This window comes from Castor canadensis, chromosome 4 (assembly GCF_047511655.1).
Source record: "Castor canadensis chromosome 4, mCasCan1.hap1v2, whole genome shotgun sequence".
Lineage (NCBI taxonomy): Eukaryota > Metazoa > Chordata > Mammalia > Rodentia > Castoridae > Castor > Castor canadensis.
This window is the reverse complement of record NC_133389.1, coordinates 163,174,835-163,319,013: the sequence shown is the minus strand read 5'-3', so window position 1 is coordinate 163,319,013 and position 144,179 is coordinate 163,174,835. Positions and strand designations below refer to the sequence as shown.

At 37.1% G+C, this 144,179-nt stretch overlaps 1 protein-coding gene across 3 annotated transcripts; it reads left to right on the top strand.

Moving 5' to 3' along the window:
- Positions 1-44,847: 44,847 nt before the first annotated feature.
- Bard1 (BRCA1 associated RING domain 1) lies at positions 44,848-133,381 on the top strand. Of its 3 annotated transcripts, none has more exons than XM_020151780.2 (11): positions 44,848-45,118; positions 56,483-56,539; positions 66,281-66,429; positions 75,496-76,454; positions 93,427-93,507; positions 95,915-96,087; positions 108,780-108,888; positions 113,505-113,637; positions 114,178-114,270; positions 127,039-127,136; positions 128,186-133,381. In XM_020151780.2, exons 1-11 carry the CDS (start codon positions 44,976-44,978, stop codon positions 128,516-128,518), a joined length of 2,328 nt encoding a protein of 775 aa, XP_020007369.1. In that variant the 5' UTR covers positions 44,848-44,975; the 3' UTR covers positions 128,519-133,381. The 3 variants fall into 3 exon arrangements, with proteins under 3 accessions (XP_020007369.1, XP_020007370.1, XP_073927760.1); XM_074071659.1 differs by lacking the exon at positions 44,848-45,118 and adding an exon at positions 45,127-45,612; XM_020151781.2 differs by lacking the exon at positions 56,483-56,539.
- The last annotated feature ends 10,798 nt before the right edge of the window (positions 133,382-144,179 follow it).

The following is a 144,179-nucleotide window of genomic DNA, read 5'->3' as shown; positions in this document are numbered from 1 at the left end:
AAAAAGTACATACATAAAAAGCAACTGACTTCCAAAAAATAGCAAAACAAGTCCTTGTAATCATTTCATCCATTCTCTATCTTATACAAAGTTGTGCTGGGTCTAGTTTTAACTTTGGCATAAATAATAGCTTTTTTTTCCTCTCCTATCAAATTGATTTGAGTCTAGGAATTATCTTTAGCTTCATTACTATTCAATGTCTTTTTCTCTCATGATGGAAAATGTTGCCTACTTGGCATTTGTATGTCTTCATCCACCATCCTTCTCTTAATAGTCCTACTAGACATAAAAATCCCATTAAATAATGGATTGTTAGGAAGATCATGTGACTTAATCTAACCAAATCTCTCAAGAAATTACTTGGAAAAGAGCTTGTAATGTGTGTTCTGGAGGTTTGTAGGGCTAGAGAGATTTCTTTTCCTCACTTATTTCTAGGCTTATAAGTGAGGCATCTATAACACAAGACAGATTAATACGAGTGAAACACACAAATGTATTTAATATAAGTTTTAGGTGACACAGGAAGCTTCATAAGGAATTAGAGATATAGGTAAACTTGTATATTGCTCCTGCTTAGGCTTAGTGGAGAGTATATAGTGAGCAAATATGATTGTGTGGCCTAACGGGGATAAATTGGAAGTAATTTTGCAAGAGTTGCTAGTTCAGGTTCTTCTCTCTGTGTCTGTGTCTTCAGAGATAATAGTTTTTTAAAAGTCTGAGATATTGGGAGGATACCTCTGGAATGAGGATCTTATGACTTGCATCAGTGAGGAAGGTGAGAGTGACCTTTGTTAAAAATGAAAGTTCTCATTGAAGACACCATAACAATGAATTGTCTCAGCAACGCAAAACTTTACCTCTGATCAGAAGGGTGGGAGTATGTACGCAGGCTGGGCAAACAAAAGGAACAAGCGGTCTGTCCCTCCTTACATCCCTGACATGACTGACCCTGCTTCTTAACCTGGGTTGGTCTAGAACAAGAGTTCACAAACTTCTCAGTTGACTGAAATTCTATACTAACTCGGGCAAGGGGTGAAGATACACATCGTTTTGGGCAGTTTTCACTGGCAAAGGTGTTTAGCAAGAATCTGGAAGAAGAGGCCAGAACTACAGACAATGCAGGTAATTAAAATGGCGATACACACTTTGATCGAAAAGACTGCTTCTCACATCTGCTGGATTCTTAAATACCAAGATGCCATATTTTAGCATAGCATATCCTGACCCCATAAGGTTCTACTTCTATATGGTCTACCTTTACATGGGTCTCTTGTTACTTATGACCATGGCAATTATAAAATATAGAACTTATCAAAACATTATGATGAGTATTTCTAATTCTAAATGTATGAATGTGCAGGAAGTGATGATTCTGAAGCCTTTAGAAATCTCACAAATTCTGGAGATAAGATTAAACATGAGTCTGTCACTTGAAAGGCCTGGATCAGACCTCAGAGTCTTAAAATCTCAGCTTCTAAGGTAAGCAATTGATATCCTCTTGAGTATTCACAGCAATTGCACACTTTTAAAGAAGCCAAGACTCATGTCTCATGCCAACCCCATTCCATCTTTCTCAGATTCATCATTTCTTGTTTTTGGCTCACACATGTTGCAAATTATAATTTAAACAAATTTTTCTTTGGAAGAAGGCTTTGCTGGTAAAGGAAACCAGAATAAATCATCCCAAATTTTTCTTTCACATTGAAATTATTTTGAGCTCAAGTCAATTAAGAAACAGAAAATGCAGGAAAAGCTCTCCTTTTTCCTGCCTAAAGGCAGGATATAAATTCTCCTTAACTGGAGGCAACTCTAGATCCTTTTCAGCCCAGAAATGGCTTCAGAGAAATCTGCAAGCAATCCTGACTCCATTCATTTCTTCCCTCCTACAATTTGCCACCCTTGGCAGCCTGAAATCATTTTCCTTTGCCCTGTGTTTATTTGTAAATGTGTTGCTCTTTGCTAAAAATACTCTATAAATGGGAGTTCTAAACCATACGATTAATTACTCTTCAAGGTTTCTTCCATGAGATATGTATTGCATGCATTAATAAACTGGGTTTTTTGTTGTTGTTGTCGTTAATCTTTTTTGTTAAAGTATGTCAAAATACAAAATTACAACATTTTACTTTAAACATCTTAATTGATTTTATTTGTGATTCTAGAATCAGGTACTCTCCATTCTATAAAATAGAATAAAATGTTGTGATAAGCAAGCAGAGCAGGTTGGTTTTATAATCAGATGAAGTCTGAAGGAAGCAGAAACAACAGAAAACAGATAGTCATTTCAAGCTGGATGTGATAGCACGCTCCTCATATCCCGCCATTCAAAAGGCTGAGATAGGAGGATTGCAAGTTTGAGGTAAACCGGGGCTGTGTAGCAAGACCCTGTCTCAAAAAACAAAACCAAACCAAACAAAAATAGAATAGAAAAATTTCTGATGGTTGATAGCAGGTTACTTCAGATTACTTTTTTTTTTTCCTGCAAGAGAGGACTTTATTATCATACTACCTGAAACTGCTTCTCCTGATTTCTCAGAAGGTCAGGTAACCATTTGATGTTGGTTTTGTGATATGGAACTTAAGCACTTTGATTTCAGTCTGATCCTTTGGGATCTACTACAGGAGCATAGCCTAGAACTATGACCTCTTATTTTTATTTAACAAGAGTCTCAACTGCCTGAGCGTGATAATATGATACACGGATGACACGTGCAGGAATTTCAGATGCTCAGGGTTCTTGAGCCTGCTCTGAGAATGAAAGCACAGGCAGACTCCAACAGCAGAGGTCAGAAAAATTTTATTTGTAGGGAATTTAGTTGGAGAAAAGAGAAGAGAAAGACTGCAAATTGGAGAATGCAGGGGGACCCGGAAACCAGTGATCCTGTGGGCCAGGGTGGGGAGTGGGGTTTTATAGCCTATTTGCATTGCCTGAGGGTGGAGATGCCTTTCAGATGCAAACAGGCATTTCTTAGGGAGGAGAAGTGTCTCCTTGACCACTTATCACCCTTTTGGGACTTCCCGCAGTCTGTCCTTCAGTCCTTCAGGTTCATGCCTGAAATCCCAGCACTTGGGAGGCTGAAGCTGGAAAATCATTAGTTTTAGACCAGTTTGCCTAGTGGTGAGTTCAAGGCCAGTGTGGGCTGCGTAACAAAGACCCTGTCTCAAAACAAAAAGCAAAACAAAAGACTCTCATCTGAAAATCTATGATAAGTAGAGGAAAAACATTCTGGGGTTTGAACTCACATTCACTAGGCAGGTGCTCTACCACTTCAGTCATGCCTCTAGCCCTTTTCTGCTTTATTACTTTTCAGATCAGGTCTCCTATTTTTGTCAGGGGCTGGACTCAAACCCAGATCTCTCTATCAGGAAGACAAGTGTCTGCCACCACCCCCAGCATTTTTCTTGAAGTGGGATCTCACTAACTCCCCGCTTCTGCCCTCCCCCGGCCCCCGCCCCCGCAAGCTGGAGTAGAGGTAGAGCTCAGCTTCCTCTGTTCTGGTAACACTCCTGGTGGAGGCTGGGAGCTTTGCTGATTGGGTCCAGTGTTTCTTAGAGCTTCTGACATCTTGCTGGATGCTATGAGGTTATGGAGTGCAGGTCTGCTTCTTCCAGAATTTCTAGTCTCCAAATCTTCCAGGTTTGGGAGTGAAGCCTGCTTCAGCTTCGGCCACATCCAACTCCTGGATGTAGAGTCTCAGAATCCATCTCCTTTCTTAGTCTACCTTCTTTTACAAAACAAAAATTTCTTAACTCTACATGACAAACCCCAGGACTCCATTATTCCTCAAAGTTGAATAGAAACAAAGAGAGGTATGAAGGAGGAAAAAAATAGCTCTGTATTTCTGATCCATTTATTATTGTGCAAACAAAACACAATTTAGCAATTCAGTGGATTATCTAGCATATATGAAATCGGCAATACCATCTCTTGCCTCTGACCTTCACATGTGCTGCTTCTTCCATTCCAGGAATGTGTAGCTTCCTCTTCTCCCTCTTCACATCTTAAACATCATTAGCAAATCTAAGGTAGAGCCTAGTACATTATTTCAAAGTATCAATACAGATCACAAATTTCAAGAACATAAATATACTTCCTCATACATGATTTTCACTGGCTCGGTGAGGCCAGGCTGGCCTCCTGAGACCAATGAATAAGATTAAGCTTCTCTTCCAGGGCTCCAGCTTCCTTCCAAGGACCTCCTCCTGTAAAGGGCATCAACCTGCTCCACGCTGTAGGCTTTCAATCCTTTCCAAAGTCTTCCCCCAGGAAAGGGTCTCTAATCTGTCATTTGCATCTTCATGGGAATGTAAATTGATGTGTTAAATCTCCCAGGGCATTTGAAGACTAAACCAGGTAACTGGTGGAATGAGAGACTTTGTTCCCAAATAAAGTAGCATTAAAACTGTGGGATGAAGGATTTTGCTTATTTCAGCTCTATACTAAGTGACTTTGAGCCTCCCTAACTTCTCTCTATCAGTAAAATAATGCTGAATGTATTCTGATTTTCCCAAGGGTTATTTTGAAAACCAAATGAGATAATGCATTTGAAAGTGTCCATAAGTATAAAGTATTATACAAATGCTAGTGCTATTATTAGTAAGTTTTATGAATTTACATTCATTGGCATTCAAGACAAATCTGGATATTTCTTATTCATAACTCCCAAATCTCTCAAAGTTGCTTTATTCTGTTCTGCATTCAGAAGAAGTTGTAATTCCATGCAGATTTAGGACAAGTTCTGACTAGTTTCATAAAGCAAGGAAGCATTTGTCTTCAAAAATAAAATAATACATGTGTCCTGAAATGATTGTTTTTGTAATCTCTTTGAATTTTCTTTTTTGTCTCAGTAGGAATCTTCTGAGCCTTCCTTACTTTTGCACCAGAAAACATTTTATTTTCCTATATGACTGGAAATATTTTTTTCTGTCAGACTCATGAACCAAACTTTGATATTTATTAAAATAAGTCATTTTTTCATTTTCAATAAAAATTGATTAGCTTTGTTGGGGTCTGAGGTTGACCACCCCTCAGAGGAACAAAAAGACACTCACGATAATGTAAGCCACAAAGCAAGGTTTATTTCCAGCCAGCTGGGGTCTGGGTATCCGCCCGACGCAGTGGGTTTCAACATGGACCCTGAATACAAAATTCAGGCTGCTTTTACATTTTTTTAGACATTAGTCACGGTCACGCAGCAATTTTTATGGTTCCTGGGGTCACATATTTCTGATATCATCCACATCTTGGTGGTGGGGCAAGATTACTTGAAGATTTTTTATCAGGAATTTGGTAAACACCAGGTAACTGTTTGTATTGCTGCCTCAGGACCATTAGTTGGACTGTACTAATTTGATCTTTTATGAAAGTCACTAGCTTATTCAGAATACAAGGACCAAAGGTTAAGATAAGCGGTAGTATGACCAGAGGGCCCACCAGGGTAGAGACCAAGGTAGTGAACCAGGGGGACCTATTGAACCAAGCTTCGAAGCAATTTTCTTGGGCTTCCCTTTCCCGTTTCCTTTTTGCCATTCCTTCCCTCACTTTAGACATAGACTCCCTAACTACCCCTGAATGGTCAGCATAAAAACAACATTCCTCCCCTAAGGTGGCACATATTCCCCCCTGCTGAAGGAACAATAAGTCTAGGCCCCATCGGTTCTGAAGCACTACCTCAGATAGAGAGGTAAGGGATTTTTCTAGGTGACTAATGGAGGCTTCTATCCTCTCTATATCCTCGTCTATGGCTGCACGCAGCGAGGACATCCCTTTATGTTGAGTAGCCAGAGAGGCTATGCCAGTTCCTGCACCAGCCACCCCTAGGCTAAGTAGGGTAGCAATGGTTAATGCAGAAATAGGCTCTCTCTTCTTTTTCTAACCTGTTCCTGTATTCCAGTATGAATATAGGCTCTCCTCAGAATGATAGATGATGCAGGGCAGCACAGCCACTATGACACAGAATTCTTTAGAGCCGTTAAACACATTAGTTGATAGGCAAGGGGTGAGCCCGGACTGTGAGCATATCCACCATCCATTGCCTTTTGGAATTACCCACTTAATACCATCGCCCCAGGTGGGGTTGTTTTCTACAACAGCACATAGGTCCTGTTTTCCCACCGGCACCTTCCCTAAGCAGGTTTCTTGGCTGCTCACTTGTTGTATGGTCAGACCTCTCTTACGATCTCCCCAGGAACATTGGGTGGGGTTTTCACTAGTCGAGATATCATAGGTGACATTTAGCCCTATTGCCTCATAGAATGGGGGCCTCACATCATAGCACAGCCAGCAGGAGGTAGTCATATTAGGGTTGGTGTGGTTCAATGTTAGGAATGCAGCATTTACCAGATTCCGGAGGGGGTCTGTGGACCCGGTCATGAGACTGGGCTTCACCAAGGGAGGGCCGGTGCCTAATGATCCTGGAGTTTTAATACTAGTCTTTGTGTGAGGCTGGGTAGGGACTGGGGTTGTGCGAGGTCGTAGAGGTGGCTCTACATAGGGTAGCTTAAGTACTTTGTTGGGGCCTACCATTTTGGACGGTGGCCCCATGGGCTCAACTTTTAATCTGATTACTATGGTCGAACCAGAATGTCCACCATATTTATAAAACACAAGTCCCCACATCTTACCTTGTATCCACCCGGGGGTGTCCTCTTTGCCACTGTCAGCGAAGGTGACCTTGATTCTATCTGTATCTGTGGGCTGGCATTCATGGGTGGGTGATGGAATTCTGCGCCCGCAGGGTACCCCATTTACAAAGGCAAATTTGACTAGGTCCGGTTTTGATATCCCCCACTTCCATTCACCATTGTTGGATGTGACACATGCCCATGACTTACACAAGGAGTATTGTAACCCCCACAGTCCTTGTTCTTTTTGTGGCCGGGGCAAGCACAAAAACCATAACGTTGGGCTGACTCTAGGGCAGTAGACTTGTAGGCAGGATTGATGTCTCTGAAGCAGAATTGAAGCTCTGGCCACCAAGTTCCTATGGGGGCAGTGCGAGTAGTCTTGTTAAGGGTGGTATGAATCTCCCCATCGGTGGGTATCCAGGTTTGCTTATAAGGCTGGTGAGGGTTGGTTTCTGCGAGGCTCCTGCTCTGGGCATTGAGCAAGATCAGAGCGACCAGACAACCCATCCGTGGCTGCTCCTGAAGACTCTGCATGTTCCCAGGGTCGCAAAAGCTTCAGCTTCAATGGGTTATCTGGGTGCCACCGTGCAGTCCACTCTCTAGCCTCTTTCTGTTCCTGATGATTGGCTTGACGCACATGGGAGTGATGGACCCAAGGTCCGATGCAGTCAACCTTAAGAGCAGTGGGGGTAACCAGAATGACCAGGTAAGGGCCTTTCCATCTTTTTTCCAGAGTGCGGGCTCTGTGCCTCTTTACCCATACCCAATCCCCTGGGACGATGCCATGTTCTGGGTTCAATGTGTCCTTTGTCTCATACAAGGCGTGCACTATGGGCTAGATTTCACGTTGGACCTCCTGTAGGAGGGCAACCCAGTCTCCGCCTACACATTAGTCTCAATGGCTAATTTAGATAAGGTCTCCTTCAGGGTCCGATTCATTCTTTCTACCTGCCCTGAGCTCTGGGGGTTATATTCACAATGCAGTTTCCAATTAGTCCCCACTGCCCCGGCCAGCCCTTGTAGGATGTTACTGATGAAAGCCAGACCGTTATCAGAGCCTAGAGTTTTGGGGATGCCATATCTGGGTATGATTTCCTCCAGCAAAAACTTAGGTACAACCTGAGCAGTCTCTCGTTTTGTAGGAAAAGCCTCCACCCAGCCTGAGAAGGTGTCTATCAGAACCAACAAATACCTATATCCATACCTTCCCGGCTTCACCTCAGTGAAATCCACTTCCCAGCTCCGTCCTGGCACCCTCCCCCATACCCATGTACCTGTATGTAGGAGTCCCCTTTTGCTGGGTTTCATAGCCTGGCACCCAACACATTGGTCCACAATCTTTTGAATCTGGGCTTTTTGATGTGGGAACCGGAGGCGGGCTGACTCGAGGAGGGCAAGCAGTTTCTTCTTGCCTAAATGGTTGGCTCAATGTAAATTGGAGAGGAGAAACAGTCCTAACTTTTCAGGAAGGATCAGCCGCCCTTCGATATCATGATACCAGCCTTGCTGATTGGGCTCTGGGCATCGGTGATCTTGGATCCACTGTTTGTCTTCCAGGGTGTACTCGGGTCATGGTGGCAAGCGTGGAAGCTCGGGCATGGGTAAGGTCAGAGCTAGGGTCGTGGAGGCCAAAGCAGCATTTCCTGCCACTATGTCTGCACGCCGGTTCCCCATAGCTTCCGGAGTCTGGGCAGATTGGTGAACATGTACTACCACCACAGCTTGGGGCTTCTGCACCGCCGTCAGTAGTCTCTGGATCTCCGGGAGGTTACGTAGCTCCTTTCCTTCTGCTGTAATGAAATCCCTTTCCTGGTAGATGCCTCCATGTACATGGACGGTGCCAAAAGCATAACAGCTGTTGGTATAAACAGTCACTCATTTTCCCTCAGCCCACTCGAGTGCCTCTGCCAGCACGATCAGTTCGGCCTTCTGGGCTGAGGTCCCTGGGGGCAGTGGGGCACTCCAAATTATGTTCCCACCTTGGTCCACCACTGCTGCGCCCACCTTACGCACCCCATCCAAGATGAAACTACTCCCATCTGTATACCATACCAGCTCACTGTTGGGTAGGGTTGAGTCCTGGAGATCGGGGCGCACTTGGGTGATTTCAGCTATAATCTCCTGACAGTCATGTAGAGGGGCTTCCAGGTCCGGATTTGGCAGCAAGGTGGCCGGATTTAGAGAAACCGGGTCGGAGAAGAGGATTCGGGGAGCATCCAGCAAGAGCCCTTGGTAATGAGTCAGTCAGATGTTGGTCATCCATCTACCTGGAGGGTGCTTTAGGACTCCCTCTACTGCATGGGGGGTTACCACCTTCAGATGTTGCCCAAAAGTGAGCTTATCTGCATCCTTTACCATTAGGGCAACTGCCGCTATGATCCACAGGCATGGGGGCCAGCCCGCTGCAACTGGGTCTAACCTTTTGGATAGATAAGCAACTGGCCACTTCCAGGGCCCTAGGTGCTGCATTAGTACCCCTTTCGCTATCCCCCTTCTTTCATCTACAAAGAGGGTGAAGGGCTTTAGAGGGTCTGGCAGCACCAGGGCCGGGGCTCTCAGGAGGGCGGTCTTGAGCTCCTCAAAGGACTTCTGGCCCCCAGGCCCAAGGGACCTTGTCCTTAGTTGCCTCGTATAAGGATTTTGCCAGTTCAGCCTACCCCAACATCCACAGCCGGCAGTAGCCCGCTGTCCCCAGGAACTCGCGGACTTCTTGAGCTGAGGTGGGGACGGGGAGTCTGAGAATAGTTTCTTTCATAGCATTTGTTAACCATCTGGTTCCCTCTTTTAGTTCATACCCCAGGCAGGTGACTGTTTGTCTACAAATTTGAGCCTTCTTTGCACTGGCCCGATAGCCCAACTTCCCCAGCTCCTGGAGGAGGTCTCCAGTGGCTTGCCAGCACTCAGCTTCAGATGCAGCTGCCAGAAGCAAGTCATCTACATACTACAAAAGTGTGATGGAACTGTGGCTCTGGCAATATGAGTCCAGATCCTAATTAAGAGCCTCATGAACAGAGTAGGGGAGTTTTTGAAACCTTGTGGAAGTCTAGTCCATGTTAACTGTCCAGGGGTTCCTGTATTTTCATCATGCCATTCGAAGGCAAAAATGTGTTGACTATTGGGTGCCAGGGCTATGCTAAAAAAAGCATCTTTCAAGTCCAAAGTGGTATACCAAACATAGGAGGGGGGCAAATGGTTCAGCAAGGTATAGGGGTTGGGGACTGTAGGGTGGATGTCCTCAACCCTCTTGTTTACTTCCCTTAAATCTTGGACTGGCCTATAGTCTTTTCCCCCGGATTTCTTAACAGGGAGAAGTGGAGTGTTCCAAGCAGAACAGCAGGGCCGTAATATTCTGGCCTCCAGGAGACGGTTTATGTGAGGGGCAATCTCCCTCCATGCCTCGGAAGACATGGGATACTGACGGACTCGGATAGGCTGAGCTGAAGCCTTGATCTCTACTATTACTGGGGCTCGATGTTCTGCCAGCCCCACACCTGCTATTTCTGCCCAAGCCTGGGGGTAGGTTTGAATCCAATAAGCCATTTCAGGGGACCACTCAATAGGTTTCGGGGGAGGGTCCCGCAAGAAGAACAAGCGATGTTCATCCTCGAGAGACATGGTCAAGACTTGGAGGGGCTGTCCTTGTCCATCTGTCACTTTGATACCGTCCAGCTCAAAGTGAATGTGAGCCCTCACCTTAGTTAGCAGATTGCATCCTGGAAGGGGGACAGGGCACTCAGGAATGACCAGAAAGGAATGGGTCACCTGATGTCGGCCCAAATCCACCTGACGTTTGCTAGTCCATTGATATGCCTTGGATCCAGTGGCTCCCTGCACAAGGCTAATTCTCTGGGACAGTGGCTCAATAGGTTTATTAAGGAATGAATATTGGGCCCCTGTGTCCACCATGCATCTCACGGGCTTCCCCTCCACATATATGGTTACCCAAGACTCGGAGAGGGGGTCCAAGTCCTGTGCCCTCTAGTCACTGTCCATTACAGCTAACAGGACTCGGGCGTCATTATTGGGCTTGCTATTTGGTCCCGGGCGACCCTGGAGTTTGGGACATTCCTTCTTCCAGTGTCCATATTCTTTACAATAAGCACATTGTCCCTGGTCTAGCCTGGGTCGATCTCTTCGGGGACATGTGGGGCCAGTCCGTCCAGAACTCGGTCCAGCCAGACCCTGGACTCCTGCTAGCAATATCTTAGCCATCTCTTTTTGCTGTTTCTTGTTTTCCTTACTCTGGTGTTCCCTGTCCTCCTTCCGAATCCTTTCTTGTAGTTCCTGATTCTCCTTCCTGATTCTATCCTCTCGTTCTTCTGGGGTTTCTCAGGTGTTAAAAACCCTTTCAGCTACTTTCATCAGATCCCGGGTAGTCATCTCCCCAAGCCCTTCCTGCTTATATAGTTTCTTCCTAATATCAGGGGCAGCCTGATTTATGAAGGACATTATCACAGCTGACTGATTCACCTCTGCTAGTGGGTCTAGGGGGATATACTGTCTGTATGCATCATAAAGATGCTCAAGGAACGTGGCCAGGCTTTCATTTTCCCCCTGCATTATTGCCTTTACCTTAGCCAAATTGGTAGGGTGGCGGGCTGCCACCCGGAGGCCTGCCATAAGAGTCTGGCGGTAGACCCGGAGACGCTCCCTAACTTCTGTGGTCCCATAGTCCCGGTCGGGTCTGTTTAAATGAAAACAATCATCAATCAGGTTTGGCAGGGTGGTCGGTCGCCCATTGTTGCTGGGGACATTCTTTCTGGCTTCAGTGAGAATCCACTCCAGTTCCTCGGTGGTGAATAGGGTCTTAAGGAGCTGCTGGCAGTCATCCCATGTGGGACTGTGAGTATGCAAAATGGACTCGAACAGATCAGTCAGGCCTCTAGGGTCCTCAGGAAAAGGAGGATTCTGGGCTTTCCAGTTGTACAGGTCACTACTTGAAAAAGGCCAATACTGATAGGTGCATCCCGCATTGGGACCAGCACCACCCAGGGCCCGCACCGGGAGGATGGGGGGGCCCGGTGGAAGTGGAGGAGGGCTCCTCCTCTGGGGTTTCTTCTCGCTGCCTATGGAGCCTGAGTCCCCTCACCAGTCCAGAGACCGGGGCAGGGGGTGCAGATGGGGAGGCTGATGAGTGGGGAGACTCAGAGGAGCCATCTGCCTCTGGCTGGAGTGGCACAGCAGTGGCATATGGTGGGGGTTTTACTTCACAATCTAAGTCTATCAAGGATGGATGGAGAGTTGGGTCTTCCTGCAGAATAGGCTTCTTAGGGGAATTAACGGGAGTGGGGGTGTTCCCCAACATGGCCAGTATTGCGGGCTGGTCTGTAGGTGCTCCATGGATAAATGGCCGCAGCCAGGAAGGGGGGTCTTCTACTAAAGTCTGCCACATAAGGACGTAAGGATATTGATCAGGGTGGCCATGAAGACCGGGTCTATTAATGACATCTCGGACCTTCTTAATCGTGTCCAAGGAGAAGGTACCTTGAGGAGGCCAGCCTACATTAAAGGTTGGCCATTCCACTGAGCAAAGGGTGTCAAACTTACCTTTCTTAATTTTCACGCCATAATTGTGTCCCTTAGCGCGGATTTCTGAAAAATGACTCAGAAGAAGGATCTTAGGAGTTACCTGAGCCTGTCCCATGATGATCAGGAGAGAGGGACAGAGGAGACAACAAAGAACAAAAGAGACAATTCCAGCAGACAAACAAATTCGCACAGGACTCTTTAACATACACAAGTACCGGCCGGTCAACCAGACTACTCTCACAGGCGTAATTCCATTCACACCAGATTTAGGATCCTTACCCAAAGACTGCCCAAACGGTGTCCACTGAGGATGTTGGCATGGCTCCTGACTGTTGGGGATGTCTCCCACGACTTCCAATAGTGGAGCCTCCAGGGCTATAACCCCTTCCTTCCACTTAACGAGAATTCTCAACAAAATTCAGACAGGGACTCTAAGTCCCTCCAAATGGAGGTGGCCAATCCTCCTTCCGCGGTCTTTCCCAATTAAACCTCGGTATTGGAGGCCATTTGTTCCTCTCAGGGAGGGGCTGAGATCTCGGTGGAACCTCCAGATGTTGGGATCCGAGGTTGACCACCCCTCAGAGGAACAAAAAGACACTCACGATAATGTAAACCACAAAGCAAGGTTTATTTCCAGCCTGCTGGGGTCTGGGTATCCACCCGACACAGTGGGTTTCAACATGGACTCCGAATACAAAATTCAGGCTGCTTTTATATTTTTTTAGACATTGGTCACAGTCACACAGCAATTTTTATGGTCCCTGGGGTCACATATTTCTGATATCATCCACATCTTGGTGGTGGGGCAAGATTACTTGAAGATTATTTATCAGGAATTTGGTAAACACCAGGTGTCTCAATTCATTGACTCACATACTGTTTTAGCAAGATTAACCAGAAACAGTCCCTGTTCCCAGAAACCGTCCCACCTCCCTTAGTTCCAGTAAGTGGTGGCTTGGCTCATGTTAGCCATGACGGGTTTCAGGCTGAGTGGGCTGCAAACCTCAAAGGTACCCTAACATTTGTACCCTAGCAGCTTCTCCAGAGAAATAGATTTCATGTATTATTTCTTATAGTTAAATTACATAGATCCCTAGAGTGTTATCTTTATAAAATACATTTTTCTGCCATATCAAACATATGCAGTTCAAACATTAGCATGCATTTCATATTTCCTGCATGTCACTAAGGCACTTCATTTTTCCTTTGATCAAATATTATGAATGTGCATGATTAAAAATAATCATTGCCTACCAATATTGAAAGTTTAAAGATTTCCAAGCAGTTTAAGTCTTCCTATAGTGGTCCTTGTGAATCTGTTTTTCCCTGGAGCCAGAAAAAAATTGTTTGTTTGTTTATTTTTTTAATTAGGCAATGACTTATACCAACCAGGAAGAAAGAATAAAAGAATATTTTATTAATTTAATTTTTTTTGTCATAGTGGGAAGTCAAACCCATGTCTTCATACATACTAGGCAAGCACTCTATCACCAAACTATATCCACAGCCTTTATTTTCTATTATAATGACATATGCTAGGTAAGAATTTGACTGCTCATGTGGGTAGGTCATAGACAAAACTCTGTGAACCAAAATCAAATGAGCAACTGGGTTTTCCTCACAACGATGCACTTAAGAAAAATCATCCAGTCAACCTACTGAGGCAGGCTAGACTTCGAAAAAGTTTGGGGTCTCTTAAAATACATATGATGTAACATTGTATTTCAGTTTAAAATACATTCTTCTCTTTTCTCTGAGCCTTTTTTTCAATTGCAAATGTGTAGGGACTCAAACCACTCCCGCCTCAACCTGGGGACCACCCATACCCCTCCCTACTCATTGATTATTGCTGGTTAGGAATCACCAGGTTCTTCCCTTCCCATAGGTTAGCTTATGTTTTTAAAAATATCTGGAAAAAGAAAGACTCTCTGCTTTCAGCTACCACCTGGCCCACCATGACCTTTCATTAATCTTTAATAAACTCCATCACCTCCCTTACCACACCCATGCGTCCTGCCTGGGTGCTTCTATGTGGTACACAAAGATTTTGGAAACCTTCTGATCAGAAACTGCTTTATGGTGTAAGAGATGCTTAAACCCCTTTGCTAAAAAGTACTGACTCTTGGGCCTAAGAATTAACTAAAAATAGAAGAAAAACTTGTCATCTCTATGTCCATTTTGTACCTGTTGTCCTTTGTTTCGACCATTCTCTCCTGTAGCCACCTTGGAGTCAAGTAAGGGCAAGAATGATAGATAACATCTTTATGACAAAGGACTGAAGCTACCTTTAAGGAACAGCAAAGCCTTGTAGGACAGACCACCCTTGCAACTGCGGATAATTACCTATAGTGATGAGGCTGTACCCTGGAGAAGGCTAATCAGCTCTTGAGAACCAGATTGCTCCCCTCAAGTGATGACAGCAATAACAACCTCTCCTGAACTCTCAGAGAAAAAGAACTGTGATAATGGTCAACCAAGTCCCACTCCACCACCAGAACACCCCTGTGATTGGGACTATTTAACAATGCATACGTTTTGTCCCCTCTCCTAATTCTTTGTCTATTTAAAGCTAAAGCTCATGTCTGTAACCTCAAAGATGGCTGAAAATGTGCTGAATGCTCACTTTGCCTTTCCCAGGCCATGTAATAAATCTCCTTTCTCTGCCCTTCATCATGTCTCCTTATCTGGCATATAAGGGCAAGTGGCCAGACTACACATGTAGAAGCCCAGGACTTCGGGCTGAGGTCCAAAACTCTGGTTTCAATGGGACCATTTATTAACTCCATACTTGTAAGTGTCAAGAAACCAAACTGCCTGTCATGAATCAACATATTAAGATTTCGAGAGTGGTAAGCATCATTTTCATTCACTTATTCATTCAAAAAGTATTTTTGGCTATGTACCCGGTACCCATTTAGGTGAGCAAACTGTCTAAGCTCCCTACCTTCATGGAGAATATGAAGAAGCAAGGTAATGAGGGAGACCAATTGTGAAAGGAAGGGAGGGCAATTGATATAGGTTACATGGCCAGGATGATTCTCTGAGGGCATGAAATTTGTTTTGAGAACCTAACAATAGGAAGGAGCTGGCCAAACAAAGAACTAGAGAAGAATGTTGCTGGCTTAGGGAGCTGATGTGCAGAGGCCCTACAGTAGTAACAGAGTTGGCTTTCTTTGTTCTTCTGCAAGAAGCCAGGGTAGCTGCCATTGAGTGAGGGGAGAGGAGAGTGGGGAGCATGAAATTAGAGGCAGAAGTAGGGCTATTTCATGAAACTCATGAAAACCAAATAAAGCCTTGGGTTTTACTTCAAGTGAGAGAAGTAGCCATGGGAAGGTTTTAAGCAGTGGATGACAGGGTCTGTTTAAACTTACAAGATCTCTCTGGCTACTCTGTAGAGAATGAATTGCAAAATTGCAAGACTAGAGCTTGGGAAATTTATAGTTAAGTTATTGTATTGGTCTAGGAGAGAGAAGGTCAAAACTTGGATCTGGGTAAGAGGAGATGGAAACAAGTTAAGAGACTTCTGACAATTTGAAGATAAACCCAACATTTATCAAAATATTAGATACTGAGGTAGGGATGAGGGGAAGAGAGAAATCCGATTTTGCTTAAATTTTTCAGTTAAGACACTGTGCTAATGTTGTGCCATTTACTGGACTAAGGTTTTAATGGAAAAATCAAGAGTTCCATGAGGAAGAGTATGAACCCCAGGTAGGAAAAAGTAACATACAGCTATCTGATTAGATAATGAAGTTTATCAGCCAGTTTTTCAGAATTGCAATTAAGCAGGAAAGAAGCATAATTCTTCCAAATGTTGCTTTAGAAGACTAAAATAGGCACAAGTAATTTAGTGGGCTGCAGCTTGGGGACTTCAGTGATTGTGTTTAGGTGGGAAAGCACAATGGACTCAACACTCTTTTACAGAATGTTTTAAAATTATTGGTACATTTGATTTCATCATATAAATCTGAACACATTTCACTAGCAGAAATACATACATATAATACATACACATATATATGTAGATATATGTAACTGGAAAAGTACCTTGCACACACTATATCCTGAAGAAATATTTGGTGAATGAATGCAAATATGCATAAAATAGAAAATAATTATGAGGACTTGCATTCATGAGAGGCAACTATATTATTATGTGTCTACTCTAACTTGATCGTTAGATAAATGGAAGCAAAAAGCAAATGCAAACACATAACAACAGCAGGCATATAATTTAAAACCACTGGGATAAGTAGAATATGTTCTGAATTGGAGCAAAACCTAGATCTATGTATCACTTCTGCACAAATTATTCAGTTCGAGACTCTCAGACACAAATGTCTATAGCAGCCAGGCAGAAAATAGGTAAACAAAGGAATTGAAAGTACAGGTTGAGTATCCCTTACCAGAAGTGCTTGGGACCAGAAGTATGTCTCATTATGGATTTTTTCAAATTTTGGAATACTTGCAAATACATAATGAGATATCTAGGGGTTGAGACCCAAGTTGGAAATTTCACTTGTTTCATATACTCCTTATTAAAATTGCCTCTAGACAATTTTATACATTTTAATTGAGCTGCATTTTGACTGTAACTCATCACATGAAGTCAAGTGTGAAATTTTCCACTTGTGTGGTAGGGTTAGTACTCAAAAAGTTTAGGATTTTAGGGCCTTTTGGATTTTGAGGTTATGGATGTCGTTAAGAATGGTGAGCATGAGACAAACCAGAGGTCACTTGCTTGGTTCCAAAGGATAGCTATTTCTCAGCTCTAATGGTTGCTACCATGCTGGATTAAGAGCTCCATATTGATCTTTCTATTTTTGAAGTCTTAAGCAATAAAGAAAGAAATAATAGTAAATTGCAGCACAAGCAGCACTAATTTATCTGCATAATTTTGTGCCACGTTAAAAAAGTTAAGAGCAACTGTGAAGTTTGTCTCAGGTGTCCTGACACCTGTCTAATCTTCTCTAACTTTTTTCTGTGAGGGCATTCCTGTCCCCATCCTCATTTTGTTCTTGTAACTCAGAGTTCTCCACAGCTCTCTCTTACCTTAGTCTGTTGTCTCATGCCAACATTCTAGGTGTTGAAACTGCCTTGGGCTTAGATGTCTGCTGACATCTTTCTCTTTCAGCAAAACTTCAGAAGCACTTACTGACCATATGTCTCATTTCGACACTTCATCACATTCTGCTTTATAACATTATTGAATGTTTCACAACAAGACTGGACTATAGGGCTGCATAAAGTTTGGTGCCTTATTCCTCATTTATAAACTCCACTGCTCTTAGCAAAGTGGTGAGGATGGATAATGGTTTGGTGGACACGGATTAAACTTGATTGAACTGCCTCTGATTCAAAACTTCCTATTTTTCCATTTTTTTCAAATAGGGCAAATCACTCAACGAAAATGTCATTTTTAAAATAAGCTTCCACCTGGTGATGCAATAATGAAAGCTGAATGCACAAGGGAACTGAGGATTTAGGCAGATGAAGAATATTCTTTTCTGGAAGCCATAAGAACTCACACTGTAATGGATTTGACTAGATTCCAGGGATGACGAAGTGAACCCTGATCATTTAGAACAGAAGATTAACTAGAGAATGTGTTCTTTGCTGAAGAGTGCTAAGCTGGGAGCTTATGGTTTCTGATAATTTATCAATCCATTTTACATTTTTATTAAACCTGTGTTATTGGAGTAGAAGTTATTAGGCTTTAGATGTAGCTTGTTATTCATTGCAAAACACAGCCTTCAACTAAATGCTAATATGGCTTCTAAAGGTTAATGTTGCCAGTGTCAGGTTTTTCTAGGCAGCAGTTTAAAAGGCTTGACATTTGCTGAGTAGCCCCTGAGAAAGTGCCTCTCATTAAAAGTGTACCTCCTCTCAGAAAGTAGCACTTCCAGAAGCTAGACTCATTTCAGCAAACATGGACTGCCTACCATCTGCGAGGCATACTAGTAGGAGGAGAAAAAAATTCCTGTCTTTAATGACAAAAGAAACAGGGAGATTGGATTTATGAGAAACAAATCTGTGCCTCTTGCTCTTTTCCCACTGTCTAGTAGGCAAGCAGCACAAGAACAGTAACATGAGAGGATGTAGGAAGAGCGTAGGCTCACTAGAGGACCTTGGGGGCTCAGAAAGTCTTCCTGGAGGAGGTTGTGAAGTAGTAGAGTTTTCCAGGATGAGTTAGACTTGTGATGTTAACAGTGTGTGTGTGTGTGTGTGTGTGTGTGTGTGTGTGTGTGTGGTGCATGACCTTAAGCTTGCTAGGCAAGTGCTCTACCACTGGGGCCATGCCTTCAAACCTGTGATAAGATTTCTTTATACCTAACCTGACATCGCTATTCAAAAATTTGTACTTGTTGGGGAAAATAGTACTAATTATGCTAAAATAAGTTTTATGCTATACATAAAATTGCTCCTAATTACAAAGTGATTGGTTTCTATAGCACTAGCATGTATGATACATAATTTAGAATAAAATCACAAATAGATTACCTAGATGGAACTCAATTTTTCTTAATCAAATTAATCAGATCCATTAAAACCAAGAACCTTGTGTTTGACCTGCCAGTTTCCTATTCCTTTTGTCAACCTAAAAAAGAAACATTACTTGGAAAGTGAGGATTTATTAAGTATATCACAATCTCCCTGTAACATACCTGTGATATTGACTGCTATGGTGAAGGAGTTTTGAGTTCAGCATGTTCTATGATGACTCAATATTTTCAACACTTTTCTCAAGTTCCATTCCTGAGAAACTAGTATTGACAGAATCAGATAAGAATGAAAGAATGATGTAAGAAGTACCAGGTTGCAATTTGTCTGACTTAAGCAAATAAATTAACTTGGAGCAAAGCAGATGAGGAAATGCAATAGAAACTTCAGTTTATGAGTTTTGTGATTCTCTAGTGAGTGGGAGCCCCATTTAGAGTCCCAGCATCAATGCCTTCCATTCAGGATTCTTTCTACCATAATGTAATGTCTGTCATTTATACTGTCATGGATTTCAGATCTTTAGAGGGGTAGAGTAAAATGACAGATGATGTTAGCAGTTTCTAAACAGATTGTTTGGAGGAAAGAAATAGCATTTACCATGGTCTAACATGTTCATAATTTTTTTCCATGCACTTCTCTCATGGGAATATATAATTTTAAAAAACCCTTTGGGAATTTTTTAATCATTTAGTAATTTTTATGTACTGCTAAATTTCTAGGAACTTACTAAATTTTGATATGCATGAACTTAACCTACTGTGTAATTGAGTTTATTGAGGAATTTAATTGAAAGCAAGACTTACAATAATTGAGACACATTTTTATGACATTGCTGTACATATATTACTTCCCTTCACATAACCTTACATAGTGATACTTCCTTGTTGCTCATTAGTTGGAAAGTAGGAGAAACAGTGCAGATAAAACACAGGCGTTTTTGCCTCTCTCATAAGCCAATGTGAGAAAAAAAATCCTTCAGCCACTTTTTTGGCAAATTGGTGGACAACTTCTGATGTTGCTAAAACATGCTTGTGGTAGACAGTAGTGGGAAAGTGGAGTGAACAAAGTCAATTGTCAGAGGTGTTCACCTCCACTCAAAACAAATGAGAAGGTCCTCAGAATTCTAAAGAAATAACAAAAAACTGAGTGTTTCTAAAATAGCATGATATGGGTCAAATATTGGAATACAGAAGCACTAAAGATAGCTTAAAAGAAGTTTATCTGTCTCTTTTCATTTAGTAATTTCCTATTGGCCAACAGCACCATGACTTCTAATTCAATCAATCACAAAGTAGTTTCTTCCAAAAGCAAATCTTTTTAAATAAAAATTATTATAATGACCTTTCATACCTCAATTGCAAATATTACAAACAGAATTTTTCCAGATTGCCCACTCTTTATTATTGGAAAGTGCTGGATACACTTAAATTCTATTTGCATTTTTATCATCTTAATTCATTGTTTTAAGAGAAACTTTAGAAAATGAATCAATACATACCTTTAAAAGGCAATTTCTAGAAATACTAAGTAGAGAAGATAACTTCAAATAATGGTATATCAGAAACTTATTTCCTAGCAGCAATTTTGCTACTAATGTAATATTTTTCTTACTGTAAATATGTACTTTACCACTACATGACAAAGGAAGAAAAAATAATTTTGCCTCTACTATTGTGAGTTCTTAGTTAATATGAACTCCTGCAAGCTAGACGACAGATATCCTGGAAATGAGCAATTCTCTGGGATGACTTTGAATTCAGGCTTATATAAAATATACAACAATGAGAACTTTTAGAGAAGTAGTAAGTCAAAGAACAAGACTTCTGTGCCTCTAGGGATGGCAACTTGTGCAAAGCCAAATGAATGGTACGTAAAAGCTAGTTAATAAAGGATGATGCAGGTTCCTTTGGGCCATTTGATACTGAAAACGATCCAAATTGGCTTTTAGGTCCAGGTGTGGTGGCACATGCCTAGCAGAACTCAGGAGGCTGAGGAGGGAGGATTGTGGGTTTGAGGCCAACATGGGCTACATAGTAAATTAGAGACCTTGTCTCTACATAGGGAGACTTTGTCTCAAACAAACAGATAAAAAATAAATGAAATAAAATTGCCTCTAGTGGTCAACATTTGTACTTTTTTGGTAGCAGGGAGGAGGATACCTTTGTCTTTTTATGAATTCGTATCCTGCTTTTAGGGCAGATAGGGAGGGTAGACAGCTTTTCTCCTCTTACTTGCTCTTCTTGTTGGCCTTCAGTTCAAAATCCTTATACCAAAAGAAGCATGTTGTAGGATAGTATATTCTGACCTCATACAATCAGAAAATTACAACTGCATTAAAAACTTTCCTAATTAGTAATTGTTTTAGCCTACACACACACAACTTATCATTAACTAATTATTTTTATCTATGTAATTGACTGATTTTTGCAGTGCTAGGAATCAAACTTAGGGCCTCCTGCATAGTAGGAAAGTGCTCTTTCACTGAGCCAATTCCTAGGCCCAATTTTTGTCAATTTTCTTGGGAAAAAAAATAGAAAAATGAGAGAATCTTTTATGTGTTGACAAATGACTAGTCATACCTAAACAACAGAGAAACAATCATTTTTCTACTCTACAGTTTTTAGTTAAATTTTGAGATGAGTAATTGTCTTGCTAAAGATGTAGTATATATTCCAAAAGTTTATTATTAGGCCTTAAGAATACATAACAAGATTTCTAAGAGTGGAATAATAACATGCATCTCAGGATTATATTTCCTTCGCATCAAAATCTAGTCATTTACAGGATGTTTGGAAAGCCAGGCCATTCTTGATTACTCTGAGATCAGAGGAGCTTTCTGAGTTTTCATAATCAAATTTCTGGATTTATGTAACATTGTATAGGGAAGTAAAATACAAGTATATACAAATATATAATAAAAAACAGCCACTTACAAAATTAGTCATCAATCAAACAGCACAGATTCCTCTGTGCCAAATACTAGCACTATATTTCCCATAGTTTAAAACATCAGTAACTGGAAAATAGGATAAAAATACAACGCGATCCATTTCAAAGTGTACATACAAATATTGTACAAGATATACTTCCTTGAAGTCACCAAAAATACTAATAGAGGACTGTAAGAATCACTGACAAATTGTTTTCAAAACAAGAAAAGCAAGAAGGGTCACCAGTTAGGAGCTATAAGAGAGAGTGATTTGAAATCAATACTAAGAGAGAACCCGGGGAAAATCTGGATTGAAAATGTTATGTCTTACCATCAAAACCATTTTTTTTTGCCATGGCACACTCCTAAACCAAGGAATTTTTAACTTAGTTTTTGTTTACTCTAAAATTGATTGTTGCATTTTTAACCTAAATGTTATTAAATCTGATCATTTAGTTTCATGATTTTTATCTCCTTTTCAAGCTAAAGGGCCATCAAATATTTTTAATCTTCCCATTCTTCCTTCTCCTTTAGTTTTTTGAAATTTGATTAAGAGGATCCACCTTAAATGAGCTTTTCTCAGTACCAAACAGTGTCAGATCACAGGGCCTCCTGGGAAAAAAAGAGAAACAGGAATAAGCCAGAACCTTCTGAAATTTCAATATTCTGATGAGTGTGGTGGTACAGGTCTGTAATCCTAGCACTTGGTAGGCTAAGGCAGGAGGATATGGAATTTGAGATCAGCTTGGGCTATGTAGTGAGATCCTGTCTGAAAACAAAACACACAAATACACAAATACGCTGAAAAGGATGAATGGGGAGACACCTTTGGGATGATGGTAATAACATTACTCAGGAATGACATCTTGTTTTTATAATAGAATGTCCAAATTATGTGGACTTTTCCCAGGTCTCAATCCCTGACTTTTCTTATGACTGGAGGAGAGTCTCATAAAAAGAATGTGATCAGTAAAATTTTCAGTCCTGTCCTGCTCTTTATGCATCATCTTCTTCACCTAGAATTCCAACCTTTTCCTCAAGGTTTTAATGATTAAATAATGTAGCATCTATGCCTTATCTGTGAGTGAAATTTAATTTTTTTCTCTTACTCTTCTGATCATCTTTCTCTTCCTTCGTCCTAAAAGAGAGTAGGTATTTCCAAAAGTATTTATCTCTCTTTTTTGAGGGACATTCTTTTCTTCAATGTCTTGAAATTCAGGGATAATATTTTGAGCTGCTTTATATGTCAGCTGGTAAAAAGTTACGTGTCAGAAATCTTTCAAAAATACTTTCTGAACAAAATAAACAATTCCTTTTCTACATGAAAATTAAGTTTTAACAAATCAAACAGGTAAAACATGAAAAGACACAGGAGATCCTTATTGTATTACTGTTTTGCTATGTGTAGAAACAAACATCTTTCATTCTGAATTTGAAACTTATTCTCTTCCCTATCCAATATGTCTTCAAAAAATTCCAAGTATCAGAGAATTTCATTGCTTGAATATATTTCCCCTTCTTCCTGGTCTGAGTAATTGAAAAAAGAATTTGACTGAATAACCTTGCTCACTATAACCAAGGACATCTCTGTAAGTGAGGAACAAGCCCTATTGGTACAACCCCTCCCAGTACATTCTAATTATCCATAGGTAATTTTATTCTACCATAACAAAAATAAGAATTGGGCACAAATTTTAGATAGAGTTCCAATCTTAAGGGACTATCTATATTTGCAAATTATATTCTTCAGATACCTAATGATTGATTTCAATAGACTATTTTCAAGAAACTCTGACCAGTAATATAGTTCCAAATACAAAATGTGAACTTACTATTCTCACCAAAAACATGCTTTGTAAATGATTTTAATATATTTCACTAAGTTGTTGGGTAAATTATGGCTCATCATTTGTGATTATAAACAGTTAACAAATGTTTCATGATATTCTTAATTTCACTTAGGCAGAATGTAAGTAATTCATTACAGAAAGTATCAGTTACCTCCTATAAAGTCTTATTACAAATAAATAAAAAGGTTTATTATTTTAAAAAAGAATTAATAATTTTTGTTATTTTTATCTATGAGTTAAAATACTGATTTTTTTACTATATTAAAAAAGTACCAAACTTTGTAAAATAACAAGTAAGGCATTTTTATTCAGAATTTCTTCTAGGCATTTTAATAAATAAATCACGTGTATTAAGTACTTCAGAAAAACAAAATATAGAAGAACAAAATATCATATCCCAAGTACAATTTACTTGGAATTTGATCATAGTTTCCTTCTTTCCGCAAAAGTGTGGTTCCACATCTCATCTTGTTTTTCCTTTAAGAAGAGTATTGCTCAGAATTTATATTGCCCTTTTAGCAAGGTTGGGTTCTTTGTTGCCTTGACAGGATATGGAACTCTTGATTCATGCTTTCATAGAACTAAGCTATCACAGTATATCATATCACTAGTGAAACTATTTTACTGGCTTTCTGTTACATTACAAATTAATCTTAAAATATGTTTGTCTTATAAAGGTAAAGATTGCATTACTTGTGCTTAAACACTGCATAAACCATATTTTATGATTTGTTTTTTCTTCATGCCAAATGGACCACATTGTTTACACTTTGGGATGTCCAACTGTCCACAATAATTTACTAAAGAAAAAAATCTGTATTAATAGAAACTGTAGCTTTTTCACTGTGTGAATTTCAGAATAATGAATCAGTTTAATCTTACATTCTACAATAATACATTTGTATAAATCTTTTTTTTTTTCATATGTGCATACAATGTTTGGGTCATTTCTCCCCACTTCCCCCACCTCCCCCCAACACCCTCACTACCTGGCAGAAACTATTTTGCCCTTATCTCTAATTTTGTTGAAGAGAGAGTATAAGCAATAATAGGAAGGAACAAGGGTTTTTGCTACTTGAAATAAGGATAGCTATACAGGGAGTTGACTCGCATTGATTTCCTATGATTGTGTGTTACCTTCTAGGTTAATTCTTCTTGATTTAACCTTTACTCTAGTCCCTGGTCCCCTTCTCCTATTGGCCTCAGTTGCTTTAAAGTATCTGCTTTAGTTTCTCTGTGTTGAGGGCAACAAATGCTAGCTAGTTTTCTAGGTGTCTTACCTATCCTCATATCTCCCTTGTGTGCTCTCGCTTTTATCATGTGATCAAAGTCCAATCTCCTTGTTGTGTTTGCCCTTGATCTAATGTCCGCATATGACAGAGAACATACGATTTTTGGTCTTTTGGGCCAGGTTAACCTCACTCAGAATGATGTTCTCCAATTCCATCCATTTACCAGCGAATGATAACATTTCATTCTTCTTCATGGCTGAATGAACATTTCATTCTTCACATAAAATTCCACTGTGTATAGATACCACATTTTCTTAATCCATTTGTCAGTAGTAGGGCATTTTGGCTGTTTCCATAACTTGGCTATTGTGAATAGTGCCGCAATAAACATGGGTGTGCAGGTGCCTCTGGAGTAACCTGTGACATAGTCTTTTGGGTATATCCCCAAGAGTGGTATTGCTGGATCATATGGTAAATCAATGTTTAGCTTTTTAAGTAGCCTCCACATTTTTTTCCAGAGTGGTTGTACTAGTTTACATTCCCACCAGCAGTGTAAGAGGGTTCCTTTTTCCCCACATCCTCACCAACACCTGTTGGTAGTGGTGTTGCTAATGATGGCTATTTTAACAGGGGTGTGGTGGAATCTTAGTGTGGGTTTAATTTGCATTTCCTTTATTGCTAGAGATGTGACCAATTTTTCATGTGTTTTTTGGCCATTTGAATTTCTTCTTTTGAGAAGGATCTGTTAGTTTACTTGCCCATTTCTTTATTGGTTCGTTAATTTTGGGAAAATTTAGTTTTTTGAGTTCCCTATACATTCTGGTTATCAGTCCTTTGTCTGATATGTAGCTGGCAAATATTTTCTCCCACTCTGTGGGTGTTCGCTTCAGTTTAGAGAAGATTTCTTTTGTTGAGCAGAAGCTTCTTAGTTTTATGAAGTCCCATTTATCTATGCTATCTCTTAGTTGTGTGCTGCTGGGGTTCCACTGAGAAAGTTCCTACCTATACCTACTAACTCCAGTATTTCCTTCTCTTTCCTGTACCAACTTTAGAGTTTGTGGTCTGATATTAAGATCCTTGATCCATTTTGAGGTAATATTGATAGAGAGTGATATACATGGATCTAGTTTCCATTTTTTGGAGACTGCTAACCAGTTTTCCTAGCAGTTTTTGTTGAAGAGGCTGTCTTTTCTCCATCATATATTTTTAGCACCTTTGTCAAAGACAAGTTGATTATAGTTGTGTGGCTTCATATCTGGGTCCTCTATTCTGTTCCACAGGTCTTCATGTCTGTTTTTGTGCCAGTACCATGCTGTTTTCATTGTTATTGCTTTGTAATATAGTTTGAAGTTGGGTATCGTGATACCTCCAGCATTGTTCTTTTGACTGAGTATTGCCTTGGCTATTCATGGCCTCTTGTGTTTCCATATAAATTTTACGGTAGATTTTTCAATCTCTTTAATGAATGTCATTGGAATTTTGTTGGGAATTGCATTAAACATGTAGATTACTTTGGGGAGTATCGACATTTTTACTATGTTGATTCTACCAATCCATGAGCATGGGAGATCTCTCCACTTTCTATAGTCTTCCTCAATCTCTTTCTTCAGAAGTTTATAGTTTTCCTTGTAGATGTCGTTCACATCCTCTGTTAGGTTTACACTTAGGTATTTGATTTTTTTTTTTGAGGCTATTGTGAATGGAATTGTTTTCACATATTCTTTCTTAGTTTGTTCATTATTAGTGTATAGAAATGCTAATGATTTTTCTATGTTGATTTTATATCCTGCTACCTTGCTATAGCTATTGATGGTGTCTAGGAGCTTTTGAGTAGAGTTTTTTGGGTCTTTAAGTTATAGGATCATGTCATCTGCAAATAGGGATATTTTGACAGTTTCTTTACCTATTTGTATTCCTTTTATTCCTTCTTCTTGCCTAATTGCTCTGGCTAGGAATTCCAGTACTATGTTGAATAGGAATGGAGATAGTGGGCATCCATGTCTCATTCCTGATTTTAGAGGGAACGGTTTCTGTTTTTCTCTGTTAAGTGTAATGCTGGCTGTAGGTTTGTCATATAGATAGCTTTTATAATGTTGAGGTACTTTCCTTCTATTCCTAGTTTTCTTAGAGCTTTTATCATGTAATGGTGTTGGATCTTATCAAAGGCTTTTTCTGCATCTATTGAGATGATTGAGTGGTTTTTGTCTTTGCTTTTGTTAATGTGGGTTATTACGTTTATTGATTATCGTATGTTGAACCACCCCTGCATTCCTGGAATGAAGCCTACTTGGTCGTGGTGAATGATCTTTTTGATGTGTTGTTGAATTCCTTTTGATATTATTTTATTGAGGGTTTTGCATCAATGTTCATTAAGGAGATTGGTCTATAGTTCTCCTTTTTGGAGGTATCTTTGCCTGGTTTTGGGGTAAGTATAATACTTGCTTCATAAAATGTGTTAGGCAGTTTTCCTTTCCTTTCTAGTTTGTGAAACAGTTTAGGGAGGGTTGGTATCAGTTCTTTAAAGGTCTGATAGAATTCAGGAGAGAATCCATCAGGTCCTAGACTTTTCTTTTTGGGGAGACTCTTGATTGCCACTTCAATTTCATTTTGTGTTATAGATCTATTCAGGTGATTAATATCCTCTTGGTTCAGTTTTGGATGATCATATGTGTCTAGAAATCTGTCTGTTTCTTTAAGATTTTCGAATATATTTGAATATAGGTTCTCAAAGTAGTCTCTGACGATTTCCTGGACTTCCATGGTGTTTGTTGTTATCTCCCCCTTTGCATTCTTGATTCTACTAATTTTGGTTTTTTCTCTCCTCATTTTAGTCAGGTTTACCAGGGGTCTGTCGATATTGTTTATTTTTTCAAAGAACCAACATTTTGTTTCATTATTTCTTTGTATGGTTTTTTTGGTTTCTATTTCATTAATTTCAGCTCTTATTTTTATTATTTCTCTCCTTCATTTCCTCTTTTATTTCATCAATGACCCATTGCTCATCAAGTAATGAGTTATTCAGTTTCTGGCTGTTTGCATGTTTTTCGTCTTTACTTTTATTGTTGAGTTCTAGTTTTATTGCATTATGATCAGATAGAATGCATGGTATAATTTCTATTTTCTTATATTTGCTGAGGCTTGCTTTGTGCCCTATGATATGATCTATTTTGGAGAAGGTTCCATGGGCTGCTAAGAAAAATGTATATTGTGTAGAAGTTGGATGAAATGTTCTGTAGACATCAACTAGGACCATTTGATCTATTGTATATTTTAGATCTAGGATTTCGTCATTGATTTTTTGTTGGGATGACCACTCTATTGATGATAATGGGGGGTTAAATTCTCCCACAACTACTGTGTTGGAGTTAATATATGCTTTTAGGTCCTTCAGGGTATGTTTGATGAAATTGGGTGTATTGACATTGGGTGCATATTGTTGATAATTGTTATTTCCATTTGGTCTTTTTCCCCTTTTATTAGTATGGAATGTCCTTCTTTATCTCATTTGATCAATGTAGGTTTGAAGTCTACTTTGTCAGAGATAAGTATTGCTACTCCTGCCTGTTTTCAGGGGCCATTGGCTTGATAAATCTTCTTCCAGCCTTTCATCCTAAGCCTATGCTTATTTCTATCAATGAGATGACTCTCTTGTAAGCAACAAATTGTTGGATATTCTTTTTTAATCCATTTTGTCAAATGGTGCCTTTTGTTGGGGGGATTAAGTCCATTAACATTAAGTGCTAATACTGACAGGTATGTGGTGATTCCTGTCATTTAGTTGTCTTTGTTGTTTGAAGGTTTGATTGTGTGTACCTAAGTTGAGGTTACTCTCTACTTTCTTGCTTTTTGTTTTCCTGTACTTTGGTGCTGCCTGCCCTTTCATAGTTATGTTGGGTTTCACTTTCTGTGTGCAGAATCCCTTGAAGAATCTTTTGTAGTGGTGGCTTTGTGGTCTCATATTGTTTTAGTTTCTGCTTATCATGGAGGACTTTTATTGCTTCATCTATTTTGAATGATAGTTTTGCTGGGTAGAGTATGCTCAGGTTGAAGTTATTTTCATTCAGTGCCCAGAAGATCTCACCCTGAGCTCTTCTTGCTTTTAATGTTTCTGTTGAGAAGTCTGCTGTGATTTTGATGGGTTTACCTTTGTATGTTATTTGTTTTTTCTCTCTTACAAACTTCAATATTCTTTCCCTAGTTTCTGTACTTGTTGTTTTAATGATGATATGCCATGGAGTGGTTCTATTTTGACTGGTCTCTTTGGTGTTCTGGACGCCTCTTGCATCTGTATGGGAATAGATTTCTCTAGATTTGGGAAATTTTCTGTTATTTTTTGTTGTATATATTGTGCATTCCCTCTGCTTGCACCTCTTCTCCTTCTTCAATACCCAAGATTCTCAGGTTTTGTCTTTTGATGGAGTCAGTGAGTTCTTGCATTTTCTTTTCACAGGTCTTGAGTTGTTTAACTAATATTTCTTTAGTTTTTCCTTTAATTACCATTTCATCCTTGAGTTCTGAGATTCTGTCTTTTGTTTGTTCTATTCTGTTGGATTGGCCTTCTGTCTTGTTTTGCAATTCTGTTTTGTTCTTTTTTCTGAGGTTTTTCCATATCCTGAGTCACTTCCTTTTTAATGTTGTCTCTTTTTGTCCTGAGTTCATTTGTCTCTTTATTAATTGTGTTCTTTGTTTCACTTTGGTGTTTATACAGTGCTTCTGTGGTTTTTCAAATTCTCTATTTTTGTTGTCTTGGAATTTCTTGAGTGTCTCTTGTACATTTTGGTTGACCATATCCAGTATCATCTCTATAAAATTCTCATTGAGTACCTGTAGTATGTCTTCTTTTAAATTATTCTTGTGGGCTTCATTGGGTTCTTTGGCATAGTTTATCTTCATTTTGTTGGAGTCTGGATCTGAGTTTCTGTTCTCTTCATTCCCCTCTGGTTCCTGTACTAATGTTTTGCTGTGGGGAAACTGTTTTTTCTGTCTTCCCGTCATTGCCCTTGGTTTTGTTATTGTCCCTGTACTGTGTGCAATTAAGTATTTTCTAGCTTGTAATAATAACAATGGTGATATTTAGAATGGAAGAGTGTGAGATGGAAAACAAAGGAGTTAAACAAAAAGGGAAAAACAAATAAACAAACAAATAGAAAAAACAAAACAAACAACAAAGTTTCAAAGATATAAACAGGGAGAGATAGTGTATTAATCAACAGAAAGCTGAACAGGCATTAGAGAGATAGAAGATTGAAATAAAAAATAAAAAATAAATAAATGAAAAAAATAATAAAATAAAAATCTCCAACTTCAAATGCAATAAAGTTTCAGTCTTAATAATTTTAGTGTTCATCCCTCAGCCTCCAATCCTGTAGATGGTGTCTCAAAAGTGGTTCTGTTGTTGTCTCATTAAAGGGGAAAAAACAAAACAAAACAAAAAATGCCACAAAGTATCCCAAGTTCAAATGCAATACAGTTTCAGTAAGTTTTTCAGCATGCTTGTGTAGTTAGGTTGTTGTCTCATGAAAGGTAGGGGGAAAAAAAAGAGTCTGGAGACAGTTCTGAGAATGGTATCTGCGGCTGTGGCTCATCTGCCGGCTGCTGTCAACCTGCTGTTGCTGGAGGCGTTATTTATGCAGATCTCAGGGGTGAGCTTAGCACTCACCTGGTTCCTCAGGCTTTGTTTACTCAGAGTTCTCCTGTGCGGGAGCCACTGCTACAAGCTTTCCCCTTTCCAAGCACAGTGGGGGAGGTGACCCTGCACCAGCTTTCTCAGGCCGGCGTGTTTATTTACAGTTCATGTGCGAAGTGGGCCTTCCCCCCTCTTCTGTAGAGTTTTCCTCCCACTGCCACTTTTACAAGGTTTCCCGCTCCTGGTGCTGGGTGTGTGCTGCTGCTCCTGCCTTCTCTAGCCGGCTTGTGAGGGATTTCCCCTCCCTACCTCTTCAGTCCTCAGGGCACCCCTCCTTCTTTGCTATGTGTCTTTTTTGTTGTTATTGCTTATTATTCAGTTTTTTTTTCCTTTTTTCCCTGGATGGGGGTTGATCTGTCCAGGGGGCTATGCTGATTTCGCCCAGGGTTGTCTGTGGGAGTACTGAGTGCTGCTTAGCTCACCTTGTGGTCCATGTCTTCCCAAGCCGTCTTGATGCTGGCATCTGGTGGCAGCATGGGAGCCCTCCTGGTTTCTCCATTTAACGTGGAGTGGAGATGCTATGCACAGGCTCGAGGTGTGGAGGAGTCAAAGTTTTGCCTCTTCTCAGTGGTTTTTCCTGCAAGGTGTATCTCCAGCCTCTCTCTAAGATTTTACTTTAAGAGGCATGCTTTCTGCTTCCTCCCTCTAGCTGCCAGCTTGGAAACTTCTAAATCTTATCTTAATTGTGATATATGGTGCTCTGTGCTTTCTTAATTGTAAATTTAAATAAAGCACAAAAGAAATTCATATTGATACTGATTTATCAACAAAATTGAGAACATATTTCTGCTTGAAGAAAAGCAGATGATATATTTATCTGCTTTATTATCCTATAAGGTCTACATTGGTACCTTTTATTTTCAAAAGTTAATGGCAACTTTATTTAAAAGATCAATCGGACAAATACCCTCTAAAACTGGCATTACACTTCTGAAATAAAGCAATAAAAAGCAAAGGGTTTTTCTATTGTCTCTGGTTACCAAGAAATGTGTAGGAATTTCTCCCTACCAGGAACCCAAGCAATCAATTCTTCATTGAACCCCATCCAGTGTTCTGTAATTCAATTTAATTTGGACACTATCTACCTGGAGGTAGCATTAGCTCCCATAAGTTGAGGACTTGGACCCACAAGACTACTGCCACTTCAGATGCCACTGCAAACTCCTCTCTTTGGGTCTGATTAATTTGCTAGAGTGAGTCACAGAAATCAGAGAACTATTTGCTCACATTTACCAATTTATTATAATGTATATTAGAAAGAATGTGACTAAGGGATGTATTGGGAGTACTATGGGAGGTGGGTGCAGGTCTGCCCTCTCTAGGCTCCCTACCCTCCAGGATCCTCCACAGAGTCCATGATCTAGAAGCTCTCAGAAGTGGAAGCCTGTCACTTTGGGTTCTTATGGAAGCTTCATTATATAAGTATGATTGATTGACTAAACCATCATCTCCTTAGTGAGCATCTGAACCATCAGCCTCCCTCTCCTTTCCCAGAATTTGCAGGGAGCATTTTGAATTCTAATTTTAACCCTCTGCATGGTAGGTTGGTTTCCCTGGCACTTGCCTCTTATTCTGTAGGTACCTAGGAACTTTCAAAAATCACCTTACTAACTCAGGTTGGGTAATACAAGGCTGTTTTTCATCTTTGGAGCTATTCAGGAGCTGTTTCATGAACAAAGGTCAAAAGATATATCAACATACACATATATACTGGGTTTTGAACTCAAGGCTTTATGCTTGCTAGGCAAATGTTCTATTACCTAAGTTGCATCTCCAGCTCTTTTTGCTCTAGTTATTTTGGAGATGGGGTCATTTTTTTGCCCAGCCTGGACCACTATCCTCCTGTTTTATGCTTTCTGCCATAGCTGGGGTTACAGGTATGAACTACCACACCCAGATTTTTCTGTTGAGATGAAGTCTCATGAATGTTTTTGCCAGGGCTGTTCTCAAACGACTGTCCTTCTGATCTCATCCTCTCAAGTAGCTAGGATTATAGGCTTGAGACACTGCACCCAGCTAAAAGACTGATATTTTAACAAAAGATATGCATTGATCCAATCATTTAGAAAATGACAAAGGTTAAAAGGAGATGTGAGCCAAGAATTGGTGCATAAGCCAAAAAATATGTATCAGAATGTCACACCAATATTTCAAAATTGGTATGTTTGTCAACAAGCAATACATGAAATTTAATACTGAATAAGGCTTAACAATTCTTGAATAATTTTAAAACATTTAGCAGAACTGAGTTTATTAAGATTGCTTGATCAGTGAGCATGCTGGTGTTGTAATTTTATTTTAAAAGAAATAGTATATAAGTAAGACTAGAGAAGGACATAGGGCTATGGTTCCATTTGATTCAAAATTAAATTCTTGTAGTGAGCAGACAAAATGATTATTTTAATTCAATATTTTAAAAAATATTTTAGGTATGGATTTTTCACTCTCTTGTACTGATGTTGTGTAATAAAAATTATGTAACATCTGAGGATATTTCTATTTAAATTACAGGGTTTTTTCCTCTTTTTTTGCAGTTCACCTACTGAGACAGAAATAGTTAGTGATTCTTGTTCAATGCTTCAACTGTTTATTCTGGCACCCTATAATTCAAGAAAGGAAATTTAATTCCTACTTGGAAATGAAATATAGAAGAAAAATTTCAAAGCCATATTATCTATTGATCATAATGGGAGTTTTACAAAAACCTTTGTAGGTTTTTAAAAGATGGTATTTTTTTCTAAAGGCAATTGTGCACTGACAATTGAAGCTAATAATTTTGTTTTAACTTTAACAAATGCGGGGTTGGCTGAGTACTTCTTATTTCGAGTTTGAACAAAGGAAAATATAATAATAATCCCTCACAAGGATGGTTTACAAACTGCTTTCACTTAAGGTATTCTCATTTGATCTTCATAGCAACACTATGAGGAGGCAATTATTATTTTCCTTCTTTCAGAGTTAATAACAGGGAAGCACAGTTGTGAACTCTGTGAGGACAGGGGTGGGTTACTCATTTTCCCCTGTATATCTGTGACCTAACATAGTGACTGGAATATGATAAACTCTCCAAAACCCTTTGATGCACGAGATTCATTGGAAAGATTAAGCATTAAATGGTTTAACAGGCTCAAAAAACAAATGGGAAATCCAGGAGATGAATATACATTTTACCGCTTCAAAAACACTGCCCTATATTTTCTTTTTCCAGTTCATTGGTAGTTATCCCTGTCCTGCTCTTTTCTCTTTCCTCCACATCCCCCACTGGCCCTGATGAATTCTTTTATTTTACATTTTAAAATGCATTTTTCTTTTTTGTTTTAAATACTGTTTACCATCAAAAATAGCTGAAATACAAAGGGTATTTTTCCTTTTTTATGGTCTTTCTTGGACTTGATCATTATTGCTATCACAACATCCACATTCACCTAAAGCAATAAACTAGGAAGATGTGAAAATCTTTGACATGAAGTCACTGAGTGTGAAAATAGAACTCTATTGAGAAGATAACACGATCAGAAAAAACTCAGTTAATGTGCTTCAGCCACAAGGACTGTCGCTTCTTGCCTCTGGCAGGATGAGCCTGCATTTTAAGGGCTGGGGGAGATTTTTGAAAATGAGACAATAAAAACCTGAAACAGCCTTCACCCATCTTGTTCTGCAAGAAGGAGCCTGTTGAAGGCAGAAAGTATTGTTTTTTTTTATATTAAAAACAAAACAAAACTGAGATAAAAGATTGAATTTCAGACCAAGTTCTCCTCCCTTCCTTTTTCTTCCTGTCTCTTCCTTCCTTCCATCCCTCTCTTTTTCCCTCCCTATGTCTTTTGATCACAATTAATAATTTATAAACAGTCTGTGCAGCTACTTTTGCTTGCATAAAAGGGACCTGTTGGGACATGAAATTTCTTCCTTCTTGTGTCATTACATAGCTTATGTGGCATATTCCAGGGAGCCAGGTCCCATAAATTCATAGATTTGGAAGTTTTTCCATAGCAGTCTTACATTATGCTAAAAAGATTACATAATTAAGGACTTTAGTTTTTGAAGTTCTCAGTCATGCAAATCCTGGGACTTTCACTGGATCCTTTTTCTTATTGCAGGTCCACTCTTATGACATCTTGACTCCTTTTTTCTGCCCCTTCTCCCCTCTTCTTTTGTCTCAGGTCCTAAACCTAATTTCTTTTTCCTCGCCGCATGGAATGTGGACATTGCCTTTTTCTGCTGTGGATTTTGCTAATACTTATCCTCTGGAACAAGGGTCTTGTCAGGAGTTTTCGCAGACCATCCCACAAAAAGAAATTTGGTCTAAAATGTTAAGAATATATATTTTTTTGAGACAGAGACTCACTATGTAGCCCAGTCTGGCCTCTAACTCATGATCATCTTGCCTCAACCTCCCAAGTTGTAGGATTATAGGCAAGTGCCACCACACCATCTAGGAAAACACATTTGTGTTTATTTTTTATTTGTTTGGCAGTGAGGATTTTGAATGTGAGCCTCATGTTTGGTAGGCAGCATTGTACCCCTTGAGCCTGACTGTGATCCTCCTATTTATGCTCTTCTCATAGTTGGGATGACAGGTGCATGCCACCACACCCAGCTTTTTACTGAGATGAAGTCTTGTTAACTGTTTGCCCTGACTGGCCTCAAAGGGCAATCCTCCAGATCTCCTTCTCCATCTCCACCTCCTCTATAGCTGGAATTTACAGGTGTGAGCCAATATGCCCAGTGAAAATGCTTTTTTTTTTTCCAGCAAAAATGTACTGGGATTTGAACTCAGGGCTTTGTGCTTGCTAGGCAGGTACTCTACAGCTGAGCCCCACCACTAGCTAAAATGCATTTTTATTTATTTTATTTATTTATTTTTTATTGTTTTATTATTCATATGTGCATACAATGCTTGGGTCATTTCTTCCCCCTGCCCCCACTCCCTCCCTTACCACCCACTCCACCCCCTCCCTCTCCCCCCCACCCCCTCAATACCTGGCAGAAACTATTTTGCCCTTATCTCTAATTTTGTTGAAGAGAGAGTATAAGCCATAATAAGAAGGAACAAGTGTTTTGCTGGTTGAGATAAGGATAGCTATGCAGGGAGTTGACTCACATTAATTTTCTGTGCATGTGTGTTACCTTCTAGGTTAATTCTTTTTGAACTAACATTTTCTGTTGTTCCTGGTCCCCTTCTCCTATTGGCCTAAGTTGCTTTTAAGGTATCTGCTTTAGTTTCTCTGCATTGAGGGCAACAAATGCTAGCTAGTTTTTTAGGTGTCTTACCTATCCTCACACCTCCCTTGTGTGCTCTTGCTTTTATCCTGTGCTCAAAGTCCAATCCCCTTGTTGTGTTTGCCCTTGATCTAATGTCCACATAGGGAGAACGTATGATTTTTGGTCTTTTGGGCCAAAAGACCTCACTCAGAATGATGTTCTCCAATTTCATCCATTGAAAATGCATTTTTAAAAGAAAGTTTTGGGGCTGAGGTATAGCTCAGTGGTAGAGCATGGGCTTAGCATGCTTGAGGCCCTGGATAGTCTGTGGCATCATACACTCAGGAATTCAATTTGCATAGTCCTAGGTTTTATTTTCCTTCAGACATTTGGGTTCTGTTATAATTGTTCAAATTGCAACTTTATGTATGGACAGGGGAGGGTGTGAGGAAAGGAAACAGACTGAAGCTAATCCATACCTACTAAGAAGCCAGAATAAATGAGTCAATTTAGAGAACTTATAGGGCACAAGTGATCTAGGAATCTCTAGGGAGAATAGACTTATCTTAAGTTAAAAAAAAAAAAAGAGAGAGAGAGAGAGAGAACAAATATGCTAAATTAATGAGTAAGACTGCTAAAACTTGTCCGTGATGTTAGTGATTTTTTTGCTGAGTCAGTTTGAATATTGGAAGAATATCTTGTTGATTTTTTGGGCTTTCTCTCAGTACAATAGAAAGGTCACAACATACTTTTCTCAGTGGTGGGGATCGCACTCAAGGGCTTGCACATGTTTTGCAAGCACTCTATTGAGCTACATTCCCACCTGTAATCATACATCAAGTCTTAATTCTTAGCATTGGCCTATATCCCTGGTGTAAATGCTCTCAAGCTGATTTCAATGTCATTCAACAAATGGTTGGCAAGAGATGGGTGAGTGTCCCCTTAAATGCTACAGCTTCTGTCATAAAGATAAAAAATGTAAATAACATCAGGAGTACAAATAGTAGAAAATGTAGTAAAGTGATGCGTTTTGAATATTTATTACCTTTGCTTTAAGAATAGTTTATTTAATTCTGTGTTCACATGTGATTTTAAATTATGGCTATTTTTAACAAACATCTGGTGAAATTCCTGAGGATTTAATAAATTGCTCTTGTGCGTGCATATATGCCAGCCATACATATACTGGTGGATGCAAAGTCGTATAAATGTAGATTGCTATTAACAATAGGGCAATGTTTATTCCCTAGCTCAAGTTGCCCTGAAAAGTCAAGTATTTAAAAAATTTCAGTTCTTTATTTACTTTGATTGGACTAGTGATTTTCTTTGAATGCTTAAGCACATTTCCAAATCTCTCAGGGTGACATAAGTAAGCTAATAATAATCTCAGCCATTATTTGTTCATTCCTGCTAGTTTCTCTTCCTGAAGTTGACTTTTCACTGACTTGTCTCTCCCCAAATTCTAGCAGTTTCTTACTGTACTCACATATGCACTAACTATAATCAGTAATGTCTAATATGTATTAGATTGAGCCAAATGAAATTGCAAAGCCTGGCCCTTTTTATCTACAAAAAGAGCAATTTCATACCCTTGTCTAATATCCTTGCTCTCTAGTTAAACTGGTGCCACTGTTTCCTTTTCGTTTGTGTGTGTGTGTGTGTTCATATGATTTTGTCTCTCTGACATAGTCTTTATCCTCGCTGGTACTACTTCAAACCTCTCTATTTCTAGGATCAATTTCTGCTTTCACCTCTCCCACAAAGCTATCTAGGATCACTCCAATCTTCATTAAGCAATTTTAAGCATTTTTTCCTTTGACCATTTGTAATACTTGTATATACCACATACAATTGAACACTTAATTATAGTATGTCTCATATTACTTGTATTGTGTCTGGTTTTAGTCTTGTCAGTAACTAGGCTGCAAATTCTCTGAGAACAGAGACTAACTTAAAAGTTCTGTAATTTACAATACATAATTATGTTGAAAAATTAGCATGCACTCTGGCATTTCAATCAATTTGGTCTTAAACAATGTCTTTTGAAGTTGAACTTAATTAAAACTAGGTTATGTAGGTACTCAAAGCTTGGGCTTTGAAGTCAGACAGACCTGCATCTATTTCCTTATTCTGCTACTTATAAGCTGTATGTCCTTGGGAAAATCACTTAACAACCTGGAGACCCCTTTCTTCTGTCAAGAGTAATGGTAAGTGTGTCTATACCATTGGGTGTTTGTTAGGATTAAAAAATGCATCTGGATTATGTGTACTCTTTACTAGAAATTAAAACCAATGTTTTATATATATGTTATATATACAATGTTTTATATATAGCATAGTTACACATAGTATTGTAGTGTTATATTGCGTATATAATATATATTACATATATTTTATATATATATATATATATATATATATATATATATATATATATATATATATATATAAAACATATATAGTGTTTTTTGAGATAGGTTCTCTCTATGTAGACAAGCAAGGCTGGCTTCAAAATCTCAATTCTCCTGCCTCAGCTTCCTGTGTACTGGAATTAAAAGCATGAACCACCATTCCTTGCTCAATGGAATATATTTTTCTCTATGTTTTGAGTATTCAGGAAAAGGAAAGATTATCATGTGCATGTATGGCTTAAGAATGAATAAAATGTGTGATTACACTTGTCTTTAAGATTTTTTGACTCTACTTCCCAATCTCCCAAATTAATACCTAAAATGTCATGTAGATATGGGCTGTAGATGTACACACACATAGATGTTGAAGGGCACAGATGGTGCATGCATGTAATCCCAACCCTCAGGACACAGAGACAGGAGGATTGTGAGTTGGAGCTCAGACTGGGCTACATAATGAGATCCTGTCTCAACCCTCTTCCACCAAAAAAGGAGCATATTATATATTGTAGTTCTTATTTCCAAAGAAAAAATTATCAGTTTATTTTATGTTTGTGTTTTATTGTTGCTTTTGAGAAGGGGTCTTGTTATAATGACCAGACTAATCTATAACCTGTGGATTCAGGTGATCCTCCTACCTTCACCTCCAGAGTAGCTGGGAATATACATATGTGCCACCACACCCAGCTTCATTTTATTATTGTTGAGCCTAGAATTTTTTGTGCAGTTGTAAGTGAATGCATGTAGTGAGAATTTTCTATTTTGCAAGCATTTTGCTAAATGCATCAGTTTATTTTATCTACACAGTAGCAATGACTTATTTGCTATTATCCTTCACTGATGAAAAAAATGTATCTTTTAAGATAGTGAAAAAAGTAAATTAATATGGTTTATTAATATACCATAATATTGAGGAGAAATTTAATAAACTATCTCTCACAGAGAGTGACTTAATAATAGTAACTACACTTTAATTCAGCATTCTAATCACTAAGATATATTGTTGAAAACTTATTACAGGTTACTAATAAATTCTAACAAAATGAGTCGATTGCAAACTAGGCATAATTTACAAAAACCTATAGATGGATGGAAAGAAATAAAGCTGAACTGTCATTTGGAACTGATCACAACTTTTCTGGATAATGGTAAGCAATCATTCATTTCATTTTTTCACATATTCATTGAACACATTAATATACCATATACTTAAAATGTGTTGGTTACTTCTTACTTGTCTCTTGAAAGGAATTGAAATTATTGCATGATTTTTGATTAAACTGATTACAAAATTTTGAAACACAATGGAACCCAAACTAGGGCCAGCGTTCATTTCCTAAATGAACATTTTATGTGCAAACAAACAGCTGCTGGAATCCAACAGAATTTAAAACAAGCTGTTTATAAATTTCACTGACAGCTGTTTTTGGTGATTTTTTTTTTGTCAACAAAATTTTCCTGCTTTGCATCATAGCACTCTTTTATTATAGTGTCCCCTCAAAGAATAACTTGCTTGTTTTAATCACGTTTACAAAGATTTATGACTTGATGCTTATTCAGTGGTAGAGCTTCTCAACACAAAATGTCAGTGAGCCTGTTATAAATTGCTTCTGGCATTCCTACTGTATCTTTTATTTGGTGGGGAGTATTTCCACCTGAAAGTGATAAATTCCTGCTATAACTGCTTTATGTGCTTCAGTAATTACACTGTACTGAAAAAGGGGGTATCTACTGAGGTGTCTCCTTAAAAATAGCAAGCAATAAAAGGCAGTGGAATGGGCTGAACACCGAAGTCTTTTGAACAAAGAACAGTGACCAGTGAAATATCTGTGTCAGTCTGAATTTGATAAATGATCAGGAAGTACAGATGATACCAAAACCCTCCAAAACAACTGTTAGAGGGACATATTAATGTAATTTTATGTTCTTAGACTAGTTGTTTTTGATTCTATGACATCCTTTCCCAAACAATCTCAAAACATCTAGTAGATGCTTCTAGAGACTTGAGTGATTTTTCACTGAATGCCAAGGTCTATGTGACATCGAAATTGAATCTATACCTGCAAGACAAAGACATTCTGGCATGTCAAGACAGTTCAGTTCAGTCTATCGCAGCTGATAGCTTGAGCAATACATATAGGTACTGAACCAATCATGATAAGATCCACATTAATCATTATGATACCCGTGGGTGGTGGATATTGATTTATTTTGGTACTACTGGTATGTATGTTTTGTAAAATCTGTTGACAGCATATAGGATGAGTTTACTTTTTAATTACTGATGCTTTTTTTTTCTTTGCTCTTAAACAGACAATGAAATGACGTAAATAAAAGATCTTCAAGTTAATTAAACAAAAATTATAAAGGTTTTCATTGTCAGGTCCTAATGTCATACTAAGCATAGTGTTAGGAATCCAATAGATGCTTTATTTAATATGATACTAAAAGAAATTTTGATTATTAGATGAGATTTATGCTTCCTTTCAGGATTATTGCATCATTTTGCAAAGGAATTGCTACAGGAAACATCTCTGTCCTCATAACGACAGAGTGAGCATTTTAGAACTCATATAACTGACTTAGCTAAAGTCAATAATGATAAAAACTAGTCCTGAAAGTGGGAAAAATATATTGAGTGCTTATTGTGAGTTAAGCTTTAATTTATGTGTTAAAGTACAGTGTAGTCTATTGTGAAGGGATTCTCATTGGTTGTGCTGTACTGCTAGTTTAGCACAGTTTCATAATCCCACAACAGCCCTATGAGTATGAGATTCATACACTTTTCTTTTGTCACTTTCTTCCTTTTGGGCTGGGTATTGAACCCAACCAGGGCCTTGCGTTTGCAAAGTGTGCACTCAACCATTGAGGTGCCTCCCAAGCCCTAATCCTAAATTTACAAATGATGAAACCAAGTCCTAAAATAGGTTAAACAATGGGGCTCAGGAACATAATCCTAAAAACTAGCAGTACTTGGCTTATAACCCAATTTTGAGGAAATTCTCAGTTTACTTTAAGCTCTGTACACTTAATCATATGCCACATGGGATTCCTGAAAAAAAAAAAAAGGACAAAACATATCACTTTAACTTAGGTTAGTAGCATTTTCACATACTAAGCATAGCTCTGAAGCACAGAGAGGACATCACAGTCCTAGATTCTATGGTGGTTTGCTCCATTTCATTAATTAACATATTTGGTTCCTTTTATCAATTGCTTTTGAACTGCAATTTTTTGAATTCTAGATTCCATAAAAGTCCCCCCCTTTTTTTTTTTAACAAATGTATTTGTATCTGAAAAAGAGAATGTACATGAAATGTACTACGACCTGACTGCATAATGAGAAATCAGAGAATATCATCATATCCCTGGGAGGAGAGGAGAACCTGGGTATTGTGTATGGACATACCATTTTTCTTGTTATATATGTCTATCACAATGACTATGAGAAAGATTTGCTACTTGTAAACCCTTTCACAACACAACAGAAGAAAAAAAACCAGTTATGTTGAGAAAGTTTTCAGAAACCTGTTATATTGAACCTGAAGATTAAGAAAGAGATCCAGGCTGAGATATCTTCGTGCAAAAGGAACACAACAGAGGGTAACTGAAGCACTGGAAGGAGGGGCGGGGAGAGCATGGAAAGAGAAGGGTGGGTACATAGGCTAATGCAAGCTAATTGGTATGCCTCAGAATCTTCCCAGGACCAGAGTGTTACTCTGGGGAAGAATGAATAATTCTGAAGGTATAGGGGCTCAGGAATACTGCTTCGTTGGAGAATAGATGAGAAAGAAAAAGAAGAACTAGACTGAACTTTTACGTATGTAGGCGGTCCTATAAGAAGAGGATGTTCTTAATGCTGTAAAGGCTTTACTACGACCTTATTGATGGACTGGATTTCTGTGTAGAACTTTTTTCTCTGGAAGATGAATTCCAAGATTTAAAAAAAAATAATACTGGGATTGAAATGAGGGCCCTGTGCATGTATTCCACCACTGAGCCACCTCCCCAGTCCAAGAATTCCAGGACTCTTCATATTGTTGGCGTACTTCATCCTAGAAGGGCTGCCTATCTTTTACACACACATATATAGACATGGGAGAAAGAATTGGCTCTTGGAATTCAGGATCCAGGGCCAAGGGGAGAAGTGTGTTCAAAAACATACAACCCATTTCCACTAAAAGCAAAGTACTAGCAACTTGTGAACAGCAAAGCAAGGCTGCAAGGGAGGAAATGAAATGGGAAGTTGCAGATGGCGGGGTTGGGGGTGGTGGTGTGTGAATAACCTTGCTTATCTCTTTATGAGTTAACTGCTACCATCAGTAAATAGCTGCCAAAGAATGTCATGAGCCTGGGGGAGATGGGCAATGGCAAGGGGAAGGAAAACAGGAAGCTAACAGAAGAGAGAACTCATTGCACCTGCATCATAATTGATTATCTAGTATTGTACAAATAGGCCAATTACAATTGTCTGGTCCCCAAAGCATTTTACAAATGGGGAAATTTTCATCTATTCTGATCATAGTTGAATTGTTTCCTAATTAAAAAAGCACCTAATAAAAAATGTTCCATGTTATTCTTTGGTAAGTAAAACCTTAACAATACTGATTATATATACACATATATACAAATACATACATATATATATATATATATATATGTACATATACATAGTCATCCTCATATTAGCTACCAATTGTGGAGTACTTATGATGTAGGTGATTCATATTTAATCTCATTTGATAACTTCAGAAATCTACATGATTTATTGTCCCCATTTTGCAGATAAAGAAACTAATGCTCAGAGAGCATAAGAGTTGACTTTAACTCACACATTTGTATGAGATTAGAAGTAGGACCATCTGAATCCTGAAGTTCTCAGTTTACTCCATTAACACTGTCATGGCTAAGTTTTAACATTATAAGTTTTTCTAGAGCTTGATTGTCTTGAGACTCGGCAAAGAGTAAGCAATGACTTAACTAGGTTAATAATCAAGAACTGACTTCTGGGTTCCTCTGAGTTTTCACAAGTATTTTATATGTGATCATAGGTCTAGGGAAAACATCACATATGACCTAATTCAGGGTCTGGGGATTGCTTAGTGGTAAAATCCTTGCCTAGCATGCACAAGGCCTTGGGTTTGACCTCCAGCCCTGAAAACAAACAACCTAATTCTGTTTTGCTCATTCTACTTTTACTGGCCCGTATTCACGTTTAGTTAGGTCACTTAAACTTTTGAGCCTTCATAATGTAGTGAAGCCATTGAAAACCCAAAAGATCTGGGTTAAAATTCCACCTCTGTCATTACCTGCGGCTGTACCCTGGGCAAATAGATTAAGATATCTGAGCTACACCTCTGGTAAAGGACACTGTCTTAGTTAGGGCTGCTATAACAAAACCCATAGTTTTGGTGGCTAACTCAACAGAAATTTATTTCTTATTATTCTGGAGGCTGGATGTCTGAGATTGGGGTGTTACCATGGCTAGGTTCTGGTGAGAGTCCTCTTTTCTCCTACCTTCTGTGTCCTCACATGGTGGAAAGTGAGCAAATTCTTCCTCTACTAAAAACATTAACTCCATTATAGTGGCTCTACCCTCCATAATCTCATCTAAACCTAATTACCTCCCAAAGGCACTGCCTCAAAACACTATCAGGTTGGCAGTTAGGACTTCAACACATGAATATTCAGTCCTGTTTCAGTGTTCCTATGAGGCTTCAAATAAATGACACAGGGTAGTACTTACAACAAGACCTGGCTTATATGTAGTCTGGTGACCCACAAACTGCATGTGTCACATGCTGGCCTTACATTGGGGAACAGGCCAGACACAGTCTAACTCTGGCCTTTTGGAGGTTTTGGAATAGAGGGGAAACACACATGTTCATATGTAAGTTGTGATATGAAGCATCTGAGATGGTGGATGAGGAAAATCTTCGAAGGACTGATGTAGATGCAGTCAGTCAATATGGAAAACAGGACAATTCCAGGTTCCAAAGTTAATCTTCGTGTAAAATCCCTGAGGCAGCAAGGTGTAGGGACTTTCCATGACCTGAAGGAAAGCCTTGTCCGGTGGAACAAAGTTGGCTAGGGCATGTTTTGACAGGGTTTGGTATAGCTCACATTAATAAGAGCAGCAAAATAATTAATTAAGGTGGTGCCCAGATGAGCTGCGTTTGGAAGTGTTTTAGATGCTGCAGTGCAGCCTAAGGATTGCAGGGGACCTGGGTGAACACGTGGACACCAGCTAGAAGGCTATAGCAACAACCCAGGTGAGGATGAGGACGTCGGGCTGCTAAGTGGAGACCCAGACGTGGGCAGATGAAAGAGAAAGCAGGGGCTTGGCGGTGGGGGATGGATGGTGAGGCGTTCCGTAGGTGTTTCCTATAAAACGTTAAAAACCTTATGAAGAATGACGACATACTCTATAACAAACAAAAACGTTTTCTGACATTTATTCGTCATATTTTAAATGTAAACAAGAACTTTTAAAACATGCGTGTCAGCAGATATTTGCAAGTAGTTAAAATTAGATAGAAAACGTCCTCATTTTTCCTGGGCTCTCATATCCCACAGCTGGGGGAAGGAGGAAGAAAAAAGTTACTTTCAAAGAAAAAAAAAAAGACACCCGGCTTCTCCAAGTTCAATAGTAGTGAAAACGGCACTTTTCATAGATAATCCTCAACTAAAGTCTCTTTGTGAGTTTCCACGACTTGTGGGCCCCAAGAATCCCAGCCCTGGGTCACCAGGGGCTCCTTGGCGGGATCCTTTGGAGAGACCCCGCCCAATTCCAGACGCTCCCGTTCTACCAATTGCAGACGGGTACCGCAGCCGCGCCCCGCCCACAGGGCCGCGGCCCCGCCCCTTGGCCCAGCAGAAGGGGACTTTTAGCGCGTTTCGGCCGCCCCGCCGGCCCAGACGCGGGAACCGCTCGGCTGGAGTCGGGTGCCTGGCCCTGCAGGCTGTCCGACGGTGCCCGAGTCCTTCCGGCCTCTCGAAAGCGAGGCAATGCCGGGGAGCCGGCGTCCGAGGGTCCGTTCCGGGAACGAGCCTCGTCCCGCGCCCGCCATGGAGTCGGCGGGTGGCGGGGCCTGGGCCCACTGCCGCGCCGCGCTCGCCCGTCTGGAGAAACTGCTGCGCTGCTCGCGTTGGTAAGGACCGCGCCCCGCCCGCGAGGTCTCGGGGAGCAGCCCTGGGGCAGGGGGCGCCTCGGTCACGGGAGGGTCTTTTCAAACTCGCCGCTTCCTCCTCGCTTCCCGCCCCGGGCCTGCCCACGATCTGCTGTTAGCTTCCCCTCCCTGGCTCCCATTCCCATCCCGGCTGTGCGACGTCCCAGCCCTGCTGCAAACTGAACCTAAATGGCAGTTGTTGAACTTGGCGCGCTGGAGGCGGGGCTGAGAGTGCGCCGCGCTAGCTCCGCCTCCCGAGTTTGAAACTCTGGGACTGGGGAGGACTGAGGCTTCCGCACCGTGTAGGGCCGGGATCACTGTGATGAAGGTGACTCCGAATGCCAGGCCCTGGGTCGCAGGAACGCACCAGAAGCTCCCTTAAGTTTAAAGCGGCCCTCATTCTTTCCTGAACTGGCCTTTTGGGGTGGAGTGGAGTGTTGGGACGCTTGTTGGGATAACTTGAAGATGGCAGTGTGGTGAGCATTGCTATTCTAGTTCTTATTTCCTTGGTTTGGTCAAAAGACTGTGGCTTGGCGTTCCAGCACTTTACCACCGAGCTACACCCCCAGTCTCTGTTGGATTCCATCCCATCCGAAGGTATTCATGGGTGCTGCCTTTCCTGTAGCTCTTTTTAGTACAGAACCGAAGATCTGTAAAACCTAATAAGTGCCCCTCTTATCATTCACTTCTCAAAGCATTTATTGAGCACCTGATGTATGCACAGCTCACAGTTTCTGTAAGATCATTATGGGCTGTCATAACCATATTTCCTTTTTGCACTTTGATTTTTTTTTTTTTCTCTCTGACTTCCAACTTGGAGAACTCAGTACTGCTGTTACTTATACAGTAGCTTTTTATTTAAAAATGAAAAGGACTTAACTGTCACAGTTTTGCACTTACATTTTGTTTTGCAAAAACTTCATATCTGACAAAATTACATTATTACTCTCTAGAGAAGTGGCAGTTGTGCTAGAAGTAAGTACATGAAGGTATTCTGAGTTGTGTGTGTTTTCGTGAAGAATATGGATCATCCGTCTAAGAAATTGAAAACTGGCACTTCTAGTTGCAATAACAGAAGCAGTTATAGTTCACGCTTTAATAGTTCAACAAAAGTAAGATATTCAGAAGGAAGCAGCATATCATTTCACTTAGACTGAAGAGTCAGACTTCAAGAGTTCAAGTTACAGCTTTTGACAGTTGGTTGGGCCAAGTCATTCATCCTCTCTTTGCCTCATTAATGAATAGCTCATTCTCCTGCAAGGATTTATTAATAGTGATAGTAGTAATAATACACTATTGAACATCTATCTATAAAGTGCCTTCCTTAGGGACTCATTAGTGAACAATGCAGATAAAATCCCAGCCCTTACTGACCTGCAGTGCCTTTTTTATTTTTAGTATTGGGATTTGAACTCAGGGCCCTGTTCTGCCACTTGAACCAATTTCATATCACATGGGATTTAATATTAAAGAATGATTTTGCTTTCCTTTTTTTGGTGTCTCTGCAAGTATGGCACCGTCTGCAGTGAGGAAAGCCTGCCCAGTTGCACCTTGTCCTATGGGACCTTATATTCTATAGGAGTGAGGAAACTAAATGAAATTATACCAGTAAACTATGGAGAAAATGATAAGAAAATAATCAGTGTTATAAAATACAAAAAGATGTGATCTCTGTTAGCTGAATGACTTGGAGGTAAGCTGAATGAAGAGTCTATAGATTGTCCTAAAATTTCACAAACCCAGTTTCGTATTTTTAGTACTTTCCACCTTTTTCTGCCTTTTAACTGAAGTGAGCTGGTAAAGCCAAAGTACTGGAGGATGACATCAGTAATGAGGCCCACACTTTTAGTATATTTTATCCAGTGTATTGGATTCCAGTGTTTCTCTTTTTTTAAATTCTTTTAGCTAATACATGAACTCTCATGAAATAAATTTTGAGTATTTCTTAGAATGCATATTTTCACATAGGGCTTTGCAAATTTTTCTATGAAGTGTCAGTAATTTTAGGGTTTCAAGGCCACAAATAATTTCTATTGTTATTTTCTAAATATCTTAAAAATGTCAAAACCATTCTTTGTTCAGGGACTATAAGAAAATAGGCTTCTGGTTTGATTTGGCCCAGAGGCAACAGATTGCCAAACTCAGTTTTAACAGGGAAACGTCTTAACTTAAACATTTTTGATATAAAATCTCATATCAGATGGAATTTTATATTTATAGATGATTTTGCTTTCCTCTCTTAGTGTCTCTGCAAGCATGGCACTGTTTGTAGTGAGTAAAATGGCCAGTTGCACTTCTTGCCCTAGGGGAAGAAGAAATTCCTTCTTTCTTGTGCCTTTGCCCACATAGCTGCCTGACATTATTGCTGGAAAGGAGCAACTTAGGATGGTCTGCTTCTTGCTTTTGCTTCCCGCCATTCAAAGCAGTGTCATATTATTTGAAATTTTGTCAGTGTGTCTTTTACAGAATCTCAAAGTTCTACACAGTGGGCTAGTGATTACCCCGATTACCCTCACATTCAGCTTGCAGCTGTCATCTATCTGGTGTTCCCAGCTGTCACCTGTCTTGTGTAGCACATTGAATCCATTTTGCAGCAAGCATTACTCGTTGGTGAGGGTGGATTGGCTACATTACAGGGCATCCTTTCTTGATCTGTAACATGAGTATGGCTTTAAGGTGAAGCTGGTGAAAGTGTTTGAGAGGCCAGATGTGACATTTGTGTTAGGGCCAAGCGTCACAACCAGACAGAAGCTATTTAAAGATTTGGAAAAATGAGGCAGGAAGACCTGATCATTTGAGAGGCTGGCAGAAGAAAGAGTAATATTGTATTCCTAAAGGAAGCTGGCAATGATAATAGGGACTGCTATGTAAAAAAGCCCCAGGTGTCATGTGATTTTTTTTGTAAATTAAAATAATCAGATATTTCTTGGCATATTTTAGGAATGGGAGCCGGCACCTATGACAATAGTATTTTGGGGTTTTTAGTTCACTTTTAATAAAAAGCAAAAAACTAATTGTAATGGTTAGGATAGGTAATTTTTTTCCCTGAGTTTATCCCTTGTCATTTAAAAGGTAAATCAGAGTTAATTTTATATTCTATCTTGAGGTAGCTTAGTGGTTGAGAGCATGGATTCTGAAATCATACTCTGGCTTCAGATCTTGGCTCAGTGTTTTTGAGGCATGTTATTCAATTGTTGTATGCTTCATTTTCTGTATTTGCAAAATGAGCTGGTAGTAGTTTCTACCTTACCAGGTTATTCTGACCATTAAATTAGTCTACTTTATATTTATAAGATTGTTAGAGCATTGCCTGTTGCGTACTGAGTGCTAAGTGAATGTTTGTAAAATAAAAGCTAAATTTCCTGACCCCCTGCATTCTTACAGGCCAGTGATTCTTAAATGGGACAATTGCTCCCATTGGTTTGCTCTGGCACTGGTTATTCATTAGAGCAAGAAATCACTGAGGAGCTGCTATAGTGGCGATGTGATATTGCATTTTCTACCCTTAAGGAATATGTATTTAATTTTAAGGGGTAAAATGTACACACAATTGGAGATAAATTATGGTTAAAGCCAAGGGTACCTAGAAAAGAGTAGTTGGGTGGGGCCAGTAGAGGAAAGCCTCATGGGCTTTAGAATTAGACATTGAGGCAGAGATGGATTTTTATAAATGATTCCACTGCTAATAATGGGAATTGTTATTATAATTATTTTATTTTAATTTACAAATAAGGGGGGTGATAATTAGCAAAAGACAGTACCCTAAAAAGAACTATAGGCTAGACAGGGAGTAGGTCAGGTGGGCAGGGAGTTAAGACTGATCAGATCTGGAGTGACTAATAGCCCAACAATAAAATATTACTTGGTTCACATATTTAACATCCTTGTAACTTTCCTGGGATTCTGGTGTCCTTATCTATAAAATGAGAAAAGGAACTAGTTGACTTATAAGACTGCCTATAATTTGAACATTTCATAATTACTAATATCCATTGGTTGCAAAATATTGTTTAAAACTTACAAAGTTTTACATGCGTGAGAAAAGGACTCAGATTGTTAGTGTTCAGCTTGCATCGTATTCTCCAAATTAGAATTTATGTATTTGTGGGATATATTTATTTATGTAGTATTTTGGTTATTTGATGTCTGTGTCTTCTTCACGTTTTTTGACCACAGTGCCAGACACCCGCCTTCTTAGTGTTTGCTAAATTAATGTATGAAAAAAATTCTGTCAGGTCACATCACAGTGGCAAAGTGGTAACACCAGAGTGACCCAGTTAATTCACCTGAATCACAAGAATCCTCCATAGGTTTCTGGGGTTAATTACCTATCCTGCACAGTAACTAGAAAATCAAAACACACGCACACAGGTATGCATGTGTGCGCACATATGCGCACAACACAGGGCTTGTGACCAGTTGAGAAACTTACCAGACACGTGGAATACCTCTTATTTTATTAATAAATTAATTTTCAGACATGGTGCTGGGTTTACAGATGCTCACTGCCATGCCCAGCTGCAGCATCTCTTATACTGTCCTCCATATCTTGCAAGTTACTGGTTAAACAAGTCTTGGTGACAAGGGAAGAGAGGAATGCCTAGGTGTGAGCCTTGAAATTCAGCATTTGAATGGCAGGTGGAAAAGGTGCAGCTTAAAAAGGTCAGGAAGGTTAGCAGTTAGATAATTGTTTTACTTTGGTGGAAAGGGAATAGAAGACAAAATAACCAATACTATTGAGTCAGATCTATATGATAATCTCAGGGACCAGTATAGTAGATTCTCTGGTAGTAGTTTTCATTAAAATTAGTTATTAATAGAGTTCTCTTGCCTATTTGACTTTTGGGATATTTGATTCATTGATTCAACATTTACTGATGCTAAACAATTAGACATGAATTTAAATTTTTCCCATGTGACTTACTTGAATCTGGCATACAAAAAACCAAAAACACAGAATAGGATGCTTCCATGGCATTATCCATTTACTTAATAAAGACATCATATATTTATTCTCCTACAGATAAAGATTGCTTAATTGTCTTGGAGAGCTTGTAGAGTTTCATGTTAAACATGTTGATCCCTAACTTAAAAATACCTTGAGAATTTTCTAAAATGTAAGAGCACTTGGCAGCTACACTGCCTTAATATTAAATAGTAGTTGATAGCTCTTGAGAGGTTGAGGGGTTGTGGAGCCATTTGGTTAAGAAAACCTTCTGCTTCAGGATTATAATCTCATGTTTTATTTCCTTTGCAAAGAAAATTTTACATCAGTAGGATTTTTTTTTTTCACTACTCAGTTCTTCCCTAAGTTAAAATCTATGGACTTCACTGATCTTTCCAAATCAACTACATACAAAGTTACAGAATTTGGCTGCAGGTGAGTGGGGAGAAAGCAGTATAGCTGAATGCTGAAAGTGAAACTATAGTTTTGGACCCAAGGCTCAAACTTCTGAGATTCCATATGCCAGGTCCCGCCACCACCCCTAAACTCCAAACAAAGGGGCATGGTGAAGCCAGAGAAAGGAGGTTTATTATGGGGCTGGCTCCGGGCATGCTGAGGGAAGAGGCAGAGTAAACACTCAGCTCATCTACAGCCATTTTAGGTACCGACATGAAGTGTAGGTTTAAACAGACAAAAGAACTGGGGGGCAGGGGACAAAGGTATGCTTAGTTAAATAAGTCCCAGTCATAGGTGTAGTTGTGACTGGTGGAGCAGTCTTGGTTAGGCTTGGTGGTCTTGTCCAGTTTTGGGAGTTTATCACATGGAGGGAGTAATCTGGTTCCTGTTTGTGAGGATTCTTGGGATAATTGCTCTCACTGGGAGAGTGACACCCCCAGGTGGCTTCAGTTCATTGTCATAAGATATTATCAGTTTTGTCCTTTTTGGAATCTAAGGTGATTGTAAAGTGACTGTAAAGAGAATGGCTTAGAGCAAAGACAGATACAAAACGGAGACAGAGATGCCAAACTTTTCCTGTTTTTAGTTAATTTGTGGGCTCAAGTAAGGAGTCAGTGCTTTTCAGCAAAAGCAACTTGAGCACCTCTTACAAAAGTGCAGAAATCCTGTTACCATGCAAATGTCTTATTCATGTGAATTTTTTTCTTTCTAATATATATGTATACCAAGCAGAAAATAGGATCAGGATAAAATGGAATTGTTAATACAAATGCATTTTTGTATGTAGTCTTCCATTTGGTTCATTCACTAAGGATTTATTGAAATCCTGCTGTCATATAGCATTGGGCTAGGCAGGAAATGGATTGGGGAGTTCAGAAAAAAATGAAAGTCAAGATCTATTGTCTGAAAGGCTACAGTCTACTTGGAGACAAGGAAAGTAAGAGAATCAGGTAGTTACAAACTTAAAAAACAACAAAAACAGACTTTAGTTTTCAGCATTGAGTTCTTAAGCCCTACTAGCTGCCGTCTGTCTTTGGAACTTTAGAACATTTTAAATCTCTTTTGAGTCACACATTAATTTGGTTTATATAACCACCCAGCTATATAGCTTGCCACCCTTGAAGGAAAGAGTGGCAGCAGTCAGCTTTGTGTTTCTGGTGTGTGCTGTGGTGTGTTTGCTAAGTGGTGGCATGCTGACTAAAACCCTTATCTGTTTTGTGTTCTTTTTATTACACCGTCCTGTACAGTGCTTGGGTCACGTGTTGGACTTGGATAGCTGCTGGGGAGAAGGAAGTGCATTCCAGGCCTGGACAACAGTGTAGGCAAAGTTGTGGGGTTAGAAATAAACATAGGATATTTGAGCATTGTTATAGGTACTGACCCAGCCAGAATGGACTTTTTGTGGAGGAGAATTGAGAAGGATGGTTGCATGGCTTGGCTGTTAGCAGATTGTGAAGAGCTTCTTAATGTTAAATTTTTTAAAAATGAAAATAGTACGTGAATATGTGAAAGAACTAAAACATTACAGTATATGGTTATTAAATGTTTGTTAAGTGAATGATGTAAGTCTGAATCGTCCTCAGTAATTTACACTCATCAAGTTTGTGTATACCCTTTAAGAGAGTCTGTATAACATCGGTGAGTATGATGTCCTCAGGTAAGAGGATGCTGTATGTCAAGTAGATTTATCATGATCATTTTTAACCACTTCCTTATTGGTAACAATTGAAGTCGTTTCAGTTTTTTTGATGTAGCAAGCAGTGCTGGAGTGAATATTCTTGTTCATTACCCTTACATTTATTTATTTATTTACTTATTTATGCAGTACTGGAGTTTTGAACTCTGGGCCCTGTGCCTGTTAGGCAGGTGCTCTACCACTTGAGCCATATTCCCATCCCTTTTTCTTTTAGGTTTTTTTGAATAGGGTTTCATGTTTATGACCAGAAGAGGGCTTGACTGACATCATCGTGTTTACAGGCATGCACCACCACATCCAGCTTTGATGGTTGAGATGAGGTCTTACTAACTTTTTGACTGGGCTGGCCTGGAGCCCTGATCCCTCTGTATCTCTGCCTCCTGAGTGGCTACTAGGCTTGTAGGTATTCGCCTAATGCATTCGACTACCTTTAAATTTTTTTAAAGTACAAAATTAAAGATTAAAATTATGTGTGCATTATGGTTGACAGAATTCAGGACAAAGATGGTAATTAACACATTCTTTGCCTTATCCCTCATCACCCCTGAGTTACCTCTAGATTTCCAAATAATAATGTTTATATCCCTATTTCTTTCCTTTTTTTCTTTTTCTTTTTGTCTGTGTGGCATTGGGATTTGAATTTAGCCTGGTGGTTACTAGGCTTGTGAAACAGTGCTAACCCTTTTTTCTTTAGTTTATTTTTCAAATAGGGTCTCATGCTTTTCTGGCTTTGGACTGTTACCTTCCTACCTCTACTTCCTGAGTAGGTGGGATTACAGCAGGTGTGCATCATCATGCCTGGTTTGTTTTGGAGAATAGGGTCTCCCTACCTTTGTTCTTTGTTTTTTTGCCTGGGCTGATCTCCAACTGTCCTCCTATTTCTGCTCAAGTACCTGGGATTATAAGTGTGAGGCACCACTGTGGCTATATATCTATTTCTTGAGTGTTTTCCATTTTAGATATTATGTATTTATTTCCTTACTTCCTACTGTCAAAGATGAATTTTCTTCTAAGTTTGTACTATGGAAGATGACTGGATATGGAATGCAAAGCATAAAGCAACTTTCCATTATTATTTTGAAGGCCTCACCGCACTGTTCTGTCTCATCTCTTTCTACCTTTGAGAAATCTTATGCTATTCTGATTTCTTTTTAAACACTATATATGACATTTTAATTGTATTATTTTTTAATCTCTGGAAGCTTTTAGAATTTACCTAGATATCTTTGGTGTTTCATTGGTGCAAGTGTCTATTGTACCTGAAGTATAAATTTCTGGCAAGGGAATAGTGTAGTTAAAGTTGGGTGCATTTAAGATTTTGGTCAGTATCTTCTAGTTGTAAGAAAAATTCTTTTATTCCATGGTATCTCCTAAGCTAAGCTCTAGCCATTTTCTGAAAGTCTGGCTTTGGCATAGGTCGGTACCATTTCTATGCCATGTCTGCTTCAGAGCTCTTCCATTCATTGTCTTTGGGGTTGGTTCTACCCTCTCCCTCCCTGCTCTACCCCCAGCACACAAGCACATGTAGACTTCTCACTTACATTTCCCATGTCTTCCCTCATCTATTAACAACCGCAAAAAATATAGTTCACTAATTAGAGTAATTAGTTCTGATCTATTATTCATAGCTATTAAGTTGCTGCTAATGACACGATAGCATCTTGCTGCTAGGGTGAAGAGTAAGAGTTGTAGACAAAGGATTACAAAGGGTTCAGAGTCATTTTAGGAAGGAAAATCAAAGTTGAGGGACAGAATCAAGGCATTTAGGGAAGTATATTGCCAGAGAAAGCCAGGAGGCTGTGGGGCTGCATCCAGGGGGTCTGCCAACATGCAGGGTAGGAAAAGAAGCAGCTAAGCAAGTACTGAAGTAGGCAGATAAATGAGCGCTAAGAAAATGAAAACCCAGTGGAAGGCAACATTTCAGGGAAGAAGGTGAGATCCTCCTTCTAGCTTCACAAGGAGTAAGGAGGAGGACCAAAGGTGCACTGGAGAGTAGCTCAGGGAGGAGGGTGGGAGTCACAGCTAGGATGATAAAGAGATGTAGTTTGCTTGTCCTGGGCAATTGTTTTAAAATTTTTGTCTGTTGAAGATGAGGAGCTGGGGCAGGAGGTAAAAGGGAAGCAGGATTAAAAGGAAGTGTGGATTTTTTTCTTTCTTTTTTTAGGCTCATGTTTTACCTGTATGTGTATAGATGATACTGGAAGTAAAGGTGACTGATGAGACTCGGGTATTTTAGAAAACTGGGAAGATATATGAGCTATAATCAAGAAAAAAAATGACTGAAGGAGGTCTTTTCCTCGGAGACCTGAGTGGGGCTAAGGTTCCTGGTGTTTGGGTGGTCTCAACTCACTCCATTTAACTTCAGTAAGGCAAAGGAGGTTTAGGAGCAGGGAGATTATTTTGCATAGTCACCTGCTTGTTGCTTTGTTTACTCATGGATCATGTAGTATTTCAGAGGTAAAAAGATGAGGGAGGAAGCTACCAAGTTTTTAGAGATAAATTTATGTATTTTCCTGTATTTTGGTTCTTTGACTTGCTGTGTGACCCAGGCTGGTCTCAAACTCATGGTCCTTCTGTCTAAGCCTTCCAAGTACAGGCTTTACAGGCATGTGCCCCAGGCCTGACTATCTTTCTGTTTTCCTTGTGGTATTTACACCCTAAGCAGAGAAGGAAGAAGTAGACTCTGGGGCCTGTCTGGCATTACAGACTGGCAATTGTGAGTATCTAAAAGATCAGTAGAATTAGGGTAGTGACAAGCATAGCTCCAAGTAGTAAACCTGTGGCCTGGGTTAGATGGAGAAGGAGTTATGAGGTTGAGCAGAGTTCTAAGAGAGAGTAATCAAGTTTGGCCACAATGATGCAACAAAAGATACAGGAAGGATATTGTGATAAAAGGAGGTCAATAACATCACTTTTGAGATGTTATGGGCAGAGCTTGCAATGAAGTACAATTCAGCCCACTCCATTGGGAAAGAGGACAAATGTACAAAAATTAAAGGAGCACATGAACATTGTAAAAGAGACCATTTTAATTGCCAGAAAAGTCAAGATATTGTGAGTTTGTAAAAAGTAGTGGGTTTTATAACATCAGTGAGCACCATTTTCAAACAGTAACTTGAAAATAGCATGGCTGTGTACTCTCAGTGCTTTTTCTGAAAGCTCAATTTCACTTTAATATTCATATCTATTAAAATGTACACTGTGATACTTTTGATCTTTTAAGAAATATAGAGAACGTTTTTATTGATACAAGGTTTGTGTACAGAGGTAATTGGATAATAATGGTGTAAATACGTAAAGGTCTTAGGGTTAGTGTAATAAACCAAGCAAGAAAATGTTCACCCTTTCAAGACTTTACTTTTTTGATGTGCTCTTGCTGTAGTACTCCCACTGAATGTAATGACTTGAAGCCTGTTTATTAATAAGTAGCAGTTCCTTCTTAGGAATCTCAAAGGTAGCAGGTATTTTGATAGACAGCATTGGGAATATTTTGCTTCTTTTCTTTCAATGTGACACAGCTCATTCATTCTGCCTACTGCCAGCCTGATGATTTCTATTTGAAATTGCTTAAAGACAAAACAATAAACTTGTATGTACTGAAAAAATGTTTGCTTTTGTAGTAAGTAAGACAGCTATGAAAAGTAGATGGCTACTTAATAGCAAGAAACACATACTTTCTCATGGGAACCCATGGATTCTTTTGGTCAAGTTGACCAGATGTCCTGTTTTCCTGCAGCAGTCTAGGATTATACCTGTTGTCCCAGCATCCTGTATAGTTATCACCCTCCTCTCCCCGCCTACCCCCTGACTGTCAGAGATGTTCTCATTTGGACAATACATCTTGTGGTCCTTCTAATTGTGGGTCGCATTTTGAGATTTATGGTCTTTTAGTCATTCAGTGAAGATTTATCTTAGCGGTTTAAAGAAACAGCCAGTGGTTGTTTTTTTCATGTAAGAGACTTAAAGATGCTTGAACAAAGTTGTTTCTTTCTCTAATTTTCCAGCACATATAGTATAAATTATACTATAACTTGTGCTGTGTTTGATAGTTGCTGTTGGGATTTAACATGTGTGTTAATGAGCGTATGTAACCCATGAAAGTAACAGCCTTTCAAATGAATTACACCCTTAATATTTTCTGCTTTGAGAAAGAGTGAGATAATGATGGTGTTGAGACTTAGAAATACTGAGTATGAAATGTTTATCTAACAATGTCCTAAGCCTTAACTATTTTCTTTTCCTCCAACAGTAATAATATTCTGAGGGAGCCTGTGTGCTTAGGAGGGTGTGAGCACATCTTTTGTAGGTAAGTAGTTATGGCTTGGTGTATGTAGAGTAACTAGTTTTCTAGTTAGCAATCTGTAATCACAGCGATGACTATATAATCTCATTTTGATCCTTATAACTCTTAATTTACAAGTAAGAAAATAAAGCTTGAAGAGGATAACTTGTCCATAATCCTAAAGCTTAGTAAATAGTTTTGCTAAGTTTAGGGAGAAAATTAATGCATTTTTTATAATTCAAATATGTCTTTTTTTAATCTTCCAGTTTTGATCTACACTTTTTAAATTGTGAAAGTCTACTTCTTATAGTTACTGTATTAGTTTATGAGGGCTGCTGTAACATAGTTCCAAGGACTGAATGGTTTAGAACAACAGAAATTTATTGTCTCATAGTTTTGTAGGCTAGAAATCCAAGATCAAGATGTTGGCAGATTTTCGTTTTGAAGGCTGTGAGGGAGAATCTGTTCATGCCTCTTTACTGCTTCCTTCTGGGTTGTTGGTTGTGTTAGTCAGGTTTTCTGGTGCTGTGACAAAGTACCTACTTTAACAACTTAAGGGAGTATATTAGACTTTGTCATAGTGACACATATCTGACATAAACATCTTAAAGAGGGAAAGATTTATTTTTGCTCATGGTTTCACTCCATAGTCCTTGACTGTTGATTCTGGGCCTGTGCTGAGGCAGAACATCATGGTGATGGGAACATGTGGAGGAAGAGGTTGTTTACCTTATGATGGATAGGAAGCAGAGAGGAGGGAACCAGGGTCCAGGTCTAACCTGCAGAGGCACACCTCCAGCGATTTACTTCCTCCAGCTAGGCCCTGCCTCATAAAATTTGTGCCACCTCCCGTAATAGTGCCACCAGTTAGCAATCAAGGCTTTAGCACTTGAGCCCGTGAGGAACATTTCAGATACAAATCATAATACTGGCAATCTTTGCTGGTTCTTGGCTTGTGGCTGCAATACTTCTGACTTTATCTTTTTGTTCACATGGCATTCTTCCTTAGAATGCCAGTTCTGTTGGATCAGGGGTTACCCTAATGATCTCAACATGACCATTCTACAAAGACTGTCTCCAAATTAAGTCATATTCATAGGTACTAACTAGGGTGTTGATTTCAATTTTTTTTTTTTTTAGGGGGAAATGACACAATGCAACCCACAATAGTTATCATGGAATTATAGCCATGTTATAATGTGAAAGTCTGGTTTACAGGTTAGAAGAATAAATTTTCATCTCATCCTTTTTTTTAGGAGATATCATCTGAGGGACTCAAAATTTTAGTTACATAGTTTAAATGTCCCTGAGACAGGCTTAATATAGCCTCTTTTTAACTATTTCTTTAATTATCTGAAGTTATAAGTATGTGTCTTTCTGATATGAGCAAAGTACATTCTGAAGTTTGAGCATATCTGAAAAGTAGTTTAATGTATGATTTTTTAGGTTAAGGTTGTGTGGGAGACAATATGGTTGGAGTCCCAATTTTGTTTCTAGAAACATGGGTATATATGTGAGGTATGTGCAGTGGAAGGATATAGTAGGAAATGGTACCTATTGTCTCCGTCCCTTCCTCCTTCTTTTCTTCCTTCCTTCTACCTGTAGGGTCACTTGTGATCCTCCTGCCTCAGCATTCTTAGTGCTGAGATTAAAGTAGTATGTTGCCATGCCTGTCTGTGCTTGCTGATTGAAGACAACTTGTCATAGCTGCTTATCTTTTCATTCCATTATGGTGTGTGTTGTTTAAATTAAAGTGTGTGAGAAAAATTTCACCTTATGTATATTTGTAGGGACTATTTTAATAGCATTTTAGGTAATTGTGGATGTTCTTCCTTGATTCTGTACCAAAACTTGGCAAGTACTAGTTTCTTTAGGCTTGTCATAGTGTGGAATGAAGCTATCTTGGTAAGTTTTATTTTATTAAATTTCTTTGATTTATACAGTACTTTGGCTTGATCTTTTAAGCCATATGATTTTATGATACCATGCATTGGTCTTTTGGAAATATTAGCTCACTGAGTTATGTAGATCTGTTCAGAAATGGTACATATTCTGAATTAGTGTTTATATAATAATTCAAGGATAATTATATTAAAAAAACCCCATAGAATACAAGCTGAGCATCCCTAATCAAAAAACCTGAAGTTGAGAATGCTCAAAAAAGTTCAAGTTTTCAAATTAGCTACGCTCATACAAATATTAAAAAAAAAAAGCAAACTTCAAAATCTAAAACATTTCTGGTCCCAGGCATTTTGAATAGGATATACAAATCTATATGTAAAATAGACTGTTCTAAGTAGTAATGTAGTGCTGAATAAGTGACTTCTGGATTCCTCCCTCCCTCTCTCCTTCCCTCCTTCCCTCCCTTCCTTCCTTTCCTTTCTTTCTCTCTCTCTCTTTCTTGTTTTAGCAAAGATTTATTTTAATAGGATAAAGTAGGAAGAAATGGGGGAAGAAAAGAAACAGTTCCTGCTCCACACACAGTTTTGAAATGGGAGTAAAAACTCTAATCTAATTTTCTTAAGCTAAAAATGAAGTGGCCGTTCTTGAGGAATGAATTTCAGATTGTATTTTACTGCTATTCTTCAAATAGTTGTTATGTGAAAATTGAATTAAATTGCCTGAGTAATTAGTACATTTTTTGTTGGGACTCCAAGTTAGAGATTTTGTTTTGTTTTGTTCTAGATGGGGTCTTAGGGTTTTGCTCTGTGGCTGGGATTGATTTTGTATTCCCTCACGTGATCCTCCCATTTTAGCCTCCCAGCTGCAGGTCACCAACATGTCTGACTCAAGTTAAAGTCTTTTTTTTTTTTTCTTTGCTAAAACATTAATCAGCGTTCTCTTTATTATGTGTTAATAAAGAAGGATATTATAAACTTTTTTTTTCATTTTTCTTTTATTATTCATATGTGCATACAAGGATTGGTTCATTTCTCCCCACTGCCCCCACCCCCTCCCTTACCACCCACTCCGCCCCCTCCCTCCCCCCCCCCAATACCCAGCAGAAACTATTTTGCCCTTATTTCTAATTTTGTTGTAGAGAGAGTATAAGCAATAATAGGAAGGAACAAGGGTTTTTGCTGGTTGAGATAAGGATAGCTATACAGGGCATTGACTCACATTGATTTCCTGTGCGTGGGTGTTACCTTCTAGGTTAATTCTTTTTGATCTAACCTTTTCTCTAGTACCTGTTCCCCTTTTCCTGTTGGCCTCAGTTGCTTTAAGGTGTCTGCTTTAGTTTCTCTGCGTTAAGGGCAACAAATGCTAGCTAGTTTTTTAGGTGTCTTACCTAACCTCACCCCTTCCTTGTGTGCTCTCGCTTTTATCATGTGCTCATAGTCCAATCCCCTTGTTGTGTTTGCCCTTGATCTAATGTCCACATATGAGGGAGAACATACGATTTTTGGTTTTTTGAGCCAGGCTAACCTCACTCAGAATGATGTTCTCCAATTCCATCCATTTACCAGCGAATGATAACATTTCGTTCTTCTTCATGGCTGCATAAAATTCCATTGTGTATAGATACCACATTTTCTTAATCCATTCGTCAGTGGTGGGACATCTTGCCTGTTTCCATAACTTGGCTATTGTGAATAGTGCCGCAATAAACATGGATGTGCAGGTGCCTCTGGAGTAACAGTCTTTTGGGTATATCCCCAAGAGTGGTATTGCTGGATCAAATGGTAGCTTGATGTTCAGCTTTTTAAGTAGCCTCCAAATTTTTTTCCAGAGTGGTTGTACTAGTCTACATTCCCACCAACAGTGTAAGAGGGTTCCTTTTTCCCCGCATCCTCGCCAACACCTGTTGTTGGTGGTGTTGCTGATGATGGCTATTCTAACAGGGGTGAGGTGGAATCTTAGCGTGGTTTTAATTTGCATTTCCTTTATTGCTAGAGATGGTGAGCATTTTTTCATGTGTTTTCTGGCCATTTGAATTTCTTCTTTTGAGAAAGTTCTGTTTAGTTCACATGCCCATTTCTTTATTGGTTCATTAGTTTTGGGAGAATTTAGTTTTTTAAGTTCCCTGTATATTCTGGTTATCAGTCCTTTGTCTGATGTATAATTGGCAAATATTTTCTCCCACTCTGTGGGTGTTCTCTTCAGTTTAGAGACCATTTCTTTTGATGAACAGAAGCTTTTTAGTTTTATGAGGTCCCATTTATCTATGCTATCTCTTAGTTGCTGTGCTGCTGGGGTTTCATTGAGAAAGTTCTTACCTATACCTACTAACTCCAGAGTATTTCCTACTCTTTCTTGTAACAACTTAAGAGTTTGTGGTCTGATATTAAGATCCTTGATCCATTTTGAGTTAATCTTGGTATAGGGTGATATACATGGATCTAGTTTCAGTTTTTTGCAGACTGCTAACCAGTTTTCCCAGCAGTTTTTGTTGAAGAGGCTGCTATTTCTCCATTGTATATTTTTAGCTCCTTTGTCAAAGACAAGTTGCTTATAGTTGTGTGGCTTCATATCTGGATCTTCTATTCTGTTCCACTGGTCTTCATGTCTGTTTTTGTGCCAGTACCATGCTGTTTTTATTGTTATTGCTTTGTAATATAGTTTGAAGTCAGGTATTGTGATACCTCCTGCATTGTTGTTTTGACTGAGTATTGCCTTGGCTATTCGTGGCCTCTTGTGTTTGCATATAAATTTAACAGATTTTTCAGTCTCTTTAATGAATGTCATTGGAATTTTGATGGGAATTGCATTAAACATGTAGATTACTTTGGGGAGTATCGACATTTTTACTATGTTGATTCTACCAATCCGTGAGCATGGGAGATCTCTCCACTTTCTATAGTCTTCCTCAATCTCTTTCTTCAGAAGTGTATAGTTTTCCTTGTAGAGGTCTTTCACATCTTTTGTTAGGTTTACACGTAGGTATTTGATTTTTTTTGAGGCTATTGTAAATGGAATTGTTTTCATACATTCTTTTTCCGTTTGTTCATTATTAGTGTATAGAAATGCTAATGATTTTTCTATGTTGATTTTATATCCTGCTACCTTGCTATAGCTATTGGTGATGTCTAGAAGCTTCTGAGTAGAGTTTTTTGGGTCTTTAAGGTATAGGATCATGTCGTCTGCAAATAGGGATATTTTGACAGTTTCTTTACCTATTTGTATTCCTTTTATTCCTTCTTCTTGCCTAATTGCTCTGGCTAGGAATTCCAGTACTATGTTGAATAGGAGTGGAGATAGTGGGCATCCTTGTCTAGTTCCTGATTTTAGAGGGAACGGTTTTAATTTTTCTCCGTTAAGTATAATGCTGGCTGTAGGTTTGTCATATATAGCTTTTATAATGTTGAGGAACTTTCCTTCTATTCCTAGTTTTCTTAGAGCTTTTATCATGAAATGATGTTGGATCTTATCAAAGGCTTTTTCTGCATCTATTGAGATGATCAAGTCGTTTTTGTCTTTGCTTCTGTTAATGTGGTTTATTACGTTTATTGATTTTCGTATGTTGAACCACCCCTGCATTCCTGGGATGAAGCCTACTTGGTCGTGGTGAATAATCTTTTTGATGTGTTGCTGAATTCGGTTTGCCATTATTTTGTTGAGGATTTTTGCATCAATGTTCATTAAGGAGATTGGCCTATAGTTCTCCTTTTTGGAGGTGTCTTTGCCTGGTTTTGGGATAAGTGTAATACTGGCTTCATAAAATGTGTTTGGCAGTTTTCCTTCCCTTTCTATTTCATGGAACAGTTTAAGGAGGGTTGGTATCAGTTCTTCTTTAAAGGTCTGATAGAATTCAGCGGAGAATCCATCAGGTCCTGGACTTTTCTTTTTGGGGAGACTCTTGATTGCTGCTTCAATTTCATTTTGTGTTATAGGTCTATTCAGGTGATTAATTTCCTCTTGGTTCAGTTTTGGATGATCATATGTATCTAGAAATCTGTCCATTTCTTTTAGATTTTCAAATTTATTTGAATAGGTTCTCAAAGTAGTCTCTGATGATTTCCTGGACTTCCATGGTGTTTGTTGTTATCTCCCCTTTTGCATTCCTGATTCTACTAATTTGGGTTTTTTCTCTCCTCATTTTAGTCAGGTTTGCCAGGGGTCTATCGATCTTGTTTATTTTTTCAAAGAACCAACTTTTTGTTTCATTAATTCTTTGTATGGTTTTTTTGGTTTCTATTTCGTTGATTTCAGCTCTTATTTTTATTATTTCTCTCCTTCTATTTGTTTTGGGATTTGCTTATTCTTGTTTTTCTAAGAGTTTGAGATGTATCATTAGGTCATTGATTTGGGATCTTTCAATCTTTTTAATATATGCACTCATGGCTGTAAACTTTCCTCTCAAGACTGCCTTAGCTTTGTCCCATAGGTTCCGGTAGGTTGTGTTTTCATTTTCATTGACTTCCAGGACCTTTTTAATTTCCTCTTTTATTGCATTGATGATCCACTCTTCATTAAGTAATGAGTTATTTAGTTTCTAGCTGTTTGCATGTTTTTTGTCTTTACTTTTGTTGTTGAGTTCTACTTTTACTGCATTGTGGTCAGATAGTATGCATGGTATTATTTCTATTTTCTTATATTTGCTGAGGCTTGCTTGGTCCACTTGATCTATTGCATATTTTAGATCTTGGATTTCTTTATTGAGTTTTTGTTTGGATGACCTATCTATTGATGATAATGGAGTGTTAAAGTCTCCCACAACCACTGTGTTGGCATTTATATATGCTTTTAGGTCTTTCAGGGTATGTTTGATGAAATTGGGTGCGTTGACATTGGGTGCGTACAGATTGATGATTATTATTTCCTTTTGGTCTATTTCCCCTTTTATTAGTATGGAATGTCCTTCTTTATCTCGTTTGATCAATGTAGGTTTGAAGTCTACTTTGTCAGAGATAAGTATTGCTACTCCTGCTTGTTTTCGGGGGCCATTGGCTTGGTAAATCTTCTTCCAGCCTTTCATCCTAAGCATATGCTTATTTCTGTCGGTGAGATGAGTCTCCTGTAAGCAACAAATTGTTGGATCTTCTTTTTTAATCCATTTTGTCAAAAGGTGTCTTTTGATGGGTGAATTAAGTCCATTAACATTAAGTGTTAGTACTGATAGGTATGTGGTGATTCCTGCCATTTAGTTGTCTTAGTTATTTGAAGGTTTGATTGTGTGTACCTAACTTGATGTTACTCTCTACTGTCTTGCTTTTTCTTATCCTTTGGTTTGGTGCTGCCTGCCTTTTCATGGTTAAGTTGGGTGTCACTTTCTGTGTGCAGGATCCCTTGCAGAATCTTTTGTAATGGTGGCTTTGTGGTCACATATTGTTTTAGTTTCTGCTTATCATGGAAGACTTTTATTGCTCCATCTATTTTGAATGATAGCTTTGCTGGGTAGAGTATCCTGGGGTTGAAGTTATTTTCATTCAGTGCCCGGAAGATCTCACCCCATGCTCTTCTTGCTTTTAATGTTTCTGTTGAGAAGTCTGCCGTGATTTTGATGGGTTTACCTTTGTATGTTACTTGTTTTTTTCTCTCTTACAGCCTTCAGTATTCTTTCCTTAGTTTCTGAACTTGTTGTTTTAATGATGATATGTCGTGGAGTAGTTCTATTTTGATCTGGTCTGTTTGGTATCCTGGAGGCCTCTTGCATTTGTATGGGAATATGTTTCTCTATTATTTTGTTGAATATATTACGCATTCCCTTCGCTTGCACCTCTTCTCCTTCTTCGATGCCCATGATTCTCAAGTTTGGTCTTTTGATGGAGTCAGTGAGTTCTTGCATTTTCTTTTCACAGGTCTTGAGTTGTTTAATTAATAGTTCTTCGGTTTTTCCTTTAATTACCATTTCATCTTCAAGTTCTGAGATTCTGTCTTCTGTTTGTTCTATTCTGCTGGATTGGCCTTCCATTTTGTTTTGCAGTTCTGTTTCGTTCTTTTTTCTGAGGTTTTCCATATCCTGGCATTTTTCTTCTTTATTGTTGTCTATTTTTGTCCTGAGTTCATTTATCCATTTATTCATTGTGTTCTCTCTTTCACTTTGGTGTTTATACAGTGATTCTATGGTTTCCTTTATTTCTTCCTTTGCTTTTTCAAATTCTCTATTTTTGTTGTCTTGGAATTTCGTGAGTGTCTCCTGTACATTTTGGTTGACCCTATCCAGTATCATCTCTATAAAATTCTCATTGAGTACTTGTAGTATGTCTTCTTTTAAATTATTCTTGTGGGCTTCATTGGGTCCTTTGGCATAGTTTATCTTCATTTTGTTGGAGTCTGGATCTGAGTTTCTGTTCTCTTCATTCCCCTCTGGGTCCTGTACTAATTTTTTGCTGTGGGGAAACTGGTTTCCCTGTTTTTTCTGTCTTCCCATCATTGTCCTTGGTGTTGTTACTGTCCCAGTACTGTGTGTAATTAAGTATTTTCTAGCTTGTAATAATAACAATGGTAATATTGAGAATGGAAGAGTGAGCTGAGATGGAAAGCAAGAAGTTAAAGAAAAGGGGAAAACAAATATACAGACAAGAGGGAGAAAGCAGAACAAGGTATCAGACAAGAGAGTTTCAAAGGTATAAACAGGGAGTGTTAGTGTACTAATCGACAGTAAGCTGGTCCGCGTCTTCCCACGCCGTATGCGCGCCGGCCACTGGCGGCCCTGGGGGCCCTCCTCGTTTCTCCGTTTAACGTGAAGTGAAGATTCTCTGCACCGGCTGGAGATGTGGAGGGGTCAAAGTTATGCCTTTTCTCAGTGATTATGCCTGAAAAGTGTGTCTCCAGCGTCTCTCCAAGATTTCCCTATAGGAGGGTCGCTTTCTGCCTCTAGCCGCCATCTTGGAATCTCTCATAAACTGTTAATCAAGTTAAAGTCTTGACTGCAAGCACCCAAATTTACAAGTTTCTTTGCTAAAGAGATTGGCATTTATTGAACTGGATGCTCTCCAAGGTCTCTCCTGGCTACACTATGGGTTACAGATTCATCTTCAACTCTTTTTGAGTTAGTTCAGGAGTCATGCTAAGAGCCAAGGATACAAAAATTAGAAATGCCACAGGTTTTGTCAAAATAGTTAATATCCTTTGTACAAATAAATGAGTGGGTCAGTATAGTGCTTGGGGGAGATGTGACTTTTACCGTCTTTATGTTTCCCAATCCTGCTTGAACCGATCTGGTGAGGCTAAGGAAGAGTAGATTTAAAGGTTCATGGGTGGGCTTTAGGGGAATTGTGAACTACTTCACTCCTTTTCATCAAATTTGTGAAGGGTATGTAATTCTAAAATTTAGGAAAACCTTCTGTCTTAACTGACACTATACCACTTAAACAACAGATAACCTGAGGTAACTGAGTCTACAGGCTATAAAGCTATTTGAAAGAGCCAAAAATCTTCTTTCAAATACTACTTTAAAGCCCTTAGACTCAACAAAACAAAAAAATAAATGATGCTTTCTTAGTCTCTTTGCACTAACTTTAGGTATTTCCATGAAGCAGAGCATTAAGATTTAGGATAAGAGAGGTTGAGATGCATGGCCACATTGTATTAGATACTCTTTACATTTCTCTCTGTACCCTCACCCTTTAGAAACTATAGATTTGTCTGCAGGGAAAAAATTATGCAGACTGATGCCAAGCCAAGTAAAGTCTCATCATTTTGCAGCTTTAGATTTTATGTGTGTGTATCATACTCTCTAAAGCATACTTTTTTAACAAGTATTTTACAATTGACCATTACATGTTAGAGACATCTCTGGTTTATTTACTCCTGTTTATACTCTGTTGTTTAATTTTTGGTGTTCAGATTCTGCTGAATGTGTTTTATTTAATTCTTTTTAAGTGATTGTGTAAGCGACTGCATTGGAACAGAGTGTCCAGTATGTTACACCCCAGCCTGGATACTAGATGTTAAGATGAACAGACAATTGGACAGCATGATCCAGCTGTGTAGCAAGCTTCGAAACTTGCTACATGACAATAAGCTTTCAGGTGAGAAATGTCACTGTCTCTTTTAGTTAAATAACTGATGGATTGATATTGATCACATAAAGAACATAGAAGAGCTACCTGGAATTCTGAGTGACGTGTTGAATTTTAAGATATGTAGTGGTTTTTTTTTTTTAATCATTTTTGAGAAATGACAGGAAACAGACGATTAAGTCTAACTCTCTTATCTTATAGATGAGATACCCAGATCCAGAGAGGTCAAGTGGTCTTACCTGCCCTCATGTATATAGTTAGTACTAGAAGCAGGGGAAATGGAGCCTATTTCTGATTGTCAGTCAGAGACTTTTTTACTACTTTACACTGGCTGCCTTTCACACTTGGGATAATTTGTGTAGAATATATATAGGGTAGTGATTTTTTCCATACTAGTGCTTAACTCACTTAAATACATTTTTGCAAGATAAAATAAAAGTCTTCCATGAATCACTTTTCTAGACTGAATTAATTGGATGAGCACATTTTGAAAGGCAAAATTTAATATTCATTTTCTTTATTTAAATGGGGACTAATGTTTTTCAAATTGTTTTTTATACTGTGTATTAACTATATCTCTTCCCATTGTGCTTTCTGCTGAGAACTAATTAGCTGTGAAAAGAAAGTAAAATGTTTAAGTCTTTATAATTGGATATTGGAGTTGTCTTTTTATTGACCAGATCATATCATTTTAGCATGTGCTTATAGGAATATCTTTTCTTGCCTGGCAGGATGCTATGAATGATTAATAGTGCTAATATAAAATTGTTGCATTTCAGTTTTTATATATTGTGTTCTTTGACTTACGACATGATGGTGTTATTGTCAGCTACTAAACATGAAGTAGATTGAACAAAATAAAGAAATAAGACAAATACTTTAAGTCTGTTGACCAGAGGCCATATTTTTTTTTGATTTTTAAAATTTTTTTGTAGAACTGGGGTTTGAACCCAGGGCATTTGCAAAACAGGAGCTCTACTGCTTGAGCTACACATACAGTCTAGCTCTGTATTTTTAAGAAGAATTTAATGTGTAGTCTATCAAAAGTTTCCATTTTATTATCTGGATCATTATATGAGACTCCATTTTTTAATATTAAAATATGCTATAATTGATATGCTTATTTTCAGATGTAATTATACACACAAATATGTGTATATATATATGTACACATATATTTTAAAATCTTACTTTAAAAGAGAATATTGTGGATATAAACCTCTTTTAAAAATAAAATGAAATTTTTTGTCATTAGTTCATCTGAACTCATTTCTTCCTAAAAGGCAATGCTTGATAGTGTTTATTTTCTAGTCGAAAGGATTGCTGTGTGATCTGGCTCCTCCAGCTCCCCATAGATTGAGAACTTTGGATCAATACAGGGATTCCCAATCCAGGGTTTATGCATGTTTGCAGTGTACAGAACTGTGGGTGTGGAAGCCAGTGAGGCCCTTGAGTTAATGGTACAGTGTGAACAGTGTTCATGTCTCTATGAGAGTGGCTTGCATTGTATTCTAAAGGTATGTAATTCATTTGGATTATTGGCCATGAATTGAAATTTGGAGTGTTACTTTGAGACTGTCCTGATATTTTGATTTGTCTTTCCTTAGTTACGGTGTAATAATGTAAATGATTACTAGAGATGCTTTAACAAAATGGAGGGTGGCATAAGTAAGAGAAATATTATTGTGTCACAGTTCTGGAGCTGCAAGTCTGAGATCAAAGTATTTGCAGGGTTGATGCCCTCTGAGGTCTTTGTGGGGGCAACCTTTCCAGGCCTATCTCCTTGGCTTATAAATGGCTATCTTATGTTCACCTCATGTCCTTTTTTTCAAGAGGGCTTGCATCAAATTTCTCTTTTTTGCAAGATCTCCGTCATATTGGATTAATCCTGCGTCCTATTCCAGTATAGCCTCATTTTAACTAATTGAATCTATAGTAAGTAACCCTGTTTCCAGATAAGGTTACATTCTGAGGTACTAGGGGTTAAGGCCTCAACATGGGAGGAAGCAAGAAGGGAAGTATTAGGAAATGAGTGGAAAGACATAATTTAACCTGTAAAAAGTAAATTGACATTTTTAATGGTGATAAAATGGGAGGAAGTCAGGGTAACTTTGTTGGCTGTCTGCCATCAGTTATGGCATGTTGGGTTACCACGTACTTGAAGTACAAAAAGGAATAGGTAGACTCCTAGAAATTTTACTATAGTGAATATTTGAATCATTAGTGTACTTTTCATATTTTATAGACCATGGAATAGGAAATGGTCTATAGGAAAACTGAGTTTCAAACAAGGTTCAAGGTATGATCTGAGACCTTTCAGAATATGATCTTTTTCATATAAGTAGAGGTGATAGTGGAAGAATTATGGTAATTTATTTTCCAAAGGCTATTTTGTGTTTTCATTATTTTAAGAGTAAAATGAGAGCTCTGTGGGTTCTATTCCCAGCACCACAAATAAGGTAAAGTAATATCAATAATCATGTTAGTTCTTACATAGTTAGGATGAATTGGTGTTTAGCTCTTTTAGATAGCACATAATCAGAATTTTGGGGCTACAGGGACTTCTTTAATTCCCTTATTCTGTAGGCGAGAAGATTGAGGACCCAAGTTGTACAGGGCTGTCACTTTGGAAGTTTCTTGTGTATGTTTTTCTGTTTGGAACAGTTTTTTTTAAGAGTAGACGTATTTGTTATGATTGAATTGAGTCGCATAAAAATTGGTAGTGCTATAAGTAATTCATATGTTGGAAATTAAACTTAAAATAATTTTTGAAATTCTCAGGTTTTTGTTAACATGATTCATTTTGTAATGGTGACATCCTCCTTTGCTCTCTTGTTAGAAAATACAATAATCTAGAGTATAAGCATGCTGAAATATATCCACCTAGATGCATTAATTTCCATGGTACACAGATTTTTCTATTTTAATATAAATTGCACTGTCATCAGCTTTACCTCCCAGAGTCCTCCCATCCTTGAAGGGTATTTTGGATTTTTTTTTCTGGAGCATTTTCCTTTGCTTATTTATATTTTATCTATTTATATATTTAATGTTGTCCTTTTGTGTATTTTAGTAAATACTTAGAACTAAGGTGGTATAAGGTGAACTACACAATATTTGGAAAGAAGCAATAATTGGGAACAAACTATAGTTGATCCTCATTATAATGAGAATAGAAAATATCTCATTATAAGATAAGGGTGTTAGACTAAGTGATTTCTGAAGGTCCAGTTCCAAAATTGCAACTTGGTTAAATGATCACATGTTGAAAATGATAAAGTAAGTGGAGTGGTTGAACATCCCTCACTTTATCTCTTTTAAAAAACCTTGTAGTTCATTATTTATCTTCTACATGAACCTGGTTACTTGCATTTATTATAATATTTATAATTACTATAATTGAGATGGGCAATTAGATAGAACTTGGCAAATCATGGACATGGTATGTGGTGTGTAGGATATAAAGAAGCCTGATTTACAGTAATATGTGCTAAAATGAGCTGCTAAATACTTTAGATTTTTCTCGGTTCAGTATACTTTAAAGAGAGGAGATTGTCAGATTTTTCCAATGGCCATTTATGAATAATTTTACCTTATTCTTATAATATAAACTGTTTTCTACTAATATAGTTAAACTTAAAAGTTTTTGTTTTTCTCCTCAACTTCCTCATTAAATCAGACCTTGCAGGTGCTGGTCAAGTTTTGTGGAACTTGTTGGTGTTGGTGACATTAAAAAATACTTTGATTATGCTTTCATAGGATTGCAGTTTTCCTTTTTGTTTTCTGGTTTAGAGAGAGATGCTGGTTCTTTTGAAGTGATTACATAGTGTTTCATATAGGCTGTGACTTTTTATAATAGATGAAGATGAGTGTTTGAATAGCTGTGTTGCTGTTTTTTTTTTTTAAGTTGATCTAAATACTTAACTTACAAAATAATCATTCTTCAGTGAAGGCATCAGTGTTACACAGATGGTAAGCAAGTACTTTCCTTTGATTTTTTTTTTTTTTTAATAAGGGACTAGTTAGTGAAAGAGATCTCTCAACTTCTGTTGTGAAACCTGTAGTAGACAATAATTTCAAAGGCACACAGTGTACATCATTAGAATCCTTTGATGTCATTAATGATAGTGAAATCACATTTTCTAATTGCTTCTCTTTTCTATGGTTTATTAAATTTTAAGAAAGAACTTGGCAAAGCAGCTCTTTAGTAACACATGTATCACTGTTCCTTGATTTTTTGTGGTGTACTCTTGTCTGAAGTATTTAAATTTAGAGAATAGGATTCTTTTAAATGTCATCATTAAGAAATTTATCATAAAGAGGAAGGACCAATGTTTTTCTTTATAATATGAAAATGACAATTTGTCAAGCTTAGAAGCATTCACCCGTACAAATGTCTGTAGCTGTTAATAGAATGACTTATGTTCAAGCTGTAGTGTTGTTTTGCTTCTCACAGCTTTATCTTAAATATGCTGCATAAAATTCAGAATATACTATCATGTTTGTGGTTGTGGTCCTAGCTTAGTTATACTAAGTTAATTAGAATCTTGTTGAGAAAAGTTATTACTACACAGTGATTGGTAAAATGATTGTGTACATATAAATCACATAAATATGTATTTTCTTCATTTACTCCTTGGTAAGTTAGGAAATATGTAAAACTGAGTATGAAATTTGTGGTCTACTATATAGAAGCTGTAATTTTCATTTAGATGCTGAGTTCTACATTTTGTAAGTATTATAAACACTGAGGATATAAACGTTTAAGATCTGACTTGGTTTTAGTTGAAAATGTCATCTTTATGTTTAAAAAATAAATTTAAAAAAAATCAAATTCTAGTTTTTACAGACTACCCAAGGATTAATCTTTAAGTCTTTGTAATCTCAAGTCTTTCTTAAAAAGTAATCCTGGTAACATTTCATTTTGACCTTTCCTCTAGACTTGAGATTATATCAGAAATGGCTTGTTTTCAAATCTGCTTATCACTGCAAAGAAAAGAACTTGTCTTTTCCCTGGTAGATCTGATGGGACTTACGTACCCAGGAAATACAAGGTGAAAGAACAGACAAAGGAAGTGATTCTGAACTTCAGAGAATCAAGATTTGAGTTAACAATTAATACTTTTATGTTGGTAAAACAATAAAACATAGTGTTTTGTGTGAATAAAAAAATGACTAAGAGGAAGTGAAAATTATTTGCTAATATGCTTTTCTCTTGCTGATATTTTAAGAACTGAGAATGAAAAGAAATTTTTTCTCAAAAACAATAAAAAAATTAAAATTACATGCTGTCTCTTGAATATTAAAAGTTCTTGAGGATAATAAGTACATTTGAAAAATTTATTTCATACACAGTGGATGTTATCAGTCCAGAGGAATAAAGTGCACAAGTGATTTTCTTCTTAAAATACCTCATGTTTAGAACTCTGTTCTGTTAAAAGTTATCTTTGGTTCTGTAATATAAGAAAGTTTTTATACAGAGTTTTCCTTAGCTTTAATGAGAAGTGGCTTCTGAGGAGGAAAACAAGTTCAGGTCATTTCTTTCTTTTCTTTTTTTGGTGGTACTTGGGTTGGAACTCATGCCTTCACACTTGATAACTTGGTGAGCAGGCCCTCTACCACTTGAGTCACTCTGCCAGCTCCGCCAGCCTTTTTTTGTGATGGGTTTTTGAGAAAGGGCTTGCAAACTGTTTGCCCAGGCTGGCTTCTAACTGTGCTACTCCTGAGCTCTCCTTCATAAGTAGCTAGGATTACAGGCATGAGCCAATAGTGCCTGGCTCTTTTTTCTTTTTTCAATATGACAAATAAAAGGTGTTCCAAGTAGCCAAGATGGTCAGAGGAGATTAGTAAGTCCATGTTAATGTGGAAAATGATAGGCTATATGAAATCATTTGTTAATTACTAGTATTAAAACCTTGTCAGGTTGTTGTTTTCCAGTTTCTTTGCTATTCTTGTGTTTTAATAACTGAATTGACCTCTTGATAATCTTTGTGTGGAAAGAAGACCAATAGTTAGGAAGTTACGAGACTATGCTCTTTTGTTTTCAACTTTGGTTTCTCATTTTTAAAATGAGAAAATTGCACTAAAGGACCTCCAAGTTTTCTTCCTTAGTTATTTTGTTTTGTTTTGTTTTGGTGCTGGGGATTGAATTTAGGGTCTTGAGCATTCTCCCATTGAACTATAGTCCTGCCTTTAAAATTAATTCTAACCTCGCACTTTGTTAAAATTGACAAGGCTATCAAAGAATTTATTCATCACTATTTACAGATTATTGTCTAAATGTTCACTACTGTGTTTGACCTGGGTTGGTTTATATGAGATGGAGGGAGAAGGAGAATTTTAAGATTTTTTTTTTGTGAGGCTAGGGGTGCAACCCAGGGCCTTGTACATTTAGGCAAGTACTCTACCACTAAACTATGTTCTCAGCCCCAAGATAATTGTTTTTTTTTAAAGAAAATGAATGGACTCAAAGGCTGAAACAAAGTAAGGCAACTTGAAAGATAATGGCTCTTAGAAAAGTGATTTGTACAATTTGTTAGGGAGGAAGAACTTTTCCTTTTCCTCTTATACTTTCAGCATAGAGTGGATGAATTTAACTGAACAAGGATAGATTAGCAGGCAAAAAGACATAGGGAGAGTTCACAGAAAAACGTGACTGACTCTCCAAATAAGTAAAGATTGGGGGTTTGTATCTAAGTTAATTGTGAGGGAAAAAGACTCCTGTGAGAAGGACAAATGGGAGAAAAGAAAGTTTGCAGTAAAGTTTGTTTGTGCAAGTAGGAGTGGTCTTCCCTGTAATCTTTTCTTTCTGTTAGTGGGAGTGGTCTTCCCTGTATTCTTTTCTTTCTGTTAATGAGTTTTTGGAGAGGATTATGGCAGCCTTACTCCCAGTAGTTTGTTACTGTAGTCAGATAAGAGACCCCCCAAAGGCTTCTTTCTTCATTTGCTCAGTGTATCTCTTTAGTTTAAAATAATCTTTAAGCCAACTCTGGTAGTCTGAGTTGGTGCCCATCCCCATACTCACCTCCCCCAACCATAAACTCTGAAGGAAAAAAATTCCTCCCTTCCCTGCCATATCCTCAGTGCCTCACACAGTAGAAGCTCAGTTGACATTTAGTGAGTGAATGAGTGGGATCTTTCAATGCAGATCTTACTCAGACTCAGTGAAGAGAAAGGATATGTTTTATGCTGCAGAAGCAGTTGAAGAAGTTCCATTCCTAATTTGCTAAGTCTTTTTGTTTTTCATTTTAAAGTAATTTAAAAGACTTTTTTTGATTGTTTTGAGAAGGGGTCTCATTGTGTAACCCAGGCTGGCCTTGTGACTCAGCTTCCTTAGTGCTGAGATTGTAAGACTGTGCCACCACGCCCAGCTTAAAAACTTTATTTTTATAGAGCAATTTGAGTTCACAGCAAAATTGAGAGGAAATTAGAGGTTTTTCATATTCCCCTGCCCCGTATATGCATAGCCTCTCATATTATCAGCATCACCCACTAATGTAGTGTATTTGGTACAATTGGTGAACTATGAACCCACAGTCCATAGTTAACATGTGGTTCACTTTTCTATTCAAAGTTTGTTTGTTTATTTATCGTGAAGCTGGGAATTGAATTTAGGGCCTTTTGCTTGCTAGGTAAGCACTCTACCATATGAACAATACTCTCAGTCCTTTTTTTGCTTTCAGTGTGTTTCAAATAGGGTCTCCTGTGAATTGCACCCAGGTGGGTCTTGAACAGAGATCTTCTTACCTCTACTTGTCAGGTAGCTGGGATTGCAGACATACATCACCATGCCTAGTTTATTTTTGTAATAGTGTCTTGCTAACTTTTTACCCAGGCTGGCCTCTCTGTCACCCAAGTAGCTGGGATCACAGTGTGTAGTGTGCCATCATGTGTCATTTTAAAAATTGGTCATATACAGGGTATTGTGTGATGATTTTATACATGTATAAATTCGTAGATCAAATCAGGGTGATTAGCATTTCTTTCTTTTAGCCATTAATCATTTCTTTGTGTTAGAACTTCCAAATTCTTCTAGCTTTTTATTAAATGTATCATAAGTTGCTGCCGAATATAGTCACCCTACTATGCTGTAGTGTATGGAATTTACTCTTCCTGTCTAAGTGCCTTGATACCATTATCTGTGTCCTTCTACGTTTACATATACACTATACCTAGCTTCTGGTGATTATTGTTGTATTCCCTATTTTTATGAAATCATCTTTTTTTTTAGTTTACTCACACTGCAAGAATGTCCAGTGTTTGTCTTTGTGCATAGCTTATTTCACTTACCATAAGGTGTCCTCTAGTTCTATCATGTTCTTGCAAATAATAAGATTGTACTATTTTATTTAAGACTGAATAATATTACATTGTGTGTATACTACATTTTCTTTGTCCATTCACACTTCAGGTAATTCCATACCTTATCTATTGTGAATAGTACTTCAGTAAACATGATTGGGTAGTTATCTCTTTGATACACTATTTTATTTCCTTTGGAATAGTAGATAGATAATGGTAGTTCTATTTTTATTTTTTTATACTAAGTGTTAAAAAATGAATGTTGGATTATCTTAATTTTTTTCTGTATTAAGAAAATCCATATAGTTTTCCTTAAGTTTGTTGGCATAATGAATTATGTTGATTTAGCTGAAAATACCTTTTTAAATACTATGCATAAATTAATACTTTCTGCTTATTAAATCCCACATTGGTCCTTTCTTCTTTTCCTTTATTTTCTTCTAGTATATTTTTTCTCCATAACCCTTTTTACATACTGTATATTTTTCTTATTTTTCTGTCTATCCTCAGTGGGATGTAAGTTCCACATTTTATTCTGTGCTTTAGCTCATCTCCAGAACATTGTCTGGCACATGTAGGATCAGTAAGAATTTGTTGAGTGAGGGAATATCTACCTGCTCTTAAGGAGTCCATATAGTTTAGGAGTGGAGAGAGGGACACACAAATAAAAGGTGGTGACACACGTTAGGAGAAATGTAAGCAAAATTCTATGAGAACTCAAGGTAGGAGAGATTAAGCCCTATAACATTTTTTTTCCCTTTTTTTTTAAATCAGATTTGAAAGAAGATACATCTAGAACAAGTTTATTTAATGATGCAGAAAACAAGAAGAATTCAATAAAAATGTGGTTTAGTCCTCGAAGTAAGAAGGTCAGATACGTTGTGAATAAAGTTTCAGTGCGAACGCAGCCTCAAAACACAGAAGGTGGAAAAGTTCAGCAAACCTCAATGTATGAATTTGTTTCCACAAGTCCTCCTGCAGTTGCTTCTAAGAAGCCTAAAAAGGCTTCCAAAACACCTGCAAATAAGGCAAAAAAGAGATCTCTAGATGAAATTAACCAAGAATGGAATTTAGATACAGAAAAAAATGTTGGTGAACTTGACTTCAAAGAGGAATGTAAAGAAAAGCTGGTATCCTTCTGTAGCCAACCATCTGTTATCGCTAGTCCACAGATAAATGGTGAAATAGACTTACTAGCAAGTGACCCTATAACAGACTCTGAATGTTATGGAAGCCCAACTGATGTCTTTTTAACATTGGCTGAGCATATAGAGTCTCCAGACATTGAGAGCAAGAATGAAGTGATTCCTGAGAAGGTCTGTGAAAATGATCTTACTTCTAACACATCTTTGCCATTAGGTCATAATGGAAAACGTGGATGTAGCTATAGACTTTCCAGTCCCATTTCTAAGAGATGTAGAAGCAGTATTCCAAGTACTAGTTGGAATTTTGTTAAGCAAAAAATAGCACTTACAGAAAACATACCATTGCTTGACTATTCTTCAGTACCTTCAAGCAAAGTTAAAGTTGATGGCATGTTCAGGAGGAAAAACAGTAATGTATCCGATGACTCCATTAGCCTTTCGCCATGTACACCACCTGCTGCACTGAATAGTTCAACTTACAGACGAATGATATCAAGCCCCTCCACAATGAAACTTTCACCCAGTAGCCTTGTGGCTAGAAAGAGAAATCATAAAGGAGAGACTTTGCTGCATATCGCTTCTATAAAGGTAGGATGCTTACTCTGAAATAAAATCTTGGAATGACACTGTTATTTAGCTTTCTGTTCAATAACAAATACCTGAGACAGTCAGCTTGTAAAGAGAGAAAATTTATTTGACTTACAGTTTTGGAGATTTTAGTCCATGAAGATTGTCCCTCTTGCTTTGGACCAGTTGTAGCATATCTTGGCAGAAGTGAATGTGGGAGTAAAACTATTTACCACATGGTTGTGAAGTAAAAAAAAGAGGAAGAAGGGGCTGGAGTTCCATTATCCCCTTCAAGGGTATGCCCTCAGTGGTTTGAAGGCCATCCACTCACTAGGCCCCACCTCGTAAAGTTTCCATTACCTCCCAGTGCCATCATGCTGGCAACCAGTCCTCCAACACATGGGTCTTTGGGGGGTATTGAAGATCTAAACTACGGCAGAGCCCAACTATAAAGCAGTTTCTTTGAGATTTGTAAAAGTGACATTAAGACTACGAGGATGTTACGACATCTATGGATTTCCTTTGAACTAGAGAAACAAAATTCATAGTAGCTCCCTGTCTTACCTTTAAAGCAATGGCCCTGGAGCCTGGGATGAATAGTGAAGTGACTTTACCAAGTGCTTTTGCTGTTGTCTATTTTTTGTTCAGTTTTCATTATTTGTTACCCATTCTTCCCATGCATTATGAATTTAGGCCATTGGTGTGCTACTGCTGGCAACAGTTTTGTATAGCAAAAAAACTTGAGGCAGTGTGAGAGGAGACAAACTTCTGTCTGTTCTTGATACTCCTAATAGGCACTGCTAGTATCTGGGAGGTTGAAAGATGTAGTCTGTACATTTGACTATCAGAAATGGCTCCTGTGGTTCACCACAAAGAAGTTGGTCCATGCCCCACAGTTGGCCATTGCTTTTACTGGCCTGCTCATTGAAGTTAATTCTCTTTAATTATTGCCTCGGCACCTGGGATGGCAGGCAGTGTTGTTCTTTGGAACCTGGCCCATTTTCTGAGCATGAGGTGCTCTTGCAGTGATTAGTCTTTGAAATTGACACAGCATTACCCATGAAAGGGAACAGGAAGACCATAGCTTCCTGCTCTGTGGCTTATGCAAGTGCTAGGAAAATATAATGCAGTGGGGCTTAGCCTAAGGTAGGGTAGCTTTTATATTCTCAGTGACTTAGCATTGTTAAATCACCCAGGAAATCTTTGGGTCTTTTGGATAGATAGAGAACTCTAAGAGGTCTGGAAGGAACACATTGGATGCCCCCAAACATAAGGTTGTTGAGCAACATAAAACATCTGGGATGAGCAGCAGTAGACATCAAGTGTGGTCCAGTGGTTTCTCTGTTTTTGTGTGGAAAAAAAGGAAAAGCAAAAAAATGAGCTTCTTCCGATTGTTGGTTTTTTTTTTTTCCCTCTTGCTTTTCTTCCACATTAATGTAGAATACTATTGCCAGTGAGGGGAGTGAGAAACCTGCCATCGTCCACATGCCAGGGATTATATGTTCTTTAGATAATTAAAATTTTTGGAGTTGATTTGATTTCTACAATGCATGGCTTATAAAAAAGCAAAGCTTTGGATAATTTCAGTTATTTATATATGCATATCCTATACACACACAGCTATTACAATCTTAGTGTTAACAGTGTTATTAATGCATTATAGACATAAGTAGCTAGTGTTTTACTGACAACTATACAAGAATGTAGGCTGCTTTAGTTTTTTTTTTTTAATTTTTATTTTATTCATATGTGCATACAATGTTTTGGTCATTTCTCCTCCCTTCCCCCACCTCCTCCCTTACTCCCCCCCCCACCCCCTCCCTCTTTCCCCCTGCACCCTTGACACCTGGCAGAAACTATTTTGCTCTTATCTCTAATTTTGTTGAAGAGCGAGTATAAGCAATAATAGGAAGGAACAAGGGTTTTTGTTAGTTGAGATAAGGATAGCTATACAGGGAGTTGACTCGCATTGATTTCCTGTGCATGTATGTTACCTTCTAAGTTAATTCTTCTTGAACTAACCTTTTCTCTAGTTCCTGGTCCCCTTCTCCTATTGGCCTCAGTTGCTTTAAAGTATCTGTTTTAGTTTCTCTGTGTTGAGGGCAACAAATGCTATCTAGTTTTTTAAGTGTCTTACCTATCCTCATACTTCCTTGTGTGCTCTTGCTTTATCATGTGATCCAGGTCCAATCCCTTTGTTGTTTTTGCCCTTGATCTAATGTCCGCATATGAGGGAGAAGATACAATTTTTGGTCTTTTGGGCCAGGCTAACCTCACTCAGAATGGTGTTCTTCAATTCCATCCATTTACTAGCAAATGATAACATTTCATTCTTCTTCATGGCTGCATAAAATTCCATTGTGTATAAATACCACATTTTCTTGATCCATTTGTCAGTACTAGGGCATCTTGGCTGTTTCCATAACTTGGCTATTGTGAATAGTGCTGCAATAAACATGGGTGTGCAGGTGCCTCTGGAGTAGCCTATGTCACAGTCTTTTGGGCATATCCCAAAGAGTGGTATTGCTGGATCATATAGTAGATCAATGTTTAGCTTTTTAAGTAGCCTCCAAATTTTTTTCCAGAGTGGTTGTACTAGTTTACATTCCCACCAGCAGTGTAAGAGAGTTCGTTTTTCCCCGCATCCTCGCCAACACCTGTTGGTGGTGTTGCTGATGATGGCTATTCTAACAGGGGTGAGGCGGAATCTTAGTGTGGTTTTAATTTGCATTTCCTTTATTGCTAGAGATGGTGAGTATTTTTTCATGTGTTTTTTGGTCATTTGAATTTCTTCTTTTGAGAAAGTTCTGTTTAGTTCACTTACCCATTTCTTTATTGGTTCATTAATTTTGGGAGAATTTAGTTTTTTAAGTTCCCTATATATTCTGGTTATCAGTCCTTTGTCTGATGTGTAGCTGGCAAATAGTTTCTCCCACTTTGTGGGTGTTCTCTTCAATTTAGAGACCATTTTTTTGTTTAGCAGAAGCTTTTTAGTTTTATGAAGTTCCATTTACTATGCTATCTCTTAGTTGCTGTGCTGCTGGGATTCTATTGCGAAGTTCTTGCCTATACCTATTAATTCCAGAGTATTTCCTACTCTTTCCTGTACCAACTTTAGAGTTTGTGGTCTGATATTAAGATCCTTGATCCCTTTTGAGTTAATATTGGTATAGGGTGATATACATGGATCTAGTTTCAGTTTTTTGCAGACTGCTAACCAGTTTTCCCAGCAGTTTTTATTGAAGAGGCTGTCTTTTCTCCATCGTATATTTTTAGCACCTTTGTCAAACACAAGTTGGTTATAGTTGTGTGGCTTCATATCTGGGTCCTCTCTGTTCCACTGGTCTTCATGTCTATTTTTGTGCCAGTACCCATGCTGTTCTTATTCTAATTGCTTTGTAATAAAGTTTGAAGGCGGGTATTGTGATACCTCCAGCATTGCTCTTTTGACTGAGAATTGCCTTAGCTATTCATGGCCTCTTGTGTTTCCATATAAAGCTAATGGCAGATTTTTCAATCTGTTTAATGAATGTCATTGGAATTTTGATGGGAATTGCATTGAACATGTAGATTACTTTTGGGAGTATCGACATTTTTACTATGTTGATTCTACCAATCCATGAGCTTGGGAGATCTCTCCACTTTATATAGTCTTCCTCAATCTTTCTTCAGAAGTTTATAGTTTTCCTTGTAGAGGTCATTCACATCCTTTGTTGGGTTTAAACCTAGGTATTTGATCTTTTTTTGAGGCTATCGTAAATGGAATTGTTTTCATATATTCTTTCTCAGTTTGTTCATTATTAGTGTATAGAAATGCTAATGATTTTTCTATGTTGATTTTATAGCCTACTACCTAGCTATAGCTATTGATGGTGTTTAAGAGCTTCTGAGTAGAGTTTTTTGGTTCTTTAAGGTATAGGATCATGTCGTCTGCAAATAGGGATATTTTGACAGTTTCTTTACCTATTTGTATTCCTTTTATTCCTTCTTCTTGCCTAATTGCTCTGGCTAGGAATTCCAGTATTATGTTGAATAGGAGTGGAGATAGTGGGCATCCTTGTCTAGTTCCTGATTTTAGAGGGAATGGTTTCAGTTTTTCTCCATTAAGTTTAATGCTGACTGTAGGTTTGTCATATATAGCTTTTATAATGTTGAGGTACTTTCCTTCTAGTCCTAGTTTTCTTAGAGCTTTTATCATGAAATGGTGTTGGATCTTATCAAAGGCTTTTTCTGCATCTATTGAGATGATCAAGTGGTTTTTGTCTTTGCTTCTATTAATGTAGTTTATTACGTTTACTGATTTTTGTATGTTGAACCACCCCTGCATTCCTGGGATGAAGCCTACTTGGTTGTGGTGAATAATCTTTTTGATGTGTTGTTGAATTTGGTTTGCCATTATTTTATTGAAAATTTTTGCATCAATGTTCATTAAGGAGATTGGCCTATAGTTCTCCTTTTTGGAGGTGTCTTTGCCTTGTTTTGGGGTAAGTGTAATACTGGCTTCATAAAATGTGTTAGGTAGTTTCCTTCCCTTTCCATTTCGTGGAACAGTTTAAGGAGGGTTGGATTCAGTTCTTCTTTAAAGGTCTGATAGAATTCAGGAGAGAATCCATCAGGTCCTGGACTTTTCTTTTTGGAGAGACTCTTGATTGCTGCTTCAATTTCATTTTGTGTTATAGATCTCTTCAGGTGATTAATATCCTCTTGGTTCAGTTTTGGGTGATCATATGTATCTAGAAATCTGTTCATTTCTTTAAGACTTTCGAATTTATTTGGATATTGGTTCTCAAAGTAGTCTCTGATGATTTCCTGGATTTCCCTGGTGTTTGTTTTTATCTCCCCTTTTGCATTCCTCATTCTACTAATATGGGTTTTTTTTCTCTCCTCATTTTAGTCAGGTTTGCCAGGGGTTTGTTGATCTTGTTTATTTTTTCAAAGAACCAACATTTTGTTTCATTAATTCTTTGCATGGTTTTTTTGGTTTCTATTTCATTGATTTCAGCTCTTATTTTTATTATTTCTCTCATATTTGTTTTGGGATTTGCTTGTTCTTGTTTTTCTAGGAGTTTGAGATGTATCATTAGGTCATTGATTTGCAGTCTTTCAGTCTTTTTAATATATGCACTCATGGCTATAAACTTTCCTCTCAGGACTGCCTTAGCTGTGTCCCATAGGTTCCTGTAGGTTGTGTTTTCATTTTCATTGACTTCCAGGAACTTTTTAATTTCCTCTTTTATTGCATTGATGATCCACTCTTCATTAAGTAATGAGTTATTTAGTTTCCAGCTGTTTGCATGTTTTTTGTCTTTACTTTTGTTGTTGAGTTCTACTTTTACTGCATTGTGATCATATAGAATGCATGGTATAATTTCTGTTTTCTTATATTTGCTGAGGCTTGCTTTGTGCCCTAAGATATGATCTATTTTGGAGAAGGTTCCATGGGCTGCTGAGAAGAATGTATATTGTGTAGAAGTTGGATGAAATGTTCTGTAGACATCAACTAGGTCCATTTGATCTATTGTATATTTTAGATCTAGGATTTCTTTATTGATTTTTTGTTTGAATGACCTATCTATTGATGATAATGGGGTGTTAAACTCTCCTACTACCACTGTGTTGGAGTTAATATATGCTTTTAGGTCCTTCAGGCTATGTTTGATGAAATTGGGTGAATATAGGTTGATAATTGTTATTTCTTTTTGGTCTATTTCCCCTTTTATTAGTATGGAAAGTCCTTCTTTATCTCTTTTGATCAATGTAGGTTTGAAGTCTACTTTGTCAGAGATAAGTGTTGCTACTCTTGCCTGTTTTGGGGTGCTATTGGCTTGGTAAATCTTCCAGCCTTTTGTCCTAAGCCTATGCTTATTTCTGTTGGTAAGATGGGTCTCCTGTAAGCAAGAAATTGTTATGTTTTCCTTTTTAATCCAGTTCATCAAATGGTGTCTTTTGATGGGGAAATTAAGTCCATTAATAAAGTTTTAGTACCTATAGGTATGTGGTGATTCCTGTCATTTAGTTGTCTTTGTTGTTTTAAGGTTTGATTGTGTGTACCTAAGTTGAGGTTACTCTCTACTTTCTTGCTTTTTCTTTTCCTGTAGTTTGGTGTTGCCTGTACTTTCATGGTTATGTTGGGTTTCACTCTCTGTGTGCAGAATCCGTTGAAGAATGTTTTGTAGTGGTGGCTTTTTGGTCACATATTGTTTTAATTTCTGCTTATCATGGAAGACTTTTATTGCTTCATCTACTTTGAATGATAGTTTTGCTGGGTAGAGTATCCTAGGGTTGGAGTTATTTTCATTCAGTGCCCAGAAGATCTCACCCCATGCTCTTCTTGCTTTTAATGTTTCTGTTGAGAAGTCTGCTGTGATTTTGAAGGGTTTACCATTGTATGTTATTTGTTTTTTCTCTCTTACATCCTTCAATATTCTTTCTCAGGTTTCTGTATTTGTTGCTTTAATGATAATACGCCATGGGGTATATTTATTTGGTCTGGTCTGTTTGGTGTTCTGGAGGCCTCTTGCATCTGTATGGGAATAGATTTCTCTAGATTTGGGAAATTTTCTGTTACTTTTTTGTTGAATATATTACGCATTCCTTTTGCTTGCACCTCTTCCCCTTCTTCAAAGCCCATGATTCTCAGGTTTGGTCTTTTGATGGAGTCAGTGGGATCTTGCCTTTTCTTTTTTACAGGTCTTGTTGTTGTTTAACTAATAGTTCTTCAGTTTTTCCTTTAATTACTAATTCATCTTCGAGTTCTGAGATTGTGACTTCTGTTTGTTTCATTCTGCTTGATTGGCCTTCCATTTTGTTTTGCAATTCTGTTTCGTTCTTTTTTCCGAGGTTTTCTATATCCTGGCTCGTTTCCTCTTTAATGTTTTCTATTTTTGTCCTGAGTTCATTTATCTCTTTATTAATTGTGTTCTTTGATTCACTTTGGTGTTTATACAGTGCTTCTATGGTTTATTTTATTTCTTCCTGTGGGTTTTCAAATTCTCTATTTTTGTTGTCTTGGAATTTCGTGAGTGTCTCCTGTACATTTTTGTTGACCATATCCAGTATCAGCTCTATAAAATTCTCATTGATTACCGGTAGTATTTCTTCTTTTTGATTGTTCTTGTGAGCTTTATTGGGTTCTTTGGCATAGTTTATCTTCATTTTGTTGGAGTCTGGATCTAGTATCTGTTTTCTTCATTTCACTCTGGTTCCTGTAGTAGTTTTTTGCTGCGGGGAAACTGGTTTCCCTGTTTTTTCTGTCTTCACGTCATTGCCCTTGGTGTTGTTATTGTCCCTGTCCTGTTGCAATTAAGTAGTTTCTAGCTTGTAATAATAACACTGGTGATATTTAGAATGGAAGAGTGAGATGGGGTGGAAAGCAAAGAAGTTAAAGAAAGAGGGAAAAACAAGTGAACAAACAAAAAAAACCAAAACAAACAAACATAGAAATAAAAGTTTCAAAGATATAAACAAGGAGAGAGTATACTAAGGAACAGTAAGCTGAACAGGCATTAGAGAGACAGAGGATTGAGAAAAAAAAATAGAAATAAAAAAATAAAAATTAAAAAAATAAAAAAATCTCCAAGTTCAAATGCAATAAAATTTCAGTCTTAATGATTTTTGTGTTAGTCCCTTATCCTGCAGTCCTGGAGATAGTGACTCAGAAGTAGTTCTGTTGTTGTCTCATCAAAGGGGAAAAAAACCAAACAAAACAAAACAGAAACCCCCACAAAGCGTCCCAAGTTCAAATACAATACAGTTTCAGTAAGGTTTTCAGCATGCAGCTGTAGTTCTGTTGTTTCCTCTTCAAAGGTAGGGAGAGAAAAAAAAGAGTCTGGAGACAGTTCTGTGAATGGCTATCTGTGGCTGTGGCTCACCTGCCGGCTGCTGTCAGCCTGCTGTTGCTGGAGGCGTTATTTATGCAGATCTCAGGAGTGAGCTCAGCACTCACCTGGCAAGCAGGCTTTGTTTACTTAGAGTTCTCCTGTGCGTGAGCCTCTGCTACAAGCTTTCCTGTTTCCTAGCACACTGGCAGAGGTGACCCTGCACCAGCTTTCTCAGGCCAGCATGTTTATTTACAGTTCTTGTGGGAAGTGGGCCTTCGCCCCTCTCCTGTGGAGTTTTCCTCCCCCTGCTCCTGGTTTTCCGCTCCTGGTTGCTGGGCGGGTGCTGCGGCTCCTGCCTTCTCCAGCCGGCTTGTTGTGAGGGATTTACACTCCCCGCCTTTGGTGCTCAGGGCGCCCCGCCCTCTTTGCTGCTTGTCTTTTTTGTTGTTATTGCTTATTATTCAGTTGTTTTTTCTTTTTCCCTGGGTGGGGGTCGGTCTGTCCAGGGGGCTATGCTTAGCTGGCCCAGGGTTGTCTGTGGGAGTACTGCATGCTGCTTAGCTCACCTTGTGGTCCACGTCTTCCCAAGCCGTCTGGGTGCTGCTGTCTGTTGGCAGCACGGGAGCCCTCCTGGTTTCTCCATTTAATGTGAAGTGGGAATGTTACACGTGGGCTGGGGGTGTGGAGGAGTCAAAGTTTTGCCTCTTCCTAGTGGTTTTTCCTGTAAGGTGTGTCTCCAGTGTCTCTCCAAGATTTTACTTTAGGAGGCATGCTTTCTGCTTCCTCCCTCTAGCCGCCATCTTGGAATCTCCTGTTTTAGTTTTTATGGTTTGCTTTTTGGGAATTTTCAGAACACCAGGCAACCATCTACTTATGCTGATTGAGAATTTTTCTTCTCAGTATAAGAATAATTTATCTTTAGTAATGAGAACCTCTAGAACCTAGAGTGCAGGCCATGGTTTGTTAAACTATTTCTTAAGGAGGTGAGTAGTAAATATTTTCAGCTTTGTAAGGCATACAGTTTGTTATCACAACTGTTTATTTCTTAGGTCTTAGAGCAAAGCAGCCATATGTAAACCAATAAAAGTTTACATATAAATTCAGGTGGCTTGCCCATAGGCCATAGTTTGCATTCTTTTGTTGTAAGCATGAAAAAAAAACCCAGAATAGAAAAGACAGGAAAAAATAGTGGCATGATGCTGTCTTGCTGAATTTTTTTCATAGTTATGTTCATGATTGCTTTATAGACTTTTTTCACATTGTTAGTTTATTAGAAAAAGTCTGGCCAGGATTCGAAGTATTCATTTTGTTCTCTTAAACTTAATTATCAGCTATTACTATTATCATTACGTAACAGGTTCTAATGTAGTACCTTTAGAAAAGTTCATCAGTTTCCATTGTTTTCTTTATGTCATAAATTAATACTAGTATTCTTTTTTAAAAATTTTATTATGCAGCAGAGTGTGGCGGTTCCTGCCTGTGATCCTATTACTGACACAGGAAGATCTTGAGATTGAGGGCAGCTTGGGCTACATAGCAAGACCCTGTGTCAAAAATTCATTCTCCCTCCCAGCCTCCCCACCCCTGCACCCCCTCCAAAAGTTAGTATGAGCTAAATATATACCACACCTATGTTTAACTTAGCATTGTTAGGGTCCAAACCCAGGGCCTTGGCCTGCTAGGCAAGCCCTCTACCAAGGAGCTACATTCTCAGACCCTAAGATTTATCTTAATAGTCTTAGTAAATAAATGTTTGGGGGAAAAAAAGTGAATTTGTCAGTATAGTTAATCTTTGTAGAAATAGTTTTTGTTTTTTTCTTATCCTAATTTTCTCATTTGTGGCCAAGAATGAATAGTCTGGGTATACTAGAAAACCAAATATGGCAATTCTGCTGTCTCATTGATGTTTTGTACCCACCTACTTTGGGAAAGGATTTGAAGGGGCTTTAACGTTAAAGCTACCATAAAATGGAACAAGGAGCAGGGAAAGAGGAAAGAGTTATTTTTGCATAATGAATTTAGATTTAGTGACCTTTAAGGCAGCCAAAGCAAATAAGTTGAAGTACCGGTTTTGTGCTGTCAAAAGATAAGTTTTTTCTTGGTTGTTTTTGTAGTTGTTGCTTTTCCCTAAAGCACATTGGTAGACCTGCAGTTTCCATAGTTGCATTTATTCTTCTCTGACTTCAGGAGGCATCGTAGCCCCGTTTGTGCTTGGTCTATGCACCAAAGGCAGAGAATACAGCAATAGCTTCAGTGTTCTTTTGGGCTGGTTCTCTTCCCCTGCTGCAGCTAGGATTTTCCAGGATGATCTGTGAACTTGGAAATATTATCACTAACATTCTTTAACATCTTGCTTTGAACCTACTTCTAGGCATCATCATTGGCTATAACCTCCCCATAACTACCACCCTAGTGGCACCAGCTTGGCTTTTGTTACCCTGACCATTCCTGTTAATTTTCTATTGCTTCTGTAATAGATCACCACAGGCTTAATGACTTAAAACATTAATGTGTTTTTACAGTTTTGTGGGTCAGAAGTCTGGTGTGAGTCTCATCAAACTAAAATCAGTCTGTCAGCTCTGTCACTTTCTGCAGGCTGTAGGAGAGGGTTTGTTTTCTTGCTCATTTGGATAGTTGGCAGGAATTACACAGTTCTTGTGGAGGGATGGAGATCCTGGTTTGCTGGCTTTCAGCTGAGACGTGTTCCCAGGTTCCAGAGACTGTCATATTCCTTAGTTGGTGGCCCTCTCCCTCCATCTTCATATCTAGCAACAGCAGGTCAAGTCCTCACATCCCATTTTTCTGATGTTGCCAGGGAAAGTTCTTTGTTTTTAAAGATTCACATGATTGCATTGGGGGTTCCTGGGCAAAAGTGAATCTCCATGTTAAAGCCCATGTCCTGAAACACATTGCAAAATTACTTTTGCCATGCAAGTACCAGGTTCTGGTGACTGGGATATGTATGGTCCTTTTGGAGGCCATACCTCTGAAGTAGCTTTCTTGTCCTTTGTACCTTTCCATCCCTTTCACAATATAATAGCCAAAGTAATTGGACCTAAGACAAAATTTGGCATTTCACTGCTCCCTATGAGTGACTCTAAGCTCCCATTCTTTTTTTTTTTTTAAATATCACAATACCCATTTATCTGGAGCATTGAAAATAGTCAAATTCACAAAAACATAGAGTATGGCAGTTGCCAGAACCTGGGGAAGGGTGAATGGAAAGTAGTCATTCCATGGGTATAAAGTTTTTGTTATTCTCCCATTCTTAAGTGAATCTCTGTCACCTATGGTCTTATTTTAATATCTGCTACCTGTGGTTAGAATGCTGTTTAGAACATCATGTTATGAGAGACTTTATGAGAAAACATTATGCCTATGTAGAAACTAAGATAAACACTTACATTGTTCTCATGTAATTAAAAACAAAATTAAGGACATAGAGAAAACTTTCAATTATGTCACCATTTCTTGAAGATTTGTAACTGAAATAAACACCAAGTTTCCTAGTAAAAATTCTTGACATGGCAATTGTGTTGGTTAATCTTGGATTATAACTTGATCGGATTAAGAAAATTTAGGTGATTAGTAAAGCACACCTCCACATCTGTGTCTGAGAGATTTTCCAGAAATGATTAGATCATGAGGGGGTCTGCCCTAATGAATGGCTTAATCTATTGATAGATTCAAAATTTGAACAGACTGTTGGGAGGTGGTGGCACTATGGACGGTTAGGCCTGCTTGGAGGTAGGAGGTCCCTGGGGTTCTTGGGGGCTGTATCTTGCCCTTGCCCTTTCCTGTTACTTTTACTGCTCCACTCTGTTCCATAGATACCATTATATGATCTACTCTGCTCTGCTACATTCTCCCATGTGTGATGGACTGAAATCTCCCAAATCATGAGCAAGATAAACCTTAACTCCCTTGAGTTGTTTTTGTCAGGTATTTGGTCACAGTAGTGCAAAACTAAATGGCAGCTGATACTTGTAATTCATGCCAAAGCAGTGAAGTTACTGTAAAGTACAGATAACTTAAAGGCAGGGTCTGCTGAGCATATAACAAAGGTGGTAGAGAGAAAGTCCCTCAAGAGGACTCTAACTCAGGGTCTGGCTTTGTATCTCATAATATTCTAAGGCAGTCATGTTATATTTTGTGTGAAGTCATGTTATTTTTAGTTCATGTTACTTTTATGTTCATGTTGGTATCTTGAGAAAGTAAAGGACACAGAAGCATTCTGACATCTATGCTGCATTCATGATTTTGAGTCATTATACACCTCTTCCAGTCAGTCGCCTACCACCTATGGATAAGTCTGCCTTTGTAATGCCATTAACTTGCTGTTGTGTTGATTAGGTTGTCAGAGTCATTTATGAAATTCTTTTTTTTTTTCCATAACCAGTGAGACTTTATTTCTGTCATTAAAAAACAAACAAGCAAACAAAACCACACACACACACACAAAGACAAATCTGTGAGCCAAATGTTTCTAGATTGGCATTTTATGGCAGATTTTAAAAAATGGCTTTTTTTCTAAACAGTTAAGTTTTTTTTTTTTTTTTAATTTTGTTATTGTTGTGTTGGGTGGGGATACATTGTAGCATTTACAAAGGTTCTTACCATGTATCAAGAATATGAATATATCATATTCACCCCCTTCTTCATCCCCCTCCCCTAATTCTTCAAACAGTTTATGAAATTCTTTTGTTCAGTAAATATTAAGAAGCCAGAGATGTGTTTAACATTTTAGGTGACTTTTTTTTTTTTTTAAATAACATCTAATTGCTAAATAGGGAAGTTTTAGCAACCAGGTCAGTAAATTTGTGTGGAAAAGCTTAACCATGCTGGGTTAGTACTTTTCATTGTACTTAACTGTAATATCCTGTATTGTTTGGTGAAGATTTTATGATATTTTTGAAGAGCTCATCTTTATTCATTTATTTATATATTTATTGTGCTTGGAGATGGTACATTGTGGTATTTACAAAAGTTCTTACAATATATCAACTATATATATCATACTTGAGTTCACCTCCTCCACCATTCTCCTTCTTTTCCCCACCACTCCCATTCCTGGAACAGTTTCAGCCGGTAGAGCTCATCTTTATAATAAGACAAAAGAATGTGTATGCTTTAGGAAAGTTAACTTATATTACCAGATATGCACAGATCCACAATGTGTGAGAATTTATGGAGAATTTTTCCTTTTATTGAAAAGCTAGAAATATCAAAAAATAAGTGGGACACACATTGCCTTATTTTCCCTTATTTTCAGCCTTTAAAAGTATTACAAAAATCTCTTTAAAATTTCTTATAAATCTTCATAAATACTTTCCTTACATGAATTTTTTTTAGGGCTATGGTTTAAGGTATTTTCAATTATTCTCTTAAGTTGTGAGAAATAAGAGTGAGTGCTTCTTACTCAGAAAATATTCTGTTAGAGAAAAAAGTAATTTGAAGCAATCAGAAGCAGAAGTTAATTTATTTCCTGGAAACTTTGTATTAGTTCAAGATTATCCAGTTACTGTGGACCCTATCTAATTATCATAATTTTATTTATGTGCATGATATTAAATTTACATATAGCAGAAAGATGAAAATGTGACAAACTTTTAAGTACTAGGGAGGGGAAGCAAGCAGTTTGCTAATCAGTCACACATTTCAGGGGTGGAATGTTAATAGAAGACTCCTTTGATAAAATGCTGAGGTGACATGAAAGAGAAATAGCCATAATCTATTCAAAGAGATTCCACTTATAGTCTCCATACTGTCCTTTGGTTCCTGTTGTACTTCACCCATGTGGCTTCTGTTCCATACTTGTGCTTATATTGGTTTTTGGGCTTCTTTAGATTACTATTTTTTAAATCATTATTATATACAATTAAAATGGGACTTTTTGAGGAGGTTTTTTTTTTTTTTGTACATGTGCTTTTGTGGATACTTTCATGTTGAAGGTAGGGAGTGTGTGTGGTTGTATCATTTTCTCTGTCCCCAGTATTCAGTGGATCATTTAAAATTCAAATTTGTATCTTGGAAGACTTTCCTGAGTTCATTTAGAACAAACTTGAATATAGAATAAAAGTTGCAACATACACGTTAACTTGCACTGGAACTACAGAAGTTGCGGTAGTTCAAATACTCTTAGGTATTTTGGGAAGATGTTTTTATTGGAACTGGGGCAGTTGATTTGGAATGTGATGCTTTTAAAAGGCTATTCAGCATTTAAGATCATTTTGTCAATTTAAAAACATGTTAATACTATTAATGTAGGAATATTTTAGTATATGTTGCATTTGGATTTTTTTTAAAGGGGTGAGGACTTTAAGCTACCCTATTCTCCAAAGTTAGATGTGTATTAGTTAAGAAACAGCCCAGTTGGGCACTAGTGGCTCATGCCTGGAGGTGTGAGCCTAGCTACTTGGGTGGCTGAGATTAGGAGGATCACTGTTTGAGGCCATCATGGGCAAATAGTTCAAGATACCTCATCTCCACAATAACCAGAGTAAAATGTACTGGAGGTGTGGCTGAAGCAGTAGAGTGCCTGCTTTGCAAGCATGAAGTCCTGAGTTCAAATCTCAGACTTAAATAAAAAGTAGACCAAAATATGGAAATAGAAATAAAGTTTTAAAAAAGAATGAGTAAATTTTGTTGTAGTTAGGTTACTTAATGACTTCTACATATCAACCCAATAGAGGAATAAATTCATTTCAGAAAAGAGTATTGGCTAAATAACTGTCAGATAGATAGCAGTGATCGTTTTGATATGCTATTGCACAGTAGGGTGACTATAGATAATAATAATGTGCTATTTATTTCAAAAACCTAGAAGAAATCTTTATGTTTGCACCTTAAGGAAATGATAAATAGACTAATTAAAGTACAGTATATTTATTGGTGAAATACCATAGTGAAACCCTTTTGAACAATGAATAGACACTTAAATAATGAAGCTCGGGAATGTAAAACAGGCGTGTTGGGGAGAGGGTACTAGTGGATGGAGAGGGTGAATGGAGAGGGTAAAGGAGGGCAAATAGTCGATGTACTTTATATATATGCATAAAAAAGGTATTAGGGCGAAGAGTGAAAAGTGATTTCATTCTCTCTTAAAGAAGCATTTCACAAAACTAATCAAACACAACAGTATATGTATAATTTTGTCATATATATTCAGCCTTTTTCAGGATATGCTATCATTTACTTTTGCTTTGCTTTATCTTCTGGACCTAGGTCCTGCCCCCTCTTCTATTACCCTCAAAGAATTTATTTGGTTACATTTGCCATGACTGGTAACAGTGTAATCTGAAGAGAATTTTACTTCATCCCACTGCATAAATGATCATCCTTTTTCCTAAAGCTTTACTTGTTTTAAAAAGGGGCAATAAATTCTGTTTTATAGCTAGACATTTTTTAAAAAGGCTTAAGAGTAAGAGTTGACCAGAACTTCAGTGAAAATACATAATCAAATCTGAAAGATAGATATCACATCTCTGCATTAAATTAAGGGATGAGATGAAGAGCCACAGCAGTGGTAGGTAGTTTGAGGATTGTTATTTCTCAGCCCTGAGAAAAAGGACAGAGAAGAGAGGGCTGGACATGTAGCTAAGAGGTAGAGTGTGTGCTTAGCATGTGCGGCCCCAAGTTCAATCCTTAGCATAAAAAAGAAAAACAAAACAAAACAAAAAACACCAAGGGTGAGAGGAGAGACTACCTGAGATCAGTTCCCCAGACTAACTCCTTTGCCAAGGTTCACCTTTTTCCCCCTCAAGTTTTCACGTTTTTTTTAATTTTATAAACCTGGGAATAATTATACTGGTCTTTCATTAACATCTCAGCAAACAACCCCAGGATTCACATTCAAGGAAGGCTGGCAACACAGGACAGCATACTTCCCATGCTATTTCATTTCTTCCTTCAAAAAACAGCATCTATCTATATTAGTCCAAATTGGAAGGTGACTTTAATGCCATTTCATAATTGAAAATATAAAAACTTAAAGGTAAAATTCTTGTCCTGTGCTTTTTTGTTTTTTTGCAATGCAATAGTAAAGTTTTATTGTAAAGAAAGGAATGTATAGGCAGGAGGAAATACTGCAAGAGAGAGCAATGGGCTCTGGCCAGATGGCAAAGAAGTCCGGATCTTTGTTCAAAGGATTGTATGTTATAAGGGCAAATGGTTTTTGCAGGAGGGGCTGTAGTGATTGACAGGTTTGATTGATAAGGTCTTGTTACATAACATGGGGCATTCTGCACGTGGTCTTTTGCTGATTCTCAGGTTTTTAATTGTATCTGTGCCTGTTTTTAATTCACTTATTCTTGACATCTTCATCTTCAAAAAACATGTTTTGATTGTAAAAATAAAGTGACATTTTTTTTCCTTCCTCTTTCTCCCTTTATTGCATCAATGAGCCACTATTATAAAAGTATTGAATGGATCTCCTGAGTGCTGGGATAGGGAAGAGAAAAAGATTAACAAAACATTCTTCAAGTTGGAAAGATTAGTGTGGAGTGTCAAGGATTTGATGGAAGCTACATTTCATGTAGTTCAATTAATTGGTAATGAGTGTGAATTGAGTCTTGAACCAGGAGATAAACATTAAATGCTCATCTCATAGGTTACTTTGAATGTTTCTTCTGATCCTTCTGCCATTTTAACCAAGCAACTGCTTCTGCCATGCAAATACCTTTTAGCAACTAATGTGAATATAAACTGAATTAGAATAAATAGAGAACTACTAATAAAGCAGCAGTTTTTGGCAGTTTTACCTTAGTTTCACTGAGTAGTCTTCTTGACTGTAAATAGTTTTTTTTAAACAATAACCAGAAGCCATTTTCATGTTTGTTCAAAAAGAATTTTTTCACAAATGAAATGATAATCAGGTGATCTTTAGCCAGGGCCCTTCATTTAGTGTTTTGAAATGAATTTTGAGTATGGGTTGCTAATGAAGGTTATGTATTTTATAGTCAAGTATAAACAATATGACTAGATATCTCAGGATTACTTATACACAGTTAAGATTTCTTAGCTTCTCTTCAACAGGTGTAAGAGAAAACATTTAAGTTTTGCTTTATCTTGAAGAAGTCAAAATCTTTAAAACAAAACAAAGCAAACCCTCAATATTTCCCTTTTATTCTTAATGCTTTTTAATGTCTCAATTTTTGTTGTTGTTGTTCTTCCAGGGCGATGTACCTTCTGTGGAATACCTTTTGCAAAATGGAAGTGACCCGAATGTTAAAGACTATGCTGGATGGACACCACTGGTATATTTCTGTTTGCTTGTTTATTTCTGTAGTGCTGGGGATGTATTTGTTTTTTATTCTTACTGTGTTTATGGCTCTTATAGTTACATGTCTGTCTGCCCATAATTATCCTCTGCCATTTATATCATCTCTTTAGTCTGCAGAATTGATGTTTTCACTAAGTATGAGAAAAAGTTATTTTTCATCTGGCTTTTCAGTTGTGACAGGAAAGAAATTGGCTACCTTTTGACTAGTTTTAGATTTAGGATCTCAGTTACATTACACTGCTGAATTTAGCTTATGTGTGTGTTGGTAACTATTATAATTAACATCAGGCTCCATTCTGTGGCATTTCATGCCACTGTAACCTGATTTTTTTTTTTTCTTGGCATTACTGGAGTTTGAACTCATGGTCTCAAACTTACTAGACAGATGCTCTACCACTTGAGCCATGTCCCCAGCCTTTTTTTTTTTTTTTTTGCTTTAATTATTTTTAGGTAGTCTTGCATTTTGCCCAGGGCCAGCCTCAGACTGAGAACCTCCAAACCCAACTTATTGTTTGTGATGGGGTCTTGCTAACTTTTTGCCTAGGCTGGCCTGGAACTGCTGTCCTCCCAGGTGATCTCCCCTTCTGCAGTAGCTGATTATAGGGGTGAGCCTCTGTGTCAGCCTGATTTCTTTTTTGTAAACAAAGAGAAATCAGAAGGACTGAGTATGGAATGTGATTACAAGTGAGTACTTCTTACTGAGCATCTGTCTTAGTTTCACTTAGAGCCTATCCAGTCACAAATAGGGGCAGTCATGTAATATTTGATTACATTAAACATTTTTAAGTCTTTGCTTAATATTATTATTAATGCAATGTGAAGAATTCTCTGGAAAAAGAATGGCAAAAATATTTGGAAACAATTTCTACATGGGCTAATTATATGAAGGCAATAAGCATGAGGTTTGAATGTAGTCATACACAGAATGTCAACAAAGGAGGAGAATGCCATTATCCTGTAAAGTAGAAGTTCAGCACAGAAATTAGGAGACTCATTAGGCCAGGTACAAAAAAAGGTTTAAAGATATAATAAATGATTTTTCTGCCAAGTTCTGAAGTTGGAAGAGTTTAGTCTGGATCACAGGAACATTGTTTTTTTGGACTCCACTAGTTGGCTAGCCTTTACAGAGAAAGGTTAATTTCTTTCTTTCCTTTTTTTGTTTTTTAAAGCCACTAAGGCAAATTGTAGTAACAGTTGGTGGGTGATTTAGAAGATCTGATTATCTGATTGATGTCTAGGCGATGGGCAAGGTGGTGCATGTATGTAATCCTTGCTATTCAGGAGGAAGAGGCAGGAGGCTGCCTCCTCACCACTCCCCAGTCCCTCACTCATCCACAAAAACACCAGACCCTATCAAAAACAAATGAAAGCAGAGGGCTGAGGTATGCCTCAAGTAGTAGAGCACTTACCTAGCAAACAGGAGGCCCTGAGTTCTAACCTTAGTACTACCAAGAAAAAAAAACGATTAATAAATTTGAATTCCTTCCTGCACCAAATAGACCTAGGGATGTTGGATGTGGTACTGCCTATTATGAATTAAGATAGATACACTAAGAAAACACAGTATACAGAGATTTATGAGAATATAACTTAGTGACGGTGTTGGCAGTTTATTAGACATAAGAAAAGATTTGCATGTAAGGCATCTTTGGACATTCCATTGTTACCAGTTGTGTCAGTCATTTAGTCAGCTCCTTAGAATACCTACTCCATGTTACTACTTCTGTTATCACTGACACCAGCAGTCTAGTAGTCTCTAGCTTTTGTCTTATAATTACTCCTGGCATTTTTATTTTGCTGGGTGAGTTTAGTGTATATGCTTGTGCACTATTTAGTGTAGGACCTAATACAGTGAGTTCTTTTTCTCTTTCTTTCTCTATCTAGTTTTTTGTTTTTGTTTTCTTGTGTTGCTGGGGATTGAACCTAGGGCTTTATGCATGCCAGGCTTGTGTTCTACCGGTGGGTTATATCCCCAGTTTGTGAGATCTCTTTAGTCTGGAGAACTTCAGGTTTTATGTGTGATTTGGTTGTTAAATATTAAGTCTCTTTTTCTTAATGTTTTAAAATTATAGTAGAACAATTTAGTTGTTTTAAAGCTACATTTTCTTTTACTTTTTTTTTTTTGTTAAAGAACTTGATCCAAGGTCCTAATTTTCCTAGCCTTAATAGATGCTGATCACCACCTCTTACCACTGAAATGGTTATTATTGGCTTTTACTCTGTTAACCTAAAGTCTGTATGAATATTTAGTTTAGAATAAGTTTACTGATTGAGGTTACCATTTATTTCTCTAAACTGTAATGTTAATATAATATCATTTGTTCTTCTTACCACTCTCCTCTCCCTTTTAAAAAAATTTTTGTAAAAAAATAATTAATTAGCATGAAGCCTGCAATCATGGACACCTGAAGGTAGTGGAGTTGCTGCTCCAGCATAAGGCATTGGTGAACACCACTGGCTACCAGAATGACTCCCCACTTCATGACGCAGCCAGGAATGGGCACGTAGATATCATCAAGCTGTTACTGTCCTATGGAGCCTCCAGAAACGCTGTGTAAGTAGTCATCCAAAAATTCGGTTTTAAATTGTTCCTAAATTAAGGTGTGTGCTGAAACAAAGAAGTTCACTACCCAAGTTGGTGTTTTTCCTTCTTTTACACAGCTGAAATTAGATGTGGCCGTAGGTTCCATGCTTAAAATCAGCATGTGTGCTTTTTCCTAATGAGACTCACATATTTACAGGAGATTCTCTGTGCTCAGAAACAATTTTCAAATTCATTTGAGAAGCTTTCATTTTGTGGACAAATTCATTTAGTGTTTCTCTTCTATGGATTAATATTTATTAATAAAAAAACATAGATTTAATTTTTATGCTACCTTGCATTTTAGAATTATTTTAGAAATTTAAACATGAGTTAAAGTATTTGGATATTGGGCAAGTGCAGTTGAGTTATTTCCCAGATTTTTCACATTATTCAAATGAGGCTCTGAGTAAATTGTTTTGCAATGTCAGGGCACATGGCCCATTAGCGAATGCTGGCGGCTGCATTTTAAAATGGCTATTGTCAAGAGTATCACAAGCAAATGCCGTATGTACATTTTATATCTTTAATCTGTAACTTGGCTCATGTCTCCCTATATGTTATTTTACTCTCTTCAGTTAATTAGGTAGTTGAAATGAAAATACAGGAATTGCCCCTCTGTGCCCCCATAGCTTCTATAGGTTTCAAAAGAGCACACACAAAAATCAGGCTTACCATAGCTACAAAGGCATATAAGAATTTAAAAACACAGAGCTTCTAGGTTGTAATTTTTTTACAGACAATCATTTAACATAGTTGAAAAACTAATAATGCAAGAATATAACATAACTTGATGCTGTTAGTTTCAGTAAGATGTGTCTAATTTATATTTCCCATCTCAAGTCAAAGTTAGGGGATATATACTCTATATGCTTTCTTTTTTTTTTTTTTTAAACTTTTTCTGTGTGCTTGTGTGTGTGTAATTAATTATAGATAGATATGGACCTAACACATATTTATATCTATATAAGGACTTAATAGATATGACCCTCCTTTGGGTTTAGCAAGCCATTTGATAAAGAAAATGGCTGCTTGGGTCAGGTGAAACTGAATAGTTTTCACCCTAGGGTTCTTAAATCAACCATGACTACTTTAATGAATGGAGCACTGGTCAGGGTGTTAGGGAATCCAGCTTTTATTTGTGACTCCATTATTGACTTTATAGCCTCAGGCAGGTTAATTTCTGTGCCTTGGTGTCCTCACCTATAAAACATGGGTGCTGCCTGCTGCTTTTCTATTTCTTCAGAACATAGTGAGGATTAATGAGCCAAAACAGAGAGCCTATCTTATGGTTTGTACACCATGATTCTTCACTGCACAGTGAGAACTTAACTAATATACAAGAAGTGGGCATGAGACCAAGAGTCTGCCTTCACAGGTGCCTTTTCAGAGAGATCAGGCACCTGATTTAAATAGGCTAACCTGGCAAAATTACACCCTTATGTATAGGCCAGCACCGTCCAAATAGTTCTTTTCTACAGGATGGAAATATTTATGTCAGTGCTGGGCATTCAATAGCCTGGCCACCTGTAGCTATTGAACACTTGAAAATCAGCTGTCACTACGGAGAAACTAAATTCTCAAATGTATTTGATTTTAATTAATTTAAATAGCCACATGTGTCAAGCGACTCCTGTGCTGGACAGGTGGTTGATTCAGATAGGACAGTTGGGGAGGAGGGTTTATTTGACAAGAGAGGTTGGGATTGATGTTGGATAAAAAGTAGTAGGCAGATGAAAGTGTAACTTTAATCTTTAGGTATAATAGTATGATTTCTATTCCTAAATATGGTTATTCTTTCTTTTGTAGATTGTTGGTTATCATTCTGAAGTAATTTCCTGTACTTTTTGTTTTATTTTATAATGACTGTTCATCTGATTGACCAGATACTGGTGTCCTCCTTTCCAGTTTCTTTTAAACAAATATTTTATGTCAGCTTGCTAGTACTTTATTTAGGATTTTTGCATAATTAGAAGTTAGAATGATTTGTGATTTTACCTTTAATCTTTTGCCCTGAGATTTTGATATCAAAATTATACTGATAACTTTTTGAAAGTAATAAAAATCCTTTAAATCTTTTTTGTTTTCGGGGACATGAATAGTGTGTCTTACAGAAATAAGTCCCTCCCCCCACAAAATACAACATTATTTTGGTAATTTACATATTACATAATTTTTAGAGATCTCTCCAATTTTGTTATTGGTAGCTATCACTCTGAAACACTAATGTATTAATAGTAGAATAAGAGCAGATGGATCTTCTTATGCCATTAAATTTATCCCTCCCATGTCTCTGTGGACTATAAAAACAAACTGCCTATGTTGTAGGTTTATCTGAAAATCAAGGCCCGTGAAGAGCCTTGTACTGATGCTTAGCATTTTGCACACCAGGAAGGTGAAATGTGTGAGGAAATGCTGACCCAACTAGGTTTCCTGTGTATATATTGGGATATTGCAGACCCATAAAAATTGGAAGTCTTCCTTTATGTATGTTTTAGTCAGATGCTATGGTTGTCTTTTTGTATATTAAATGTTAAAAAATACTGTTGTTTTCACATATTTCAGGGCCCTCTAAGCTGAAGCAGGCCTGTAGTCCAGCACTGTACTCATTGATTTCATTGTATTGTAGACATAAGAAAATGATAAGCATTTTTGAATATTTTTCAATAGAATTTGATAAATGATCTATATCCTTACACTACCAAATGTACATTCTTCTTACGTACCTTTGCTGCATAGTCTTCCTTCACCTACCAATGGAGATACACTCTGAGAAATGCCTTGCTAGGCAATTATGATGCAGGGTATACTACATAAACTAAGATGACCAGGCTGTCTTGAGGTGATTGATCCAGTATTATGTATATGGTCTGTTATTGACCGAAATGGCTACTGTATATTGCATAACTATATTTTTTTTTTCATTTTTCTTTTATTATTCATATGTGCATACAAGGCTTGGTTCATTTCTCCCCCCTGCCCCCACCCCCTCCCTTACCACCCACTCCACCCCCTCCCGCTCCCCCGCCTCAATACCCAGCAGAAACTATATTTTGACTGACTTTATAGCTTTTCAGCTACTGGAAGAATTTTAATTTGAGCTATTTAATTAAGTGTAATGCAAATTGTAAAGAGATTTTTCTAATATAGCCTGGGGGAGAAAGGAAAAACTGAAACAAAGCAAATCTAGTTTTACAGTTAGGGATGTGTTTAGGAGAGAGTAATATAAGAGCGGTAAGGGATCCAGACTACAAAGTTCTGATATTCCTGGTATGAAGTTGTCATTAATAATTCTAAGACTTCATGGCCTTAAATATTAGAGACCGTGCAGAAGAACTGTCTTATAGTACTGTTTTATAAACTGTGAAGATAACCTAGAGCCTTTTTGTAGCACAGAAAGTGGAGAAAGTCAACAACTCAGCCACATAATTAAGTATTGAATATTTATGGAAGACCAGATACAGGACAAGAAAGAATGGAGTATTATCCACTGCAAAGCCAATTTAAATCATCTTACTGAGTATGGATGAAGGGAATCTTGAAACCTTATAAGGAAAGGCATGATAGCTAGGAATTAATCATATGCAGTACAAATTCAAAATATTATTGATATTTTTTATTTGTCATCTTTATTATTTAATTTATAGGTTCATTAGTGAAGTCTTCTCAACCCAGTTTTTTCATAGAGGCTCTGGTCTTTGACTATGAATTTTCCTGTTGCAAGGTTATTGGGCTCTAAATCAATGATTATGGAGGGAATGAGTATACATTAGAGAGTCATATATCCTTCTACTTCAGATTTTTAAAATATCTTTCTACTTTTTGTTCTGAATTAATTTTAATATTCTCATACCCTACCGTTAAGTCACATTTTACTAGGTACTCTATAGTGCGTGTTGAGTTTACTGTGTAAACTTTGGCATTTAAAAATTTGTTTAACATTTAAATACAGTGTTAATTCATTTAACTCTGAATTCCCTTGCTTTTTGCATAAGTAATTTACCTCTTGTGAGCTGAGAATCCATTGCTCAAGAGGAAAAAGTTTTGTTTCAATATTGGATAATGAGAAAGAAATTTAAGTCTATTACGATATTTGTTGTCTGAGACTTTCTATATTGATAATTCTTTAGAATCTGATTGTCCATCTTACCCACTTCCCTCTGTACATTCCAATGCAAACCTGGGACTAAATTGTTTGCTGTTACCTCAGAACCATTTGAAGTATGTGGAGAATACCAGATGCTTTTTTTCTTTTCCTTCCCTCCCTTAGTTTCTCCCTCCTTTCCTTCTTTCCTTTCTTTTTTCCTGGCAAATATGTAGGATTTAGGATTTTGTACTTGGTCTGCTATTAACACGCTTTTTCTTGGGAAGGACATTGAATTCTTAAGTAGAATAATATTATGTGGACCATTGGACCTATTAATTGTTTTCTTGCCCTATTTAATTTTTTCTTTTTAAAATAAATCACCTACAACAAGGATCATTTATATTTTGTAGCTTAAAAAAACACATTGCTATTTTGAGTGATTGTACTTTTTCCTGTTTGAAGCAAGCAAAGTGATGTAAAAAATTAAGTCTTTGTGTTTGCAATTTTGTAGCTGTTCATAAAGGATTTTGTTCATACACTGTCTTGGCATCCTGTCACGCACGATAGGTTTAGGATTAATAAAAATACCTTGTGTATATTTTTGTATGCTGGATGATCTGTGTGTTCAAGTACAAATTTAAATTTGCCCTTCTCTCCTCCTCACCTTTTAGTGCTACAGCTCATTCAGGGCAAAGTAGTAGGCAGTTGTCTACCTTTGTCATTCCTGTAGGGAAAAGGATGTTAAAGGATTTTTACTGTATTCTGAACTCTTTCTTTCCTGTGGAGACTAAAACATTAAACACTTAAGTTTAACCTTTTGGTAAGTGTCTTTTTTCCATCAATTTTGGTAATCAGAAAGAATTCTGGTTATGGAGAGGATTTATATTGTGCCATCCAGGAAAATGAAAATTACTGTTATTTAAATTATTTTAATGTTTAAAACACCATGCTTCTATACTTTCCCTTACTGAACATCCAAATTATTACTACAAAGTATGCATAAAATATATAAAATGGGAGGAAATGATGATAGGAGGCTAACAGCCCCAGATACAGCCTATATGTTCTTTTTTTAAAAAAAATTATTAGCATATAGTAGTTGTACAGGGAGGTACATTAGTCTGTGTGTTCTTATTTTCATTCTATATCAGTCTTCTAACATTGCAGGTCTAACAGAATTAATAGTGAGCAGTCACTGAGCTGGTGCTACCTGCCAGGCACTGTTTTAATTGCTTTTAATGTATTAATTCATTTGGTCCTTGGAATAATCTTAGAAAGTAGGTCATATTACTAGCCCCATTTTACAGATGAAAAAATAGAAGCTCAAAAGATTTAAGTAATTTTTCTGAAGTCACGCAACTTTTGAGTGACAGAGCTGTAATTTAAATCCTGGCAGTCTAATTCTGTAACTCCGGCATAACCATCGTGCTGTCCTGATGCCATATGGCTGTCTAAGGAACTGTTTTGGGTTTCTTGCTCCCCTTTAACACCACCCCTTTTTTCTTCCATCATTTCACCACAACTATGCTTCCAGAACACCTCATTCCCTGTGGTGCACTCATTTTCACCAACCCCCTGTTTTCCCTGTCTCTTTTTTTTATTGTTACTGTTTCTGATCTGCCATGCTACTGCACTTAAAGGCCTTCACTTACTTTTCACTCTTCTGTGATACTCATATTCTACCTCTGTACCTACTGTCTTCATTTGCTTTTCAGGTCTGAGAAGCTTCACCAGACTACAAAGTCCTCCCTATGTGCTTCTCTCTGCTTTGCCTAGTGAGTTCTGTGAAGGTGGAAATGACCTTTATCTCATTGGTTCTTTGTGTCTAATAGAGTTCTTGGTACATTAAGAAAAAAAGGACTTGTCGAATGAATGTTTTTCAAACTGATTACAAAGCAATGTTTATAATTTTCTCTTGTCTGTATATACACATGTATTTATTCTCTGTATAAAATAAGCAAATGATTATTTCTAATTCTAGTATATGTATTTTGTGTATGTGTATATTAATACATATATTCATCGTCATATCAATTCTATATCAATGTGTGTCAGTAGCAGTGATTCTCCAGTATTTTATTCATTCTTTCTTGGATAGCAAAACACAGTAACTTGGGAACACTCACATTTTCTGTCAAGGTTTTAAAATTTAAAATCTTCACTCATATGTTTAAAGGTTTTATATGAAACATATTTTCCAAACTGGATTTAAAGTCACAGGTTTAGGGCAGGAGTACATTACAGGAAAAAAAAAGTGATAAAATCCACCAATGTACCATGCTGTAGAGGAAAAAAATAATCATAAAAATAACTTCTTGGTCTATGATCATGTAAAATGTTTCAATAACCATAAAACATAGAAGTTTTAGAATCATTATGAAGTATATTATTGATATATAATTATTATTATTTTTTTTTATATTTTATTATTTATTCTAGATGAGTTAATATTTATTTCCAACTGGATAAAACCAAATACAATTACATCCATGCACACAGTTAACTTCTTTCCCAATATGTAATTTATAACAACATGTAGGACAGCCAAGGTTTTAGAATTTAATTAGTACAAAAGAATGCACAGCAATCCCTCAAATGGTTATTAGGTAAACTGCATTTGGGTTGGTAGTATTTGGGTTGGTAGTATTGCTCAGTGGTAGAGCACCTGCCTAGTACGTGCCATGGGTTCCATCCCTGGGGGTGGGGGGGAGGTGCTGTTATGAATTAATTGCATTTGCCTCTACTTACTCTAGTTTAAAAATTACTCTTACCTGCCAGGCACTGGTGGCTCATGCCTGTAAGCTAGTCTGGAGGAAGATATCAGGAGGACTGAGGTTCAAAGCCAGCCTGGGCAAATAGTTTGAGAAACCCGATTTTGAAAATACCCAACACAAAAAAGGGTTGGTTGGTAGAGTGGCTCAAATGGTAAGAGCGCCTGCCTAGCAAGCATGAGGTATTGAGTTCAAACCCCAGTACTGCCAAAAAAAAAAAAATTACTCTTACCCATAAAGGAAATGTCACTTCACTTTGCTTTATTCAAAAAACAAAAAAGTTATCTGAACTATTAGCTTATTTTATCTCTATAATCACACACTTACAATTTACCTAATATGCTACAGTTGCTGGTAAGAGCTCCCAAACTCAGCTTAATCTCAACTTTCTTTCTTTCAAACTCTCATCTACATACAAACTTTCATGGTCTTGAGAGTCTCAAAAGGATTTACTGCTTGAAATCTTTTCATGAGTATAAATCACTGGATTTTACTTAATACATTGTTAAGAACTCGTGTAAATGCCACAATGTACACCCACCCAGCACAACAATAAAGGGGAAAAATGAAAAATGAAATACATTTTTAAAACTCACTGTTTTTTCAGAGGTAAACAATCCAGCAGGTGGCTCACGCCTACAATCCTAGCTACTCACGAGGCAGAGATCAGGAGGATCTCAGATCTGAAGCCAGCCCTGGCAATAGTTCTTGAGATCCTACCTCAAAAAAAAACTCATTACAATGTAGGCCCTGAGTTCAAGCCCTAGTACCGAAAAAAGCAAAACAAAACAACAAAAAAAGCCAATCTACCAGACCTAAGGATGGTCCAAAGTCCTCCAAGACAACCTTTTATATTAAAAACACCTTTACATCAAATGTCAACTTTTCACTCCTATTAACATAAAATTCAAACCAATTCAACTACTTTTAGCATTACCCATCCAGGCAGTCACAGACCTTAATTCATATTTGTGTAGTATCCATTACCTAGGTTGAGAATTTTCCTCATACATTCTTTCTTTCCCCTCCTTGAAAAGGCTTATGGTCTGCTTAGTTTTCTTCATCAAATTCTCCATGAATACCCTAAAATACTCATTTTCTCCAAGTGTCTCCATCTTCCCCTCATATCTTGACAAGACAGTACGGAGATGCTGGTAGGTATCTGGCAGCAGGTCTAAGATATAAGGTGGACTATTCTTTAGTGCCAGTTTTGGGTTCTGACACAACCGCACCACCTAATAAAATGTCTATGAAAGGCTTGCGCAGTTTCCAATAAAGTAGGCATCCAATACATGTTAGGTCCCTCCCCATTTCCATACAACTTGACCAGGCTTATCTTGTCCATAAGCTTCCAGCACTTCTCCACCATCTTCTTGTCCACGGTGCCCGGCGGGTGCGGGCTGAGGTGGTGGTGGTGGTGGTGGTGCGGCTGGAAGGCGTCCTTCATAAGCCCGATCAGGCCGCCCGCGCCCGAACCCCCGGAGCCGCCGCCGCCCCCGGCGCCAGAGCTCTTTTTCACGTTGCCGGCCATGGCCCGGGTAAGGTCGGGGGCACAGCGGGTTGGCCGGCTCCGCTCGAGTGTGCCCACAGCTCCCGGCAAGCTGCTGCCAAGTTTCCGCGCCCGCCTCCATTCCCTCTCCCCATCCTGATATATAATTATTTGGAACTTATTGAATTGTAAGAGATTTTCTTTGATAAGGCATTAAAAGATCTGAACTGTCAGAAGTGGTACTTATGAAAGGTATTAGTATATTGTCATGAACTGCATGTAAGTTCAGTTAAGGTATTGACATTTTCCTATGTTCTGAAAATATTTTTAGTTATATTGATGTTTCATTGATCCAAATAGTTTTACTAGTAGACACATGTGTCTTTACATTTCCACGGCTGCAAGCTGTCTTTCTCTCTAATGTCCATTCCTTTATTTCTTTTTCATCTGCTGATCATGTTGTATTTGGCCTCTGCACATGATAGAAGGCTGCCTTCCATCAGATCCATACATCCTCCTCAGGCCTTGCATGGTCATCCACACTAGGCCACTTAATAGTCCTGGATGCAGGGCCAGTTCATTTGTCAGTGTGTATTCTTTACTCTCCTTGAAGTCCATCTCATATTTCACCTCATTACTTACGCTTTCATTCTATCAGTTTGATACTTATTTGTTAAATATATATTTGTTCTCAGTAGGATTATAGGCAAGGAAAGTGTTTTCTAAGTCCCACATAACCTTCAAAATACCTGATTTGAGTCTTATGAGTCTTAAGGCTTTAGGTTTTATGCTAGAAAATAGAGAACATATGTATTGAGAAAAAAATCATTCTGTGTTGTCCCTTTATAATCTAGTCTAATAAAATATCAAATTGTTGATGTCTGTTTTGAGTTCATGATATTGTAGCAAATCTTAAAACAAAACAAAACCTTCCTTTTGCAGTGATGGAGAATAAATTACCACCATCTTCAGTTAGCAGTCACATTGATAGTACCTGATGTATGTGACAAAATGTTACTCTTCTTGCACATTGTACCTACTTTTTTACAAAGGGAAAAGCTAACCCAAGTATTAGTCCATTCAAATGTCATTATAGAAGAAAGCATGGTTTTTGAGCTTATGTCTCTCAGGTCTGTGACCTCTGTGCTTCATGACAGCACAGAAAACCTTACATGTGCCCCATCTTATCTTGCTATGTTTTTTTCCTCTCTCATTTTCTACATGTAAACTCATTATCTAATTCCACACATAAGTGGTTGATGACAAAGCAGAAACAACATAACAGGTTCCCTAGCCAGTGAAGCAGGACTGGGCTTCACTGATTATCTTTCCACCTGTAGCATATGTAACATGCTACTCTCTGGTTTTTAGCAATACAGGAGGGTAAGTATTCAATAAATTTATGTAAGCAGAGGCCATCCATAATCTAAGTGGAGGAACCACATACTTTAAGACCATGTGAGATAGTAAGTTTTGTGTAGTAAGGATCCTAATGTAAATTGAAATCTTGCTAGGCATTTTATGAAGCACTTTTTTAGAAGACAAGAGCATCACACCATTGTTTCACTGTTTTTTCTTTGTTGAACGTCCTGACTAACTGATGGTGGTACATTGAGAAGTACTTCTTCTTATCTATTAGCATTTTTTTTCATCTTGCCATAGTGGACTCTTACTTGTATTTGTGTGAAATAACTATGCTAATGTCACTAGTTACTGTGCATTAAAGTGTACTTGATTGGGCTCATATATTTTTTTGAGGTATAAAATCAGTTTGTCCTTGTTAAAACCTCTATGTGTATAGTGATTGCTTGATAATGTATAGTATGACTTTTTTGGTTCATTTTTGCACTTGGCTTAAGAACTAGAATATTGGTTCCTCGACTCAGATTTCTAGTTTTGATTGTTACTTATGGCATACGTGTGTGAGGAGGTGGTATAGTTGGTATGTGAGCATAATGTGTATGAAATTGGGAAATACCGAATAGATGAGATTCATCTTGGAATGCCCTGGTTTTTGTCTGACTAAATGTAAACAGTGACTTGTGTCCTTTGTTGTAAATCAGTAAGCTGAAATAGAATTGATTGCTTTTTTACTTTGGCTAGAAAAGTACTGTTGCCAGAGGAAGGTAAATGGTGCGGACCTGGGCACAAAGGGGAATAGGCAAAGACAAACTTGTCAGTGTTTGTCCTGCACTTCCAAAGAAGAAAGAGCACCTGACCTGATAGTCATGAGTAATAGTCATTAAAGAGACATTTGCTGTGGGTCATTTCTTATCTTAATCCACTAACTTTTTTCCCACTATGCCATAAAAATAACTTCACAAAGGTCGTTGATTACCTCTAAACCCAGGAGAGGCTTGTATCCCTCATGTGTGTGACCTCTGTGCTTCATCAAACAGAATTGACACTTTCCTCCTGCCTCTTCCCCTGATGTTTCATCCTGCTTCCTTTTGGACCTTTCTCTATTCAATATAACTTATAAAATTGTATTATATCATGTTTATTTTCATACCTTGTTTAACACTTTGTATTTTCACATGGATTTTTTTTTTTTTCCTACCTTTGGCAGTGTTGGGATTCAAGCCCGAGGCCTTGTGTGTACTTAGCCAGTGCTTCACCACTGAACTATTACCCCGGCCCTCATGTGAACTTAATGGTCATTATGTAGATCTATCATAATCCTAAAAACCATAGAAATTATAAGAGATGCTCATTTTGAAAAGTCATTGACAAAAAATAAATAAAAAAAACCTTCTATGTAAACAACAGGGAGCTACCTATTTTCCAGGCTCCCTGTCCATCTCTAGGGGCAGCTTTTCCTTTCTCTCTAATAAATCCTACCTTGTGTGCCCCCCAAAAAAAAAAGAAAGAAAAAAATCTATACCCAGCCTAAGTGATTTGTGTTTTAAAGCAGCAGAAAGATTTTCTTAGATTGATGAGGGCCTGGGAAATACATCATATCATAAATAGAAATGAAACAATCCCTTCACAAGACCCTGGGTTGCTGGGTGCTTAATCAGAAAAACAGATATAGTATGTGTGGGGGGCATTAGTAGGAGGGAGAAGGGTGAATGAAGGAGATGAAGGTATGAAGGTGAGGGTATGTGGTAGATGGACCTCATATACTTATATGAAATGGAACAAAGAAACCTCTTGTAATTGCTTTAAGTGGGGAGGGGAGGGGGTTGTTGGGGAGAAAGGATGGGATGATCTGACCAAAGTACACCATAAGCCTAATCGGAAGTGTCACTATGAATCTCCGCCACCCCCCCATAATAATATATATAATGAATATATCCTAATAAAAACTTTTTATAATAAAAAAGAAAGGTTGTTGTCATACTATTAATATATTAAAATTATACTTTGATGAGGTGGAGATTTGGCTCAAGCAGTAGAGTGCCTGCTTTGTAAGCATTAAGTTCAAATCCAAGTCCCATTTAAAGAAAAAAAAAAAGAAATCATATTTTGAAACCATATATAAGGAGGAGGAATAGCAGACCAAAGAATTTTAGTTTTATCAAGTTATTTATAATTTAAGCCTAAGGATGGACAATATTGAATATTACTGGAATGTACATGGAAAATGTGACCTTAGGTTATTAAAAACTGTTTCTCTGTTTTCTTATCTATAATATAACTGTGTGATCTCTAAAGTCTTTTCCAGTGTAACATTCTGTGATGTGACTCAGTACATGTTGAGAAATCTGCAACAGATTGTTCTCTGTACCACAATAGCTTGTTTTCTAATGGCTCTGATTATTATAGATTAGAGTACATGAAATGTTAATTTTTAAAATACTGTGTTCACTACTTTATTAAAGTATTTGTCATGTGGCATAATTTTCCTTCTAATGGATCTAAATGCCTGTCCTGTGAATTTTTATAATTTTGTATTTTTTTAAACAGACAATAGAGCCTACAATAGTTATAGTAAATGATTTGTCTTTACATTTGAAAACATCTTATACATAAAGATTAATAATTAGGAACCACAATAATTAAGAGCCATAATTTAAAATATGAATCTGAAAACAGAGAAATACAGAATTTTAAAAAATTCTTATTTAAGTTTTTAATTAATGATATTCTCTGTAATGATCTGGTGTCAAATTAAAATTTCACATCTTTTCTCCATTGAATTCAGCACCTTTTGATGCTAAATACTTGAGCCTACTGTGAGTTTGACTCATTTATTTTATTTAAAATTGTATATTATTAAGGACATTGAGAAACTTGTCCCACTACTGCATCCATGTTGTTAAGAATCAAGTCACACATTTTACTTACTTAAGCTCATCTGTATTTATTTTAACAGTAACATATTTGGTCTGCGGCCGGTGGATTATGCAGAGAGTGAAAATATGAAGTCATTATTGCTGCTACCAGAGAATAGTGAATCATCTTCAACTAGCCATTGCTCGGTAGTAAGTATGGATTTAGCTTTGGGACATTTATATCTTTTATTGAAATTGGTTATGAAAGGAACATAATGGAAGAATTTCCAGTTAGTAAATTGCTTTCATTCACCAAACAATTATTGAGCATTTCCTGAGTGTTAGCTTCTGTGGATGATTCAAAGACATAATCAGCATAAAACTATAAAGACATAGTTATTGAAACCTTCTTACAGATATTTTAGGCAGCATTCATATAACAGTGAATATGACTGATAGAACTCTCATTTCAAGGAACATACCTGCTAGTGAAAAGTAGAAGAGTCGGGCAAACTAATATAAAAGAAATAATTTCAGAAGCTTATAAATTAGTTAGGTTGAGGTGGTAGGTTTCTGAAAGGGCACTGCATTAGTCAAGGCTGTGGAGATGGGCCTTGAAAGAACTGATTGGAATTGACACCTGAATGCTGAGAGGAGGCACCCCGGTGGCCATCTAGAGGACCTAGTGTAGAGGCCCCCCAGTGGATGAGGCAGATATGGTAGAAGGTTAGAAAGAAGTTCTATTGCTGGAGGCCAGTGTCTGAGAATAATGGGAAATCATTGAAAGGATTAAAAGCAAGGGAATGAAATGATGTTTTTTTTGTTTTGTTTTTTTTGCTTTAGATTATTCACTGTTTCTGCCTCACAAAAGAGAGATTGTAGGGTGTGGGCAAGAGTGAAGTAGTGAGATTACTTAGGATTGTGACAGGAGAAGGATACCAATATGGCTTGGAGTCAGGGATTCAGCATTAGAGGTTATAAGAAGTAATGAAGTTCAGTATATATGGTTGGGTTAATGCCAGCAGGGCTTTTGGATTTTATGTGACCATAGTAATAGATGGTGGTGCCATTTGCCAATAAATGGCAGTAGTCCTCTATGCCAGTTTCATGTCTACTAATGGAGATGTTCAATAGGTGGTTGCATATTTGAGCCTGGAGCTTAGGAGAGAGGTACAAGCTATAGTTAAATTGGGAAGCAGTCCTCTTCCTTAGGAACCTGTAGCTTAGTGAGGAATACAGATATAAAAATTTTACTACACTTTATAATAAATTTATAATAGAAGCTATAAAATGTACAGTAGAATCAGAGAAGGAGAAAGGTAATTTCAGGAGGGGTCAGGAAGAACTTCACAGAGAAGGTGGCTAAGTCCTTGAGGGTAAGAGTTTTAACAGGGTCTCTGCATATAACAAGTGCTTAAAGACAATTTATGATTTTTTCTTTTTTTTGGGTGGTACTTGGGTTTGAACACAGCTTCATGCTTGCTAAGGCAGATGCTCTACCACTTAAGCCACTCCATCAGCCCTTTGTTTTCGGGTATATTTTTGAGATAGGGTCTCACCTTTTGCTGAGACTGACCTTGAACCATGATCCTCCTGATTAGCTAGGATTACAGATGCGAACCCGACTCAATTTATTATCTTAAAGTAAAGGAAATCCTAATGTAAGAAATCTCCGTATTTGGTTTATTCAGCAGTTAGTGATTGTACCAAGAACCCAAATTGTTTATGTTTAGTTAGCATCCTTGATTTGGTGGCTCTGCCCTTACAGTTCCATGTGTGACTGACCAGCTGAAAAAGAGGTACTAAAGCCTTTCTGCAAACTTCCCTTGTCTTATTGGTCAGAACTGCTCACAAATGGGTTTTCTTATACCCTAAGGTTGGAGATAAGAGCTGTCCTTAAAGGGTAGGTACCTGAACAGAGTTGGGCTTCTGTTAGTATGAAGGAAAGGAAGAATCACTGTCTACTCTTACTAGTTACATTCAAATCTAAGGAACACTGTTCAGAGGAAAGGCAGCATAAAGGACTTTAGAAACTCTAGTAACTATAAGATTAAGTGTGAGAGGAGCAGAAAGTATGTTAAAGTGGGATTCAAGATAAAAGGCTAAGTTGGGATCAGCTTGTGAAAGACCTTGACTTCCCTGATGGGGAGTTAGACTTAATGGGGCACTCAGTATATCTTTCACTAGAGCCGGATAGTTTAGTGGATAGTTGGGGTTAGAAGAGACTGAGCCTGGACGGGAGGCATGAAATGGTGAGGCCCGGAATTAATTAGTGATGTGGGTAGAGAGAAGAGGTGGGGCTTGAGAGAGGATGGGGAGGGAGAGGAGGGAAGAGATGTAAGGGAGAGGGATAGACTGACTAAATTCTAGCAACTGCTCAGATAGAGGAATGGCCTGAGCTGAGGCTAATCCCAGGAGCCTTCTTGTCTGGGAAGGGCAGTGCAGTAGTGATTATGCACTTAAGATAATGGAGGAAGCTTGAGTTACTTAAAATTTCATGCGATCATAGGTGCTATCATGAGATAGTTACCTTTACACCTTGAAACCCCTTTATCTCCTGCTTAGACTTTGTCCTTATAAATGTGCTCCAAATTACAGTTTTGTAAAAGAACTTAAGGAGAACCTAGAAGTCAGCAGTTTAATTTCTTTCTTTTAAAAGTGAGAAAATGGAGACCTAGAGAGATTGTGATTTGCCCAGGGTTATTAACCAGACATTAAAATTTTTTGTTAACGGATCAGTTAGAACTCAAATTTCTTAAGTCATAAGTTATTTCTCATTCATTTCCACCATACTTAATAACTATAAATCGGTACTTATTTTATTCATTTGTACTTAAACTCTTGACAGAACAGAGCATATCTAAGTTATCATTTGCCAGTGTTCCTTTTATGGAAAAACTGAAGAAGGATTATTTTAAACGTTTCAGAAATAAAGATATATTTATGGTATTCTTGGAGTCCAAAGATTGCAGTGCCCTTAAGAAAAGAAGAGTTTTTTTATTATGAAATATGAGATACCTTTACTTTTGGTGTGTCCTTTGACATGGCCTGTGAATATCATTGCTTATCACATGCATGGTTGATTATGGCTAAGGAAAAGCTCATGATAACAAGTATTTCCAAGTTGAAAGGGTAGTTTATTTACAATCTTTAAGATGTGAACTTTGGGATGTGGTCCCTTCCCAGCCAATACCAGACTCCCTTTCACTCACTCTTTTTCAGCCATGTGGGCTGTCTAGCTGTGTCTTGAGTCCACCAAATATGCTTCATCTCAGGTCCTCAGCACTAATTTTTCTCTGCCAGAAACAGCTGTGGGGAGCCAGGTGCTCCCCTGGCTTGTTTCCTTGCACCCTTCAGATATGAATGTGTCACTGTCTTAAATAGCAGCCTCCTAATGCTGGTCTCTGTTCTGTTTTCCCCTACTGCTGATCATCTGACAGCAAATGTTTTTATTTTGTGTTTTTTTCTTCCCAATTAAAATATACGTGTTGTGAGGGGGGACTGATTGTCTTGTCTACTATAGTAGCCCTGGCACAGAGAACAGTGTGGCAGGTACTAAGTGCTCAGTGTACGTTGTGTACATTGATTGCACAAGTGAGGAGAGTGCTGTGTGGGGTGCATACTTGCCCCTGAAACAAGCACACATGCTTCTGCTGAGTCTAGAATCATGTCTCTGTGATCTTAGCTGTTCTGAGGAGGCACTTCAGGTGTGCAGAAGGAAAGGGATGATAGGTAGGTTGGGTTTGAATTCCTCTGCCTCCCATTCATAATTCTTGTTTATTTCAAGTAGTGGTTAATGGCTGTTGGAGGCACTGCTTTGAGTTTCAGAAGCAACCACTGATTTTAACTAAAAAACTGCTCGCAGTTTTGGGATTTCTCTTCCCCATGATTCCTTTGGAGCAGCATCCATTAACTAATAATTTAACAAACAGTACCAACATTAAATTATTAAGTAGGAGATCATTTAATGCTAATGAACACAATATCTAATCTCTGTAAAATCTTTGTTAGAGCACTTCTTGCCTTCTCATCAGCAGCATGGATTTCTCTCTATATGTGTATCTAATCTCCTAACTTTTGATTTCTCTTGTTTGTTTCATCTAGAGTTTACTGTTTCAATGATAAAAATTTGTTTTCTTTGGGTTCAGTTCTGGTCCCGAAGTCTCAGTGTTTTTACTGTTTATTTTATTTATTTATTTATTGTGTTAGTGGGGTTTGAACTCAAGGTCTACACCAGCCCTTTTTAGTGAAAGTTTTTTTTGAGATAGGACTTTGAGAACTATTTGCCCTGGCTGGCTTGGAACCGAGATCCTCCTGATCTCTGCCTCCTGAGTAGCTAGGATTACAGGTGTGAGCCACTGTCACCTGGCTAGTGTTTTTATTTTTCAGATCATCTCAGTTAAAACTAAATAGGTCAGTTTTTTTTTTTAACTATTAGAATGAGTTAGTGGAGGAGGCATAGGAAATTGATCATTTTAAGTGGATGTTTTAAATTACTTATGGAAAAAAGGCTTACTGACAACAGGAGGAGGTTGTAAAACTCTGCAGAGATCCAGTTTAGCACCAAGGAAACAGATTCCCTGGGTATAGAGAGCTATCCCAATTATGTTTTCTTGGGAAGAAAATAAAGAAACAGAAAAAATAGATAGTCAAATGCATTGAAAATGAAAGTTCTGAGTGCAGAATGAATAGGAATTATTGACAGATAATTAATAGAGTAAGGTAAGTAATGAAACTCAACCTTCTGTTCAGTGAAGGTTTGTTGAACATCTCTTTCTAGTCTTTAAATGTTTTTACCACAGTGGCATCTCCTTTTCCACTAACAGGTGAACACTGGGCAGCGTAGGAATGAACCGCTTGTGCTTATTGGTAGTGGGCTTTCTTCAGAACAGCAGAAAATGCTCAGTGAGCTTGCAATAATTCTGAAGGCCAAAAAATGTGCTGAGTTTGACAGTGCAGGTAAGGATTTTGTCTTTTTGTTAGCAAAACATTTAAAAAAAGAAAGAAAGATTTACTTAGCTCTCCTTTTGGAGAACTACCTTTAATAATTTATATTTGTTTTTACCATTGGAATATGGCTATATACTTTTCATTTTGTAATAAATAAATTGCTTATAGGCTTAATGTAGTTAGAATATGTAAAACTTAAATCCTTATACATATTTCAGGACAAAATAGTATGTCAAAAGAATAAATTTATAAGTTTTCTAATGACAAATTGGAGTGTAATGGCATAATTCCTCAGTATAATTTCAAAATAACAGAAAAATTTGTGTTCATGAATGTAGCTTTAAGATATATCGTTTATGGTCTGATTTTTTTCATGTTGATAACCAGGTTAGTGAATGGTACTAAATATACTTATACTTAAATGTAAAAATTGTAACTTTTGAAGTATAAGCTAATAAAATAGACTAACTGGTTATAGAAAGTAGGCTAGTTAGAGAATTGTTTTGGTTTATATTTCTGGTTTTTCTTACTGCTTGTTTTGTGTCTTAGTAACTCATGTCATTGTTCCTGGTGACGAGGTTCAAAGTACTCTGAAGTGTATGCTTGGGATTCTCAATGGATGCTGGGTCCTGAAGTTTGATTGTAAGTATTGGGTTTGGGAGAACTATACAGGGAATTAATATGAGTAGTTAGTGCAGGTAGTCTCCACAATTATTTATGGAACTTTTGCTAATTTTCTTATCCCTTCTTAGTCACTATATTTTCAAAAAGATTCTCATATCAATGGTATCATTTTGATACTCTTATTAAATGTGTACAATTGTGTTCTGATTTTAAGGGCGTTTTTTTCTACAATACCAACTATTTTAATAAAAAGTAAATGGAGTTTATTGTTGACTTAGCAGTCCTTATTACTGTTAAATGACATGTATAACAATATATACATGTTTTAAAAACTCTGAATGTTAGGTCAATGAAATAAAATTAGTTACTGCTTTCCTTTTAGGATTTGTAAATTGCCTTTATAACACCTTTTTGCTTTCTTAGCTAACTCAATATTTCTAGGCAGTTGTTGGGAAATTTATACTACCTGTGCTACCCAATCTGAGGTGACTACACCACCTGTTAAGTTATTCTCCACTAAAGATATATCCCTGTTCCCTGTTGGCAGTCACACACAGACCTGCTGTCGACATTCCTTGCTGGCATTTGTGGGTTTTTCTTAACCTTGGATTCACTTGGGACTTAAAGTAAAAGGAGAACTCATAACTAGTTACTTTCTGTTCCTCAATATTTTTATATTCTATTCCTGAAGTATTTGCTTTTAATATAATAGCTGACGTGGGACAGGGGATTGACCTATTTTTGTTACCTAGTTTAGAAAAGATTAGTGGCTACAAAGGAGTAGCACAAGGGAGTGTTGTGATAGTTGAGGGTCTTGGTGGAAGTGGTGGCTATGATGCTCATGTGATAAAATTTCATAGATCTATGTGTATACACATACACATTAATGCATATATTGTTCTGGATTGTATCGATATCAGTTTACAGAGCTTATGCTAAAATTGTATAAGATGTTAACATTGGACCTGGAGAACAGGTGCATGGGACATCTGTATATTTCTTTGCTATTTCTTATGACTGTAATTATTTCAAAATAAAAAGTTAAAAAGACTAGTGGGTATACTTAAAGTTTCTTTTGAAGAAGCAATGATGGATTAAAATTTGTTTTAAAACTGTTTTATGGCTTTGTGCTTTGAAAGTTTTATGGTGGAATGCTTGATTTATCAAGGTCTTAATTGTATTATCCATTTAATCTGTACTTTGAGGTTGATTTGGTTTGAAAAGATTTTCTTTCAGCAATCTATATTCACATGCTTTTTAAATACAGCTCCACATCTTTGTTAAGGTGCCTATTCTCCACTGATACAATTGGATCCTGCTAAGTAGCTTGACTGCCAGTACCATTCCATCTGTTCTCATCAGCCTCTGTTATTAGTCCCTCCTAGTTAAGACCCATGTGAGAAATATGATAAATAAATAATTGGACTGATTAACAATTTACATTGGAAAAAAATTTTTCTGTTTACAAGTCTTTTTTTTAAACTTTCTTTTCTCTTCCAAATCTGTAGGAAATCTTACTAAGCCACAGAGTTTAAAAAACTCACTGAGATAGCTTAATGGCTGTGGATTATTTTATCACACCTGTGCCAGAAATCTTGTCAGTAGTTATAAGAAGAGATAGACTTTTATAACAATAAGGTTTCAGTAATAAAGAAACCATGTGAAGTTTTGAGTGTTAAGTTGCTTGTAACTTAACTTTGAGTCTAGTTTTTGAGATTGTGCTGAACTGGCATTTGATTACATATACAGGCTACATGATTTATGTCCATAAAATGTACCTTCTTTTGGGAAGGTGAGTTTTGTTGTTTTAATGGGTTGGCCATGCCATTTTTATAGAATCACTGATGGATTCAAGCTGACTTAATAGTGTGCTATTAGGTGATTCTCACAGTAGTGTATAACATCTTCTATTATCAGTGGTTCTTTAAGGATAAAGGATGGATTGAATCTCATTGAAGTTCATATCCTCATATTTTCTAATAGAGTCCAAAGAGAAACAGGTTCAAGGTTTGAGGCAATTACTTTAAATAGTTAATGGGTTTATGAAAAGAAGGCAAGAACTCCCAAGTACCTTCTTTCCTGATAGAGATTTTTCATAGTTTGTTCTTAATGTCAAGGATTTCACTTTGATTTCAAAGTTGTTCAGAGAAGTTAAAAACTACTTGAACATCATCTATATTAAAGAAAGATAAAGTGGACCAAAGCTTTCAAAATTAATTATGAAGATTTAGACTTACTAAAACTAGGTCTTCTGTTTGAGTGTAGTCATTAGCTTGATAGTAGACAAAACATTACTTGATCAACTACTAAGAAACTTTAATGTGAACTACTTATAGGATTTTCCATAAACTAAATAGATCCACAGTAATTTTAATTAAATTTTCTCTGTAGATTATTGACTCATTTTACAAATTAACAAAAAGAATTATACTTGAGAAGTTTTCATCTAGTAGATGTAAATTTAATTGTTGGAAGTTTTCTGTTTAGCTGGATGTGGTGCACACACCTGTAAATCCTATCACTCTGGAAGCTGAGGTAGGAAGATTGCAAGTTCAAGGTGAGGTTGGGCTATATACCCTCCCACTACCCCCAAAATTTTCCATTTAAAAGTGTTTTGTCTTAATTGGTTAGTAGTTCTTATTTTTTTAATTATATTTGTAGATTATATTAGAATGCCACAGTTAATAGAGTTACAAAATTTGTGAGGGGCTGTGGATGTAGCCCAATGGTAAAGGGCCTGTGTTCAATCCCCAGTGCCACTAAAAAATTAGACGGAAAAGATCAAATTTTTAGTGAGACTCTGCCTCAATCCTAGTTTTGATACTAATTCCTTATGGGCAACTAATAACCACCCTTGTATAAGAATTAATGTTGGTAATTAAACATGACTGTAATGGAAGAATAGAAGATGTATAAATAATCTTTTAGAGAGAATGTGAGCAGTGAAACTGCATCCTAATGATGCAAAGTAACCTTCTTTAGTATACCACTTTCAAAATTTCTTTTAGTGTAATCTCTTTTGTAAAACATGTAATTCTGCATCCTCATTCCTCATTTCTTTGTGAAGGGAGAGCGATGCAAAGTAACCTTCTTTAGTATACCACTTTCAAAATTTCTTTTAGTGTAATCTCTTTTGTAAAACATGTAATTCTGCATCCTCATTCCTCATTTCTTTGTGAAGGGAGAGCAGATGGCTGCCATATTTTCTTTAATAATCTCTCTCCCCCCTTTCTCATCTAAGTTTAAATAAAATTTCAGCTGTGGAATTACAGCACATAAAGGAATGGCTGAGGAATGTGCCAGACATTTTATACTGGACCTCTGACTGTGAACTGGAGAAGGGCCAGCTAGGGTGGTTTTCATTTGTACTTTTGTTGTAGTTGAGGAGAGAAGGTCCCTAAAAGACAGTATGACATCATTGGTTTATAGTAACGTCATAATCAGGCTAATAAATTCATTGTTTTCTATTTGCTTGCTTGTTTAAATGGCTACAAAGAGTGCTATGGAATTTTAAAGATAAATGTAATTTTTATTCTGTTCAGTAAACTTTGTTAATTATCAAAACATAGGTAGATATGCTATAAATGTTTCTATAAAGTAAGATTGATTTGTCAACTTCACTCATACCAAAGGCAAATCAAAGATCTCCATCAAAGATTCTCTAGGAATAAGATAATTATTTGATGTCATAGTCTCATGTTTTAGAAGTTACCCTAAGTAAATATCACAGAGGAAAGAAATTCATGTTGTTGTTTCTAATAGCAAGAAGTACAAATAGGGAAAGAAATTCACATTGTTGTTTCTAATAGCGAGAAGTACAAATGGGGAGAATAATCTAAGTATGAGAGAACTAAGATTCTGAAATGCTTAAAGCTATTCTCTGAAAAAAATTCTTATTTTTATATAAGTAAGACTAAAGAATTATGAAAGTATTTCAGTTTTAAAAATAAAATCACTATATCTTCACTTTTAGGAACGTATAAGTGTACATATTCATAAAGAAAAAAAAATCCACAAGAAAACAGTTGTAGGTTGGTGGGTTACTGAAGAGGCCAGTTAGTTTTTAACAATTTTATAAATGACATGTGTATGTTTGATTAAATTCAAGTTCTCTATGAATAAATTCAAAATGCCAAATTCTAGTGTCAGAAAATATGTTTTCTCTTTCATCTTTTCCAAAGATTAGTTGGTCAGCTAAGGGCTTTGATCTTAACAAGAGAAATTAGAACTTAGGGATGTAAATATCTCAGCCTGATTTGCCAGATCTGTTGTACTTGCTATGCAGACCTGTGAAGTACATTAGAATATAATAATTGTCCTAATCAGATGAGAAATTCTTACATAGATATTGAACATTTAATATATGACTAAAAAGAACACTGAGAATGAATTTTTTAATTATCATGGGAATTTTTGGACATTAGACTGAGTTTGATTTTTATATCTGTAAGTACAATAATAATAGTATAAGATGTCAGAATTGATACTCAAGTGGTCCTTGAGAAAGTTTTATGATAGAGTATATTTTTGTGATAGAATTTGATTTCTTCTCCATATGCACTAAGCAAAATAAATTTAGCATATTGTCTTAGGCAGAAATATATTTTTATATGTAAATTTGCTTATAACCAGAATATTAGCTTAAAAAGTAGCCAAAAATAAATAATTGTTAAAATACAATTTATATAGAATCACAAAATCTACTAATCTGTAACAGTAAGTAATTTCTATGATGTCCCTAGTATTTATGAGGGCATGAGTGGAACATTTAGCTTTTATTTCCATTTTTCAGCCTTCATTTCATTGTCTTTTCACTCTTTGCCATGGAGTTTCATACACTAGACTTACTCCTCTATTCTTTTTCTTGCCACCCAGTTCTTCAAAACTGCAGTGATAGTGTCATTTTTCCCTTGTTATCTTTGTTGTGGAGGTTTCTTCTTGTGATTTTCCTTTTTTCCCCCTTAAGTTTAGTGCTATCATTGTCTACATTTGTCTGAAAAGCCTAATATGAAAGCATTTGCACAAAAGGTTCTTTTGCTTTTACAACTCAAGTGTTGATTTTTAACAGAATCAGAAGAAAAATTCAATCATGTTTACTCTTGAGTGACACAATTCCTAGTTTGACTCTAATGATACATTTGGATTTGCCATGGAGTAATGTTTGATTGTGTATTTTAGTTTGTGGATTTTTATGAGGACATTTGTGGTTGACTATGAGTGATACATAGTTCAGATTTCAGTGATATTTCAGTTGTAGGTAGCCAGAAGCTCTGGAAGAGTAAACTTTCTGTAAGTTACAGATTTATGTACAGATTTATGTACACAGAGTAAAGAAATTCTATGGCCTTCCATGCAGATTAAATTTCTCCTTTGGACACTTAAAAGAATTCCCATTGAATCTTCGTCTTCATTGTATTCTCTAATAATTTGTATATCTGAGGATTCAGGAGCACTTTTTTTCTACTTCTTCTTATTTGTACATCCTTTTTTCTCCCAAAACTAGAAAAAGTGACTAAGCTTAAATAAACCCATGAGCATCAGTGGTTCATGCAGCTAAACTAAAAATATATAGCCATCTATGTATATGTTCTTATGAGGTAGAGGCAAGAGTGGTTATTAGAGATTTAGAGTAAAGGAATGCCTTTCTGTGTAGTATCAGTTTTGTTTTTAAAAAATTGTTGTAGCCCTGAAGTTCATAAGCTGCATTAGTATGCAAAGATTCCAGGCTTTTCTAAGGTGGCCAGAGCTACTGTAATGACTTTGAGTTAAGTAGTTCTTTGGGAATTGGGCTGCTCACCTATATATAAAAAGTAGTAAGATCTCAGGGCAAACGAAGAGCTTATGTGAAATGGTAACATGGTCAGGAATGCATCTGATCTGAGAGAATGTCGGTTTTAATACATGAGTTGTTCCTCCCAGTATTTCTGCAACATGATAAGCTTAAGTCCTAAAGTATAATAGAACATGTGAAAAGTAAAAAAAAGATGAAATAAAGCATACATTTTATAAGAATGGCTTGATATATTTTCAAGTTTATATAATGTACATACTTTAAAGTTCTGGCATCTGGAAAAATTGGTATCTACATAAATGACATAACTTATGTAGTTATTTTATTTGGGAAATTGTTATCTGAGAAAGCTGACAAAAATATGACTTTGTAATTCTCAAAAGAGAAAATAAGAACCCATCTCTCTGCTGAACTATTTTAGTGGCAGATGCTGGAATAACTATGGGCTTTATAATGTGTTAAAAATATAAAAGAGTTTGGTTAAATTTTAAGAAGTATCTTTAAGTTGGTCAAAATGACTTACTAGTTTTATAATCTTGATGTGTGCATAGAGATTGAGTTATGGTATATATTATACTTTAGATGATTTAATGAGTAGGAATGTTGTGAAGTTCTCATATTTTGTCTTAAATGGAAGATAGGTTAAGAATTCTTGCTGCTAGTGCTTAACCGTCATTGGGTAAACAAAATATTAAATGTCCATTATTTAGGCTTATCAAGTAGGTAATATTTGATAGATTCTTCCATTTCACTGATGGTGTTAATGTGTCATCTTTTAAATTGTTGGAAGTTAATATTAAAGCTTCTAATTTTTTGTTGTTGTGTTAGCTGTGTAATAAATCAGTTCAGTTGGTTTATCTCAAAGAAAATTTACTAGAGGGGTGAGCTGGGTATGGTGGAGCATGTCTGTAATACCAGCTCCTCAGAATGCAGGTACAGGAGTGAGGCAGTCTGAGAACAACTCAGGCAAGAGTGAGATAACACTCTGAAAAGCAAACTAAAAACAAAAGGACTGGGGGACATGGCTCAAGTGGTAGACCTAGCAAGTTTAAGGCCCTAAGTTTTATTCCTGATACCACACACACACACACACACACACACACACACAAATAAATAAATAAATGTTCACTAGGAAGTTGATATAAGTTTGTGATTATTATAAATAGGGCACAAGTTGGAGACTGTGCCTTTGTCATCAGATTAAATAAACTTATTGATCCACTGAAGGCAAAGACAAATGGTATGTTCCCCCACCCTACAGTCACTTTTCCTTCCAAAATAGTCAACAGTTTTTGCTGTTTGGTGTACTTTTTGGCTAATCTATCAAAAATGAGTCTTGTCCTGTTTATTAAGTAATTAAGTGATTGATTGTAAGAGAAGGATGATATGTTATATCTGAATAGAAGATATTCAGCATTTCTTCATATACTTTTTTTTTTATAACTATGAATAAAGATTTAAGAAAAAAATGATGCAGGAATTGGAGGATATCTTGAATTCCTATCTCAGTTAATGTCACTGGGAAAGCCACTTAAGTCTTTTAGGACCTCTGTAATCTATTTTAGTCCATCTAAATAGAAGTTTCAGGAATTTTCTATGCTGTGAAAGCAACTCTAAGAAAATACTTGTCACCGTTCAGACATGTTGCAGACCTGGAAACTGTTCCTCAGTTTTCAAGAAAAAAACTGCTGTTCTTTTTTTCTTTAGTACTGAGGATTGAACCCAGGGCCTCGCACTCACTAGGCAAGTGCTGTACCACTTGAACTAATTTTCTAGCCCTTATTCTTCCTTAGTTGGCATTATGTAGCATAGGAAGTTGGTAGATTGCTATTTGGAGTAAGGGAATATCAGAGTAATGTTTATTTAGCTCAGTAACAATAATTAGAGCACGGGAATTTTCTACCTTTGTAGAAATTTCCTGAATAACTGCTATAGGGTTGAAAATTTTATGAATTGAGGCGTACTCACACTATAAACAGCATTGGCGTCTTTCCATGAACATGCCATGCTACCCTCTTGATGTCCCTCATCTCACGTCTTGTGATGCCGTAGTTACCAACTCTAGCCTGTGTTCAGGCTGAAGATGCCATTTTAATGTGTAACTTGTGAGAGTCTAAATAAACGCATAACACTTGTAAGCAGCCAGCACAGGCACAGTCTTCGTATTTCTGTAATTAGATAATATTAATATCTTTTGGTGGGAATCATATGTGGTGATAACAGCACACTAGTGTGTTTCTAGGGTGGTATTTTTGCCTAGTCAAAAAATTTAAGTCATTTTCATTGTACAGTCAATACTTTAATATTAGCTTCATTAAATAATTTTTTATTCAGTGAGCAATGATTTAAAATTATGCTATTTAAAAATACTTTTATTTCATGCAAAAGCAGCAGTTTATAAGTTAGTGAGAAGAATAGGATTCAGAAATTCAGCTTAGCAAACTCTAGTGATGTGATTCTTGTCTTAAAAATAGGGGAAAGTGATTTGAGCATCAAAGCACAGACAAGACCAAGAGATTAAGAATCGTGTAGGGAAATTAATGGATATCCTGAGCATGGCTGCTGAATTTGAATATCCATTAGCAGTCCCAGGTTAAGTAAAACTCAGTCTGTTGCCAGAGCTCTAATTTGAGAGAGAGTTTTTTTTGTTGTTAAAAATCTTCTGACTTTTCTGTAAAAAGCAATATCTTGAACAATTCAAAACAGCATTAAAGCATTTGACATATTCACAATCGTGCCTTTTAGAGCTCAAGGTTTATCTTCTGTACCAAAAAGTTGTATTTTTGAGTAAAATGCATAGGAAGCCTGAATTGTAGTGCTGTTGTCGCTGAGTTTAATACAAATGAGTCAACACAGCAGAATAACTATAGCATCTGTAAATGCAAACACATATGACAAACACAGTTGACAAAAATGTTGGGACAAAAGACTCACAGGAGCCTCGCCTTGCAGTTTTACAAAGCACGAATAGTGCAGGTGAGCATAAATGGTGTCAGTGCAGCTGGACTTGGGGAATCATGCCAGTACTTAAAGTAGAAAGTAGCTGTTATCATTATAATAAAAAAAGTTTTTTTTCTTTCTTTTTTTTTTGGAAACAGGGTCTCACTATGTAGCCCAGGCTGACCTGGAACTTGCTATGTAACCCTGGTTGGCCTCAAACTCATGATCCTCATTCCTCTGCCTCCCAGAGGGCTGAGATTATGGGCATGCCTGGCTCGTAATAATTTTTATTAGGGACTTTCATTAAAACACATAATTGTATACTTGGCCATTTAACAATAGAAAGGTCATTTTAAAAAGAAAATGAAATGGAATAAATTGGATTTTAAACAATTTTGTTTTACTTTTTTCTGTAATTTAACCATCAAGTATTACTATGTGATTTTAGCAATGGTGGTTTACTCCTTTAAAATACATTCTTTTTAAAAGTTTTTTGGGTAGGCCTTGTGATTCTGAGTACTTTATTTTAAATTATGGAAAATTAAAGTTTTCAGAGTAGTAGACAATGTTTTCACAGATTATAATGATCAGTTCTGTTCCTAGGACAAATATTACATAACATAGTACTCATAGGCTCTATAAAATGCTGTTACTGTGACAGTTTTCCATTAATGAAAACATGCGAGGAGAGTTTTGTATTAGAGAATTTACAGGTTTAAGAAGAATAAACAACACCTAAGTGACAAATTCTGTTACCATTATACTCATTTGTGCCCACGGAAGTAAAAATAAAACAACATCTTGATTTTACACATTTTCTTAATGATTCTACTTTTTCTTTCAACATCTAATAATTCCATTTTATATCTGTTTAATACAGGCAACATAAAGAACTTAACTATTACACCCTTTTACTAGTAATTTTGAATTCTACTTCACTGCTACCTCAGTCATTCATATGTCCAGAATATTTGATTGGCAGTTTAATATTTAAGATACGTTAATCCTACATTGTTTTCCAAAACAACTTTGTGTTCAGGCAGTTTTACTCAATGAAATAATTACTTTTGCTTTTATTCTATCTGAAATAAATATGAAGATATAAAAAATATTTCAAAAGAGTATTTTAAAAATTATCTTTGGCAGTCAGGTTTGCGGTCACATTTATCATTCTTCCAATGGGTAGCCACTAGATTGGAAGACAGGGAAAGGTGAATCTGAAAAGCATGCATCTGCTCGTGTCTTACTGTAGCTCTTGACCTTTGTTCCTTGATAGACTGTGTAACAGAAATGCAAGTCTTACCAAGTTCTGTAATCTGGACAAGAATAGGGAGTTTCTTTACCATTATGTATGTGATGACTTGAGCTTGTGTCTCAGTGTCATCCTTCATATCTAACTCTCGAGTATAGTTACGGCCATGTATGAAAAATTAAATTTGATAACCATTGAGTCTTCATTGATAGAGGAAAATAAAGCAATAAAACTTCATTTAAGTTAAACAAAGTTAAGCCTTTAAGTTTTAATGGAAATTCAGGATCAGAATATAGAAGTGAGGAGTGGCAGGAATTAAAAAACAAACAACAACAAAAAAACCTTTCTTAAGGACAGAGACCATGACTTGTTATTTACATAATAGGTTTGATATAATAAAGATGCAGGAAAAACACTATAGAGTGTAAGGTTGTTGTGTTAGAAAGTGGTTAGCTTCTACTTTGTGCCTTATTAGTGATCTTAGCAAATCATTTCATGTTTCTGCCCTTGACTTTCCAAATCTATAAAAAAAAGAAAGATGGATCAGGTCTTCAGGGTCTTTTCTACCTCTAAAGTCTGTAATTTTAGATATTTTCAGAATCCAAGCAGTACATGTTTACTTTGGAATAGACAAAATATGTCTGATTAATAGGGCTTAAACATCCTATTTTTTCCTCAAAAAGTATCAGTTTTTTAAAAAAATTTGTTTCTTATTCCAGGTTCTGCAGATTGACACGAGACAGAGGTTAAGTTTTATTATTATGTCAGTTTGGGGTAATAGAAAACAAGACTTAAAAAATGATTATCTTATAAAGTATACATCAGGCTAGAGTGAACTCTCACAAAAAACTATTGAATTTCATCGTTAATTCTTGCTGTCAGGGTAACTACTACAGGCCAAGAAGCCTTTTCTTTCTCAGACAAAAAATGAATCTGTTTATATCAAATGCAGCCTGGAACAGTTCTGGTGCTTGCAGCAGATTGACTGTTGGATCTGGGCCACCATTCTGTTTAGAATAAGGAATCTTTTTATGAGCCCAGTTGTGGTTCTGCTGCACTGGAATCTCCATTGGTAAAATAAACAGGGATCACCTGAACAGAATTTTATCCCTTGCCATTTTTTAAGGTTCCAATAGAATGCTAAATTCAGTATATTTCCAGATATATGTCTAATTCTCAATTGAAATTATATGTTTATATAGCTGTACATTCTTTCTGGTTAAGTTGTAAGCCATTAGCTATCATGTGATTAAGAATGTAACATTTTGATATCCAAACCACTTGAAAATAACTAAGAATTTGGATTGTAACTCTGATTTCTTACAGTTATTGTAGTTATCTTTTATCTTTTTCCTTCCCTCATGGCATTTCCCCAATGGTAAAGTTATTGAGCAAAATGATCTCAAAGACAATTAGCAAATTATGTGAAGGTTTTGTTTTTATAATGAAGATAATTTATTATAAAATCTAGTTTGGGGAACATTTTTTCTCATTTTATACATACAAATTCTGTGAAATAGGTGGTATTGTTAATTTCATGTTTTCTTTCCATAGGCCAGGAAGCTAAGGCTTAAATCCTAGGCCTTAAAGTGTTTAAATAATTATCAAAAGCAAGTAATTGGGACTACTAAACATTTGATTTCAAAGCTTAAATTTAGTTTGTTTATCTGCCATAAAACACAGGAGCGTGACAAGTATACACACACACTTGCACACACACACACAATACACATACATATATATACCACCAATCACCAGTTCCTTCTGTTGCTTCTAGATTATGTGACTATGTCCTCTCCTCTCATTTGATTGGTCCTAGGCATTCCTAAGGACCTCATATCATTTCTAGAACAGTTGGTGCTGTCTGCCAGCTAATGGCTCTGCTTAAGGTTTTCCCTCCCAGTTACCACATTGACTCCATACAGTGACAAGCTAGGATGTCTTTATTGTTCTTACTTTTTTACTGAAATGGATCCAAGTCATCAAAAGAATGCTCTTTTTCCTGTGAAACCTAACCACATCTTCTCTAAGTAACTGACTTCACTGTCAAATCCTAGTCATGTTCTAGGCTTATTTCTTTTAACAGGTACTGCTTCGCCCATGTTGTATGGCTGGCTGAGCCAAGAGCTTGGACTAAAGCACTTCCCTGGTGTTGGATCATTTAGAGTCTGTAGGAGACTAAACATACTACCAAAATGAATAGTCAGATGATGACTGTGCAGTTCACATTAGTGTGGACTACTCCATTGCATATGAAGGAAGTTTTTCTTAACATTTTCTTTATATGGAAGACTAGTTTTATTATATATTTATTATTTATATAATATATCTCGAGTTTGAATTCAGTGCCACCCTATTTATAAGGCAGGTGTTCTGCCATTTGAGCCATAGTCCCAACTCTTTTTATGTTTTGGTTTTTTCAGACAAGATCTTGTGTTTTTGCCTGGGGCCAGCTTCAGACTCACAGTCCTCCTACCTGTAGTCTTCTACATAGTTGGGACCACAGGCGCTTGCCACCTCTGCCTGGCTGGTTTGTTGAGATGGGGGTCTCATTAACTTTTTGCCGAGGTTGGCCTCAAACTGCTGTCCTCCCAGTCTCTGCCTCCTGCATAACTGAGATTATAGATGTGAGCCACCATGCCTAGCTTAGTTTCATTTTATTTTCATTTGGCATAAATCAGTTTCTGTTTCAGAACAATATTTAGGACAATCATGAAGGAAAAAACAGTTAAATTGCTTGATTGCAACGAGAAAAATAATGCTCACTTGATACTTATTTTGATCTGTCCTTGTTTTTTGTCAGGGGTGAAAGCATGTCTACAAAGAAAAATATGTGTAGAGGAAGAAAAGTATGAAATTCCTGACAGTCCATACAGAAGCAGGCTCAATAGAGAACAGCTGGTATTTTTTCTTTCAATACTACTTTCCTTGGTTTTATTATTACTTCATATTATTGTCATCATCAGGAAAAACTTCGTCTGCCCTTTTAGCACGTACAGGTGACTGATTAAAATTTTAGTTGTGCTTATTTCAAGTACTTGATTCTGAAAGATGATCACGATGAGTAGTAAAGTCCAGAAGGTAATAATTTCATACTGTTAATGGATTTTTGGCATCTTGAACATTCCCATAAACCTTTCAGAATCTGAGGGAAATCTCAGATACAGGAAGTAGCTTAAAAGACTTACAGCTGCTGCTTGGATTTAGTTACCATATGTCTTTATTGCCACAGATTGCAGTTTTAATGGATAATATTCCTTTATCCTGTTGTTATATATATTAGAAATAACAAAGAAGATTTTTCTTAGGAGGGAATTGTGAAGCTTTATTTTTCAGTGAAGCACACGGAAGTGTGTTTTATTAGATAATTGGACCTTAGCCATTGCTTCCTAATCCGTTGTGTCCCAGTAATGCATCTCTGTAACTCCGAGACCACACTCCACTGTGGCTACACTCCCACCGTGACTCCACTCCCACCGTGACTCCCAGGAGAACTTGGGTTGGGAATATATAAGGACCTGAATATGGATGGAAGGATGGAGTGGCATGCCACTCTTCTAGTTTAATTAAGTTTAGTCAGGTGTCCCTAACACATAGCTAGGTATCTTGGGCTTTAACTCCCACTCACCCAATAAGCATAGGCATCCTGGTAGGAGAAATTTTATGAATAGTTTTTTTTCATCTTTTTTTAATAAAGCATACCTAAATTCTTAGGAAAATGAAAAGGAATGGTGATAGTGGTTGAATTTTAGGGAAAAAAGTTGTAATGGGAAACTCTTATTTGCATAAGCATTTTTCTTGATCCAGTTAGTTCTGCTGAAACACAATTGTGCCAGCACCTCATTAAGTAGCTTCTTAACTGCTCAGGACTACTGTATGTGTGTCCTTCATTTGTATGCAGTGTTTTAAAATATTTTTATCTGTGTTTAATAAATTTTTTCTTGTTTCAGTTGCCAAAGCTGTTTGATGGTTGCTACTTCTATTTTGGGGGAACTTTCATACATCATCCAAAGGACAACCTTATGAAGCTTGTCATTGCAGCAGGGGGCCAGATCCTCAACAGAAAGCCCAAGCCAGATAGTGACGTGACTCAGACCATCAACACAGTTGCGTACCACGCCAAGCCCGAGTCTGATCAGCGCTTCTGCACACAGTATATCATCTACGAGGATTTGTCCAATTATCGCCCAGAAAGGGTTCGGCAAGGCAAAGTGTGGATGGCTCCTTCAAGCTGGCTTATAAGCTGTGTGATGTCCTTTGAGTTGCTTCCCCTTGAAAGCTGAATATTAATATCAGATAAACATTTCAAGGAGAACTTGTGCAGTTTATAAAACCTAGCCACTGCGCTGCTTTTGATCATTTACTTTTTACACATAAGAAAATCATTCATATTTTTTTCTTTGAATTATAAAACAATCTATATCAGATTAGAAATTTGCTCTTTTTATTATTTAGATGCTGGGAGTGCTTTTAATAATTTTTTTCTTGTGGTAGTTGGGATGTAACTCTTGATGTGTCACTTGCCCAACAGGTACAAGGTCCTGGGTTCAATTCCCATCACTGCAAACACTTTTACTTTTTAAACTGGCCTGTGCTTTTTGATTCATCATGTCTTTCTATTCTGATTATCACTATCAAAGATTAATGAGAAGGTATCAGGACTGTTGGTTAATTCTATAAGCGGTGTATCATTCTTTCAATCTTTTAATTTTCTCTGATGAAAAGAGCTCATACCTGCCACCAGCAAAAATACTTTCCATTCTTTAGTAAACAGAGAATATTGTCAAATGATTTATTCTGACTTTATTGTAATGAAAAGAAACTACCTTATCTAACTGTGCCACCATAGGTGTTAAGTTCTCCTATCTGCAATTGTCTTTATCTTACATTGTGTTTATTTAGTTTCTTATAATTTTATTGACTGTTTCCTTCATTTTTTTAACCCCTTTCTAAAGTCTTATGTATTCATCAGGAAATCATGGTTTGAACCATAACATTACCGTTTTTCTGGTGGTGAAGTCAACATTAGACTCGTACATATTTTTATTGTGAATATTTGTTTGCTGTCAACTGTAAGTTTGTAACTGTTTACTGTGTGTTTACTTAGAGTGTTTTCTCTAATATAGTTTAGTATCAGCATTTCTTAGAAAGGTGTCACCAATCTAGAAAATTCTAAATCAAATGTCAATATGATAGATTAGAAACAGTCTTTTTCTGGTAGATCTTTTTAGGTATTGCTAAAGTAATTTTTTGGAAGGTCTTAACTCTTCCTTTTGTTTTTTTCTGAAGTACTGAGGATAAAACCCAGGGATTACTGCATGCCAGGGAAGCACTCTAACATTGAACCCAGTCTTATTTTCTTTATAAAGTTTTTAGATTGGTGTATAGGCTGGAATTTACTACTTGACTTTGAACAGATTTTTCCCAAATCCTGCAAAGGGCTATAGCAGAGGAAGGAATGAGAAAAGCTTCCTCCTGATACCAAAACAGTCAAGGTCGAGTGGTAGATAGGTCTCCACTTGAGAATGCCTGACCTAAGTAGCTGACTCTGTCTGGTCCAAGTGTTCTCATTGTGAGCCAACAGGAAGGATTACATAATTTTAGAATATTGTTTTACAAAGCAGAATTCTTTGATTAATCTTTTCCAGAAATTGAATTCCCGTATAATATTATAGATTAGGGAAGAAGATACTATAAATACCTGCCAGTTTCTTCCCTCATGAACCAAAGAGAACAATTTGGTAACCACTGAAATAAAATATCCCTAATTTTAAAACACAGTCTATGAAGTTAATCAATATTTTAAGATAGACTTGCTAAGAAAGTCTGAGATATTGCTGATCATTTCAAAGTATATGTTATATCCGTTCCTTTTTGAAGTATTATTTTTTCATGTCAACAAATATGTGAACAAAATATTTTTCTGACCCTGACCTTCCAAAGTGTATTATCTCTGAAACTCCATATATATTGATAGCAATCAATGTGTTTGTCTTACATTTCATTCTGATGGAAACGACGAATGCCATTGTTCCAAACAAATCTGAGGGTTAGATAAATCTAGATTTATCTCTGGAATTTGGGTTGTCATTTTTATTTATAACTGACTTTAAGCCACTTTATGTTGCGTCATAGGTCACATTCCTAGACATGTTTGTGCCTTGGTCCTCCCTGTGAATTCCTGGTTGTAAAAAGACCTTTGGGGTTTTGTGTTCACATTGCTACATTCATTTTCTTCATGTATCACCCTCTCTCTGTGATTTTTTTTTTCCTTTCCCCTCTATTAAATAGTAGTATTTCTGGTTTCTTTAAATACTTAACATTGACAGCAGTTGGTTTATGTTAAGGTTTTAAACATAGTTGTATAGAGATCCTTGTAATTATTTTCATTTTTTCAGTCAGATTCAAGCTTCCTTTTTATTTACCATAAATCATTAAAGTTCATTTTTGTTTCCATGTATTTGTAAAAGTGTCTTTTTCTGTGTGTTGAAGAATGAACTCAACATGAGGAAATTCTTCAGCTGTCTTTTTAAGCATTAACACTTTTTGACTAATTTTGACTAGAAATACTTCTAAAGTTTATTAGCTACTTCATACATTAAATAACCTATTCTAATTGTAGTGTAACTGGTAGTTTGAAATCATCACTAGTTATGTCAGTTACACAATGATTCCTTCATGGTTCTGTGTGAGTCACAGAGTTGTAGCTTTTCCACTTTGTTTCAAGTGATTCTTCTAGTGCTGTCTACACATGTAGCTTTTTCCCTTTTCTCTGGACTGCTGCTACTCTGTTACTACTTATCTGTCTGCACTAATATTTTATTATATCTAATGTGTTAATTCTTTTCTTCTAACTTCCTAAAAAATGGAAACCAGGTAATAAGTACGTTAGAATTATGACTGAAATAAGGATAAATGAGCACCTGAGTTAGATACTTGAATTTTAGTAGATACAACTTCATCTGTCTCCATTTGTTTTCAGCCTGTTTGGTGTTTTGGTAGTTAAGTGATGTCTATACAGATGAAGATTATGTTTTGAAGGACTCATACTTTCCATGGAAATAAGAAGATTCAGTTGGGGAAGGGTCATGTGAGGCTATTGCCCTAGGTTGGTATAGAAAAAGAATTGTGTTTTATTAAAGGTTCATTCATGGGTCTCATTATAGTAACAAATGTCTGTTCTGTTTTCCTAACTGGCGTACACTAAAATGACAGGAAATAATGATTATTACTAAAAAGTCACTATTTTGTTTAAAATTGAAGTATGAATTGTGAACTTAATGTATTAGTTTGCATATCAACCCTTTTCAGAGATACCTACCTCATACTACCTACTAAATGAAGACCAGCGAAGAGTTCTAATTTTTTTTAGTCACCTAGTAAATATTAGCTGAGCACAATGGTGCATCTATGATCCAAGCACGTGGGAGAATGAGGCAAGGAGGATTGCAAGTTTGAGGCCAACCTGGGTTACATAGTTCCAGAATAGCCTTGGGTACATAGTGAGACCCTGTCTAAAACAAACAGAGCAACCCTCTTCCCACCCCCGAAACACTGATAAGTATTTGGCTAATGAAGTTGCATAATCTTATAAATTAGGAATTGTTGATTGTGTAGCTTCCTAAGGCACTAGGTACCTTTCAGGTACTTTTCTGCTACCTAGAAATTTCCATTAGAATAGTGTATGGGAGAAGTGATGAAATTACTGTATTATTTTGACTTTGACCTGGCTTAAAAGATTAGTAACACCCAGTCCCCAGTGAGGATCCTACACAGGCTTTGTAGCCTTTCAGATTGGTTTGTTTACTATCTCTCCTCTAGTTTACCTACCCTAGCTCTATGACCCACTCTGTGGGGCATACTATTGTTTCATGAATGTCAGGTATACTGAGCACCATGTAGGTGTTCACAGGATCACAGTAAATAGGATAGTTTGAAGATGTATATAAGCATCTCAGGAAAAAGTAGCTTTTGGTAGCATAGTTCATCTCAGCCTGAAATAGTCCTGACTGTTGTCTGTCTCCCTGTTCAACTGCTGGCTGTCCTAAGTTTTACTATTGTCCTTAACAGTCTTATTAAATTTACTTAAATGCAAGCCTTAACCTTTTATGTCTGGCTAGTTTTTTTTCTCTGACTTCTCTTCATCCCACCTGAATTGGTCAAGTTTTCTGAACAATGTAGCTTCTTCTACCCATTCTATTAACATTTTGTTTAGCTTTCATCTCTGAATATATAAACTATGAATACTAAGACTGCTTGGGCATCTAAGTGATGCTCTGTAGGAAGGGCTAGCCAAGCTTCTGTCAGCATGGTGCCAAACCCTTTCAGCAGCCTCAGCTCAAGCCTCTGAGGTCACATCACTTTACAGTCTCTTTATTAAAAAAAAAGGTTGAATTTTTTTTTTCTGTCCACCTTTGGTTTATAATTTATGAGGTTGTTTTATTTTCATTATTAAAACTACTGACTTGTCAAAAAAAAAAAAAAAACCACTCCTCAATTGCCTGCTGGCTAAAATAATGTGACCTAAATATTCTGTCATAAATAAAGTATAAGTCTTTTTCTGAAATTCACTGATGGATATGGCTTTCTTTGAGTTTTTAAGCAACTCTGATTATAAGAATATTACATAGTTACTGAAGCAATTTTGTGAATTACAGAAGTCACAAGAAAATAGTCTCAAATTCAGGAACATAAACTGATAATCTTGTGTGGCATTTATAGTATTAAAGAATGTACCAAACAAAATTGAAAGGGCACTCGTAATTCCATTTACTAAAATCCCAACCACTCTACTTTCTTTCTCCCTTCAACTTACTTCAGTTGTATCTTGGAAGCATTAAGTAAACCCACAACTCAGGAATAACAACTGTTAATATTCTTACCCTTTCTCCCCCCTTTTTAAACATGCATATAGTCAGCCCTCAGTATCATGGGAGATTTGTTCCAAGACCACCCCATCTTGTATACTAAAATCTGCAGATGTGCTGGGCACCTGTAGCTCACGACTGTGATTCTAGCTACTCAGGAGGCTGAGATCAGGAGGATTGAGGTTCAAAGACATCCTGGGCAAATAGTTTGTGAGACCCTATCTCAAAAAAAAAAACATCACAAAAATGGACTGGTGGAGTGGCTCAAGGTGTAGGCCCTCAGTTCAAACCCCAGTACCACACACAAAAAAACCTCAAGTTCCTTACATAAAATGGAATAATGTTTGCATATTACCTGTGCACATCTTCCCATATACTTTAATTTGTATCAGCTTTAGATTACTTACAATACCTAAGACAATGCTATATAAATAGTAGTTATATTGTTTAGGGAGTAATAAGAGAGAAAAGTGATACATGGAATAACAAAAGTTTTACATGTTCAGTACAGATGGAATTTTTTTCTGAATATTTTGGATACAAACCCATGAATATGAAGGACTGACTATATAGCTTTTATAACTAAGGGTTTAAACCTTGAATGTAGTTTTCTTCCCCATATTTCCCCATGTAATTAAAGTTATGCATGGTTTCAAATATCTGTATGGTATTCTATCAACAGGATATAATTATTTAACCAGATCTCTGCTATTGAGTATTTGGACTATTTCATTATAAATCCATAAAACATGTTTATAGTAAATTTTTGGTGAGGGAAGCAGTGTTTTTTCAAAATGTTGAGCAAAGTCAGCATTTGTCATCACCTCTATAGGATGCACAGTACACATCCCACACATTTAAGTTAAGACCTGTAACACATAAAATATAAAAATTGGAGACCCTTAATTGATTGCTATGATTTTCATGAGTTAATGAGGCTCAGAACACTCCAGTCCTTATGGGTTACAAATTACCCTCAGATAGTAACTTTTGAGATGATCTTGGCTGCAAGGAGTTCTTGGGTGAAGAAGAGGAAGAGGCCCATGGAACACCAGAGATTTACACAAGATCATATTGCTCACTAGTGAAAAGGCTCACACCACATTCATGAGTTCTTTTTCGTACCACCTCTCAGGGCACATTGCATCTTTGTTAGAGCATTTGCTATTCACAGTTGTCTGTAATCTGATTTACACTTGTATGAACTTACAGGTCTGAGACGATGAGACGATGAGAAGGTGAGATGGTATTCCACATCTGCTGGAACTCCCAGCTCTGCTGCAACAGACATTGTTCATCACTGTATTTTGGTTTTGAGACCATAAAGGACTTAAAAGTCTCTTATCTCTCTTACCAGGTAGAATTTATCTACCACTACTAAGCATGTAATCTACCATTACTTGCTTAAAAATAAAGCTTTCCTCTTCAGCACAGCAAAAATGTAAGATACTCTAGTTAGTCCCTGTGGCTCAGCACAAAGTGCTTCTTAGCTGGGGGGCCGTGCTCCCTAGTTGAGGGTAGAAGGGGTAATATGCACACCCTTAAAGGCTGAGACACAAATACATGCAGAGAGAGAGAGAATGGGAAGGAGGAACATAGTTTGTAAAAGTTTTCACATGTACTTCCCACAATTGCAAATCACTGTTTTAGCATCGTTTATTGTTTGAAATAACCTGTTACATGGTCACACCATTTAGAAATTGTGTTTCTGATTCAAGTGCCTACTACAATGTAAAATGTGTGCACATGTATGTTTTTCACTGAATGTAACTGTATGTATGTATCTGATTCCCCAAGACACATTTCTAAAGCTAAGGTATGTGAAATTGGCAATAGAATATATGTGCCTTAAAGTAATTACCATTCTCAATCTAACAAGCATTTCCTTGTTTTTCTATGAGTGCCAAAGTTTTGACACTTGGTGGTAAATTCAAATTGCTTTTCTGGCCATGGAAGTCATGATTAACACATTTGATGTTTAATTTATATTAAAAGTAAATGAAATCTGGGATTTTTTTTTTTCTATTGACTTCTTTTTCTGGTATGTGACAGAAAGCAGAAAGAGCAGCAGTTGACTTTTTCAGTAAGTACCCTCTTACATAGTGCTATGTGGAGGTTGATGTGCACTGATGCATGTGTGTTTTATCCTTTTTTCATGTTAAACATAAAGGCTTAGTTTTACATTTTGAAAGGAAATTGAACAAGTCCTTGACACTCCTGAGTAATCTGTTCATTGATTTATTGAGTCTTTATTGAGAACCTACTGGCTATCAGACTTTGAATGAGATGCATGCATGGTCCTCAAGGGCCTAAATATACCTTGTAGAAGAGCCAAATGAATCAGCATGACTGCACAGGTACTGTTTTTGGCAAGACAGGCCCATGTTTCCAGAAGGAACACCTTGTTGGGGACCTGCACACTAATGGGTCTATCTTGCTATCTGTGACTCATTTGATGTTATTTTCTCTGGACATAATGAGGTATTTTGGGGAAAGGTAGGTGAGACTTACCTTAAAAACAGATGAATTAATATTCTTTATTAAATATATATTAAACATTTTTATTCCCCTTGAGTCATACTTTTAATCTTTTGTAAGGGAGAATGACATTTTGTCAATATTTTACCAGAGGTTTTTTGTTGTTGTTACCACTTAATTAGGAATTCAAATCAGAAATAGGAAATGCAATTTGCTGAAGCCATAAATTCAAAATGAGTTGCTATTCGTGTTTAATTTGATAAGTTAGCAAATTTAATCTGAAGATAATTTAAACAGTATTTAAATCTAGCCAGTTTTATTTCAGCTACCTTTTTAAAAATACATCTTTTCAATATTCATGATGGTTTTCTATGAATTCAGATATAGTCATTAGAAGGGAATGTTTTTTTTTTAATGTCAGAAAGGTTTTTAAAATGGATTGCTGGCATTTGAAAAAATTTATTATGTAACAAAATAATTTGTGTTCATAGTTGAGTAAGTCCAATAGTGCTAGCAGATTTAAACTCAAAGTGTCTTCTGTCCCTCTCTCCAACTCTGCTCAGAAACAATCACCTTGTATGGTTTTAATAGTTTATTTTGATGTTTTACCTTCTACATAGTGTGTCCATATTGCATCTCCTGTTACTCCATTTTGGACATCTGTTGAATTCCTATCACAGGAGATGATGGTTTTGGCACCCTGAGATCCTTCTCTTTCCCCATCTTCCCAATATATCATTAAACCTCTTTCCAGAGTTTTCACCATAGTAACTATGGAAACAATCATTGTTCTTTCAAGCTATTTGCAATTATTACATTTCCTTTCTTTTTTGTAAACCTTGGTGTTTTCTTAAGTTTTTATTGGTTTTAAGAGTCTATGTTTAAATTTTTTAACCTAACCTACATCTTTCATTACTCTTTGACATCTCTCTAAAAAGTCTCACAATATATTTTTTTTCACAAGACAAACATGTTGAGATAATAGGTTTGTTTCAGCTTCTCTTCCATTCCATTCTGAAGCCCTCTGCCTTCTTGCTCCCATCCAGACTGGCTATTGGTGAGATATGCCAACAATTATCCTGCAACTCCCCTTCCCAGATTGTGGGAATTCCACTGCTTCTCTTCTTTGCTAAATTCCCTTGCTGTCTACCATACATTTGTTGTTTTGTTGGGGTTTATCCTCTGGTGGCTTCATGAGAAAAAAATATACTCAGTAAATACATTGAAAAGGATTTTCATTCTGCTACCCCACCTGACTGGTTTCATATAATTCTAAGGGCTCATTTGCTTCCCCCAGTGGGGTTTGAGGGGTGAATCAGCTTCTCCCTTCTTGTTAATCTCTCCTGTACTGGTACTTGGGTTTGACCTTAATCTCACTGGAATCTATTTTTCCCACCATATGTTGTGTTGAGGGTATTGTCAGGTTGCTTATTGTGTTATTGTACATGGCTTTTAGGCAGAGAAAGGGATAGTCAATAGAGCAATGCATTTAGTTTCCATACTCATTCTTCTGAAAACCAGAATTTACCATTTCTATGCATTTAATGGTGCTTTAGATTACTTTTGCCATTTGGAAAAACTGCCATTTGACATAGTGGTCTTTAAAATGGCGTAATCTGTCCTTTTGAAAGAATATTTGACAAAATAAGGCATTTATCATGTAGGGTTGGGACACTTTGCTCACAGAACTCAGTAAGCTTTCCATTCCACATGAGTTGGGTCCTTGAATAATAGTAAATGACTGAGCCAAGCTCTGCCCCGCAAAAGACCAGTGATTCTAACTGTAGAATTCTATATACAAAATGTCAGCACATCCATAATATGTGTATGTATACCTATCATATTCATAGAAAATATATTTATAGAAAAAAAATATATCTGAGACAGGGTCTTGCTGTGTAGCCCAGGCTGATCCCGTCTCACCCTATTGAGTGCTGGGATTGCAAGCATGAACCACCATACCCAGCATGTTAATCATTTTAGCATCAAGGTTTTCTAACTAATGTCTCCTGGCCAGGCCTCTGCCTTTAGGTAATACTGTGTAGAGATTTATAAATCTTGTAATTGTGACTCAAATAAAGACCGTATTCACAGGAGATCTGTTAGATGCAAATGTAAGGGAAGTATAAGGGAAGTGATGAGGATTTTTTTTAAGGCATAAGAAGAGCATTGTTAATAATGACAAAAAGTTAAGGCTAAAAATTGATAACCAGTTGGACATTTTAGGTGCGTAAAATCAACCAGAGAGATGAAGAACAAATTGCAGTATATATGATTGCTCTTTGACTTTTTTTGCTATTCAACAGGTAAGCAATTCTTCACTGAAAGATAACCCTGTGGTTTTCACCTGTAAAAACAATATAGCCATTCAGCTGGGTACTGGTGGCTCATGCCTGTAATCCTCAGAAGGCAGAAATCAAGAGGATTGTGTTTGAAACCAACCCAGGCAAATAGATCATGAGACCCTACCTCGAAAAATTCATCACAAAGATAGAGCTGGTGTTATGGCTTGAGGTGTAGGCCCTGAGTTCAAACCCCAGCACCACAAATATATATATATATATATATATATATATATATATATATATGTAGCCAATCAGATTTCTTAATATCTGAATATTGTGAAAGTTAGAGGCAATGAGCCACTTAGCCTATTTTGGATAGTAAATAACCAATAGAAATATTACTTTCAGGTGGATACCTCTGGGAAATAATTGATGATATTACATAATAATCTTTGAAGGACAAGAATCCATACAGCAAGAAAAGCATTTAATAGTTGACACTTTCCTGATGGGATCATCTCTACTAAAATTGTCAGTCTGTGCTTAGTGTCAGGAAATAATAAATTAAAGTCTTAATACTAAACCATTTCCTTCTCTTGTTTTGAATCTTTTCCAAAATTTTGTTCCTTTATAAATCATTTCCATTTGTAGGTGAATATCAAGATCACTAAAAAGAGCACACTGCTTTAGTTGTCATCTTGCTTAAAATGTTATGCCACATGCATGCTAAAAGGCTACTGAATCACAGGTCAAAGTTTTTTCTCCTTTAGTAGATTTTCTACTTTTTTTCTCTATTTTTGTACTAGGGTGTCTTCTTGCTAATTCAGTCACTAAGTATTTTTAATAGGATCTTCCTCAATAGAAAGTTTCTTGCCTCTATCCCCATCTTGCATATTGAAGTGAAGACTGTTTTTGGCTTGTTATTTTTGTGCTTCTGCTAGACTTCCATTCACCAGGATACCACCACACCCCTGCTTGTTGACTGTTCAGTGGTGTTCAGGCTCAAACACTCAGATCTTATATATTCTCCAGTTATTTTCTAGCTATGTCATACCAAAGGGAAAATATGTCCCACGGGATTCTTGGAATTGTCTACTTTCGTAAAGCCATTAGTTACACCTGTTAGTGAATGGAACAGTATTTTTTTTCAATTTCCTTTTAAATTATTAGCTTTCTTTCTTTCTACTTCTCTCCCCCTGAATTTGGCTTCCACATTCATTCAGAGTTGGTGACAAAAAGGTACCAAAATTTGTATTTCCAAGTGCTGGTGAAAGTCAATGGTCCTTTGTCTCTTAGTCAAAAAAAACTGACCTCTCCTTAAAGCCAGGACTGTGCAATAATTAATCATAATTGTGAACGCTGTTATGGCAGGATCACTGCTTTTGTTATTTTGTATTAAGGGATTCTCACTGCAGCCTTCCTTTCTTTGAAGTATTACTTTTGCCACATTTTAAAGATGAGAAAACAAGCTCTGTGAGTTTAAGTAATTGAACAGGGTTATGCAGGTAGCCTTAGTCTTGTTAAGTGTTGAGCTCAAAACCTCTGACTTAAGAACCCAACTACCACCTTCATTTCTGAATCTCCCACAACATTTCTGAACCTAAATGTGATTACCAAAGAGTCTTAGCATCTAAAGAGAATAAACTCTGAAAGTCTGTCTAAAAGAGGCAAGACGCAAACCATAGTAGTTAATAATGGGATATCTTAAGTTAAAAAAATAATTGGTGGAAGTAACTTCGTATCTGGCACTCAGTTTTCTCATCTGTATGAGGACAATGATATCTTGAAGAGCCATGAAGATTAAATGAGACAAGTATTTGTCAGAGAGCAGTATATGCATGGTTTATGTTTCAGGAATATGCCAGTCACATGGACCTGAAAGATAAACATCTAACCAGTACAGGGTTATTTTTCTCCTATGTAACCTGAAGTCCAGAGGCAAGTGATCCATGGGTGATGCAGTGGCTTCTTTTCCACCAGGCATTATTGGTAGTTTTAGTTGTACACTAAAAATCTGACCATCACATCTGCATTTTAGACTGAAAGAAGGAGGAAAGGGCAAAAGAACTGACCCACTCTGAAAGCCACATCCCCAAATTGCTTCCTATGTCTTCAACAGCTAGTAAAGGGAGAAGAGAATAAGAAGATGTTCCTATTACATATAATAAAATATGATTAAGATGGAGAAAAGGAGCTTGAGTCTCCCAAAATACTGACATAAAAATATTTTTAAAAGATCATTTTCAGGTCTTAAGAAATTAATTGGTTGGACAAAGCCCCTGTGTTGTGCTGGACTCCACAAATACTCATTACCTGATACCTTTCCTTTATCCATGGCCAACGTCATAAATGAGCATAGTCTAGACAATAATTTAGATGTTTTTTCTCAACTTATGCCCACTCATAGGGGAAAAGCAAATCAAAACCACAGGATACTCACTTAATAGAGTAACATCATATTAGATCTAAAAGACAAGCACTAGCCTATGATGATGGATGGCATGTCGTTGACTTGGTGTGTGGGGACAATTTTAAGGAACTCATTTGTCAGCTGCCAGCACATTGGTTCCTTCCATGGTATGACCCTTTCACTTTGGAGGTCTCCTTAACCTCAAGATGATCTAGTGACTTAGACATTTGCTCTACAAATGGTTGTTTTCATTGGCCTTATTGATCGATAAATAGACTTTCAAGGCCCAGATGCCCAGGCTCCATTGTTCAAATCAAGTATATAATCAAAGGTGAACTGAACCTGGAGTATATGATCATATTATTTTTAGATAGCATTTTGGTGTCATTTTGTTTGATGACATTGACTTCACCTGAGGACAAATCCAAATATGGTTATTTCAAGTACATTTCAAAGGTTGAGATAAAACAAGAAAAAGACAACAGAATAAGACAATTTTAATAATACTGAGTTTCACTAAAAAATCTAGTTGACAATATTTCATAGGTAGGATAATAATAGGTAAATGAGGGGTTGTTTTTGTGGCACTGGGGTTTGAACTTGGGGTTTCATGCTTGTGAGGTGAGTGCTTTACTGCTTGAGCCAAACCTCCAGCTCTTTTTTGTTCTGGTTATTTTGGAGATGGGATCCTACATTTTTCCCATAATCCTCCTATTTTACACTTTATGCTGTCTCTGGGATGAAAGCTGTGCACCACCATACCCAACATATTTTCCCATTGAGATGGGGGTCTCATAAACTTTTTTTGCCCATGCTGGCCTGTAGCTGAGGTCTTCTTGATCTCAGCCTCCCAAGTAGTTAGGATTACCTGGCTTTCCATGAGATTTAAAAAAAAAAAATTAATGGATTAAATTAAAGAAGCTTCATGAGTTAGGATGGAAGATGGATGGAATAGACAAAAATACAACTCATGAGGGATACTGTCCAAATTCATTGCTTAGAGTAAATATATTATAATGCAGGGAAATGGATTGGAAGAAAAAGATAACTGATTATTCCCCATCTTCTTTAAAATGTCAGTGTAACTTGATTTTAATATGCCTGATCTTAAGAAAGGGCAGTGTTTGCATACTCGGGGTGTGTGTGTACATTCCTGGAGATTGAATCTGAGGCCTTGTGTATGCCAGCACACACTCTACTACTGAGCTACACTCCCAGTCTTAGCCTGTATAAATACCTTTTGCCTCTGCTCTGATACAATGTATGTTTATGGTTTTATAAGATAGGCCATTACAAAGAAGTTTCTTGCCTAAATGAAAGGTACTAATAACAAAAGAATGCAGAAAAGAGACAAAAATTGTTTTATCTGGTAAAAAGGGGACATTCAAGGGACAGTCAAAATTTGGAGAAAATTTGAAATGCTGGGCTGCGTTTGGATTTTAGCAAAAGTCCAGAACTGAGCCTTGAAGGTTGCAAGTTTGCATTTGTCATTGTCCTTGGAGGAAGATGGGCACACTTGCATCCTGCAGTGTCGAGTTGAGCCCCTTTCTCTGTGGCAGTGATTGAGTTTGCTGCCTTCAGCTGCTGGGTTTTTGCTGTTATAAAGATAAGAGCTGAAGCTATCATCCAGAGGCCCTGATATTTATGTAGATGCACTCTCTATGGCTGGCAGAATTCTGCTTTACCTAATTTCAAATCACTGCGAGGCGTGATTGGACCAGTTCAATGTTTCTCAATTTCTTGGAGCTTTGCTACATATTTCTGCCACATAAAAGTCAAGGATTTATGAACTTAAATTTCTGTCTCCTGATAATGAGTTCTGCGACTGCCACTCTTATATCAGAGCACATCCTACACCCACCACATGATATCAAGTGTTTCTGTCTCTATCAGAATAAATTCAAGCATCTCTAAAACAGGGTTCAAATTTAACATTTGACTAACGTTTATTTTATTTATAAGAACAGGGCACTGAAAACATTGTTTTGTTTTTCCTCTTGCCTTGTGTATCATTGCCAATGATGGTGACTCTGAATACAGACTTTAGTCAGCAACAGTTTTGATTCATGAGCTAGAATAGCAGACATTTTGCTCTTCTGTAGCAATATTGGCTCCACAGGGGAGGTGGTTGTAAAATATTTATTTTTTCTGAGTAAACTAAGCAGACATGAATCAGAAAACACATGGGAAAAATATATGTCCTTCTGAGATGCTGCTTTTGTGAAGGCTCTTTTTTACAATAACCATACTTTATATTCCTGTCCTTTACAATATTCTGTAATTTCTAATACAAGCATAAAATAAATTTATACTTTCCTTTTAAAGACAGCAGTTATAGGTTCTGCTATCAATCCCTCAAGTTAAATTATATTTTGTGTTTTGAAGCAGAGTGATAGAGTATCAAGTGAGTTAGGCCATGTGGCGGAAATTTTAGATTGAGTCCCCACTGGACCATTTACTGCTAGCTTGCACAGGACTTTGAGTGTCTTATTTTCTTGACTTACATTTCACAAGTAATGATCTTTAGCCATCCCATAGGGTTGCTTTGAACAAGTAAGATAGTGCAGAAATGTATAACGTATAAATTGTTAAGTCCTCCATAGATGTAGGGGATTATGATTTAGGAGACTTTGAGACTATCGTACTCATTATAAGTTCAGGGCTTATTCCTCCTGAGTTTAAAACAAAAAAAAACCAGGGAAACAGCAGATATATGTGATCAAGGCAGACAAAAGTTTTGGCTGTCGTGATAAATAGGAAGTGTTTTTTTTGACATCAACTAGGTCTAAAATAATGTTTTAGGGGGGTAGAAAGTGGTTCCAGAAGTCTACTAGGTCAAGAGGTAGACTTGTAATAATTGTAATACTATTATCAGAATATTTACCATTTGAAATGTTTCAAATACACATTAAAGCATTTTAATAGATACCACCTGTTTATCAAAAATAAACAAAATCCATAAATCTTTAACAAATGCCTTAAACTCTTAAAAACATGGAATATTTTCATTTTACACAAAGTATGTCATTTGGATGATAGTTCAGGATTGTTTATTATCCTTCGTCATATGATTATAAGGTAGTAATTTCTTGAGAGTATTTATGTTCTTAAAAAAGGAGACACTTTTTGATGAAAAGGCTTTTTATTCCTAAGTCTCATAATATTTTTTACTTTTACAGAATATGGAGCATGTTTTCTTGAGCTGTTCTTCATAATTACATACTCTCAGTGGTATACGGAAATCATAAATTGCAATCACGATTACTCTTACATTAAATTTTGAGTCATGAATAGAGCCCCAATCACCTTTACTCATTAGAAATGGGGACTTTAAATGGCATACACTATTAAATTCACAAAGTAAGCACATGAGAGAGATCTAAAGCTTGTCTACAGTCCAAGCTTTTGTTCTTCACAATGTAGTAAAAATATGTGAAAGCCAAATTTGGCACTGAACTTATAAACTTGCAAAACCTTACACTACAGTACAGGAAATATGTTTTGAAAAGTAGTCAGAAATCAAAGGTCAGTTCAACATGACTAACAAAATGAGAAATTACCAAAAGTGGTTTTCTTTTTCCTTCTTCTTTCTTTATTGAAGGAAAACATTCTGTAAATGTCATTCTCCTTAAAACATTCAAAATAATTTCCAAAAGAGTAAATCTTTCATGGAGACTTTTACACTGTTCATCCAAAAGTCTTCATTTTTTATACCCCACTTACTTTTGACATTATAAATGTATATCTCTTGAAAGCATCATTTCTTCAATAAATATTTACATAATAACTAGGTCTGCTTCTAATAAAGGCAGTGTGAATTCAAAGACAGATGACATAGTCTTGATTTAGGAGAAGAAATTGCTATTTCCTGGTGATTTAACAAGTTTGAGAATTATTTTAAAAA

What these genes read in the sequence shown, in the direction of transcription:
- Bard1 (XM_020151780.2), top strand. Translation starts at nt 44,976, where the DNA reads ATGCCGGGGAGCCGGCGTCCGAGGGTCCGTTCCGGGAACGAGCCTCGT. An exon ending in CAACTAGCCATTGCTCGGTA is followed by an intron (nt 108,889 to 113,504) that starts GTAAGTATGGAT and finishes TTCCACTAACAG; the next exon opens with GTGAACACTGGGCAGCGTAG. An exon ending in CTGGGTCCTGAAGTTTGATT is followed by an intron (nt 114,271 to 127,038) that starts GTAAGTATTGGG and finishes GTTTTTTGTCAG; the next exon opens with GGGTGAAAGCATGTCTACAA.